Source organism: Onychomys torridus, chromosome 5, assembly GCF_903995425.1.
Source record: "Onychomys torridus chromosome 5, mOncTor1.1, whole genome shotgun sequence".
NCBI classification, from domain to species: domain Eukaryota; kingdom Metazoa; phylum Chordata; class Mammalia; order Rodentia; family Cricetidae; genus Onychomys; species Onychomys torridus.
Window position 1 is genome coordinate 47,317,106 of NC_050447.1, and position 141,589 is coordinate 47,458,694.

Sequence of the window (141,589 nt, forward strand, 5' to 3'; positions counted from 1 at the left end):
CTTGTGTCCAGTGTGTTTGGTATCACAGTTTTCAGATGGAAAAGTGGGTGCCATGTTGGATTACCAGCTGAAGCCTCTGAAAGAACAAGAGTCAGCAGGAGGAACGCTGGGAGATTGGGTTCTTGAGAAGGGTGGCCTGGGGAGACTTCCACAAGGGTGCTTGTCACGGGAGGCTGCCCAGGAGAAAGGTTTATGGTCCTCCTGGGCTTAGGAAAGTTCCACACTAGGTAAGAGTCCTGCCTATTCATAGTGTAAACCAGCTCATCAAAACTTTGAAAGCCCTGGAGCAAAGAAGTCAGGCCTGATCCTCGCCTGCTTCCCATCTCACTGAACTATCTACAGGTAGGTGGGCACAGGGAGATAACTGTTAAGCTCAAGCCCCAGGTGCTATGGGCTCCTTGTGTAAATACAGATCTCAAGTGTCCGGCTGCTTTTCCAAGCTTCGGAGCTTACATAAAACAGGCTTTGCAGCCTGTCCAGCCTCCACCTGAAACTGGACCTGCATTAGCAGTTAGTTACATGACTGAGCTCTGAGTACACTGTAGGCCTCCACTGCAGCCCTCATAGGCAGCCAGACTTCTGCCTTCCTGGTACCACCTGAGTCAGCTAGAGAAACTCCTGCATTGCGACCTCCTATCCTCCAAGGAGCAGCCTCCAGATGTTACAAGCAACCTTAGCCTTTGTTCATCAAAAATCTGTGTCAGTTAGCCCCAGTACCTCACCCAGCCAGCCAGCCAGCATTCAGCAGAACTAGCCCTTTGCTCGTGGGTCATTCACAGAGCAATAGGCTACCAAGAAACAGACCAGAGGCCCCACCAGCCTCCTCATCTGGCCCCTGTGTATACACTCTGCTTTCCTTAAGCTACAGGATTTTTAGCTATCTTAATCAGTTACCAGTTGTGTTTTCCTATCTGGGCAGGTCAGTCTGCAGGACCCTGGGGAACTGAAGGTTGGATGGCCCCTGAGAGACCTTTGAATCCCAGTCTTACCTAGGGTACTGATAGCAATGGCATCCTCCAAGCCAGGGAGTCCCTTGGAAATGAACTTGATAAACATCCTGTTTGCAGGTTACAGGCTGCCCATAAAGATATTTGTGTTCCACTCTTACTTTGTGTTTATGTATTTTTGATTAGACCAAACCAACCAGAAGAATTTGTATAGTATGTTGGTGTATAGCTCCCAAATAACCCGTTTGCACTGATTACCCCTTGTCCATGTAACACCTGTAAAAAGGATTATTGTTTTGTATCCTCCCTCTTTTTAAGGGTTGTATCGTGTGTGTGGATACAATGTGAGTGCAAGTGCCGTAGTGTGTGCAGAGACCTAGGGATATCTGCAAGTCCATTGGCTTCCATGGTGGGTTTGGGTTCCTGGTGTCAAAGTCAGGTTGCTGGGCCTCCCTGGCAGGGGCTTTTGCCCACTAAGACCTGCCCAGCCTGCAAGGGTTTAGTAGAGACAGATGCTGTGCTGTGTCAAGGATCTCCTTTGCACTGTTTGCTTTGATCCATATGATAACATGAGGTTTTTATATGACCCCTCTCCTTTGAAAGAGGAGCCCCAGGGTCTGAGTTATGTGAGGTCACAGCAGTGTGCCATGACAGCTGTCAGGCCGTACAGCACCCTCTCTGCTGTCGGTCCCCTCTGTGAGCCGAGATGTCAGTCTGTCCCAGAGTCAAGAGCCAGAGTAGCTCTTGAAATTTAGATTCAAAGGGCTAGTTTTGCATTTTGCAATTGAACATGGCCTAACACCGGACTCGAGTTCTCTAAGTACTTAAGGTTCAGGCATTGACTGTAGCACCCACCCCCATCTATCTTTTTGGGAGTGTTTTCATTTTCTATAGTTTTATGCATGCATACAATGTATCACACACACACACACACACACATTTTCCCTCATACCCCCATCCTTTACATCTTTGTATAACCCGCAAGTTCCATTAGCTCCAGCTGCACAGGCACGGGCAACCCACCAGCAGCCACATCCCCAAAGAAAAGAGTCCCCTTTTCCCAGCAGCCATCAGTTGCCAGGAGCTCCTGGGCTCATGAGGTGGAGCCACGAGAACTCCACTCCCACCGATGCTGGATCTTACGCAGGTCACCACAGCTGCTGTGAGGCTGTGAGCACAACAGCCATGTCATGTCTGGAAGAGCATCCTACAGCACTGTCCCCCATCACCTGATGCTTTAAACCATCCCTCCCCTTTCCCTGATGTTCGCGGAGCCCAGGCCCATCTTTATAGTTAGAGCATGTGAGGCAGGGCCAGGGCATCTGCATACGTGTTTTTAAATGCTTCCCCCCGCCCTGCCCCAAGACAGGGTTTCTCTGTGTAGCTTTGCCCCTTTCCTGGATCTCGCTCTGTAGACCAGGCTGACCTCGAACTCACAGAGATCCACCTGCCTCTGCCTCCCAAGTGCTGGGATTAAAGGTGTGCACCACCACCACCCAGCAAATGCTTTTATTACATTGTATTATTTTGTGTGCATTTGGGGGGCGTGGACACCATGGCACATATGTGGAGGTCAGAGAACTAGTGGAGTCAGTTGTCTCCTTCCACTGCGTGGGTCCCACGGATGAATCTCAGGTCATCAGGCATGACAAGCAGGTGCCTTTACTTGCTGCTCCATCTGTGTGTGACAGGTTGTGGAGGGCAGAGGATAAGCTCAGCTGTCAGTCTTTACTTTCCCCCTTGTTTGAATCAGGCCCTTCTCAGCTGCACAAGCCAGGCTAGCTGCTGGTGCCACGGGGTCCACCTGGATCCAACACAACTCAAACACCAAGTCAATGCAGAAAACAGAAATAATAATGTAATCAGGCGGTTACTGATGGATCAGGGCCATAGAACAGACTCAGAAGCTGAACTGGAACCCTGAGCCCAAATGTTACAGAGCTTTTAAGTGTGAAAACTACGGACATCCGTGCCAAGTTACAATTCACTTTTCACCCATCAGGATTCAGGGATTGGGGACTTCCCTCAGAACATTTCTCTGAGGGACACGTAGCTTGTTCTCACTGGTTGGTTTCTTCAGGTGTGTGGGGTGGTTTGCCCACGTTCATGTCTCAACCTGCCAACCAGGATGTCAGTTACCCAGGGAGTTCTGTCTGGTGAAGTTTAAGTTCACCAGACCCTGCTTTTAAAATGGAGTTGAGAAACAAGATGGCATTACTTAGGGCAAGGCCTTTTGCTTGTTCCCAACATTCTGAAGATTTGAACTCGGGGCCTCATGTTTGCATGGCAAAAGCCATCATCCCAGCCCAAGTATGCATATTGGGCATCCATAAATTCCCCCCAGTTTATTATTTTTTAATGTTATTTCCTCAGCATAGAGAGGGAGGCCAGTTCTCCCCACACCCACTCATGTTAAGTTACTCTGGCCCAGACCAGTCTGAGGTCATCGAAAAGAAACAGATTCTTAATTACAGGAACAGCAGAGCCCTGGGCTCAACTTCACCAGCCCTCTGAACCCAGAGTTTGCCCCAGCCCAAGGAGCTGAGGGCCAAGAGGCCTCACCTGCCATGATGGGAGTCACACCAGTTCAATCTACCTCTTACTAAACACTCCACTACAAAATTTAAAGCTGGGCAGTGTTAGCACACGCCTTTAATCTCAGCACTTGGGAGGCAGAGGCAGGTGGATCTCTGAGTTGGAGGCCAGCCTGGTCTACTGAGGTGAGTTCCAGGACTACAGAGAAAAACCCTGTGTGTGTGTGTGTGTGTGTGTGTGTGTGTGTGTGTAATATATATATAATATATATAATTTTTTTGACCCTTAAGCCACAAGATATCCAATCACATAAGGCTTCCTGAGTGTCAGTTGACTGAAAGGGTCTTAAAGAGCATGGTAAATATTTTACCAGAAGGGCGACTTATTCAGTGAGATTAGTTGTTCAAAGATGGTCATTTGTTAGTTCATTGTCTTTACTGTCCTAAAAGTTTGTTCTTTTAATCCATGAACATCTTTATCCAGCTCAGTTGCGACAATAGCTCTAACAAATAAGTGTGTCCAAATGAGATTTCACTTGTGAAAATAAGATTTCAATAGTAACAAATCTGTGGCAGTACCTTTTAAAAGGAATTGTGGAGGGTTTAAGCTGTTCACCAGCCTTAGAAGGCAATAATACTACCCGTTTAGAAAGACAGAACAAAACCGAGGCATGTCTCTGCACACTGACCACGGGGGATCAAACCCTGTGGCTCCGTCCCCTCTGGGGAGCCTTCAGTGATTCCACCCCAAATTAAGACATGGGTTCTTGATTTGTAGACGGGCTTTTTCTTTTTTTCTTCAGTGAAAACTTAGAACCCTGTCAGCCATCAGCAGTGACCAAAAGTGCCTTAAACCATAAGAACATATGGTGTGGTGCCCTCAGGAGTCCGGAGGTAGGTGGTTCTGGGTGTTTGCTGGGTTAGTCCTGGCTGACAGCCCATGCTGGCCTTGGCTTCTCCCCGTGGTAACTCAGTGTCTCCAAGCACACCCTGTGGGTTAAATCGGCATTGCTGGTGGCTGGCCGTCATGGGCAGCGGCCATGCCAATGGAGGAGAGTGCCAGAGAAAAGTCACGAGCCATGCTGACAGAGGAGAGTGCTGGACGGAAGAGTCAGAGCACCATAGTTACCTTTCTAGAGCTTTATTGGGGGAGAGGCGGGGGGGGGGGGGAAGGGACGCACAGAGGGCCCACCTGCTTTTTAGGCTGGGACACTGTTGCAGGCTGATGACGTAATTAAGGACATAGTCCTTACATCCCAGATTTTCACTTATTATTTAAAAAAAAAAAAAAAAAAAGCAGGTAGATGGGAATAGGGGCATCGTTCCTCTCAAAAACTGCTTCCAGCTGACTTTTGTACTTTGGCTGGCTCTTGGGGGAATGGAGAAGGGGAGTCTTCCAAGGTAGACAGACATTGTGGGATGCTGTCTGTCATCTGTTTGCTCTGGAGACATGTATCCCTCTTGGCTGTGGCTGGGAACCTTCTATCTGACAAGATGCTGGTGACATGGAAAAAAGCTTAGAGAGAAAACAATCATTATTTTATATTGGTAGATCTAGCCTGTCCAGATGGATTTTGAAACATGTTAAGCTTTATCAGAGACAGATTATTTTAAAGCGTCTCATAGTAATAGATGTTTACATTAAAGTCTTTTTAGTAGCGCCCAGCCACTTTTGGGTCTGGAGGTGTAAATACCTGTTAGCTGTTACAGTTTTTTACTCGATGATCTCTGGACTTCGGTGCTGTGGTGGTCCTGTACCATTAGCTGAACAGTGAGTTAGAACAGGGAACTGGGAAGAGAAAAGCTTATGGTACATGAGAAATTTTTTTTTAATTAGGGACAAAGCAAAGATCAGGGCCCTGTCTTTATGCACGTGATAAACACAGGCAGTAACTCTAAAGGTGCAATTAAATCTGGTAAGGTGGGTAAGGCTGTCCTCTGTACCCAACAATAGAAAGAAGTGACATCCCAAAACTCCCAGGACTGAATCAGTGGCTCTGGTGTCCAGAAGGAAAGAAACGGATCGCTTCCCTGCTGCATTCTAGGTTCCTTGCCATGTCTGTAGCCAAGCCTAGGTCTGTTGGAGGACATAGCTTGGTGTACCCATGCGTCTTGGCGCCTGGGGCCAGTCAGCTGATTGGTTGTCTTTCTAGGCAGCACTTTTTTAAAATATATTTATTTATTAAAATTTTTTTCATTTTACATATCAACCCCAGTTCCACCTCCCTCCCACTCTACCCCCATCCACTCCTCAGAGTGGGTAAGGCCTCCCATGGTAGTCAACAAAGTCTGGCATACCAAGTTGAAGGAGAGCCTAGCCCCTCCCCATTGAATCAAGGCTGAGCAAGGTATCCCACCACAGGGAATGGGCTCCAAAAAGTCAGTTCATGCACCTGGGGGTAAGTCCTGGTCCTGCTGCCAGGGACCCCACTAACAGATCAAGCCACATAGCTGTCACCCACATTCAGCGGGCCTAGTTCAGTCCCATGCAGGTTCCCGATCTGTCAGTTCAGAGTCAGTGAGCTCCAACTAGCACCAGTCAGCTGTCTCTGTGGGTTTCCCCATCATGATCTTGAACTCCTCTTCTTCTTCTTCTTCCTCTTTTTTTTTTTTTTTTTAATGCCAAATGCCTTTTATTGAAGGAGGGAGGAGGTCTTAAATATAGGCTTACAGCACAATGGGGCAGAAGTTTGCTTCTGATGTTTTTGTTTTGTTTTGTTTGTTTGCCAGAGCTGAGGACTGAACCCAGGGCCTTGCGCTTGCTAGGCAAGCACTCTACCACTGAGCTAAATCCCCACCCCTGCTTCTGATGTTTTACAATCTTGCATCTGAGCTGTTAACGCTTATGCTGGATACACAGACAAGGAGCTTCCCTTAAGCATTCAGGAGGGTGGAATCTCACAGGTAATTAGCATAGGGAGGATATCAAGGTCAAGGTCAGCAAGCAATGCAACAGTTACCCAAAACGGGGGGGGGGGGGGGGGACCTACAGGTCCCCCCCCCCCTTTTACTAAAAAATGAGCTTCTGACTTAAGTTGTGTCAGCAGGTCACTTAACCTGTCATGGAGACACCTGTCCAGGCCACACAGGCATTCTGTCTTAGGTTGGTGAGCACCTCCCAGACATTACCCATCTCTGAATACTCATTATCATACAGGCTCAATCTTGTGAGAGCTGCAGAGTTAACTGTTGCCAAAGGTCTCCAAGTGGCGCTGGGCTTGCAATCTGTGTGTTCAACACAGAAAAGACCAACAGAAGTCTTAACCCACCCATAGCCGGTAGGCTAAAGGCAGCTGAGCTATTCCCTTCCTTAACGAGCCTTACTGCAAATTGGAGTCCTTGTAAGATAGTATCCCGAGAGCAAATGGAACTTGGGTTTGTAAATTTTAACTTTCAAAGTCAATTGAAATGTATATAACTATTGATTTAAATTTGTCATGCCCAATAGAATGAAAAATTAATTAACTGTGGTAGCTACTTTTGCTGCCAGGGTCTCTACTGTGCTAGCTGTAGTAACCAGTTATGAAATGGCAATCCCAGAAACAGTAGTAGCGGTGGTCATCACTGTTATAACAGCAACAACGGCAGCAGCGATGTCAAATTCTCTTCTGGAGCATGTGGGTATCCATTGACATGGACACAACTCCAGGAACACAAACCACTGAGGCCCATTATTCTTGAACCCAGCATGACTTAAGCTGTCAGCTCTGCAAAAGAACAATTAAGAACCATAAAGGAAAACAGGCAGCTCACAAGGAGCAGAACTTATGGTCTCATAATGGCTACATTCAGACTCATAAATTTTAAGGTATCTTCGAAGGGCGCTAAATGAATTTCAGGAGGCCAAAAAATGTTGCACAGAGCCACTCCTGAGAAGCAGGTACTGCTCCAGCTTGAATAGGATTGTGAGAATGAAAATGCTTAGCTAGCATGCTACTGTTAATAAATGGAGGTCTGTGATCTTCAGTGTTATCCTTAATCTCTGAGGTGTCTTGGTGACACATTCTCAAACACACTTGAAAAAAGCAGTTACCATACATTACCTTCTGGAGAATCCAACCACATGGCTGCAGTTCCTAGGCTTACGTTAATGCTTGCCAAAGCTGGCCCTATTGGGCTTTCAATCCCTATTGGCATATGAAGAGGAGAGTTTTTCACAAAGGCCCAATAGGTTTCTGTCTAGGCAGAACTTTTAACAAGGCTGTTGGTGGCCTGGCAGGGCATTCGCTAGCCTATGGCCTTTTTCTCACTTAAAACAGGGATCCAGCCAGGCAGTGGTGACGCATGCCTTTAATCCCAGCACTAGGGAGGCAGAGCCAGGCAGATCTCTATGAGTTCAAGGCCAGCCTGGTCTCCAATTCAAGGCCAGCCTGGTCTCCAAATCAAATTCCAGGAAAGGCGCAAAGCTACACAGAGAAACCCTGTCTTGAAAAACAAAAACAACAACAACAAAAAAAAAAAAACCAGGGACCCAACAGCCTTCAGGAGTCAGCAAGTGCCAGCACTTGGCAGTTTTGTTTTCGGGCTTTTATCTCTTCTCTGGCACACAGATGACTCTTTTGCCTGTGGGGTCAGGAGCCTTGCTCTCCAGATGTTTAAATTTTAGTTGGGAGGGTGTGGGGAACAAAAGATGGATTTTACTCCATGTCCTGATTTTTTTTCCTGATGATTGGTGGCTTAAGGACAGCTTTTGGAAGATCTGCCAGGAGGCAGACTATAAACCAATCCTTTTGGAAGACTTGTCTGAGGCTATAAGCTGAATTTTTGGCTTAGGAGCCATCCTGACTATTGTAAACTTATTTGTATGGATCTCAGCCACTTTCAGATCCAACTGCTTCTCAAGGCAGTTCAAGAATGAATGGGTGGAGTTAAGGTGAGTTAGGGCGAGTCTTAGAAACTGCCCACACCCGCCCATTTGAGCCCACCCACTGCCGGCAGAAGTCAGACAGAAAAGGTTGCATATGGCAGATGCAGAAGTGAGGAGGGAGAAGGGTTTAGAGCTTTAGCAGAAAGCTTGGGGATAAAGTAACTCTTATTTGCCCTTTCGATGGCAGAAGTTCTATGCGGCCAGGTTTATACTGTTATGTGGCCAGGTTTTCCGGTGCCCTCCCCTATCTGCCAATGTAGGTGGTAAATGTATCTGCCCTTTTGTCCCATGGCTGTAGCCGAGATAAAAAATTAACAAAACAAACCAGGATCAGACTCCAATCTTGGGCGTCCCCAAAGAGTGGAGAAAGATCTAAGATTCAGCTCAAGTTCGCCATCCTCTTTGTCAAGGGAAGGTGAGGGCTGCAGATTCAATGCAGTTGGTCCACCGTTGGATCCTAGACAGCATTGACCCCCTTGTCAGGAGCGAAAATGTGCCTGCCATTGCCAGCACAGCCCGAGCACAAGCCCCGGGATGTCCGTCGCAAAGAATATAGCTTAGACTACAGCTACAAGAACGGCAGACTCACTCTGGTAAAGAATCATGGGGGTAGCAGAGTAGCTGTATAGGGGTCCAGCAGAGGCAGCAAGGGATGCGTGCATGCTCGCAGTCTCATTGTCTTGCTGGAAGAGGGGCAGCAGTCAGCATGTCCTTGGTGGTCTATTCCAGGTTTCAGCACCAAATGTTGGTTATAGTGGCACTGCTCATGGCTGGCTGTCGCCCACAGCGGCCATGCTGATGAAAGAGAGTGCTGGAGAAAAGTCACAAGCCATGCTGACGGAGGGGAGTGCTGGACAGAAGAGTCAGTGCACCATAGTTACCTTTCTAGAGCTTTATTGGGAGAGAGAGGGAGAGAGGGAGAGAGGGAGAGGGGGGAGAGAGAACAGATGGAGGGAGAGAGAGTGGAAAGGGGAAAAGGGACGCACAGAGGGCCTGCCTGCTTTTTAGGCTGGGACACCATTGCAGGCTGATGACATAATTAAGGACATAGTCCTTGCACACCCCCCTCTCCCAAACCCTGCCTTCCTGTCTACCTTGGGTGTGGGTGAATTGTGTCCTAAGCACTGGAGCCTATAAATGTGACCTTATGTAGAAATCTAGTCCATGCAGACATCCTCACATCCAAGTGAGCTCCTTTTAAGAGGCTTGGAGACAAAGTTTGGGGAAGGTCATATGAAAGCAGAGGCAGACCAAGGCTTGCTGGCCTCAAAACAAGGCACATCAGAAGCTGAGAGAAGCTGGAAGTGAGCTCTCCACTAGATCATCCAAAGAGGAATGGAATTGAACTGGACTGGACTTGACATAATTAATGATCCCTAGACCTCAGACACTACATCCCTATGGTCTGAAACCACCCAGATGTGCTAACTGGTTACCACAGCCCAGGACACAGAAGCAGAAGTTAGAAACTCTTCAAGCGTGCTTTCCCCCACCCCTACAGTTAGATGTGACCACTGAGAGTACCAGCCATGAGGAATGGCTGCTGGTCTGTGGGCAGCTCAGGGACACCCAAGCTTGGTACTGGGGACAGGTGTGTCAGGTACGTTTTCCTTGTGTGGTGTTGCTTGAACACAGCTCCACTAGAGGCAGCCCCTATCTGGAAGGTGTCAAGTGGGAGCCTGCAAGGGGGAAATGGGAAGAAGCAGACCCAAAGCCTGTAGCCTTATCTGCTCAGCTCTCCAGCTGAGTCCAAGTCAGTTCAGCAGCTGCTTCCCTTCAAGAAGGAACATGGAAACAAAGGGATCTGAGTCTTGCCACCAAGGTCATGGCAGTATTGCCACACCCCAGGCTTTCAACCCCACCAACCCACTCACCCACCTCCCACCCACCCCTGCCAGCTTCCACCATCACTGAGTCCTAGCATGGTACCACTCCCTGCTTGTCCCTGAGCAACAGGAAAGAATGGTCTTGTCTGCAGCCCTGAAACTGGAAGTCAGAAGCCAGGGTTTCCCTCTGAGGGCTGTGGGGAGGATCCTGGCAGCCATTCTGGGCTTCCTGCTCAGTTGCATCCTTACCACATGGCCAGCTTTTTCATGTGGTTGTCTCTAAGTGAAGTTCTCTTACATCTGTGTCTACATCAACCTCTTGTAGGAAGCAGGTGTTGGATTCAACCCACCCAAACCCTCCCTGTGACCTCAACACAGCTAATCCTATCTACAAAGACCTTATTTCAGTTCCTATTCATAGATACTGGGAGCTAAAGGAGTAAGATATCTTGGGGAGGGAGAGACTTCAACCACAACACTGTGCCTCTGTTTTCCCAACTCTGATGCCTGGTATTAGGCACAGAGAGAGGATCCCATAGGTCCTTCATTGTTGAGTGTCTACCTGGGTCCAAGAGACTGGTGGAAAGCTTCTGAGGAGGATCGATGGGTTGGCCACCTGTGATGGACATGAGGCGTCTGTCCCTGAAGTCTTAGAGGCCTCAACCAAACCTCTGCATGTCACCTGTATGTGGCCCAGTGCTGTGTCTACCCCCTCCTTTCTGCAAGGCCTGACTTACAGATTATCTTATGTGAGAACAGGCATTCAGAGTCATTTCTTCACCAGCTTTGCCTTGGGACACATGCCTTGACCCAGTCACAAACCCGGCCTCCTGTTTGCTGGTGCAGCTAGCCTGTCTGCATGCAGACCACCTGCTGACTCACTGACTTGGTCCCCCGGGACACTGGCTTGGCATTTGACAGCCTGTATTTAAAGGAGCTGTGTCCTCAGTATATCAAGGGTTGATTTGGTTTGCAGAGATTGAGATTTTTTTTTTCCTAAGCAAGAAAATGGAGAATTAAATTAGGTCTAAAATTCATGCAAGGCTTCTGACAACTTGTTTGCAGAAAGTAATTGCTCTGGAGCTGGCAACTTTAGTAATCAAAGGGAAGCTTAAGAAATATGGGAAATTGCAAGAGAAGGGGGAAATAAAAATGTGAATTAAGAGTTTATTTTAAACACCACCTCCCAACAGTTTTCAAAACACAGCAAAGCTGAAAGATTTTTTTTATTTTATTTTATTTATTTATTTTGGTTTTTTTGAGACAGGGTCTCACTATGTAGCCCTGGCTGGCCTGGAACTTACAGAGATTCCCCTGCCTCTGCTTTCTGAGTATTGGGTCTAATGGCAAGCTACACCATGCTCTGTGTGAACGATTTTGGGGTTTGTTGTTGTGTTGTTTTTGTCTGCAGTGAATACAATATACATTATACACATTCAGTATGCCTACATTCTGAATCCGGCAAACACATGACCGAGTTGGTTTCATCATGTCTCAGTTCCCTGCCCATCTGAGAGTCAGATATCCAGGTTCTCCCAGGAAGCACAGAGCAGACTTAGTTTACGATGCAGGAGGGAAGCCCTTCACCTTCACCCAAGCCCACATTGAGACCCTGAACTTCTTACAGAGCCTTGAGAATGCTGTTCCTGGACCCTGGACTATCCCTAACACTTTGGTTGCTGTGACCTGAACCTTCTAGAATGAACTATCTATCCATTCTCAGCCATAAAAAGCAGTAGCCACCTCCTCTTGGGGTCCATAGGTGTGGTGTAAACTTTTCCTAGGAAGGCAAATATCTCCAGACAAAAGCCCCAGATAGAGACTCAATGACAGACCAAAGAAATTCCAACCATCACATCCATCTCGGTTCAGTGAGTTGTACAGTGGCATCTGGGACAGTAATGCAGAGTAATCGGGAGGTATGTGCTTTCTAAAGAGGGAAAAGGTTGTGTATGGGGAGTGGTATGTGCATGTGGAGGGGGATGCACTGCACATGGATGAGAGTTGGATGTCCTACCTTTTTTTTTTTTTTTTTTTTTTTTTTTTTTTTTTTTTTTTTTTTTATGGCGTCCTGAGAAGCTTGCCTCTCCTGTTACTGAAACCACAGCCCTTCAGTGGAGACACTCTAGGGTGGTTGTCTGACCACAGCTTTCTATGTGTGTAGACACCTGATCATAAAGTGTGTGTGATATGAGCTCTGTGCCCCAGGCCTCCTCTGCCTGAGACCCTTTGCCTTCTCTCACTCTGGACCCCATATTTAACTCCTACAAATCCCTGTGAAGTGGGTCAGGAGCCAAGGAAGAGGGAATTTAGTTCAGGAGAATCACAGTCCTTGTCACCAAAGTTGCTTTCCAAAGAACATGATATGTGGCAGCTGAAAAGGGAGCTGGGGAAGGGTCATGGGTCAAACTCAACAGGAATTGGCCATCGGCTCTGCTAGCCTGAGTGTGGGCTCTGGCTATTGTGGTAATAGGGCCACCAAGCTTCTCAGACAGGCTCCTGCAGATTTCATTCAATCATCCTGATGTTGCATACCAGTGGTCGGTCTGGCGTGGGCACTTGTCCATTTCTGAGCCAGCTGAAGTAGCCAGGAGGGATGGGGTGCTCTGATTGATAGCCCCTAACCAGCCAGTGCTGCTTCCAGACAGACCTCCAGGGGCTCACTGTCTACCAAAAGTTCAATGAGGAGAGTGTGTCTGGTTGCCTGGTCCTTCTGGCTCTCTCCAGTCCTGCTCACGGTGATCCCCCAGCCCTCTGTCCCTCTCAGCCAACTCTTGAACTAGTCATTATTGCCTGATTTTCTGAGCAGCTGTTCTGACCCAAACATGCAACCCAGAGAGGAATCCTACTCATAGCCTCATGCCCTTCTCAGCCTGGGATTTCCATCCAAATGCATGGCTCTGAAAAGTGTAAAAACATTTATTAAATGCCCTCTGAATACTGGGAGCTGCACCAGGATCTACATCAGTCCTGTTATGTTCTGCTTACTTATTAGAACCACCTGGGAAACTTTTCCCCTCACTGATGCTTGAGGGCCCTGTGGCAGAAATCCTGCTTCTACTGTGCTGGACCCAGAGTTAGGATATTTCAGATGTCCTCTCTCAGGGCAAATGAATAGGCCATCTTATAGTAAAGACAAACTAGGCTCAGTCCTGTTTATGATTAAACCTCCGTTCCTCAAGGACTGGGCTAAGCCCCACCTCTAACCTTAACTACAAATGGTTCTGCAGTACCTGTTCCAGAAATGGCAATCATGTCTTTGTTTCAAAAGGTTATTATGACCACTTGTTGTTATGACTACCTTATTATGACCAGCATTATGTTTGCTTCTGTAACCCTGCCTATTTGCCTGCCAAATCCCCCGTTCAGAAACCCTCTCCCCCTAAGCTATAAAAGCCCTTATCTTCCCTGTGTCCAAGGCTAATCTCTTGAACCTGACCTCTAGGGGGAGAAGCCCAAGTACACTAATAATAAAAAAATAAAAAATAAAAAAGTTTGCTTTTATTAATTGTTTGCTTTAATCTGTCCATGATGATTTAGGTCAATGGTCTTTCTCCTCAAATCTTTGGGATTAACACAAGTCCAGGAAGCAAACGAGATACTGGATCCCATTACTAGAGAACATCTTGCGGGTGGCATAAACAAGGAGGAGGAGGGAGGCAACAGGTTCGTATTTGAGAAACAGCTCTAGAGCCACCAATAGGAATTCCCCACAATCCAGAGAGCCATTGGGTGCTGGCTTAGGAGTAAAGGAGCTCTGGTCTGGATGCCTAGTTCCAGAATTGTCCGTACTTGGAGGCTAGAGCAAAACGAAAATTAAGGATCTTTGTTTAAAAACAACTAAAAATTTCAAGATGGCAACAGCAGATATTCAAGCCCACCATCATCCTACAGGAGCCACCCCAACAGGGTTCTGTGCACCCATCACATGCCACCCTCCCCACCCCAGCCCCTGCCATCCCTGTCCTCTAGGTTTTACCACACATTGCCAGGTTGGTCATTTACCACTCCTGCAGATGGCTGATTGTGCAGTATTCAGAGTAATGCTTGCATTCCCAGCTAGATGGGGGAAGAGAGACTGGAAGGTCACTGACTGACCATTGCCTATGAGCAGACACCCCTTCTCCACTCACAATTTGATGGCTGGATGGACCCCAACATTACATGGAATCCCACTTCTGCTTAGGTGTGGCCCCTGGCCTCCAAAGGTGGCCAGCAGGGGGCAGCATTGCATAGCTAAGGCAGAGCCGAAGACCCAGAACTACTTTACAAGAGGTTTGGCAGGGAGTAAAGGAAGCCCCACTGGATACTTTAAAGGCACATGACATGCCTGCAGATAAATAGACAGTAGAAAGTGATCCCTTTCCCAAGGTCTGTAAAATGTCTTTCTCATCCCCTTTTCCAGGGTGGAGAAACTTCAAAGAAGCAAGTAGCTTTCCCAAGCTGAAAAGATAGATAGATAAATAAATAGATAGATAGATAGATAGATAGATAGACAGACAAACAAACAAACAAACAACTAGCAGGCCCTTTCCTGTATTTTATTCGATCTTTGTGATTTCTTAGAGGGGTAAACATTTTTATAAGTCCCTCTGTTTATAAATAGAATAGGAGGCTGGAATGATGGTTCAGCGGTTAAGAGCACTGGCTGCTCTTCCAGAGGACCGGGGTTTAATTCCCAGCACCCACATGGCAGCTCATAACTCTGTTAATTCCAGCTCCAGGGGACTCGACACTCCCATATGTGCATACATGCAGGCAAAACACCAATGTGCATAAAATAAAATAACAAATAATTTTTTAAAATAGCAGAATAAATAACTTCCTGAGAGCTATGGTGGGGGTCAACTGGGCTTCCTTCCACCCAAGGGTCTTTGCCTGCTCTGTTCCTTCCTCCTGACATGCTATCCTGCACCAGCACTCTGCGCTTGACTGATGTCTCTGCTCAGCTCTGACATCATGTCACCAGGAGAGCTGTTCAGATTCCACAGACATGCTCAGGGGCCCAGGCTTGTTGCTTTCCTGTCAGTGGGCTACAAGTGACAGATTTCTCCCTCAGTCTAAAAAAAAAAAAAAAAAAAAAAAAAAAAAAAAAACCGTTTGTTTCTGTATTATTTTTGTGTGTAGATGTGCGTGCCACAGCATGCGTGGGGAGGTCAGGACTTGTAGAAATCAGTTTTCTCCTTCCATCAGTTGGTCCTGGGCATCGAACTTATGATTTTGGGCTTGACAGCAAGTGCTATTACCCACTGAGCCCTCTTGCTGGTCCTTCTCCCCTAGTATTCTCCAAGCACTAAGGAGGTAACTTTTTGTTTCTGCTCCCTGGGGTGTCTTTGCTGGCTGGCTGGATAAGTTTGCCAATGGCAGCAGAGATGCTGATGGTCCCTGGAGCATCCCTGCCAGCTCCTCTGACCCCTCCGTCCCTGCTACTCTGATTTCTGGTGCCAAGTGTGGGTGTCGGCTACAAAGTGGTTAAAAAACCGTGATTTTTTTTTTTCCTTTTGGCAATTAAGTTTGGTGTTGCTGTGAGGTTTCTGAACCCATACAAAAAACACGCCTAGCCTGCAGAGACAAGACCCTGACTCATCATGTCTGCCTTTGACAGCATTAATAAATAAAAATACTCTAATACATAGATGCCATGAGATTCTTTGTGAAAGTCTCCAGTGAGAAGTAGGTTGCCGAAAGGCACAAAGGCCTTCCCCACTGTGACTTGAGCAGGCAAATACAAGCACAGAGAGATTAAGTGTACTGCCGCAAACCACACAGTTCCACTGCTGTGGGCTCTAAGGGAGGGGGAAATTGCAGTGGAATTACTTCTCTGACTTGTCCAATCACACCACTACCTGGCTAGGCCTTTCCTCCTGGCTGGGCGACTCTTCCTGGCCAAGCCCCTCCTCCTGGCCGAGCCCCGCCTCCTGGCCGAGCCCCTCCTCCTGGCTGAGCCCCGCCTCCTGGCTGAGCCCCTCCTCCCTTCCTAACACAGGTTATGTCTCTCAGTCTGTGGTTTCACGATCTGCCTGTCTCTGCCCCTGTCTCTGCCTCTGCCACTGGAGCGCTGGAATTAAAAGCACGCACCACTCTGGCCTCTGATCCTGTTTTTTTACATCGGTTCTACAAATTCAACCCAGGCTTTCATGCATGCATAGCAAGACCGTCACCCTAAACAATCGCCCCAGCCCCCTAGAGCTGGGGCTTGAACCCAAGCCATCTGATTCTAGAATTTACATCCTTCGACAATGCGTGGTACTGCTGCTTCTGGCTGCCAGACTGGGGCAAGAGCTGTTTCTCCTGGGGTTGGGTACAGAAAAGATGGAGGAATGTCCTCAGGCCAGGACCAGGGGACTCTCTACCCTTGTCCCCTCTCATCCTCCCTCCCTCCCCTCCTCTCTGTCCTTCAGCCTCCTCCCCTGTGAGCCACAAACATTCAGGTTGCTTCTCTGTGCTCCCGTCACCCCTCTGCCCTTGACTTCCACTAATTCACTTCTGACTCTTTGGCTCACGTAACAATGACTTCTGCAATGTCAGCCATAAATAGATTATGAGAAGAAAATCATTTGTTTAAACAGAAATCCTAATTTTCCTAGAGGTGGTGAATAAACACTGTTGGAGATCCAGCAGCTGTGTTTGCACAGAGCGGGGGCTTCAGTTCTTTCTAGAAGTCACAAAAGGCCACTCTAGTGTCCTTGCCAGGACCTCTTTGTGTCAGAGACTCAATCTCCCCATATCCGCATGCTTTCATGGGCAGGGGAGCCCAAAATTCCCAGCCAGGTGAGAGAACACCAAACTGAGCCAGTGACCTAAGGCTTACTGCAGGATCCTCCTGCCTCCCGGTCTACAGCAAAGAGATGTGGCTTGAGGTAAGAGATAGGAAGAGGGGCAAGAGTCACTTTGCAGTAGAGAAAGGTGACCCCAAGCAGATGATCAAGGGTCAACATTAGTGGGTGACAAGTCTCCTGCCCAGGTCATGATGTGTGTTAAGAAGGGACACAGCTACCCAGCACCATTGAGGCCCCAGGCTCAACCTCTAACACTGAAAATCAGAAAAGAGAAGAGATGGATGTCATATTTGTCAGGACTCTCTAGCAGAGCAGAACCAATAGAGAGAATGTATGCTGTAAGGGACAGTTTGTTAAACTAGCCTATCCTGTATGGGCTGGGTAGGTTAATGGCCATCTACATCCTGGAGAGGCTGAGGACCTGGTAGTTTGTCAATCGATGAGGCTGGATGCCTCAGCAGTCCCAATAAGGTGGTGAAGGCTTGTAACTTTCCTGGATAATGGCTGGTCTTTGGTCCACATTGGAAGACCAAAAAAACCTGGCATATGATTTCAGCAAAGGGCCACAGCAACAGAGTAGATGCACACACCAGCAAGGAGCAAAGGTGGACAGGCAAATAGCACCACTTTTCCTTTGAACTTTTTAATGTCGGGCCATTGCTGGAAGGTGTCACCCATCCTCAAGGAGGGTCTTCTCTACTCAGTTAATTCCCCGCAAATCTACCTAGGAATGCATCTCTTGGTCAATTCCATATCCTATCAGGATAAACCATCTTAGGCATTTGCCTGTAATTTTTGCCCCAAAATTCACAAGCCAATCTTATGATAAAACCACAAAATAAATCCCAATAGAGGTAGTACTACAGAACACCCACCCAGGTCATCAACAAGAGGAATCTAAGAAGCTGGCCAGCATTCTCAGCAAATCCAGAATGCTATGAAGCCAGGGAGAGGAAGGGGGTTGGCAGGGATGCAATACAGGACACTTGCTGAGAGGGACTGTGGCCAGGACACAGCTGACCACTAAAGTAGAGAGGGGTGACAGTAGTGTGTCCATGTGGTCTCACAGGGGATCGTGGTTTCTACAAGCTGGGAGAAGAACCCCATGACTAGAGCTCAGAAGGAGGAGGAAGCCTGAGAAGCACAGACACCTCTTAGAGGGAGGTGACAGGGTGTGACCACCTTTTGAGGGACTCTGGGCACCACTGAGGTTTGGAACTGAGGAGGAAGACTTTCTCTATCCTGGGTCCTAGAACCAACAATCTTGAATTTTATGGACTCTGATTTCACCCTGCTTCCAGTTTATTGGCCACATCCTTGGGCTGGGGACCATTGGGGACCACCCTTCTGGGTGTCACATGTAGGTGTCAAGAATGAGGGACTGGGCTTGGAGTTCCCCATAGGACCTGTGTGCATACCCCAAGCTAATCCCTGCATGGCACACAAGGCCACTCTAGTAGCTCACACTTCCCCGAGACTACTGTGGTTTGGTGAAGGAACACTTTTCCTTGCTTCCCAAAGTTTCCACAGTGTCTGTCATCCAGAGCCTGTAGGGTCCAGGCTTGGCCAGGCACATGCCTTGGGCTATTGGGAGACATTGAGAGACCTGGATAAATCAGATGCATATTCAAGAGGAAAAATTGATAGGATTTCAAGGTGGACTGGCGAGCTTATGTGGACATTAGTTCTTCATATGGTGAAGTGTGGCATGGCTGTTGACCCACATTCATCTTATTGATAAGCATACCCCAAATCTGTCACAGAAAGCACTATTCTTCTAAAGATGTGGGCCTGAAAAGTGGGGGCCCAACATTGCCTACCAAGAGTGCAATAAGAAATCACAGAGTATTAAGGACCAGGCTGGGAAGATGGCTCAGTGGGTAAAGCGCTTGCCCTGTAAGCCTGAGGACCTGAGTTCAAATCCCCAGCACCCACATAAAAAGCCAGGTGATATCACAGATACCTGTAACCCCCATACTTTGAACACATGAAGGACCACACTAGAAATCAAAGAGAGGCAGAGGATTCACTGAGATTCACTGGCTAATTTATCAGGACTTGTTTTGTTTTTGAGACAGTCTCATTGTGTTGCCCCAAACACACAATCTTCCTGCCTCAGCCTCCTGCACATTGATTGCTATTAAAGGTGTGAGTCATCACACCCAGTTTCCCAGAAATGTTTCCTATCATTACTAATAAATTTAACCAGCATTCCAATCCTAAGAATTCAGAATCAATTCAGCCCAATTTGGAGTCAACTTTAAAGAAAAAGAAAACACTGTATACGATCTGATCTTTAATAACATTATGCCTCTTAAGATTTCGATATGATGAGATTTAAAACATCAACATCTAGGCAGACATAAAAGGGACCTTTTAACAAGCCAGCTCTCATCAAAAGCCCAGTTCTGACTTTATGAGGCTTTCTGTCTGCATTCCCTCTGGAGTGGCTGCTGTCCAGAACAGTTCTGAAATAATAAAGCCGGCCATTCTCAACACAGATGCCACCATCCTGTCCTGTGCAGGATGTAATTGCATCTACTTTGCTCAGAAGAGAAGTTAGCTTTCCAATGTGTGTGACTACCTGAAAAGGAAGCCTATGAGGGACAAACCACAGAGTCCCTGCTTATGCAGGCTCTCTGAGAGTGGCCAGAAAGTGCTGCGTTTCTCATTAAACCTTTCACTTCATTTGAATGCAATTTAACCCTCAATCTACACAAACTTTTGAAGAATACAAAAACATTTTCCAATGCCAATTACTCTGCAAATGAGATGTGTCCTCTAAGGCGGCCTCTCTGAACACATGAAGGGCCACCCTAGAGATCAAAGAGATTCAAGGTCACACTGACTCAACTCTGATAGATTTGGGGTTTCTGTTGGTTTGTGTTTGCTCTTCAGACTGTTTTTTAAAAAATTCAGTAATTGATAATATGAAGTCTTAGAAAGAGGGCTGATAGTTGTAATATGTTAATGAGATGCAAATTAGCTCAGCCTTATTGGTTGGCATCCTACCAGGAGCTATTAACACCTTTAGAAAATATACACCTGGGTTGGGGATTTAGCTCAGTGGTAGAGTGCTTGCCTAGCAAGCACAAGGCCCTGGGTTCGATCCTCAGCTCCACCAAAAAAAAAAAGAAAGAAAGAAAACACACACCCTTTGTCACAACAATTTCATGTCGGGAGATTAAACTACAAGAAGACTTAGCCTCATACCCAGAGATGTAACAAATACTGGTTACAAGTGGAGAAAAACAACAACAACCCAGAGCCCATCAAGATTTAAACAAATATGGCTGGTGCTGGAGAGATGGGTCAGTGGTTAAAAGTGCTTGTTCTTCTTGCAGAGGACCTGGGTTCAGTTCCCAGAACCCATGTTGAGCAGCTCACAACTGCCTATAACTCCAGGTCCAAGGGATCTGATGCCCTCTTCTGGACTCCTTGGGTACCTGCACTCATGTGTACATACACACATACACATAATTACAAAAAAAATAAATCTTTTTTTTAATTAAATAGAGTAGGAAAGATGGTTAAGTGGGTAAACACTTACCACACAAATTTGAGGACCCGAGTTCAAATCCCCAGAACACATATAAAAGCCAGATGTAGAATGTGAGTATTTATAATCCCAGCAGTCCTAAGGGAGACGGGAGATGAAGACAGGAGAATTCCCAAGAGCTTATGGGTCTGCTGCCCTGGCATATTCAGCAGAAAAACAACACAGGACCTGTATCAAACAAGGGGGAATGTGAGGACTGATATCTAAGATTGTCCTACACACCCCCACACACATAGACTTAATTAAACAGTAGGGTATGTTCAGAAACATGAACAAGGCCTCCCAAATGGGTGGTGACTATGAGGACAGGGTTAAGAGAACAGGTAAAGTGTAGTAAGAAAAGGATTTGAGCTCCTGATGGATGACCCTGTAGCTGGTGTTCTGTGTGTGTACAAGTAGGCAAGAGCCCAGAGAGGGACTGGAGCTCTAATAATGCTTGTTCAACAGCTGAACGAAAGGACTCAATTAATGCATATTGTTAATATTTTATCTTTTGGCATCTACCTTTCTAATTTCATGTGTGGAATTTTGAAAATTTAACTTATTTGTTTGTATGTAAGAGGAGGGGCATGTGCAAGCCATGGTGCCTATGGGGGGTCAGAGGACAACTGTGGGAGTCATTCTTTCCTTCCATTATGTGGATCAAACCAAAGTAGTTGGACTTAGTGGCCAGTACCTTCATCTGCTGTGCCATCTTGCTAGCCATGAATGGCATGGCAGTTTGATAGGTACAGCCCCTGTAGACTCATGTGTGTGAATGCTTGGCCCATAGGGAATGGTACAGTTAGGAAATGTAGTGTTGTTGGAGTAGATATGGTCTTGTTAGAGGAAGTGTAGGGGCAGGCTTTGAGGTCTTCTCATATGCTCAGGCTACACTAAGTGTGGTACACAGTCTCTCCCTGCTGCCTGAGGATCAAGATGCAGAACTCTCAGCTCCTTCTCCAGCACCATGTCTGCCTGCCTGCTACCAGGATGATAATGGGCTGAATCTCTGAAACTGTAAGCCAGCCCCAATTAAATGTTTTCCTTTATAAGAGTTGCCATAGTCATGGTGTCTCTCCACAGAATTGAAACCCTAAAGCAAATGGTTTTAAGCAACAACACTTGTTTTCAAAGTCTGTGAGTGATCACCCTACAACAGGGGGATGTCCATCACTACAAAGCAACATCTCTTTTCTGTGTGGCTTGCCAAAAAACACAAACAAAACCAAACCAAACCAGGGTTTCATGTAGCCCAGGCTAGGCTTGAACCTGCTGCCTAGCCAAGGATGACTTTGAACTTCTGATCCTTTTGTCTCCCAAGTATTGAGATTGCAGGTATTTACTATCACCCCTAGTTTATACAGTGCTGGACGTGGGATCCAGGACTCTGTATGTGCTACAAAAGCACTCTACCAACTGAGCTGCACCCCCATATCCTCCGTGAGTGTGTGTGTGTGTGTGTGTGTGTGTGTGTGTGTGTGTGTGTGTGTTTTCTCATATATGCTCAGGTGCACATACACATATGGAAACCAGAGGTCAACATCCGATGTTGTCCCCAGACACCATCCACATTGTTTTGTTGAGTCAGGGTCTCTCACTGGCCTGGAATTCACCAACTACACTAGACTGGCTGCCCAGAAAGCCCCAGAACCCTCCTGTCTTTCCTACCCAAACCTCTCATTCTTCCTGGATAGGTTAATGCCACAGAGTAGGATGCTCCACTTACAACAACCATGAGCTTTTCATAGCTGATTCCATAGATGATACCTAGAATTCACTCACCTAAGGAGTTAGCGCAACTCTGTATCCAGTATTAGTTACTTTTCTTGTTGCTATAAACCAAATTCCTAACAAGGAGCAACTTCAGGGAAGAATTTCTTTCAGCTCACAGTTTGAGAGTCCAACCATCAGAGTGTGGCCAGCATGGTGGTAGAAAGAACTGCTGAGAATCTTCATCTCACATCTTGATGGAACAGGAAACGGGTGGGATGGACAGAGCTGGACTCCAAACCTCCAGGTCTGCCCTCAGTGACTCACTTCCTGTGACTGGGCTCCTCCTCCAAAGGGTTCCACATCCTCCCGAAACAGTGCCACCAGCTGGGGACAAGGTGTTCAAGCACATTGTTAGGTTTTGAATGGCAACAGGGAGGGATTCAAGAGGACAGGGAGGTGAATTACTAGGAGATGAGGAGTTTATTAGAAGAGTGATGAATTTTATAGACAGACTGGCAGAGGGGCAACAGCATGGAGGGCTGGCTCCAAGGAGAGTTCAGGCCCCAGCACATGGTCTCTGAGGAAAATCAGAGCCCAGTGGATGGGAGAAAAACCCCCTTCTTACAGTTCTCAGAGGGTGGGGGAAAGTTTCACAGCAAAAGCCTGCAGCCAGGCTCTCTGATTCCCAAGCCAGAGGCAGGGAAGTGGGTGAGGAGCAGAATGTGCAGCCCCAGTACCCACTTTGGTGAAAAATTCACTTTCTCAGGTGGAAGACACTGATGTTGGTTTGTCTATTATCTAAAGACTCACACCAAAGTGGCTCAGTGGGGTGCCTGTTCCTGTCAGTGTCCCTCAAATGCTGCAGCCTGAGCAGAGGCTGGGTTCTAGCATCACATTCCCCACATTAGCAAGTGGCAGACAGACATTCCACATCCAAAACATAAACAGTTTTTTCCATGGCTAGCAAGAGAAGAGCCACATTTCAGATCTAGGTCCCCAGACTGCTGTAAGAACTAAAATACCCATTACTACATTTGGGGAAATTATGCCCAAACTTGCAATCTTACTTATTGCTAAGGTTGGGAGTTCCTCCCTCCTGGACGGTGGATAATCACAGATTCGGAACCCTCCAGATAATTTGAACTCTGTGAAATTCTTTTCATTTATCATTATCGTGTCTGGCAGAAATCTTCATTTTCCAGTTGTGTTAAGCTCGTCTGATTCCTGAGGCAGAGAGAGAGAGAGAGAGAGAGAATCTTCAAAGCCATTGACTGGTGCTCCCGCCTTCTCTGATTGCAGCTTAACATGGAGCTTAGCAGAGAACACAGGTTAATTAACTCACCTGCCACAGCTGTGGTCCTCTCGTTTGTCTTCCTCCCCCAGACTTTCAGTCTTGTCAATCCAGCCAATAGTTAAGTCTGGAGGATCTCTACAACACAAACTGTTTGTTCATCGGCCACCGTAAAGGGAAGGGTTTTTGGATTTTAATGATTTTCCTGAGGCTAGAAGGGAAGAAAAAAATAGGAAGGAAAAATAAGTGGTCACTTTTCTCATGTTTCATCCCAGGGGCCAAAGAGCACAATCCAGAGTAAAAATGTAGTTTAGTAAGAAAAGTTGGTGGCTTCCATTTTGATGGTTTTTAATCATCTTTTTTTCTTAACTCTAAATGGACAGAGAATGGGTGTGTTTTCACGTGTCTTGCATATATGTCTCTGAGTGTGTGTGTGTGTGTGTGTGTGTGTGTGTGTGCACGTGCATTTGCACATGGACATACACAGGTGCAAGTCTCACAGAATGCATGTGGACACAGAGGACAACTTGTGGAATTGGTTCTCTTCCTCCACCATGTGGTGCCAGGGATTGAACTCAAGTCCTCATGCTTGGTGGCAAGCTTCTTTATCAACCAAGCCATTTTGCCGGTCTATGACTCAAGAGGTCAGCAATCCTGTTAGCTCAACTTGTTAAACCTAAACTCTTGAGACTGAAGATCTCTGAAACTAAAGGATCTGTGAAGCCAGGACAGGTGCCAGCCAGAAAAGGGGCCTGGTCTTGGCACAAGTTCCCAAGTTTCCCAGTAGCTGGGAAATGACTCCCTGCCGGGCTCTGGGAGCATTTTATATCACCTGGGGGAAGGAAGGCAGGAGCAAGTTATTACTATGGAGTAGTGAGTCTTGAGCTCCTTCATTTAGCAAGATCCAGAATTCCCCAAGCTGTCTCTAACCTTGCCTACGGGTGGAGCCTTCACCTATCTGGATTTTTCAGTCCAAGATGACACAGAAGACTTCCTCACATACAGCCAGCAGCAACCTTACATAGTTACATCAACAATAGAGGATGGAAGATATATATTTATATAGATGATAGAAAATAGAAATAGACAGGGAATAGATAAGATACAGTAGATTCATAGATAGATGGCAGAAATAGATTAATGGTAGCTAAAAGATAGATGATTGAAGATAGATAGATAGATAGATAGATAGATAGATAGATAGATAGATAGAATTATACAAGGAGAATTACTAGATTATCATACACAATGGACCCTGGATAATCTTACAGATGCCATCTGTACACTAGATATCCAGTCTGGTAGCTTCTCTGTCCAGTCTGGAAGCCTCAGAACAAGAGGGATGGATGATGCCATCCCACTTCAGCCTGAAAGCTTTGGAAGCTTCCTGCCATGTCACAAGAGAGATTCTGGGTTAAAAGACAAAGAAGCTGGAGTCCTAAATCACAGATGATGACCACAACAGCAGAGGCTTCCCACACTAGCTGGCTTTCCCTTCCTTCCTCCTCCATCTAGGACCCCAGATTATTGGATTGGGACCACTGCACATCTCCGGGGCAGGTCTTCCCCTCTCCTCTATCTAGGACCCCAGATTATTGGATTGGGACCACTGCACATCTCCGGGACAGGTCTTCTCCACTCTGTTCTCTCCACGTGTCGGTTGTCTCTGGAAGTACTAACACAGATGCACCAGGGCGGTGCTTTGTTAATCTCTCAGGTATCTTCCAATCCAGTTAAGGGACAGTTAAAATCTCTGGCAAAGCCAGGTATAACTTCCGGGATGGGTCTCTTCCTGACCTGCAGCGCAGCGTGTAAGATCAAAAGCAATAGAACCACAAGCTGGTGCTTGACAGTCTTGTCTCACACTGGCTTCCAGAAAGTGTGTCTAAGAATAACAAGAAACTTGGACAGCATGAAAGAAAAAGCTGATGCCTTTGACGAGAAAATTAAGCTGCCCTGACTGGAAGTGGGCACCATAAACAAATCAAATGACATGACAGACTGAGCAAGCACTGTGCATCTCCAAGGGGCTGATTGATTTCTTTAATATCAGAAGAGCTCCTATGAATTGACAGAGCTCAGGACATGCCACCCCAAAATAAGATCACAGGAGTCCAGGCCCATTGGAATCAGCCTCTTCCAGGATGGCCTGGACCTAGTGTTAATCCCAGAGGTGGAATATGAAAGACCACTGACCAAAATCATCATGGCCAAATTGACCAAAGCAAGCAATTCATTAAGGCAAACTTTTTTATTTGTGTACATGCGCTGCCTCCCACTAAGGTGGGGTTTGAGAGGTCAGCATTAGCTGTGAGGAAGACGAGGCTTTTATAGCTAAGGGGTAAGGGGTTTCCCAATGGGGTATTTTGCAGGCAAAATAGATAGGGTTACAGGAGCAGAACATAAGCATAGCGAATTGGTCATAACAACCTCCTGAAGCAAAGACATGATTGCAAGGTGGTCGTAACAGCAGGTAGTCATAACAAGGTAGCCATAACAACCCTTTTGAAACAAAGGGAAGGCTTCAAGATGGTTATTAACTTTTTGAAACCAAGGCATGGTTGCTGTTTCCTGGAACAGGCAGTACAGAACCATCTGTAGGTAAGGTTACAGGTAGGGCAGAGCCACTCCTTGAGAAGCAGAGGTTTTTAATCATAAACAGGAATGAACCTAGTTGGTCTTTACTATAAGACAGCTTTTAAGCCTGTGATGGAGGCAGGCTGGTTCCTCACTAGTGATGCTGAGGAACTGCAGACAGACACAGAAACTGCAAAGTTACTCATTTTAGGTAACTAAGAAAAGCTGTATCTCTGCAGGGGAAATCTGCATTTGGACCCTGCACATGCGCAGTCAAGAGGCATTGCAGCTGGCTCTTGTCCCATGGTCTTCCCTTCTCAGGAGGCTTTCCCCACACTCTTCTCTCATTATTTCAGATGACAGTGACATCCAAGGCTGAGACAGGAACTGTGTCTCAGTTCTCTATGTCATCACCCACGGATGTGGGAGGGAGATGGTCACCTGACAGCAGGAAACAGTCGGACCTGTGTCTGGCTGCATGAGTGGAGGATGCTCCTCAGATAGTCCCACACAGGTGTAGCCAGGTTATTGTCTTCCTCTGCAGAGAAGAATTGCAAGGCTGGCCAGGAGGAAGCCAAGTGAGACTTTATTAAGAAAAGTACGCTTTGGGTTGGGGATTTAGCTCAGTGGTAGAGCGCTGGCCTAGCAAGCACAAGGCCCTGGTCCTCAGCTCCAGAAAAAAAAAAAAAAGAAAAGAAAAGTGTACATGGTAAGAGAGTCAAGTGCGTGCATCAGGGCGCGTACTCACTGGTCACTCTTCTTGTTGCTGTGACAGAAGCAGCGTTCGTCTCCAAGGACAGAGTGAGGCTGGCAAGCACCGCAGAGCAGCACCCAGCACAGAGGTCCCCCACAAATAGCTGTTGGCCTCGAACCTCAAACTGTGATGTGTCATGGTGTTCATGAAACTGTTCAAGCCACTGTCTCAATGCTTCATGAAATGGGAAGAGAATCATTTTCTAAGCAGTTTTTCTCATTCAGCGACAAATGACCACAAAGCAAAGCCTTTGGCCTCGTCACCTTCCTCTAACAAGTTGTTCTTCAGTGGTCCACAAAATGTCCCCAGAGATAGCTGCATCTGTCATCACCAGGTCTATTGATCCGTGGCATTTTTCAGAAATGGGTTTTTTTCTTTTTTCTTTTCTTTTTTGAGCTAAGGCTCTAAACCCAGGGTCTTGTGCTTGCTAGGCAAGTGCTCTACCACTGAGCTAAATCCCCAACCCAGTGGGTTTTTTTCATGACTCTAGAGTATTCTTTTGTAAAAACAATATTGTAATATTTAAGGATTGAGTATTAGAGAGCAGTTTTCTTTAATAGTCTCCTCTCTCTCTCTCTCTCTCTCTCTCTCTCTCTCTCTCTCTCACACACACACACACACACACACACACACACACACACACACACACACATGATAAAGACATACACTACAGACATACACTCCTGTAGGATTCCCAGCTTCCGCATCTGATGGTCACTTCCTCCTTTTCTCCCGGGCCCTGTCTGGCCTTCTCCTCAAGGCCCATTGGAGGAGTGATTTCATGAGTTAGCTTTGGTCCTGGCTTCCTGAAGCAACTGACACTTAGCCATGATCCCCCCACCTCCCATTTCCGCCTGCCAACCCCTCTCAGAGATCAGGTCAAGAGTGGAGGTAAATCTCTATGGTGGCTAGCAGCCAAGGGAAGTTGCCTCTCTGCCATGAGGATAGGGAGTCCTGCTGGCCATCTCCCTGTAAAATGCCACCAGGATAACTTCAGAGGGCTTGTTTAAGACCCTGGAGACCCTGTAACTGACTGGGCTTCCCCTGAACCCTAACTGCCCTAGACAGTCCATGACCAGTTACTCAGGCATTTCCAGCATCCCTCTCCACCTGGGAATGAGAAGAGTCAGCAAGGCTTAATCGACGTGCTGGATGACCACCTGCCCTCCAGAACCCTCCTCTTCTGCCCACCCTGGGCCCAATGCTGCTGGAGGACTTTGCCTCTGGCTGCAGTGGATTTGCCAAAGTCAAGAGGAGGGAAGTGGTGACTGGGTTGTTACCTGACATCTGCCAGGCCCTCTCCAGTGTCCCAGCAGCCTAACTTGCTGCTCTCTCTTGCAAGCCTGCAGGCTGAGGACTCCTGGCTCTCCTGGTCCAGACCCACAGTGTTCTTCCTAAGTCTTATATACCCTGCTCTTGGGTCTCAGGCTCCTGCTTGAGCAGCCATAGTTCCTGTGAGGCATCTGCATGGTTTGGGGGACTTGTTTGTGTCACCAAAGCCCGCTCTTCTGTGGCCAGGGCAGCAAACCCCACCCTCAGCCTCCCTTCTATTTCCCTGATGAGACCCTCCCACAAAAGACCCAGAAGGACCTTCTGGAAAGCCCCTCCCAACTGTTCCATGCCTGACTACCTCTCTCTCTACCAAGTTAAGAAGTCAGCAGAGGACCCTCCCCAGAGAGCACTTGGTCTGGACAGCATCTGGAAACAATATACAGTGATGTGCCTCTTCCTCAGATACATCATTCTGACCTGACAGAAAATTGCTATAATATACTTATTTTGGATCCAGAAAACTGTCAGAATAAATCTACATTGTCTGCTAGGAATGACAGCCACCTCTTAGGCAGACCTTTTCTTTTCTTTTCTTTTTTTTTTTTTTTAAGATTTATTTATTTATTATGTATACAGTATTCTGCCTGCATGTGTCCCAGCAGGCCAGAAGAGGGCATTAGATCTCATTTCAGATGGTTGTGAGACACCATGTGGTTGCTGGGAATTGAACTCAGGACCTCTGGAAGAGCAGTCAGTGCTCTTAACCATTGAGCCATCTCACCAGCCCCAGGCAGACCTTTTCAAAGCACACAGCCTGAACGCCTGTGCTTTCTAGATAAATCATGTGTGTGTTCTTTCCTACTCTATCCTCACACCGAAGCCCTGAGCATTTGGGGACACACCTGGAGACGGACTCTGGGGTCAAATGGCTAAAGCCGGTGTCTTGTTAGAGATGAAGTACTCACTCTCTCCTCTTCAGGGGTGATACTTTCCTGATTTAGCTTAGGAGATGAGCTGCCTCAGGAAAGACGTGCTAAAGGGGAATGGAGGAGTTTACCTAGATGTTCACAAATGTGTTCTCTCCTTCACACAGGTGGACCAGTTCATTACCACAGCCCCGGATCCTGAAAGCTTGTTCTTTCCCCTATAATTAAAAGACAGGATCTAATGGAGTCAAAGTCATCCTCAAACTCAATATTTAGCCCAGGATGACACTGAGCTTCTGATCCTCCTGCCTCCACCTCCCTGGCGATAAAATGACAGGCATGCACCACCACATCTGGCTCATGCTTTATGTATGCTAGGTGAACACTACCCACAGATTCACACCCCAGCCCCTTTCCACATTTGATGGATATAGAAACTGAGCTGGCCTCCTGGCTCAGGAGCCCCTTTTAATGAAACCCTGTATTATGAGGTTCTTCCCACCTTCAACAGCTCACATGCAAGAGTCTGGGAGCATGGGAGATCTATGTTACAGTATGTCCTGTACTCTACTTTAAAAAAAAAAAACAAAACAAAAACAAAAACAATCTGCAGTTCCAGGCCCTTTGGTCACTTGGGTCCTCAGGGTCATGAGCTGGGACATCAGTTTTCACTTGGAGGTATTCTTTTACACACTGTAGTACACAGCTAAGGCTGGATTCAAGATGCTCTTGTCAATCTAATCAGCTTCTGCAGTGAGCATTAACAAGAAACAACAACGGCAGTGAGCAAAATGCAGCAAAGGTTAACAGCCTTCTCAGCCCAGAGGATCAGGCTCCATCTCCCTCCAGCTCCTCCTGAGGGTGCCCCAGTTAATGGTTGGCTTTCTTTCTTTCTTTTTTTTTTTTCTTTTTGCTAATCAGAAGAAAAATTGATTACCAAAATTATAATTAAGAGCTGGGAAAATATGCAACAATTTAGCTGCTTCGTTTAACACGTATTTCAGGTTAATTGCGTGATTTCGCTAATGAAGATATTTGCATGAGTATTTTCGGTGGCTATATTCAACTTATTGTGTTGTGAAGACTCAGTGAGGCAGCTGACTTCCCTGGTGTTGGATTTAGAACAGGGGGGAGAGGGGGAAAAGACCAGAAAAGGAAGCAGTGAGGCACCTGAGAGACTGCCTCAAAAAGCCTGGTGTGTAGCTGAGGGTGACCTTGAACTCCTAAAGTTCCATTGCAGGCCAACACTGAGATTACAGGAGTACACCACCACTCCCACATCAGAGTGCTAGGGTTAAACCCAGGGTCTCTGGCACGCTAGTATGTGCTCTGCCAACTGAGCAACAGCCCCTGCCATATTTATTGGTTTTTCTTGAGACACAGTCTCACAATATAGCCCAGGCTCACTTTGAACCATGGGGATGCCTAGTATAATTGATAGGAAGTCACAATATGCCCACACAGTTGGGCTTGCCCGACAGACCGCCTAGTTATTTCCGGTTCAAAATAGCCATTTCCAGGTCAAAACATCTCTCGGGACTAGGACTCCGTGGCTTTACATGGCTGCGTAAAGCGCGACACGGCCATGTAATCTATGCACATGCGTGGAGTAGCCACATGCGGTCCTGTACGCATGCGCAGCCCACTCTTTAAAAAGCCAGCGCCATTTTGCACCGGTCTCTCTTTTCTCTTCTCTTCTCTCCTCTCCTCTTCTCCTCTCCTGTCCTGTTACGTCTCTTCTATCCTATATTAATAAACAGCTCTTCTGTGGATCTGTCGTGTTTGGGACAAGTTTCCTCGCAGGGTAAGACCGCCAAAATAACTAACAATAATCCCTCTGGGATTATAATATAGAATGTAGCAATGTACTTCTAAGAAGCTCATTGGTCAGCCAGGCAACTGTGGTGCACACCTTCAACCCAGCACTCGAGAAACAGAGGCTGGTGGATCTCTGTGAGTTTGAGGCCAGCCTGGTTGGTCTACAGAGTGAGTTCCAGGACAGCCAAAGCTACACAGAGAAACCTTGTCTCAAAAAACAAAACAAAACAAACACCCAGCAGCATCCCATTGGTCCCAATCGTGGAGGAAGGAGTGGAAGGGAGTACCTGCAATAGAAGCCCCTTTTGAAATAGGGGACTGGTTTTCACTTCTCAGGCAAGAATTCCACCATCAATAGTCAAAGACAAGCTCTCATACCTTGCTAGGACCAGAGAATTAAAACACAGGGTAGTGTACTTCTTTTTTGTTTATTTTTATTTTTGTTTTTCGAGACAGGGTTTCTCTGTGTAGCTTTGTGCCTTTCCTGAAACTCACTTGGTAGCCCAGGCTGGCCTCAAACTCACAGAGATCTACTTGCCTCTGCCTCCCAAGTGCTGGGATTAAAGGCATGTGTGACACCACCGCCCGGTGGGTAGTGTACTTCTTACCATTTGCAAATTCCATCCCGTGTATTGATTCAGAAGAAGAGCTAATCGCTAGGGATCTAAGACACAGAGAAGATGCAAGTTATCAATGCCACCCCTAGAGAGCTATGACAATATGTGTCATAGATGCAAGGTCCCTCCCACCAACCTACCAACATTGTTAATGATCAAGGTAGAATGCCAGCACAAGCCTGGGATGGTGGTTTGTTAAATTAGAAGAACTTAGAGAATCCTGTGCTGGTTTGGATAAGAATGGCCCCCACAGACTCATGTGTTTGCATGCATGGCACTATTAGGAGGTGTGGCCTTGGAGCAGGTGTGGATTTGTTGGAGGAAGTGTGTCACCATGGGGGCTGACTTTGAGGCCTCGGGTGCTCAAGCCAGGCCCAGGATCACTTTCATTCCTGCTGACTTTGGATCAAGATATTGAACTCTCAGCTCCTTCTCCAACACCATGTTGGCCTGCATGCCTCCATGTTTCCCTCCATGATGAGAATAGACTAAACCTCTAAGACTGTAAGCCATCCTCCCATCCTCATTTAAATGTCTTCTTTTATAAGAGTTGCCATGGTCATAATGTCTCTTCACAGTAATAGAAACCCTAGCTAAGACAAGACTCAATACCTCCCTCCTTTTTTTTTTTTCTTTTTGAGGGAAGCATGGTGGATGTAATTCTAGGGAATTACTAGGAAGGCAGAGCCAGGTTCTCCACAGCAAGCTGGCTAGCAAGACTAGCCATATTGACGAGTTCTGCTTTGATTGAGAGACCCTGTCTCCATGAGTGTGGCAGAAGAGCAATGGAGGATGACTCGACATTAACCTTGGGACTCCACATGCATATGTAGAAGTGTGCACACACACACACATACATACAAATACACACACACACACACACACACACACACACACACACACACACACACACACACACACACACGGATATCTGGATTGGAGGGGTCACTTTCTTCCTATTCTATTTTATTCCAGCTTTTCTTAAAGCCTCCTTGTTTCCATGGCATCAAGATGCTTGCAGAATGGGAACACCGATAATGGGGAGAAGGGGGCCTCAGTAACAGTGTGATTTGTAAGTGAAATGTACAAGAAGTCAAGAACAACGGCCTCTCTGGCAGGCCTGACCCCTCCCTGCATCTGGACCCAGTACCTTACTTCCATATAACCATCGGATGATGTCACTTTTCCACTTCAAGTCCCACTGAGGCTCTGGAAAGACTGTACCTCCCCCCGACACACACACACTGTTCACACGAACTTTTCTTAAGCTAGGTCTCCTGGAGAAGGGGCATGAAGCACAGTAAAGACCAAGCTGCCCTGTTCTGGGTGGCCTTGTTATCCCAACAGCCATCTGTGAAGGTGGAACACATCCCCACGTCATCCAAGGCATCGGCACAGTGGGTGAGTGCAGAGGTGAACCGGGAAGATGTCAAGGAACTCGTGGGGTGGGGGGGCACTTTGTAGTGAGACAGCGAGAAAGGAGCTTGGGAAGTGGGGAGGGGAAGCTTCTGGAAGGTGTTAGCTGAATCGGGTGGGGAGGCAGGGAGAACGAGCAGGGAAGACAGCATGTGCAAAGGTCCTGGGCCAGCAGGACAGACAGACATTCTGCAGAACTTGCTGGTGATTTATTCTCATATCTGATCTTCATGTTGGACTGAACACTTCCTGAGAGCCAAGGACATATCTTAGTTCATCATTCTAGGCTTTTGGCACCTAGAAACCCAACACACTTGAAAATCCTTAGCAGTACTTGGTCAGGAATGACCAGAAAACACAGCCGAATACTAAGAGCTTCATCCATCACTGCTTCTTATTTATTTGTTTGTTTGTTTGTTTGTTTGTTTAGGGTGTGTGTGTATGTGTATGTGCTCTTGTAACTGTGTGCATGTGGAAGTCAGAAGACAACTGAGAAGTCAGTTCTCTCCCTCAGCCACATGGGTCCCAGGGAATGAACTCAGGTTAGCCAACTTGAAGGTCCACCTACTGCTTCTGCACGCTGAGGAATCCTTCCCTTTCATTGGAACTCTAGGTCCCCTTCTGTAAAACACAAGGGTGAGATCAGTGGGTCAAGAAGCCATTTCTGAACACTGCGTTAGAACTTCAAGGCCCAGCAGTACAGGAAGCACCCGACGTCTATGTGCTCAGGGCTTAGCATGTACACAAGCCCCATCTCTCTCTGCTGCTGGGAATCGAACCCAGGACCTTGAGCACGCTAAACACATGCTCTACCACTCACTGAGCTCCACCTCAGCCCCCACATAGTCCTTAATGGCGCACATCAGCGCACTCAACCTCAGACCCAGCATCCACTTTGAAACTGACCCACAGAGGGAAGAAAAGGGTGATGATGGGTGGCCAGGGCCAGTCTGTTCAGGGTGGGGCTTCACCCTGTGTTTGGCTCTGCATACGTGAAGCAAACAGCTTGTTCGGGTGCAGGAAGAACTCCTGCAAGGTGGGGGTGTGCACCCCACCCTGCGCTGATCCCTGTCACAGACCTCTTGCCACATCCGTCACGGTCATTGCAGAGGCTGTGTCCGCATTTACAACAACAGGGCCCCAGGTTTAGCTGGTCTGGAGTCAAGTGTGTAGCTATTAAGCAACACAAATCACTCTGGTAGGTTTTAAATTTTGAAAATGCAAGGGCCTCCCTGTTAAGAGCAAGGCTACAACCCGGAACATAGAACATAGAGTGTCTAATAGCGTGTTAGTGAGGAGAGGTGCAGAGACACAGGCCCAGCCTCTACCCTGAGATCCTAGGAGAGAGAGAAGTACATTAGGATGCTGCCACGGGGCTGTTTTGTTTATGATTGCCTAGTTTGCAAAATCAGGGAGGAAACAAAAACAAAAACAACTCCTGAGTGGCTTCCAAAGGGACAGTTGTCCTGATTTTTACCACTGACTTGCCCTGCTTGGCTGCTAATGACAGCTAATTATGGGATAATCTTGAAGGGCTGGGAATGGGATGGCTGCTGGACTGTGGGGGATGGTCAGACACTTGTCCTGAGACTGTACCTAGTGGGGATGGGGTGGCTGAGGGGGCCCCACCCTGGGCACTTATCCTGGTGAAGTCATCACACTCTGTAGCTGAGACTAGCAAACTCTGAGACTTGACACCATAAGGCTTCTGCTAAATTCAGAAAGGCTCTGCAATCAAGGGTAACAAGGGCTGTCTTCTGCCCTGGACCTTTCTCTTCTGGAAAGAGCAGTCACCTAGGGCAGGGCTTCTCCCAGCTGAAGGTGCAGCCGAGTGACACTAAGCACATGCTCTACCACTGAGCTCCACCTCAGCCCCCTCATAATCCTTAATGGCGCTGACTGTAACACACATCAGCACACTCAACCTCAGACCCAGCATCCACTTTGAAACTGATCCACAGAGGGAAGAAAAGGGTGACGATTGGTGGCCAGGGCCAGTCTGCTCAGGCCAAATCTGCATAGCAAAAACTTCTGCAGATTTTGAACTCAGCACCTCTGAGGCAGGGCCCACAAAAAACAGGAGAGATCCTTTATTCCTACCCTTGCCCCTGTTTCTGATAGCATACACTAAACAGGCTGACCTTTTGGACTGTGTTTGCGCTGGGTTTCTGCTGTCTGTAGCCAAGGGACGGTCACTCCCAAACCTACTTAGGCCAGGCTTCTGGGCTTCTCTTGCTGTGCTTGGGCCCATGTGTCCAGACACAACAGTCCCCTGCCATGAGGTGTGCAGAGGTGTCAAGTGGGTCTGGTCTAGGTCCGTCTAACCCACTCAGAGCATGGTCTTCCCTGAAATGTGCCCCCAGGCCTTAGCACAACTGACGCCATGATGGAAGTACCACTCAGGTCATGGAACCCAGCATGTCGGCAGCACCACCTGCCAAAATGAAGACATAGACCTACTCCATCAGAGTCCATAGTTCTGGGAAAGTCCCTAAATCTACAAACCTTTGCTTTTTGGCTTCTGTAGTTCTGCTTCCGGCTCCTGAGGTATGTCGATCCAGGATATGGTTTTGGTGCTTAAAAGCTGAACACCCAGTATCATCACTGGCCAATTAATAAAGGCTTTCTATTGGCTTACACTTATGTCCCCATAGTCTTCTCTGGTAGCTCCCTCACAACATCGCAGCTGGCCACCGTTGAGCATGTTGGTAACACCAAAAAAGCTTAAGAGGGGATGGTCACTCTGTCCCTACCTTGACTACAGATCCTTTTCCGTGAGAAATGGGGCTTGAGGCCCAGGACAACGACCATGGAGAGATACCTAGACCACAAGCACCAGGGCACAGTGGATCCCTGGATTCTCCCTAGCTTAGAAATGGCCAGAAAGAACACACACCGCTACAACAAAAGAGACTCTGGTTATACAAGTGTCTGTGCATCACTGAAGACAGCCCAGGCTGGACACGGGGACCTGTGTTTCACTCCCAGCCTTCTTTCCAGCTCCCTTCCTCCCATTGGCTGTGTTGCGTGGGTGGTCCAGGCTGACATGTTCAGGAGAGCAATCTCAGGAGAAAGGGAAAGGGTCTCTTTCAGAATATTCCATCTGAAGCTATAGAGTAGAGGATTCTTCTGACTTGAAACACTCACTCCAGGAGGGGTGCGGTGGAGACCCAAAGTTCACAAAGCTAGCAAAACAAAACCTTGGAACATTCTAGAAGTCCCTTCCCCAGCTTTATAAAAGGAGTAGACAACTTGGGGAAGAAGATGCTGGCCAGGCCAGCTGCGGAAGGAAGACACCTCATGCATTCTGAGCTGCTGCAAGCTTGTGCAGAGAACACCAGGGCTGCAGTTTCTGTGAGCTGTGATTGCCACTTGTGTTGGGGTGGGCTTTCTGGCTATCCAGCTGCTTTTGAGTCACCCGTGATCCTGCACATAACCTCTCACCCATATTCCTGTTAGTAGCCCCCAATAAACTCATTGTTAGACCAAGTTGGTCCTTGGTGCAATCATTTCATTGGTCTGGTGTGGGTTCCCCTGCTGGTCTGAGGAGACCTGAGTGTTGTGTCTCCCTAGAACAAGTCTGTCACACGACAGAACCCTGAGATAGAGACTCCTGGGCCTGGCCCGGGTCCTTAGTCTATCCTGGAGACAGCTGAGGCCAGGAGAGTAGAATAGGCTGATTGGCTGGGCCTGGGTCATGTGTTCATCTCTGGCTCAGAGGATTGCTATTAGTTGTATTGGTTACTTTGCTTTTTCTGTGTTAAAATAGTTTATTTTATGTGGCAGGAGCCGGAAGCTGGCTGATCACATCTTCATCCACATACAGGAAGCAGAAAGAATGGAAGTGGGTGAGGCTATAAACCATCAAAGCTCACTTTTGGTGACACACCTTCTCCAGCTCTACCTCCCCAAACTGTGCCAGCAGCTGGGGCCCGTGTGCTTAATTATATGAGTCTCTGAGGGACATTTCTCGCTCAGACCACAACAGTTGAACAAAGAACTCCATGTGCCAGAGGTGAAGGCATGATCTCACCCATTTCAATGTAGGAGCTGAGCTGTCACACATTAACCACCACCCCCATGTCAACCAGGCGTCCATCACCTGACATTATGTCAGGAGGCATTAGCTAGCAAGCATCTGTTCTGTCATGATCAGCGGGACTTGTTAAAAGCGAGCCCCCATGGCGTGACATCAAAGCTCCCGCGGAGTTTTCAGTAGTATTTCCACACTGGCAATACTCAGGGCAGCGCTTTACAGGGCTCTCCTACATGTCATTGAAAATGTGGAAAAGCCTCTCAGACTTCCTAGCAAAGGACAAAAGACACAGGTGTCGTTGGGGGATGGGCTTCCTGCTGTAGGGAAAACTGGGTGAAGAGTGTGGAGAAAGAGGGGGAATGGAATGTGCATTTTTCTTGCCAGCTTTGCCTTTGGAAAAGACCCAGGAAGTGTCAACCGCCTGGAGAAGCGGGGAATGGGAGAGCTGAGGGGGCGTGGGAGGTTTTCTGCACAGCTCCTTGAGTGTGCTGGGCTTTTTCTTTCTTACAGAAGAAAACATGTCACAGCTAATGGTATTTGCTAGATTTTGTTTCAGTAAAGAAATATGCAAAAGACCAACTTTGTGAGCCATTAAATGAAAGGTATCTGAGGGAATATGTATTCTCAATAGTACATTACCTCTTTAATAAGAATAGGCTCCCAGGAAAGTTGCCCAAGTTAACTAGTAGTAGACTAAAATAGGAAGCTCAGTGTGTGTGTGTGTGTGTGTGTGTGTGTGTGTGTGTGTGTGTGTGTGTGTTGTATGTGTGTGTGTGTGTGTATGAATGTATATGTGTGTGTGTGGTGTGTGTGTATGGGTATGTGTGTGTGTATAGGTGTGTGTGTGTGTGTGTGGTGTGTATGGGTGTGGGTGTGTGTGTGTGTACATATGTGTTAGCATGTCACATGGGTGGATAAAAAGCAGGCTATTTAATAAATGGTATTAGATCACCTAAACAAGACAAGATTCCTGCCTAACCACCTTACAGAAAAGTGACCTCTGATGAATGTGAGCCAACAGAGAGATGCTAATAGAAGAAACAGGGTGATATCTTCGTGCTCCATAGAAATTCTTAAAAAAATATTTTTTCCAAAGCATAAACCGAAAGTCAAGAGGACAAGTACTGAATCAATGTGGCACCTCACAAGGAAAGCATTTTTTAAAATGTAATACCTGGGCCAGTGATGGCTCAGTGGTTAAAAGCACTGGCTGCTCTTGCAGAGGACCCAAGTTCAATTCTTTGTACCCACAAGCAACTAACAATCACTGATAACCTCAGCTCTAAGGTAGATGACACCCTCTTCTGGCCTCAGAAGGTACTGCATACGTATGCATGCACATATATACATACACACACACATAAATAAAAAACTTAATTTTAAACAAACAGCTAGAAGGAGGAAGAAATAGAAGACTGATAAACTGTCTGAAACAGCCATGGCTCCAATGCCTACACTGTCACTTTTTGCCGGAAATGGAATGTGAGCCATCATGCTGTGTGTCTGGTGCATGCATTGTCACATTGTTAATTAAAAATCTCTGCAATGACTTCACATTTCTGGAGGGGATTCATCCTGCATGACTGACACTTTGTACCTGTGACCAATGTCCTCATTCCTCTCCACCACCCAGCCCCTGCCAACCACTATCCTAGTCTCTGTGTCTCTGTGTTTGATTTCTTTAGATCCCCATGTCAGTGAGTTTACGCAGTGTTTGTCTTTTTGTGTCTGGCTTATTTAACCTAGCATAACGTTTTCCCACATTAATGCAAATGTCAGGCTTTTCTTTTTAAGGCTAAGTAATATTCCATTGTGTGGACGTGCAGAGCACAGTGTATTTATCCAATGATCATGGAAAAAAGAATTGCTTCCCTGTCTCAGCTCTTGTGAATAATCTCCCAGTAGACTCAGGAGTAGAAATCACTCTGGTGCATTGATTTTGATCTATCTGGATAGAGAATAGTGCTGAGTTACAAGGTAGTCATGGTTTTCCATGACGGCTGCACGAATGCATTTTTACCAACACTTTTCAAGAGTTCTCTTTTCTCCACTTCCTCACCAACCTGGAAATTTTGTTCTGTTTTTTGTTTTGTTTTGTTTTGTTTTTAAGTTGTGGCAATTCTAACAAATGGGACATGATACATTGTCGTAGCATGAGTGTTCATTGGCATTTGTGTATCTGCACCATATGTGTGCCATACTCATGGAGGCCAGAAGGGGGCATTGCATTCCTTGGAACTGGAGTTCCAGATGGTTGCAAGTCACCAAGTGGGTGCTGAAAACTGAACCCAGGACCTCTGCAAGAGCAGCCAGTGCTCTTAACCACTGAGCCATCTCTATAGCCCGATGACTTTTATTTTTATGTTGAGGGTTGAAGCCAGTGTCTGTCACATGCTAGGCAAGACAAGTGCTCTACCACTGAACTATGGCCCAAGAAACTTTTACTATTATTTTTAAATAAGATCTCTAAGTTGCCCGGGCTGGCTTTGAACTTACTCTATAGCCCAGGAAGCCCTTGAACTTGCAGTCTCTGTGCCGCAGTATCCCAACCAGCCAGGCTCACAAGCCTGCATTCATGTGGTGTAGGCTTACTTATCATTGTTTATTGTCCGTATTTTTGATAAAAGAACCAAAAAATAAAAACTTCCAAGAGCAAAGTCAAGAGAAAGTCAAGGCGTTCTGCCTTTATGCTTCCACCTAACAGTTTTGTGACTTCAGGTCTGACATTTAAGTTTTTCATCCACTTTGAATTCATTTTGTGAGTCAAGGGCCCAATTTCATTCTTCTGTATGGATTTACCAAGTTTTGTCAACATCACTTCTTAAAGAGACTGTGGTGACATTTTATTTGTGTTAATAAATAAAGTTCGCCCGGAGATCAGAGGAAACAGCAAGCCATTAACACAAGTCAGACAGTGGTAGCACACGTCCTTAATCTGATCACTTGGCAGGCAGGGTCTCTGTGTGTTCAAGGTCATTTTAGGGAACAGAGCCAAGTGTGGTGACACACGCCTTTAATCCCAGTACCAACCATAGAGACCCGGAGGTCTGTACAGACAGGCAGTAACAAGGAAGTGAGGTGGCTGGGCTAAGAGCCAATGAGAAGGCAAAACAGCAAGACTATTAAAGCCTGGGTAGACAGGAAGTTGGGGCATTTTGGAAGCTACAGAGCTGGTGAGGTAAAATGGTTGGTGGCTCTCACTATTTCCCTGATCTCTAAGGCTTTTACTTCTATATTTGGCTCCATGTTCTTTATTTAATAAGACCGCTTAGAAATTCATCTATAAGAGACGCCTATAGTCCTGGGCGCTCTCTACTCTGTTCCTTTGGTCTGTGTGTCTATTTCAATGCCATTGCTGTACTGTATACTTACTGTAGCTTTTATTATGGGATGCAGAAAGGCACAAGGGCAATGTGCTTGTGTGGAGGTCAGAGGACAACTGTGTTGAACCAGTTCTCCCCTCCCACCTTCTTGTGAGTTCCAGAAAGTGAACTCAGGTCTCCAGGCCCTTGCAGAAAGTACCTTTAGCCACTGAACCACCAGCCCTAACTCTGAAATTTTTGAAATGATGAAGTACAGTTCTTTCAATTTTGTTTTACTTACACAAAATTACTTTGGCTTTTCATGGTATATTATTTCCATATAAATTTTAGGACTCTTTTATTTCTACAAAGAATGTCTTTGGGGTTTCAGTACAGATTACATTGATCTGTGAATCACTTTGGGGCTTATGGGAATTTTAACAATATTAAGTCCAATCCACATACACATGACATCTCTCAGTTTATCTATGTCCTTGGAAATTGCCTTTATCGGCATTTTCTAATTTTTATTGTGCGAGATTTCCACCTCTTTAGTCAAATTTATTCCTAAGAATTTTATTCTTTTGTTGCAATTGGAAATGGGACTATTTTCTTAATTTCCTTTCTGGAAAGTTCACTATCTGTATAAAGGAAAGATACTTTTTTGTGTATTGACTTATATCCTGTTACTTTATTGTATTTTTTAACTATAGCAATTTTGGTTAAGCCAGAACATGTATGTGTACATGCGTGTGTGTGTGTGTGTGTGTGTGTGTGTGTGTGTGTGTGTGTTATACAAATCATGTTATCTGCAAATGTCCTAGTTTCATATCTGTTGCTGTGACTAATACCCTAACAAAAAGCAGGTTGGGGAGGAAATGGTTTATTTGGCTTACAATTCCAGGTCACAGGGAAGTCAAGGCAAGAACCTAAAGCAAAGCTGAGAGAATAAGTCTGGGCAGTGGTGGCGCATATCTTCAATCCCAGCATTCAGGAGGCAGAGGCAGGTGGATCTCTATGAGTTCAAGGTCAGTCTGGTCTACATAGCAAGTTCCAGGACAGCCAGGACACAGACAGACCTTGCCTTTAAAAAAATTAAGTTTAGCCGGGCAATGGTGGTGCATGCCTTTAATCCCAGCACTCAGGAGGCAGAGCCAGGTGGATCTCTGTGAGTTGGAGGCCAGCCTGGTCTACAGAGTGAGTTCCAGGAAAGGTGCAAAGCTACACAGAGAAACCCTGTCTCAAAAAACCAAAAAAAAAAAAAAATTTTTAAATAATAAGTTTAAAAAGAAGAGAAAATAAATGCATGGATCCTTGCTCGATGGCTCTCAGTTAGCGTTCTCCTCTCTTTTACTATTCCTTTATAGTGCCTACAGAATGGCACTGCCCACAGTGGGCTGGGTCTTCCTACCTCAGTCAGTAGTCAAGATAACCCCACGTAGACATGACTCCTGGTCAGCCCGATCTAGGTAAGCCCTCACCAAGACTCTTCCCAGGTGATTCTACATTGGCCATGTTGATAGTTAAAGCTGAACAGCACAAGCGCTACAGAGATGGATAAGTAGTGCAGAACACCTGCTGCTCTTGTAGAGGACTCAGGTTCAGTTCCCAGCACCCACATGGTGGCTTACTACCATCTGTAACTCCAGGCACCAGGCATGCACATGGTACAAGAACATACATGCAAACAAAACACCCATGCACACACAAAAAAAGTAATTATATTTTTTTTAATTTTGGTGTTTTTGAGACAGAGTCTCTTTATTTTTATAGTCTTGGCTGTCCTGGAACTCAATATATAATTCTCAACTATGTATCTGTGAGGCCTCAAACTCAGAGATCTGCCTGTCTCTGCTTCCCAAGTGCTGTGATTAAAGGTAGACACTACCACACTTAGCTAATTATTAAATTTTTTAAAATTTAAAGCAATTGTTTGCATAGCAAACAAGAACAGCTTTACCTTTTCCTTTCCATTTTGGATAACTTTATTTCCTTTTCTTGTCTAATTGCTTTGGACGGGACTTTAAGTTCTATATTGAACAAAGTGACAAGAGCAGGTCCCCTTGCCTAGTACTACCTAGATCGTAGAGGAAAATTCTTGACTTTTCCCACTGTTTAGTATTTTAGCTATGACGTTTTTATGCACAGCCCTTCCTGTGCTCAGGTACACTCCTTTTAACTGTTTCACAGAGAGCTGCTATCATGGATTCGTGCTGAGTTTTGTGAAGTGCCATCTCCAAATCTGCTGAAACAACCATTTGTCACCTCTCATTCTGTTGATAAGTTATGCTGTGTTGATGTTTTAGGTGTTGACCCATCCTTGCATTCCAGATGTAAATCCTGCCTGGTAATCATGTGCTATCCCTCAATACACACTATTCAATTCAGTGTGCAAGAATTTTATTGAAACTGTTTGCCTCTATGTTCCTGGGAAACACTGGCCTCTACTTTTCTTTCCTGCAGTGTTCTCTGACTTTGCTGTCAGGGTTGTGTTGGTTTATAAAGTGAGTTTGGAAATACTTGTACTTTTAGTTCTGGGAAAAATTCAAGAAGGATTGATGTTAATCTCTGATTGTTGGATAAAATTCACCCAGGAGACCATCTGGTCCATCATAAAACAATGATGTAAAACACATCCGGCCCACTAAAAGGGTTGCTTAGCGACTGGAGATGTCCTGGTGGGTAAGTATTCTTGGTCTAAAAGGATTAGGGCCTGAATTTGAATTCCACAGTATCCACATAAAAATCCAGGTGTGGTTGAACATGACTGTAGTCCTACTACTGCAAGGTGAAGATGGATCCCAAGAACTCACTGGCTAGCTAGCCTCACCCAAATAGCAAGGTTCCAGTCCAATGACAAACCCTGTCTCATAACAGCAGGATGGAAAACAATGTAGACAATACCTCACATCTTGCTGTGGCTTCCACATTTGCACAACACACACACACACACACACACACACACACACACACACACACACACACACAGAGAGAGAGACAGAGAGAAAGAGAGAAAGAGAGAAAGAGAAAGGCTTCTGGACCAAGTTCAGCCGTTACATATGTTATCTCATTTTTATCATTGTGTTGATTAGCTTTAATTTTCAGCTTACTACTGCCAGATCTAAAGGAAACTCTGTTTCCCAAATTCCAAACAGCAATCCAAATATCCAGAAAGGGGCTCAACCTGGATGATGGAGGACTGCCCATTGTTAGATAAAAGTCAGCGTTTCTCAGAACTTGTGAAGCTGCTTCCCCTCTACTAAAAGGAAAAAGGAGCTATTTCTCTTATCACTGACAGAAGGGACAAATGCCCACCACTGGTGCTTATTAGCATACCAAAGCATACACTGTCCTCCAGGCTCCTTCACATGTACCTGTTACACTTACCAAAGTCCATGCCAGCACCCTAACCTGAAAGAACACGGCTCGATTCCTGGCTTCCTCAGGAGAGCCAAGCCTGGCCGTGGACATAAACAAACAAAAAATTAGCAACCAGCAAGAGGGTGTGATGGGCCATGTGCAAAATAATGCCACCAAGGTGCTTGTAGACAAAGATCTTGGTGCCGTAGTCACACACTTGTACTTGCATATTTTTCCAGCTACTCAGGATGTGAGCAAAACCAGGCGGCCTTCTACCCTACCCTAAACTCCCTCCAGCCCATGGGCTTCCCTCCCCCCAACTACTCATTCTCCTAATAACCCTGTTATTTCAGCTATGCCTACTCTGTCTCTCTGTCTCCATTTCTCTCTGTCTCTGTCTCTCTCTCTCTGTTTCTCTCTCCCTTCCTCTCTCTCATCTATAATAAAATTTTAACCATACATAGAGCAGTCATGTCATCAGTTTATATCAGTTTATACAGATACAACCTAGAAGCGCCTGGAAAGAGACCCTCAGAGTTCTCTATATGTGGTTGGCCTTGTGGGCAAGTTAGAGGGTGGTAAGCTTGTTGTTAATTGATGTGAGAAGACCCAGGCAACTGTGGGTGGCACCATTCCCTAGGCATGGGGTTCTGAGTAATTGAACTAAGCTGAGCACAAGCAAGCAAGTGAGCATGCGTACATGTGTTTACTTCTTTCTGCTCTTGTCCATGGATGTGATGCGACCAGCTGCTTCAAGGCCCTGCTGCTGTGACTTCACCACGGTGATGAACTGTAACTAGAATTGTGAACTAAAATAAATTCTCAGTTTCTCTCCTAGTTGCTTTTTGTCAGTGTATTTCATCACAGGAACAGAAATGAAACTGAAACTTTTTTTTTCCATTCTTTTTTTCTGGAGCTGAGGATCGAACCTGGAGCCTTGCGCTTGCCAGGCAAGTGCTCTACCACTGAGCTAAGTCCCCAACCCCCTGAAACAATTCTTAAACTGCATGTTTTAGGTACTAAGACAACGATGGCTACTCGGTTTTCTTTTTTTTTTTTTTTTCAAGACAGGGTTTCTCTGTAGCTTTGGAGGCTGTCCTAGACTAGCTCTGTAGACCAGGCTGGCCTCGAAGTCACAGAGATCCACCTGCCTCTGCCTCCTGGTGCTGGGATTAAAGGTGTGCACCACAACCGCCCGGCCAAGCTACTCGGTTTTCTACTGGGCTTGGGTAGAAAAAAGTCCAGATCTCAGCTCAGCACCCTCTGTCCCGACTAAATCTGACCTAGTGTTGTGGTTTTTGAATCTGAAACACCCTCCAAAAGGTTAGAAGGTTGGAGGCTTGGCTGCCAGATGATGAACTTAGGAGCAAGATTGGGCCTTCAGGGCTCTGACCTCGTCAGTATTTGAACCCCCTGATGTGTTCTACAAGGGGTTTGCCATATTCCTGAGATCCACGGTGGAGTCATTTCTCCAGGCCACAGTCTTCCCCAGGGTGGCATTTTCAACTCCCTGCTCAGGGATGGAGCACTCAGAACATCCTTTTCCAGACAGTGTTTTCTTTTCACGGGACAATACCCCCCTCTACTGGAGCTTGTGGATTTTGCTGCAAATTTGTATTAAGTAAAAAATCTAACGTGGGCTCTTAAGCACTCATATACATAAAAATATGCCAGAATGGTGTTAGGTTTTTGTTTGTTGTTTGTTTGTTTAACAGATGTCTGTGTCCCATGAGATCTGCTAAGTGTTGTTCGGCACTATCCAAACACTGCCGCCATCTTCATGAGACCATCTGTGTCCACTTGCAAAGGATCCTCACAACTGGGTTTATTGACCATTGACACTTCCTCGTAAAAGGAGTGGGCAGGCATGTCATGAGACCCTCACCTGAGTATCCAGACATTCCTCCCAACCAGTTTTATGTGATTCTGCCACAAGTGCACATCCTTCAAGGTCTCAAGGAGGGCCTAGAATATACAACCTGGGAAAGACTGAAGGATGGGGGCCTCTCTACAGAGCCATGGGCAACTCGTCATCCATGGTGAGTGAAGACCTTCCAGTGTGGCTGCTTTAAGGCTACCTACACTCCTGCCTATACCCCCACCCACTGGTGTAAGGAAACCTAATAAACTCATTGGCTACCCCAAGTGAACTTTGGTGGAATCAAACTGTGGTTTGTCAGTGGGACCTGGGGGAAGTATAGCTGATTCCTAGTCTCTCCCAGGGTGAATATTCTCATAACAATAGGACAATTAACACACACTTCCTTAACCTCAGTCACCAAGTGCCACAAAGGATGACCAATAATGCCATCTTCCCTGATCACTCTCTACCTTACATATATGGAGCTCATACATTGCTCTCACTTGAACCCAGAGCTCACTGATACAGCTGCTTAGCTAGCCTACTTGCTCTGGGGGTCTCATCTCTGCATTATAAGTGCTGGAATTGCAAGGGCTGATCATACCCACCCAGCATTTGTGTGAGCCATGGGGGTCAGAACTGTGGTCCTCAGGCCCACACACTAAGAGCCTTATCCACTACACCATCTCCTCAGGAACAGGAACAGTTATGCTCTCAACAGGAACAGTTTCTTCTTCTCTATAGCCTGTGAAAGAGAAGTTCACACCATTCTCTTCTCCTGAAAAAGATGACCAGGGCCAAGCATGGTAGCACACACCCAGCTCTCAGGAGGCAGAGGCAGGTAGATCTCTGGGTTCAGGATATATATATATATCTCCTGACTGGTCTACAGATCTAGTTCCAGGACAGCCAAGGCTACACAGGAAAACCTGGTCTCAAATATATATATAAAGAAGGTGACCAGACCTAGTCAAGGTCACTGAGGCCACTTGCAGCAGGCACTGTGCACACCCAGTCCTTGCTACAGAGTGCTAGCGTGCCTGCTTGTGCCATGCTCTGAACAAGTGGCTGTTCCAACCAAGTTCCTTCATCTTAATTTTCCTGTTTCCTGTTCATCAAGGAAGACCCTGGAAGAGGGTTGTTTAAACTGGAAATGGGTATCCCTGCTCAGCTCCACACCTGTGCCTGTCTGGGCCACTTATATCATGAGGTGTCTTAGGTCTCCTCCAAGGCATCATGAGCCCGTGCAGCAGATCAGATATTTGTTTATTAAAACATTAGCTGTGTTAATTAGCAATTTTGACAGATATTGTAAAATATATATATATATATAACCTCCACGGGGTTGTACCATTTTAGATCCTACCAACAGGGTGGAAGGAGTTTGTTCACAGCCCTACCCCCCATCTCTTAAGTGCAAACAATTGCCCACTTTTTCATTTTGCTTTATTTCCATAGTGTAGGAGTCAAACCCCTCTCCCATGCCGGATGGACACACTACCCACTGAGCTACAGCCCCAGCCTGGCTTCTTAATCATTACAATCAAATACATAAAATGGACAGCCCACCCGAGTTTTCATTTGCATTTTCTTCTTAGGGGTCAAGTTAAGCAGTTTTAGTATTTTTTAAATTTTATCACTTTCTGTGTGTCTGCCTGTGCAGATGTTGAATGCACATGTATGTGTGAACCATGACACACATATGGAGGTCAGAGGACAGCTTGCAGGAGTTTCTCCTTCCACTCAGGACCAGGGGTTCAAGCTCTGGTTGTCAGGCTTGGTGGCAAGTGCCTTTCCCTGCTGAGCCCTCTTGCCAGCCCGGGTTCTCACATTTGTAAGCAGCACTCCTACTTCTTCTGAGGACGATCTGGCCACCTCCTTTCCCCATTTCCTATTGCCTGGAGTCTTTTTCCCTTGGGCCTTATCACTGTCCATGTACTAGGGAAATCAGTTCTAGCTATGTCATGGGTGCTGAAAATTGCGTTTTAACAATAAAGTTTTGTTTAAACATGCTGTAGTATATACCTAGTGAATTTTTGATGGAGACAGGGTTTCTCTGTGTAGCACTGACTGTGCTTGAACTCCCTCTGTGGACCACAGAGATCCGCCTGCTTCTGCCTCCTAAGTGCTGGGATTAAAGGCATGCACCACCACTAACTGGCTTGTTACATTGTTTTGCTTTTGTTTTTTGTTTTTTTGGGGTTTTTTTTATTTTTTATTTTTTTAGATTTATTTATTTATTATGTATACAGTGTTCTGCCTACATGCATGCTTGCAGGCCAGAAGAGGACACCAGATCTCATTATGGATGGTTGTGAGCCACCATGTGGTTGCTGGGAATTGAACTCAGTACCTCTGGAAGAACAGCCAGTGCTCTTAACTGCTGAGCCATCTCTCCAGCCCCTTGTTTTTGGTTTTTGTTTTTGTTTTTTTTTTGTTTGTTTGTTTTTTGTTTTTTGTTTTGTTTTGTTTTTTTTAGCTGAGGATCGAACCCAGGGCCTTGTGCTTGCCAGGCAAGCGCTCTACCACTGAGCTAAATCTCCAACCCTAATTTTTATTGATTCTCTGTGGATCTCACATCATGCATCCCGATCCCACTTACCTCCCTATCCCCTCACTTCTGCCCTCTGCCCATGCAACCTCCCCACCCCAAAAAACAAAACCAAATTAAACAAACAAAAAAGGAGAAGAATCTGGTCCTGGAAGCTGTAGTGCGGCCCATAGAGTCTCACAGTTTACACTTTAGTCCATTCGTCTTTACTTGCACATGTTCATTGCTATGACTTATTGGTCTGGTTTGAGGCCTCTGGTCTCTGCTACACTATAGATAATGGGCTCTCACTGGAACTCCTCTTGGATACCCTGCTGTTGCCCGTGTGTCATAGAGATCCTGCAGTTTCGGATCTGTGGGTTCAGCCCCTTTATATGTTCCCTTTATGTGATGCGGTGGGTGTTAGGGTGGGCTCTCTTCTGGTTCTGGGCCTTTGTAGCTGGGTTGGTCAGCCTGCCAGCTTTCCCTCAATGTCACTACCCAGCCTCATCTAGCTTGCCCAATGCAGCCTGCAGCAAGAGGCAAGGCCAGTTCTCCTGTTTTTAGGTCCTCAGATCTATCTCACACACTCCCATACCACCAGGGCCAAGTCTGCCTGTTTTGCCCAGGCAAGGTGCAGGACCATCTCTCCTAATTGCTGTAGGGGGGAATATGATGTGAAGAGGGGGCAGGGGTGTCAACTTTCCTGCTCTCATGCCCCCAGGGTTGGCTCACCTGAGGACAGAGTTAGCTCTAGTGTGCTGACCAGGGAGGGTGCAGGGTTCACTCTCCTGTGTGCTGCAGCTGATCAGGGGCCAGCTCTCTCACTGCTGCTGGTGACAATGGGTGAGTGGGGGAGGGCATCGTTCTCACGAAAGCCACCACATGGCAGATGAAGGGGGTGGGATTGGTTCTCCTGCTCTCAGGACCTCAGGACTGCCTGGCTCTAGCGTGCTGGCCAGGTGAGTTGCACACCTGTGGTGAGGGGTGGAGCCATCTTTTCCAAGTGTGGTGTGTGTGGTGGTGGCGGAGGCCAAAGGCTGCTGCGGTTGGGGGGGGAAGGGCAGCTCTCCCCTGAGAGACTGGGCCAACTCTCCTGCTGTAGTATCCAGCCAGGGGCAGGGCCATCTATTTCAGGGCCAGTGAAGGGCAAGGCTGGCTGAGAGCAGCCCTCGGATTTCCCCATGTGTGGTTCCTATGACCCCTGTTAACACCAGCCATGGACCTCAGCACGGACCCCAGACCCAGACATGGCCCTCTGCCGCAGCTTGGGCCTGGACGTCACCATGGCCCCTGTGGCAACAGAAGCCACCCAGATCAGTCTGGCCCTGGTGGCAGCATGTATCAGCCACCTCCAGCGTGGCCTGCAGGATTGTGTGTTTCTCACTTGGAGACAATGTTCTGTTTTTATTTCATTTTAAACCACTGAAAGCTTCAAGCATCTGAATTTTAGTGTGTACAATCCGAGTTTGGCACTCAACTGTGTCCTTTCTCCCAGGAGACACAGTTATTTCCCCCCAGTAATGTGCAAGGCTTCTGTAACCATGAACCTGAGCAGAGACCATCTTGCCTCAGGGTTCCTGGTTCAAAGTCTACATATGAGAGGTGGGGGAGGTAGTGGGGGAGGTTGGAAGGGGAGGCTGAGAGGTTGAGGAGTGGCTACTTTTCTGACTCACTGATTGCTGCCTCTGTAAGTCCTTGATGTTCTGTGTTCTATGAATGGAAGAAATCGTTACTGGTGAGAAAAGTCTTATGACATACATCCGCTTAGTTCCTCTTCTGTCAGAAACAGTTGATTCTGCCGTTATTAAGATGCACAAGGCAGGAGTCTGGAGAGATGGCTCAGTGCAGTTGCTAGGGAGCCTGCACAGGACTGACCTAGGTCCTCTGCATACATGTTACAGTTGTGTATATTGGTCTTCATATGGGACTCCTAACAGTGGGAGCAAGGGCTGTCTCTGATCCTGTTGCTTTGGGGACCTATTCCTCCTACTGGGTTGCCTCATCCAGCCTTAACAGAGGTACCTAGTCTCACTGCAGCAACTAGAAATACCATGGCTGGTTGATAACCATAGGAGGCCCACCCTTTTCTGAAGAGAAACAGAGGGGTGAAAATGATTCTTTTATCATTTATTAATAAACAAATCCTGTGCACAAATATTAAAGGAGAGGAAAACCTGAGAGGGTTCCAAGTTACGGCAAGAGCATCCCTCGGCTGGTCCATTCCTGGCTCAAAAGCGGCCCAGCAACCTTCAGGCCCGCCTCGACCCTTGGGGCCACTCTCTCCTCTCCTGGGCCCTCCAAGGCTTGCTTGCTGATCCATTCTGCCCAGCTGAATGGAAACTCCGCCTCTTTTCAATTAACCAATGGACCAGTGACATACATTAAATTTCTGAAACAGAGGCGTGGGCGGGGAGGGACTGGGAGAAGAGGAGGGAGGGGAAACTGCAGTCGGGATGTAAAAACAAACCAAACAAACAAATAAACACAAAAATAAATAACTAAAAAAGAGCACTAGCTGCTTTTGTAGAAAACCCTGAGTACAATCACCTGTAACTCTAGCACTACCTTCTTCTGGCCTCCGGGGTCACTTCAGCAAAGCCAGCTGGCTTGTTTAAGGTTTTTCTCATAACATAGCCATTACACACTAAATACCCCACACTGCTGGGCCTCGTTCTGGGCCTTCAATTATGCCTTACAGCTGTTTGTTCACAGTTTTCATTACTGTACTGTTACCATTTTGCTTTGTCCCTGTACTGGAGATTGAACCCCCAGAGCTTCACACACTCTGGGCAGGTGCTTTACCACCAAGCTACATCCCCCACCTTCTTTTGGTTTATTATCTGGAGGCAGGGTCTTACTAAATTGCCCAGACTGGTCTTGACCTCATTCTGTAGCCCAAGCTGGATTTGAACCGATGATCCTCTTGCCTCAGCCACTCAAATAGCTTGGATCATAGGCTTGCACCACTAGGTCTGGCTAGCTCCATCAGTCTGTCAAATATCCTCTCCCAGCATCTTCCTGAATGCATCATCATTGGTACCCAGCTGGGGAATAAGGAAAATATTTGCCTGTGGCCTCTAGGAAGAAAACTCTAGAAGCCTCACTTCAAAGAGTAGAATAAAGAAAGATCTTTGGAGTCACAGGACAAGGGTCAAATGTAGGCTTTGCCTTTCCCTCACACATTTCCTTGGTGAGTCAGCTGACCCTTCCACTTTATCCGCTGGCTGATGTAACAGAGACGGGAATTGAAGTATGAACTGTCCTGACGGTGGATATGGTGTGTGTTACATCCCAGCTCTTGGTGTTTCCCTCAGCACCACAGCACAAAAACAACCCCAAGCCTCACAATACAAACAAGTGCTTTTTTCAGCACGGAAAGCTCAGAAAGCCCTGGGTGGAAGAAGCACAGGCTGGAGGGAGGCAGGCCTGTGTTCAAGTCCTCCTAACATACCCACCCCAGGCTCAGAGCAGCCTAGGGATTCATGAAAGTCCTTCCCTGTGTCTCTCTGGGCTTCAGTTCCACCTTCATCACATGGGAATAACAGTTGTCACTGGATAACAGTTATTGTGACCTTAAATGTGCAAGAGCTGTAGAAGGCATGCATCTAGCGCATGCTAAAGTGATGGAGTGGTTTGTGATTGTAAGTACAGAAAGTGCTTGACTGCTTTGTACATCTGCCTCTTCAGCTCTGCTCAAGGAGGCATAAGTTACAACTATTGTGTCTAAAGAAAAGAAGGGCCCACCCTCTAGCACCCACAGATCTTTTAGGGGTCCTGTCCCGGTGAGACCCAGAGATCCTTCTGTATTCACCTCCTTGGGTCTAAGACTCATCTTTAGAGCTCACTTGTCCACCCCATCCTCCTATCCGAGATTCATTCCCCTCCCTGTGTAGTGGGTAGCCATTCCAGCCTTGGCCTGGAAGTTCCAACCCCCATTGAGGCTTTGGTAATGGTCACGCCTACAAGGCGGGGCTGAGGGAGGAAGCTGAAGACCCAGGATCGAGAGGAGAGGCTTCTCTTGGTTCTGGGACCCTGGACGCTGGAGGTAGACCGAGCAGAGTTCTCCAGAGAACACCGCTGGACTGCGCCATACCTTTCCCAGCCCCTGCAACCTATCTATCCCTTCATTTGGAAGTTACCCCACAAAATAAACCTCCCTTTTAACTACGTGGAGTGGCCTTAATAATTTCACCAATATCCCTGTTTTAAAGTCTTTTTCAAAACTGACAGTGCGGGGCAGCTACCCACCATTCCCACAGTTCCCCAGAGTTTTCTTGAATGAGAGCAGAAGGAAATGTTAGATAGGATTTAAGAGTATGGAGATAGAAAATACAGGACAACCTCAAGAGGGCTTAGAACCTATTATAATGGACCCTGACTGTCTCTGCCCTAAGGTAGTTATAGAAATGCCAAGGGGTGGAGCAAAAGACCACCCCCCCCCCCGCCCCGCCCCGCCCCGCCCCGCAGCACAGCCAAGTGCAGACCATCTTAGACACCTGCATGCAGGCCCATGGTCCAATCATCTTCTCTATGCGGACCTGCTGGGTAAAGCCACTAGGAACCTGAAAAAGGGCTCCCACATGATAGTCAAATTTTCTATGCTTAGGAGGCGCCATGATGCAAAGAGAGACAGAAGATGGGCAGGTTACAGGGGGAGCATTGAAGCCAGCTCTGTCTGTTAGACTACAGTGCCTGGTTGTTGAGCAAGTGAACAACAGCAAGTGTTAATAAATGGACAAGGGGGAAAAACACTCAGCAGGTGGAGCAGATGGTGGGCTCCAGGGAGCAAGCCTGGGTGCAAAGAAGGGCAGTGGTAAGACAGGACAGGAGCCACAGGAGCAGGGGAGCAGAAAGAACTAGAAATCAGTGGCATTTAGATACTGCAGTGGAGCTCAGGGCAGCAGTCATGTGTCATGTGTTTGAGCTAGAAGAATAGATTGGACAGCTCTCTTTGTTCCTATTCCATAACCAGTGTCTGCCCCTGACTTAAATGTCATCTCCTCTGATAAGCCTTTCCAGGCTGTCCTATCCATGATGACAAAATCTTCCAAAACAGCAGGTCCTAGTGTGCACAGGCCAGCCTGAGGTGCTGCAAGACTGAAGGAAGATGCAGGCAGATGAAGAACTGGAGAGCACAGTTTACTGGCAGACTTATTTAAAAATGTATTAGTCTTGAGAGAGAGCAAAACCAACTGATCCCACCATACGGATCAGAGAGTCATGTATATGGGTTAAGATGAAGTGGCTTCACCCTGGCTGGGATGAATGTGGTTCATCTTAAGTTCTTATCAAAATACCAGGTTGGAGCCTGAATCTGGTTGTAAGGCCCCATGCATCATTCATTCTCAGGATTTGGCCTACCTATAGTGTGAGGTGAAACTATACACTGAAAATGGACTATGGTTTCTCTAGGACAGTCATGATAGTCTGGATTCACGATGACTGTGGTCACATCAAACTGAATCCATACAGAGCCTACCCCAGCGTTCTTATTCTTTTTTGTAGTTATTTTAACATGTCTCTTCCTCAGACTGTAAACTGAATAAGAACAAGGGCAGGACCATTTTAAATGCAAACCTAGTGTGGGACCTAGACCACACCAGGCAGATGAGAACCAGTCTGTTAAATGAATGAACGAATAAAAATGAATGAATGAGGGTTTGGGGATTTAGCTCAGTGGTAGAGTGCTTGCCTAGCAAGTGCAAGGCCCTCAGCTCCACCAAAAAAAAAAAAAAAAAAAAAAAGAATGAATGAGGCCCAGCAAGGAGGCTGGTAGAGAAGATTCCCAGGATCTCCATTTACAGCGTGGCCAGCTCTCCAGGGTGCAGTAGGAGGCATGGGGGTCTCTGGCAGGTCTTTCTGGGGACTCTTGACAAGAGCAGGAGAATGCCTAGGCAGGGTCAAACAAAATGTCTTGCCAAAGAACTAGACTTCGTGCGTGCATGTACATTTTTGTGTACACACGAGTGGGGGTGCACAAATGCACACGTGTTGTGGAAGCCAGAGGACGCCTTGGGTGTTGAGCGCTAGCTGCCTCGTTTTGTTTTGTTTTTTTGTTTGTTTGATTGGTTTGGTTTGGTTTGGCTTTGGAGATAGGGTCTCTAGCAGACCTGGATTTACCATGTAAGCTGGACTGGCAGGTCAGCCAGCCAGCCCCAGGGATCCTCTTGTATTCATCTCCCCAACGCTGGGGTTACAAACGTTTTCCCATCGATTCTAGACATGAACTCAAGTCCTCCAATGCTTTACCAACTGAGCTATCCCCAGCCTTAGGAATCTTCGTTCAGCATGCAAACTCAAATTCCTCCTTGCTCACGCTGGATCCGAACTATAGCCTAGGAACCTGCGTGCACAGCGCGGTCCCTGGAGCAGCTGAAATGGCAAGCACTCAGAGCAAGAGAGCACGCGCGTACGTAGTCGGTAGGGAAAGGGGCAAAGGACTGAGAGGGTGACTCTCAGGACAAGTGTCAGGGTGCAGGCCAAGGAGGCGAGTCAGGTGCCCGGAGAGTACTCCCCCAGGACCTTTAACGGCACTTGGCCTCCAGCCTGAGGGAACTCTTTCGCCCCTCCCTACAGCTCCGCCTCCCGATTGGCCGATGCCCCGTCCGTCGTCCCGCCTTGACCAATAAGACCGGCGAGGCACGGGAAGCCGGAACAGGAAGTGAGGCAGGGTCCTGCGGTGTGTCCCGTTAGCAGCTGTTGTAGGCTATCATGAGAGGCCTTGGGCCAACCCTGAGGGCTCGGCGCTTGCTGCCACCCCGGTACCCGCCGCGGCCGCCGGGGCCTGGGGTACCTCGGCTGTGCAGCGGGATCACGGCCGGCGCCATGGACGAGCTGCTGCGGCGAGCCGTGCCACCCACGCCGGCCTACGAGCTGCGCGAGAAGACGCCGGCGCCCGCCGAGGGGCAGTGCGCCGACTTTGTGAGCTTCTACGGCGGCTTGGCCGAGACGGCCCAGCGCGCCGAGCTGCTCGGCCGCCTAGCGCAGGGCTTCGGCGTGGACCACGGCCAGGTGGCCGAGCACAGCGCCGGAGTGCTGCAGCTGCGCCAGCAGTCGCGCGAGGCGGCAGTGCTGCTGCAGGCCGAGGACCGGCTACGCTATGCGCTGGTGCCGCGCTACCGCGGCCTCTTCCACCACATCAGCAAGCTGGACGGCGGCGTGCGCTTCCTGGTGCAGCTGCGGGCCGATCTGCTGGAGGCGCAGGCCCTCAAGCTGGTGGAGGGGCCGCACGTCCGGGTAAGGCCCCGCCCGGGCCCCCGCGACTCCGGGACCCCCCGCCACCACCCCGGGGCCCTGCCCCTTCCTTTCCCCCGCTTCCCAGGTCCTTATCCAAGCCCCTGAAGCCCTCCAGCTCCACCTTGCCGGCCGCAGGTACACAGTGCTTACTGCGTAGTAGTATGTAGCACTAAACTTGGGGCGACGGTCAGGTGCGGTACCCATTGCTCTTACTCCATAATAGCTCTGGTTTTAGCTGCTCTGTGCCTGAGCAAGAATGGAGCACGGCAAAGTTTGAGTGCCTACCTCGAGCGCAACATGGCCCTAACAGGTTATATGACATGCACAAAGATGGCCAGAAGTGAAGGTCTCCACCGTCTGAGTCTCCGAAGCCTCCAGCCTTCTTTCTGCGGTGCGACTCTGGATAGGAGATTTGACTCCATGCTCTCAGCCCTAGACGCAGTGATTTAGTACTTGAACTAGTCAGCTGCTTACCCAACGAAATCACCTAGCTTACAAATAACGGAGGTTTACATAGCTGTGACCCAAAAGATTGTCTAGGGTTGCTCCCAGCCCTATATACCACTAATCGATAGAGCTCAACACTGGCCTGACCCTTGAGTTCGTGCACAGCGATACCAACATTTCAGAAGTTCTTAGCATTCAAAGCTTCATCTACTTTTTCAAAGTCAAACAGTGGAGTGATTCTGTCCTGACTCACTTGAGAACAACTCTAAGACAAGCAGGACAGTTTTTACTTCCAGTCCCTCGTTTTGGGTGACATGTATCTATCTCCTTTACAGTGAAGGGCATCCATGCCGAGGTGTTGAGTTGCCCCAGACCTCAGAGCAAAGACATACATTTCTGATACATGTCCCCCAGGATAGGCTCCTTTGCACTGCCCAGCACCATGCTCTGTGAGGGTTGACCCTGGAATTTCTTCTCATTTTGGTTGCTTAATCTTGGGTATAGTTCAGGGATTAATATGTGTGATACCAATGCATATGACCAGATTTTTCAAGATAGCTGGTTCATTTCCGAGGCTAAGTGTTACCCAGGGCTGTAAGCTTTCATCCCAGACTGAAAGCCCCAGATGTTCAGTGGGTATTGCAGAATCTGTCTTGGTTTCTGTGATACCCTGTTCCAGGCTCTGTCACAGTCAGAGTGGGTGAACTTTTGTATTCCATGCTCTGTGGCATTCAGAATGTCCCCACAACTATATGGTCAATTCTTTGAAAACTGGAACCTTGTCTTAAACCTTCTGCATAGTGAAATGATGGCTGAGTCCTGGAGATAGGCTCCAGGGAGGCAGATGTTAACCCACTGTTTGTTTTTGAGGTCAAACTGCTTCATGCTTGACCCCAGGGTTCAGAACTAGAAAAGGAAGTCAGGAAGGGCCCGAAAGACACCCAGACACAAGGCAAAAACAACGCAGCCCTCAGATAGCTTCTAATGCCCCATCCAATTCCAAATTCTCTGATTCTGGGAGTTCCTTTACCAGCCAGAGCTCTCGGTAGCTCATCATGGCCACTGACACCTGTAACATTGAGACTGACTTTAGGGAGGAGCTTGTATCTGGCAATCAGAAGCAAGCCACGCTTGGACATCTTACATACAAGTCCCCTTGCTGTTTAGCCGTGGCTGCCCTCCCTGTAAGGGAGAAAGACAGTGCCTCCTGCCGCCCAGGAGTCATGAATGAGGCTTAGAGGTATTTGTCAACAAAGAAGGAATAGCCACAGCCTGACCTTTTCCCTTTCACATGGTGTACACTTTGGAGGCCCTGTGTGTTTCTCCACCTAGATCCTAGGCTATTTTCTCTGTTTAACTGTACATAGTTAAGTTGATCGATTTCTTTATCCTTCACACGGTTCTGTAACATTTTATCAGTTAAGTTGTTTTGAGACTAGAGATTTTGTTCCTCTCCCTAGCATTTGTCAGTCAGGATTTGGTATTGTCACCTATCACCAGAAGAACTTGGGAGTGTGAGTATGTATGTACATGCATGAGCCAGAGGTCAGCCTTGAGTGTCATCCTCAGAAGCTGTCCACCCTAGTTTTTGAGACAGGGTCTCTCACTGAGATTTGGGACTCACCAATTAGATTAGGCGGACTGCTTAGTAAGTCCCAGAAATATTCCTTTCCAACCTTCCCAGTGCCAGCTAACAAAGTGCACCACTGTACTGGTTTTTTATTTTATGTGTACCAGTGTTTTGCTTGTATGTATGTATGTGTGCCATGTACATACAGTGTCTACAGAGGCCAGAAGAAGGCATCAGATCCCCTGGAACTGAAGTTACAGCCAGTTGTGAGATGACATGTAGATGCTAGGAACCAAACTCAGATCCTCTGCAAGGTCAGTTAGTGCTCTTAACCTTTGAGCCATCTCTCCAGCCCCACCCCAGTTTTAAAACACTAGTGTTAGGGATCAAACTCGGGAAAGCTCTTAATTGACTGAGTTATCTCCTCAGCCCTGCACAGTCCCACTTTAAAGACTGTTTAGAGCAGTTTTAGGATCCCAGCAAACCTGAGTGCAAGGTTCAGATTCTCCAAGTCTCCTCTGCACTGTACAGGCACAGCCTCGCCATTATCACCACACCTAGAGGGTTCCACTGCTAGGTGTCTGTGAACTTGGTGTGCAGGTACCTGAATTCACCAGGCCACTGGGGTGAAGACAAAACCACCAGTTTGGCTCACAAGGCTTTATAACTGACTGCAGACCCTTTGGGCCTTTTTGGTTTGTTTGTTTTTTGAGACAGGGTCTCTCTGTGTGACCCTGACTGTCCTGTAATTCAGTCTGTAGATCAGGCTGGCCTTGAACTCAGATCCACCTGCCTCTGCCTCCCAAGTGCTGGGATTAAAGGTGTGTGCCACCACCGCCTGGCCAGAGCTTTCTTAAATGCAGTGTTTTCTTAGGAAGTGTCCTAGTTTGCTTTCTTCTGTGTCAACATTCTGACCAAAGCAACTTGAAAATTTGGCTTACAGGTTACAGTCCATCATGGAGGGATGCCAAGGCAGGAACCTGGAACGGATAACTGAAGCAGAGACCATGGAGGGATGCTGCTTACTGGCTTGCTCAGCCACCTTTGTTGTACTGCCCGGACCCAACCTGCCCAGAGGGTAGCACCCCCCACAGTAGGCCGGGTGCTCCCATGTCAATTATCAATCCAGAAAAATGCCTCCCACGGGCAGTCTCCCGTGAGGCAGTCCCTCAGTGGACTTTCCCTCTTCCAAAGTGTGTCAGGTTGACAACTGAAGCTAACTAGGACAAGAATGTGCTCCCCTGAGTGTCCCCAATCTTAGAGCTACTGATTGACAGGCTTGCTGCTTGCCTGGCGCCTGTGACCTTTGTATTTTCTGGACAGTTGGTTATAGAGAGAAAGTTACTCTGAACTTGCACCCAAGGTCTCCCATCATGTGGGTTCAGGTCTCTGTGTGTTGAACCCTGGCTGGTGCTGTCACGTTAGAATAAGTGGCAGATGGCAGCCCCCAGTGCAGATTCTGTGTGTTTCCTGGGGCAGAGCAGAAGCAGCTCTGAGTGAGGAGATGAGCCTGTTCTTGTTACCTGTCTTGCTATGGGAGGTGTGGTCTAGATGATTGTAGTTAAGTTCCTTAACTCCCATGGAATTCTTAGGCTATCCACTGAGGTGAGTTCTTAGCTGATGCTCATCTCGAGGAGCTTGAGGTCAGCTACATAGTAAGAAGCCAAGCTGGGCTACATAAGCCTCTTCCTTAAAAAAAAACAAACAAACAAACAAAAAAAAACGGAATGTTAGCCCATAGAAAAGAGAACATGAATGGATTATTCAGTGTGGGGATTAATACAAAATCCTGAAAGCAGTGTTACCATGCCAGGAAAAGTTCCCTTTGGTTACAAGTTAAACAGTGTTGTTTAAAAAAAAAAAAAAAAGCTGCTGGGTCCAAAGGCTCTTTGCTGTGCTTGGCTTGATGGTCTTCCTGGAGATGGGCACCGAGGGCTTGGGCTTAAAGAGGCACCATTTCAGATCTGAGCCAGTTGGGCTTGGCCTTCAGTGTTCAGTTTTGTCTCTAAATTGCCCTCAGGTGACCTGGGAGCAGCTTGAGAGGTAATACTAAATGTCAGCCAGGCAGGGCTCCCTAACAGGAGTTGAGTCCTCACCAGAGGACAATGGCTAGTATCTGGTCTAGCCCTGTGTGGTGGCCCCTGCCTCAGACTGTATCTGTGGGTGTATGGGAGGGTGCCAGGGAAGTCCCCACTGGGTGGAGTTGGCAGGCTTTTGGTTTCTCCACACAGTTGCAGCAGCCCATGTGGTTATCAATTACATTTCTTATAGGTAAAAATGCAGTGAAGGGGAACTGTCCCCAGGTTGGGGAAGGATAGTCAGTACTATTTAGCAGTTGGGAAGCACCAGACCAAAATTAGCACCTACAGCCCCTAAAGGATTTTGGACAGGCAGTAAGGAGGAGATAGTGACCCTTGCCAGCGTGAGAAGCAGAAGGAGACCACCTGCCTTCCTCCACACAGCCACCATGCTTGGCGCTGCTGGACAGCCTCTGCCTGCTGGGCTGTGGAGTACCTCCTAAGTGCTCTAGCAAATTCTGGGTTCTACTAAGTTCTGTGTTAATTCTGTGCTTTTCTGTGTTAGACCAAAGCGTAGTTTTTGATACAAACAGAGATCACAGAATATCAAGTGCTCCACCCCACCCCTTTGGCCCTTGAACTGGAATGATACTCTTTCTGGCCCCACCCTTTTTCCCTGACGGTAGCTCTGGGTTCTGCACAAGGCAAAGCAACTTTTCCTCACATACCCCAAAGAGGTCACTCTAGAAAGCCAAGCATCTCTGAAGAGAGACTAGAGAGCTTTCCGCTGAGAAAATCGCAGCCTCCACAGCACTGGGGCTAAGTGCCCCAAGCAGGCATGGGGACGGCTGGCAGCCTGCTGGGGTTCTTGGGGCACTCAGGTGCCTCAGCTTTTGCTGTGGCTCATAACTGCTGTGCTAATGAGCCGAAAGCACAGGAGACTGTTGTGTGTGACCTGGTGACCTGGCCCGCTATGGTCACTTCCCACCAGAACAGTTGTTATAGAACCAGACAGTGAGACTTCTCACCTTTAGCCTATATTCCTTGCTCTTGTGTCCAGCATCACATGTCACAGCTGTCAGCAGCCCAAAATAGATGAGGCTTCCAGAGGAGAGGCGTCATCAATGGAGCCAGGGTTCCTGGCCTTTTCCTGCCGTGTCAAAATGTGCCCATCACATCTGCACGCCAGCCTGTTCTAGCCTCACAGTGAGGGCACAGAAGCAGATCCACAAGCTCTAGAGACTGTTTTCCTAGAGATAGAGTTAATGATACCTAGCTTACTCTTTAAAAATGGAGAGGACCATGAAGAAGAATCATAGTCAGTGCGGAGTATACAGAAGCTTCTTTGTTTGTTTTGGAGACAGGGTCTCACTGTGTAGACCAGGCTGGCCTCCAAATCATAGAGGTCAACTTGCCTCTACCCCCGAGTGCTACTGTGGACCACCACTCTACCTAGCTTTTTTTTTTATTATTTTTAAATCATTCTGTATGTGTTGTGAGCACAAATGCACTTACCATCAGAGGGCAGCCATGGGTATTGGCCTTTGTCCGCTAGCTCGTTTGAGATAGGTCTCTTGTTCACTGCTACGAGTGCTACAGGTCTATGGCTTCCAAGTATCCTCTTGACTGTACCTCCCATCTCTCCTCAGGAGTGTTGTGATTGCAGGCACACAGGCCATGTGTCGAGCTTCATCCTCATACTTTTGAGTATCCATTGATCTGTTGTCAGCCAGAGCATAAGTTTTCATAAAAAGCTGTCCTGTGTTGCCAGCTTGCAGCTCCCCAGTCACCACTGTCAACACTTTCTCTTTCTCCTTGAGTTAGTGTGTAGGTGAATGCTTTGACTGAGGTAGACTTTGCTCTGCTCTGCCGAGCCTTCAGCGAATGCAGATGATGAGATTGGGAGCTTAAGGTAAAGGGCCTGCCTAGCTTCCAGCCAGCCACTTTTCCAGAACAGGTCCATTGAGTTCTCGTGCACCCTGCCAGCAGTCGTTTCCAGGGCTCTCGCTCTCCTGTGAGCCTGAAGCTGTGTGCAGCCCTGCCATTCAAAACACCCTTTTCACACCTTGGTCCTGGGCTCGTTCTCCCCACCCTGTAAAGCCACACACAACAAAACTGCCTCTTCCTCTGTGCCCTGGTACTTAACCACACGAATGGCAAAGTCATATTTATGTAAAGACTTCTTTAGAACCACCACCTACCCCTTACCTGAAGCTTATGCCCAGGTCACCCAAATTGGAGACCTTTCATCTTTTATTGAGAATTAAGATGCATTGTAAAGTTTTTATAGCTGTGATAAAAATTTATCTCCATAGGTACAGATCACACACATAGTGAACCTTACAGGGTATGTGGAAAGTCACCTCAGTGCACCTAGATGCCCTGGGATGTTTACCATTCTATCAGTGTGGAATCCATCTGTGAGTAATAGACCCAGAGTCACAGAGGTCTGTATAGCAGAGAAGTTGATCATTTGGGTCAAAGTCTGGAGTGAAGAAGTCCCAGGCTGAACCTGCTCTTTGGTGTTCTGGATTGGAGGCATACTGTTCTGCTCTGAAAAACCATCATAGTTACCTCCTGGCCAAATGTGGCTGCTCCAAAATTATCCTAGCAACTACCATCTCACCATGGAAAAGACAAAAGAAAAAAGTCAGCAAAAGCCATTTCCTGATGTCATTTAAGGCTCCCAAAACCATTATAAGACTCCTCTGTTTACAGCTCATTGGCCAGAAGTTAGGCACACGGTCCCTGCCATGTGCAGTACAAACTTGATTCTACGGCCATGAGCCCAGCTGAAAGCATGGGTATGGACTCCGAGACAGCAGGCTGTGGAAGTGTGTCTTGGAGTGGGTGGATAGGCCCCTGTGTGGACACCTGCTCCTCTGAGGCTGCCTTCCTCTCTCTTGCCCAGGAAATGAATGGAGTACTAAAAAGCATGCTGTCCGAGTGGTACTCCTCTGGCTTACTGAGCCTGGAGCGGGTCACCTGGCACTCATCCTGTGAGGTGCTTCAGAAGATCAGTGAGTGAGTATGGCAGCCATGGCCTGCATGGGTTTTATTTCACCTGATGCATGGACACATTGTATGTGTGGGTGCTGGGCTATTACCACAGAAAGGGTAGAGATTGGGGTGCACCCCATAAAGACCCTAACCAGTCTGTTACCCAGGCTTATTTAAAGCAAATGGCCCAATCACCAAAACTGTAGGGACTAGCTGAAAAATTGTTGTCCTGAGAGTCAGAATGGTGCTATTTCATCCAGTTGTTAAAATATACTGTCAGCATAATCCCATGCTCAGGGCATAGTGCAGTACATGGCCTGCTGTCCTGCCCACACTCCATGCTGGCCCATATAATCGAGGGCTGGAAAGCATCCCAGGATGTAAATCTTGGTAATGTCTACTATTCCCCATGCTGGAAGCAGGAACATGTGGGATGAGGCTGGAGACAGGTGTAGCTACCAGTGTTTGCAGCATGGACATCTGCTTCCAAACTGTAGGGACCCAAAGCAAAGATAGAAAGTGTTCGGCCACAAGAAATTCCAGTAGGTTTGCATGAAACTGCTGCATAAATGCAGCTGAGCCCCCCACAAAGTACTCTGAAAACAAGTGTTGAACGGGGTAGCACGTCCTGTTATCCCAGTACTTGGAAGGCTGGAGCAGGAGGATCATCAAAAGTTCAAGGTCAGCCTGGGTTATAATATCAGACTAGCTAGGACTATAAAGCAAGACCCTGTCTCAGATCAGACGGACTAGCATGAAGGTGCAGAGCAGAAGTGGCTAGCAGGACTAGAACTCGGCACTTGTCGGTTTGTAGTTCTCACACCTGTCTGATCTTTGTGTTACTTGGTCAGGTGTGAGGCTGTGCACCCTGTGAAAAACTGGATGGACATGAAGCGGCGTGTGGGGCCCTACCGGAGATGCTACTTCTTCTCCCACTGCTCCACCCCTGGGGAACCCCTGATTGTCCTGCATGTGGCTCTGACCAGCGACATTCCCAACAACATCCAGGTACTTAGGGGTGGTCCTTTCAAGACAAAACGGGCCTGTCACTGTATGTGCGCACACACGTGTGCGTGTGTGTGTGTGTGTGTGTGTGTGTGTGTGTTGGAATCTTTTTTTTTTTCTGGTTTTTCAAGACAGGGTTTCTCTGTGTAGTCTTGGATCTCGCTCTATAGACCAGGCTGGCCTCGAACTCACAGAGATCGGCCTGGCTCTGCCTCCCGAGTGCTGGAATTAAAGGCATGCACCACCACCCCGAGGCTTATGGTGGAGCTCTTCTACTTCATAGGTCCCGGTGACTAAATTTAGGTCCTAAAGCTTGGCAGCCAGTGCCCATACCACTGATCCTTCTCATCTGACCCCAGTGTCTTTTTGTGTTGTTTTTCAAATAGGTCCACTATGTAGCCCTGGCTGGCCTGGAACTCTGCTATGCAGACCAGGCTAATTTCAAACTCAGAGATCTGCCTCCTGAATACTATGTGACCATGCCCAGTTTCCAAGTATTTTTTATCTGCCTTAAACTCAGATAGTGTGACTAAGTAGGTAAATTTCCTGATTTATAGTTTTGGGCCAGGCCAAGGACAAGTTCTCACCTGACTGTGGTTTTGAGTTGGGAAGATCTGAAGTTTGTTAACAGGACCCTGTGTGATGGAATAGTAGTACAGGGTAGATATGCTAAGACACTTGAGAGGCAGCTTGACAGACAAGAGATGGACTTTGGTTCTGTGTGCTGCTGCAAACCAGGAGCCACTGGGGAGGTGAAGTTGTGAGGACTTGACTTGCCCCTTCCTGTGAAAGATGGTCCTCTGCAGGCTTCTAGCAGGAAGGTATGGACAAGCATGTGACACTTGGGACAGTAGGTGAATGACCACACAACTGGACCTCCAGACCCTGAAGGAAGGGAGATCCTTGGGAGAGCAGGTTTGCTCAGTTCTAGAAGATGTGGGGCTGACTCAGGTCTGGACAGACATTACAGAGGTGAATGATTGATGACGCATCGTGAGATGGGCTCCCTGGCCTCGGCTTTCCAGCTGGGGACTCAGAGGATGAGCATCAGGCAAATGGACACGTGTTCTTGATGAGCAGAGACAAAGTCCCTCAGAGTTCCCACGCCTTCGAGCTGTCATGGGGACCAGTTGCTGGTGCTTCTCTGGGGGCAGCTCGGCATGTGTGTTAAAGTTGAGAATGTATTCCTTCTTATCTGAAAACTCAGCTCTTGTCCAGCCTGAAAGCCCAGATGCTCATATGTGCAGCTCCTGTGTATAACTGGAAGGCAGCAGTCAAGTGTAAATGTCCTTCAGAGGGTGGCTTCAGGAACCTTTGACCTGTACCCTGTGTCTATTGAAATGTTGCTGAGGGTTCATGTTTTGCATGAAAGGCCAACCTTGACTTCCCGAGGACTGGATTCCAAACTCTAGAAGAGTGTATGTGGTATGGCCTCATTTGTGACTTCATAACACCTCTTGAATGTGTGCTCTGTGCATGTCAGTCCACAGAAAACCTGATTACTGTAGGCCTCTTTTTAGACAGTACTGAGGCTGAAGGGGCCTCAGATCTGGAGTCTAGGAGAAAGGTGCTCCAGGGATCACGTGCTGATGAGGGCTTTGGGCTGAGCTGCCCTGCTCCAGGGATCACGGGCTGGTGAGGGCTTTGGGCTGAGCCGCCCTGCTCCAAGGGATCACGTGCTGGTGGGCACTCGTGCTGCAGACCTGTTTGTTCATCCAAGACAAGCTGTGTCTGCTTCAGCACCAAGAGTATCACCTGCCACAAAGTGACCTTCAGAGTATCAGCTTTAAAAACCCTGTAGTGAGCTGGGCAGTGGTGGCACACACCTTTAATCCCAGCACTTGGGAGGCAGAGGCAGGCCGATCTCTGTGAGTTCAAGGCCGGCCTGGTTTACAGAGTGAGTTCCAGGACATCCAGGGCTACACAGAGAAATCCTATCTCGGAAAAAAAAAAAAAAAGAAAAATTAAAAATGAAGCTGTCAGTAGTGGCACACACCTTTAATCTCAGCATGGGTGGAGGGTAAAGGTAAGCCGATCTCTGAATTTGAAGATAGCCTGGTCTATAGAGTGAGTTCCAGGACAGTGAGAGCTACGCAGAGAAACCATGCACAAGACAAAAGCAAACCAGAAAAACCCACACATTCAGTAAAAAATGAGAGCCAGTGAAGTCAGCTAAGAGACGTCACAGCAGAAGCCATTTCTTAACTTGCTTTGTGGAGGCGTCTATGTGAACGTGTTTTTTTTAAGAAAAATAAGGATGCTGGCATGAGGCTAAAGAAATGCATAGAAAATCCTCTAACGGGTACATTTTGAGAAGGAAGCCTTACACTGGGCTGCCTGGGGCCCTCTGAGGAACGGAAGTGCAAGCTGAGCAGAGGAACAGAGATTGAACAGGACAGAGTGTTGAAAGGATCCCCACAGGTAGCCCATTGCCCTCTCCACAGGCTCAGTGTGTGAAGCTGCTTATTCCAGAGGGGCCTGGAAAGACCAAAGACTGCTCTTCAGTGAGCTGGCAGGGGGTCTCCAAGTGGTGGCAGGACAGTGTGAAATTGTCTCCTCCAGTGTTTTCAAAACACTCCTGAACCTGAGCCTCCAGAAACTGGGAGTGGAGAATGGGGACTGTCCTGTGAATAGTGACAGGGTGACAGGGTGTGCAGTCATGGAGCCCTGCTGAGGCCTGCTGTCGGTGTTTCCCAGAGCATCGTGAAGGAGTGCCCTCCCTCTGAAACTGAGGAAAGAAACAGGATCTTGGCTGCTATCTTCTACTCCATCAGCCTGACCCAGCAGGGCCTGCAGGGGGTGGAGCTCGGGACCTTCCTCATAAAGCGAGTGGTCAAGGAGCTGCAGGTAAGCCTGGTGAAGTAAGGCCCCTGCTCCATAAGTCCCTGTCCTGAGGCAGGTGAACTCTGCCACTTCCCTGGGGACAAGGACCCAGACAGGAAGGGTTGGAGAAGAGGGGAGGAGGCAGAACAGCACCAGGGCCGCTGGGCTAGGCCTGGAGCCCAAAGAGCAGGTATCTGAAGCCTAGCATCTCACTGGCCATACAGCACGTGTCACCTAACATGAGCTGTCTGGAGAGACCTGGCCTGTTAGTTGCTCTGCACTCGTCGGGGCACACATCTGGGCACACATGTTAGCATGGCCACCTACCACTCACTGCTGCTCCGGTCCATAGAATACACTTGACAACCCTCCCCACCATGCCATGCCAGACACTCCCTCCCTGCAGCCCTCACTCAGGGCCTTGTGAGGGAAGTTCCCCAGTTAGGCCAGGCGGCATGAAGAGAAATACATTAGCCGGTGTTGGTCTGATTCGGTTTCCTTGCTGCCTGGGAGGGACACATTACTGTCCTGAGACAAAAATGCTGAGTTTACCCTGGGCTCAGCTTTTCCCGCTGCTCCATGGGGAGCCGGGTGGCCAGATGAGGAGAGTAACTGGGCTGCTGACAGCCCACTGCACCAGCTGCTTCCTGCTCCCTACCTTTATCTGCTCAGGCACAGAACACAGTGGCAAACTCACAGTGGTGACCTCACCCAGCCAAGTGCAGTCAAACTGATTCCATGCTCGTTTTGCACTGGCTGACACTAGGAATTTTGTTTGATCATGTAAGGCAAGCAACCTATCACTGACCTGCAACCACAGTCCCCTGTTCCCCATCCCGCCATTTAACGTTTTATTTTGAGACAAAGTACCTCAAATTTTTTCAGGCTGGTCTTGAACTCACAACCCTCCTGTCTCAGCTCCTTAGTAGCGCCAACATGCCTGGCAGGAATCAGATTGGAGAATTGAGTGCTGGGAATCTGCTTTGTCATCATTCTACCTCCATCCCCCAGAGATAGGGACAGCACGTCTGCTCTCCCTGTTCTCTGTAACCAGTGCCGCAGGGAGAGGAGACAGAGGACAAGAAAGACAGGGAGAGAACAGGATTGGGTGAGCCACCCAAGAGCTTGACCAGGAGCCACCTGTGGCCACTTGTGATACTCATTTGTGAGCCAGAAAGTCCTCCTAAGTGTCCTCTCCGGAATGCTGGCAGAAGCCTGGCACCATTCTACACCAAAGGCTCACCCGGGTTCTGGAGGCAGCACACTCGAGAGCCCCAGTGCTGGTGAGGAGAAAGTAGGAACCCTCTGGCTGATCTTTCAGTACTGGTCTGTTTTTCTAAATGATAACTAGGACAAGTGCACAATGTAAACTCACATACAAGATGTAAAATAGCTTCAGCTGTGCAAGAGCTGCAGAGAAAAACCAAAGGTACCATGGCATGCTGGACTCAAGAGAGCTGTGTTCCCAGAGCAGTGGGATTTTCCCATAGTGGGCTTACTGTGTTTATAGCCCCAGAGTGCTCATGTTTGAAGACCATCCGTAAGATCTATGTGTAATTTGTATGGAGGTGATTAAGCTATGCCCTGTGGTAATACATCTTTGCCTGGCCCTGCTGACCCCTCTGCCACCACTGAGTTAGAGCTGGACAGTCACACAACACGACATCTTTATTTCAAGCAAGAATCAGGAGGACCTGGCTCTAGGACACTTATAGGAGAGGTGTGGTGCAGAGAAGGTAAGGACTACACCCCATCCTAAGGGCCGGCTCTCTGGTTGTAAGCAAGCTGCCCACTCCTGACCTCTGTTTCACTGCTGTGACAATGGTGTGGTTGGAAATATCATGGTTATAGGCTGATCTTGAGAATGCAAGATGCCTCCAGGCCTTGACACTCACCAGGGTCCTCATGGACAAGGCTTGTAAGAAAGTACAGTATAGTGATGCCGTCAGCTGGCTCTGCTGCCTGCAGCAGCACACACGGGCTGTGTGTTGGGAACGTTCCTGTGTGTGTGTACCACCCTGCTGACCATGTGCTCTCTGCCTTCCCTCCTCTCCCTACTTGCTGTGCAGAAGGAGTTTCCTCACCTGGGGACCTTCTCAAGTCTATCGCCTATACCTGGATTCACCAAGTGGCTTCTGGGCCTCCTGAATGTGCAGGGGAAGGAGAATGGGAGGAACGAGCTATTCACAGACTCAGAGTGCAAAGAAATCTCAGAGGTCACAGGCGACCCGGTTCATGAAAGCCTCAAGGGCTTCCTGAGCAGTGGTGAGTGGGTGAAATCGGAGAAGCTGGTGCAGGCGCTGCAGGGGCCGTTGATGAGGCTCTGCGCCTGGTACCTGTATGGTGAGAAGCACCGAGGTTATGCCCTCAACCCTGTGGCCAACTTCCATCTGCAAAATGGGGCTGTGATGTGGCGTATCAACTGGATGGCTGATAGCAGCCTGAAAGGTCTCACCAGCTCCTGTGGCCTCATGGTCAACTACCGCTACTACCTGGAGGAGACAGGCCTCAACAGCATCAACTACCTGGGCTCCAAGAACATCAAAGCCTCTGAGCAGGTTCTCAGCCTGGTGGCCCAGTTCCAGAATAACAGCAAGCTCTAGCAACATCCTCCGAAAGCCTGGGCCCCTGCTCAGAACGGGAGCTGTGTTCTGATGGGCCAGGCTTACTCACCACAGGAGCCTTTTCAGGGAAGCCACAGCTGTGCTGTGTCCCCTTATGGCAGCTGTCACTGTGCTGGCTGACTCACTGCTTGGAGAAGGTGGTAGTATGGGTACACATGCCTGGGGATATCCCTGGGTTCCTCCAGAAGCCCTTGCTGCCCCCCAAGCCTGTGCCTTCAGGAAGCTCTGCTGCATCACCCACAGGCTGCCCAGGGCAGAGCTTGTAGAGCTGACGGTCTTCTCTTCTGTCCTCTGCAGAGAGGGCTAAGGTCTGTGCTGTGGCTGCTACTGCAGCTGAAAGCTCAGACTGGAGACCTTGTGACATGCACAAGGCAGAGCCAGCTCCTCAGAGATGCTGCTGCTTAAGGCCAGGGTTGCCTTAGAAGTTTTAAATGAGATTCCACTTCATAATGAACTGAACAGTAAGGAACAAGTTTGTTCTGTAAACATTAAACATGATTGTTCATTGTACACCTTTGAGTGGACTTCACTGTGTGCTTTTCTTCAAGTTAGAGTCCTGGCAAGGCTTAGGGTCAGCCCTGAAATGTCCACAGCATATGTTCCCCATTGGGAACAGTGTGTGGGTGAGTACAGAGAGGTGCAGGATGAGTATGTGTGTGGTTGTCTGTATCTCAGCACATCTACATGGCTGTGAGAAGGTCTGTGACACACTGTATGTGTCAGTGTGTGTGCTTGTGTGACTCTGTGTGTGTGTATGTATGCTTATTGGGGAGGGGGGGGTCTGTGAGTGTATCTGTATGCATCTACATTCGTACATGTGCATCTGTGGGCATGTCACACATCAGCAGGCACAGTGCTGCAGCTCTCGGTTGGACATACATGTCCCTTGCTGTCCCTGACTGCATCTCTAGACCTTCCCAGATTGGCCTCCCTGGATTGACTGGATTCCATGGCCTCAGGCTCAACATTGGCCCAGGTGGAAATGTCAACAGAATACAGCTGTCACCTCAAAGCCTGAGAACTAAAGACCATTTATGCTCGAGCCAAATGCAAGTGACCATGCCCAAGGAACATGGCTTCAGGTTGCCCCAAAAGACATCCCCATCATGAAAGTATTTCTGTTTTACTTTATTAATTATAGAGCTAAGTTGTAAAGCATTTGCCAAACATGTTGGCATATAGGCATATAGGGACCATATAGGCGGGTTACAATAATGCAGGAAACCTGATAAAGGTTATTAAGGTGCTGGTGCTATTCTTACCTTTTTGACTGATGGGAGCTAGTGATGTGTTATGAAACATTTTAGGACCAGCAAGTCAGCTCATGGGCACTAAGCGTGACAGCCTGAGTCCAGGACACTCAGTAAAAAGAGAATCATCTCCCATAAGTTGTCCCCTGACCTCCACATATGTGCCATGGCACATGCACAAAAGAAATAAATGAAAATGTAATGATACTTCTGAATACATTTTAAAGGTTTTGACAGTCACAAGATTACTAGGTCAAACCTAAGTGTTACACTGAACATGCTTAAGGTTAGACTTTTGAAAGGCAAACATAGTTTGACTCTGATCTGCAACATTCCAGCTTTTTACAACTAGGGAATCCCATTCCTGCATTGTTAAGTCTGTAACACTGTGTTAAAGGCTTTTCTTGGTTTAGCTTCAGCTTACAGAAACAGGGCTGCCTGTAACACACAGAACATCAGGTGAACAGTGGGTCCCACCCACTGCAGAGGGCTCCTGGGAGCAGCTGGAATCAGGGGCTAGTATCTGTCTTCACCCAGCTAGAGGCAGGGAGTGGCTGAGACAGGGAGGCCTCCAAGACATAATCCATCCCCCAAATGCACTCAGTACCCTGCTCTGCCGAGCGCCCTCATACCACCTGGCTCTCTGCATCAGCTTGCTGACTACCCTTCAAAGTGTGGTCCTGGAGCCCCTCCCTCCCCTGGTCTTTACCTGCCACCAGCACTCCAGTGATGGCTTCCCTTTGCTGTGTGTTCTTGGTGCTGAGCCTTCTGACTTGTTGGGATCCCACTGTGACTGGCCCTACAGTCTGCAGGGCCCTCCAGCAGCTCTGGAACCCCTCCCTCACTAAGACCCATCACAGGGAGCTCCTGTCCATACAAAGGGGAAATTAAAAAGGACACTTCTTGGTAATCCCACTTCCCTTCTCAGGAGCTGGGCTGCTTCCCACATCTCCCAGTGGCCTCAGGCACTGCTTCTTCCATCCTGAGTGACATTCCTGGTAACTCCCTCCAGGGCTTTGGGGATCTAAATGAAATGAGGATGGTGGAAATACGAGGCTGGAATTAACACAGTGCCTGGGGTACGGTAGATATCTCTGGTCCTTTCCCAAGCCGACCAGTCATTGTAGGCACTGTCTACCCCATTGCCATCAGATAGCACTGCTGTGCTTCCCCTGCCTTTTCCAAAGGGTGCGGAAGAGCTGGGTTTGGGTTTTAGCTGCTCCCTTGCATGCAAAGGCAGTCTATCCAGAGCTGTAACAGCCCACATAGACCTTGAACCTGAGCTTGGGCTGCACAACCACTCTAGGTTCCCAGAATACTGAGCTAGTGGCAGGCAGAGAGCTGAGGGTGCAGAGCTGAGGGGGACCACAGAACTGTAGGGGAGCAGAAATTGGGAGGGCATGGAGCTGGAGATAAACATAACGGTGAAGGAACAGAGCTAGGGACATGGAGCTGCCACTTCCCGTCCCACCAAAGCTCCCTGGCTCTTCTAGCCCTGGTCTGCTTTGCCAACAAAGGCTGTCTGCCTATGTTGCAGAGAGAACCTCTCTTCTACCTTCCACGAGTCTCATTCAGGCTGACTAAACAGCAGTTTCAGGCCTGAGCCCAGATCACAGATCCAAACCCCAGTGTACTAATGGCCAGGTTTCAGGCATCAGCCCTTGGGTGACCATTGTTAGAATTCTTTCATATCACCACTGTGTCTAAGGATTCAGTATTTCATGTCCTTGAATTCAATATAAGACTGAAAAATAGGTGTTTGAAAACAATCATATTAATAAAGGCTTGTTAGATGGTTGCTTTTTCTCTCAGAAAGGGGTGGGAGCTGGAGAGTTTGTCTGGGGCTAAAATGCCTGCCATGTAGGCATGAGGGCCTGAAATGGGATCCCCAGGACCCACATGAAAATGGGGCACGATGATACATATCTGTAACCCTAGCAGTGAGGAGGCAGGGACCCAGGATTCCCTGGAGCTCACCAGTCAGCTGTCTAGCCTGCCATAAGCTCTGACTTCAGAGCAGCCTCAAAAGATAGAGTGGAGGGACAGCAGTGGAGGACACTTGACATCAGCCTCTGACCTCCACATATCCACACATCACTTCACACACACAAGGGGGGGCGGAAGTGAGCACGTTAAGAGAAGCCTCACTAAGGCCAGTCAAGCCTGCAACGCCCTTCATCCCAGTCTGTGACATGAAGGCTGACTGCAAAGTCATTGGCTGTGCTGCCGCCCGCCCGCAGAGGCGGACCCTGCTTCAGAGCGGAAGGGGTCGGAGTGAAGCCTAAGCAGGCTCAAGAGGAAGTATACCTGTAGCCAGCAGCACCCTTGGCGGGAGCCCAGAGATACAGAACAGAGCAGAGCGTCCTCCCAGTGGGGCCTGTAGATGACGTGCGCCTGCACTCAATCTCATCCAGATCTCACTGTCCTCCCCAGAGTCTCGGACGAAGTCATGTCAACCTGTGGACATAACGTCACAGCCTGGCCCAGGTTCGCAGCTTGGTGGTTTCAAAGGAGGGATACTAGAATGTGTTTTATTAGAACTCTACCATGGATCCTGTTGCATAACTTTCCCCGGGTTTTTTTTTTGTTTGTTGTTTTTGTTTTTGTTTTAAGTTTTTAATCAGGAGCAAGAATTTTGGAGCATTTGATGTGTTTTCTTTTTTTTTAATTACATTTAGTTTTTGGCTGCCCATCTTTGTGTGCACATTTTCTGGTACCCCCTACCTGGATCATGAGCTCACCTACAGGAGAAATGTGTAGGAAGCAACATTAATTAACTACTTACATAGTTACTTTATTGTCAGTTAGTTAGCCAGTGACAGACTTCTATCAGCATGTGGTCACTGGTCTTGGAATGGCTTTTGAAATGTTTCATTTGGCTTTTTGGAACCTACAATACCTTTTGTAATAGAAACAATAGTACAAATAAAGGTTGGGTTCCTATGCTAGCCTGGAAAGCTTCAAATACTTCCTAGGCCTTGTGCAATACTAGGCACAGGCTCTACTGATCTATTTCCCCAGGACTCTATGAAGCATTTTGAACTATAATTTTTTTTAAGCCAGGAAAAAAAATATCAAATTTTTAAATAAAAATGTGTGCTAGCAGCCAAGACTCTCCCAGCTAGAGGTTGTTCCACAAAGTGGACCTAAGGACCCTGTCTTACTTTACAACTGAAGATTTCTTTATCTATCATTTGTATTCATCCTCTCTTTTCTTTTCTTTTATTTATTTACTTTTTTTTTTTTTTTTGTAGAAAATTGCATCAAAGTGTCATCTTCTTGATTAGTGAGTATTTGGTTCTTAGAGGAAAAGCCTGACATTCACCCCCAGTCCTGGTCCTGGTGGCAGAGAGGACCATGAGGGTGACAGCTGATAATGACGAGAACAGGTAACGGCCACCAAGGTCTGTACAGTGACCTAAAGCCCTGCCCAGCTTCCTTCTGTTAAGCAAATACTGAACACCTATGTGGAGTGCTATCCCAGCCAGCAATGCCACCCCAGGGCTGAGCTTCTGCTCAGGGAGCTCAGAAACAGTTCAGCAGATGGTGTGAGCCCTCCAGGAAGAAGGTCTGTGAGGACCAGGGGGATGCCACACAAGCCCCTGACCCACACACCCAGCCCAGGAAGGAATCCACTCAACCCCACTTTTCAGATGAGGAAACTGAGGTTTGTCCAGAGCCTCCAACCAGGAAGTTCAGCTTGAGGACTGTCGGGTCAGGCTGGTGCCTGAGGGCTTATTTCTGCACCGCCCAAGTGCGTGCACAGAAGCTGGGGTGGAAGCCAGGTGGAAGAGCCACCTTCTGTACTTGAGGGGACAGTGGGACAGTCATTTCAATTGCACATGGCCAAGTTGTCCCTCCTGTAGGGAAGAGACCAAGTGATCTCTTTCAAGGGTCACTACTTCCTCCTTCAGACAGAGCCCAGGAAGGGGAGCTGACCAGCAGGGGCCCTTTAAGGCTGGCCAGGGGCAAGTTCATTCACCCAGGGGCCCCTGCTGACTCACGCTTATGAAAGTGATTTTCCTGGCCCCGCCCCTGCCTCCGCCTCCTCCCAGCCCTGCAGTGAAATACCCCTGCTACTAGCCTTGGGCCTCTCACAGCCTCTGGGATCCCCAGGGCTAACGGGCATCCTGTTCCTGCAGCCGGGCACTGTGACCAAGTCCCTCACTGTGACCAAGTTCCTCTGAGTGTCCTGCCAACCCAGGCTCACCAGCTCCCTCCAGCTACTGCCCATCAGGTGAGTGGACTGGACAAGGCTGTGAGTGGGAAATGATAGCCAAACAGGGGAGCTGGGCAGCAAGGAGTCTGGTCCTGAGCAGGACTCTGGGCATCCTCCCTGTACTACCCAGCCATGTCCATAGCCAGGAGCCAGGGTCCCCTAATCCAATAGCCTCATCCAGCCCATGGAATAGTTGTTCTGTCAGGAAGAAGTGTGGGTAGCCTTGTTCCTGGGAGGCATCCAAGGCCACTGTGTATACAGCCCAGTGAGGTGCTGTGTCCTGTGTACCAGGTACAAATGGGCACAGACAAGGGTTCCTGGGCACTTGGCTTATGGAAGGTGCTTGGAGAAAGTGGTGGGCCATGGAGGCGGGGCATTAGGAATCCTTGGGCTCAGGTGGGGCGGGCACTTGGAATAAGTGTTCTTTGTGACTAAGGCCAGGTAATACTTGGCTGACTGCGCACTTCCTCCTGCCCCAGGGCTTTGTGTCACTAGCAGCTGTCACTGTTACTTGTTGCTTTGTTTGGGAGTAGAGGGGAAGGGGACCAAACTAGGCAGTCTGAGACCTGGACAAGATGCTTCCTCCACACTACCTCAGTTTCTTTCTCTGTGTAGTGGGGAGAAGAAACCCCAGCTCTTGGGTGTCTCAGAGGCAACTGGTATATGGCCCCAGCCCTCCCCAGCCAGTGTGATGATTTCATAACCTCAGAAATATCTGCAGTGTGACACCGGGACAGTTGGCGACACTTCTGAGAAACTCTACTTTTCATTTTTATGTGCATGTGCTCATACCTGTGGAGGTCAGCGGTTGATGCCTGGCGGCTTCCTCAATCACTGTCCACTCTTTTCCCCTTTTATTATTTATTTATGTATTTATTTTATTTATCTTGTTTTGTTTGTTTGTTTGTTTGTTTGTTTCAAGACAGGGTTTTCTCTGTTGTAGCCCTGGCTGTCCTGGAACTTGCTCTGTAGACCAAGCGGGCCCTGGTTAGTACTTAGATGGAAGACTGCCTTATTTTTTAATTTTTCTTTTTTTTTCTTTTTTTTTTAAACTAGAGAGAGAAAGCTTGTGTGGAGGTCAGACAACCCCCCTCAGGGGTCAGGAGTCAGTTTTCTCCTTCCGTCTTTATGTGGGTTCTAGGGATCAAATCAGGTTACCACCCTCATGTAAGAAGTTACCTGTTGAGCCATTTCCCTGGCTCTTCTGGACTGAACCTGGAGGCTATCAATTTGACTGACTGGCCAGGGATCTCCAGGGCACCTCTCCCCAGATCTGGGATTATAAACATCTGCTTTTTACAGGAGCAGGGGGAATCTGAACTCAGGTCCTTCTGAGCCATCTCCCTGGTCAATTACCAGCAATTTACAGTGTTAGTTTTTATGTCAGCATTGCCGGACCAGAGGGACTCAGAAAGACACCATCACCTTAAAAAGGGGTTATTCTAAACTTGGGGGTGGGGCAGGGTTCATTTCTGTAATCTGAGCACTTGGGAGGTGCAGGCAGGATGATCAAGAGTTCAAGGCCATCCGAGGTTTATTGTTGTTTAAAGCCAGCCTGGACTACATGATGTCCTGACTCACACGAGAACTAGGCAGCTTATTCCAACTCTACAAACTAAAGCCGGGGAGTGGAGCTCCCAGAAGTACCGAGAACTTGTTTGCTTTATAACTTTGTAGCTAGTGTTTGTGGGTGGTGGTGAGGGTGAGCAGCTTGGAGGATGTGACCTCTGGGGTCCAGGCCTGGTGGTGGTGACCTCACGTGTATGGCATCCAGCTGCTCCAGGTGAAGGATCTGCCAGCTGTTCTGGGAAAGGGGCTGGTCCTGGAATGCAAAGTCCTCCAGTGTGTTAGCTCCTCCTACTTCCTGTGAAGCAACTTGGGCATCCCCTTGGATCTGGCCTGTGTGGACAGGGCCTCCTGCTGGCATCAATGAGGAGCTGTATGCTGGGGTATTACAGAGAAGGAAAGAGTGGGCACCTCAGGTCTCTGAGGATAGTTGGCACACTTTTTTCAGGGGTGTTGGAATGTCTGGAAGGGCCCTGCCCACAGAGATCAAATGTTCAGTTCTGTTATCTGCCTGCTGTGAAACTTAGGGGGCTCGCCTTTTCCCCTGGAGCCTCAGTCTCCTCATCTGAGAAATGGGTTGTCATGAGGATTAAAGGAGAGAGTGCATAGGAAACGCGCTGCCAGGATGTTATACTTTGTTACTGCTGTTCCTGGGGACAGTGAAGACAGGGGAAGGAGGAAACCCAGGCCCTTTGATGTGCATTGGGGAGGGGACCAACCTCCAGGAACTACAGCCTGAATCCCCAAGGCTCTGAGCACAGCTGCTCCTTCTGGTCAGTGAGAAACTGACCATGAAGCAAGGCCTAGAGGACAGCCACACTCTGCAGGAACCTGCAGCCCCCTACACCTGCAGGAGCACAGAGAAGGCTCTGGAATGGGGTGGCCCTGCTCAGTCCAGTCCAGCTGACTGGAGGTGGACCGGGCTCCTTGCAGCAAAGCTCCCCAGTCTCTCTCCCCGTAAACTGGGAATAATCAAAAGAGTACTTTTAACACCCAGATAAATGTTAAAAGCATAAACTGGTGTGTGTAGAGGGTTTGGACCTCGAGTCGCCACAGCTCTATGGCAATGCCTGGTGTCGGCTGCTACAATTATGGCCATTGGTCATGTTACCCCATTATCCTCTTAGGCCCTGTGTGGGGAAGGCCATGTGGTCTCCAATATCAGCAGGAAGCCACCTGCACTCTCCCTGGGAGGAGAAGGAGGAGGAGGAGGAGGAGGAGGAGGAGGAAGAGGAGGAGGAGGAAGACACAGTAGGGCCCATCTTTGCAAGTCAGGGAAGCTGTCCCAAGCCTGAGCACCACTGAGACCAGAAAGATGGTTCTTGGCAAGCCCATCCATGAGCCCAGGGTGAGGTGCAGGGGCATGTCCCACTGAGCTCTTCCTCCTCTGAGGCTCACCCTCACAGCCACTAGCGGAGGAACACTGAAATGCCAACACCAGGGACTGGCTGCTGTGAGGTCAGTTGTCCCGTCTGACTGGTTGGACTTGCCTGGTAGGAGATGCTGGTGTTTGTGTCCCAGCACACAAGTCACTCAGCCCCAGCTGTGTTTTGTTGGCCCGTGAAGGATTTGCAAAAAGCTGCGTCATTGACCGGCTACTTTTCCAAACTAGAGAGTTCATATACAACCCCCAGCTTTCTGCCTCCTCTGTAAGAGTTCTGGGGATGTGACCTCAGACCAATGTGCTGCCACTAGGTGACTCTGCAGCTCTGGGGGGACCCGCACCACGGTCCAGAGTCTTAATCATATGTTAGTTAGCCTTAAAGTCCTGCCAGCAGCTTCCTCCCAGGGTCAGCGTGCGAAGGACAGCTCACTGGAGGAGCTCGCCGTCCCTGCTCCCCCATCGGGGCTCAACATTGTTTGTGGCCCCCTGGTTATGGACACAGAGCTGTGGCTCCTGGGGGAGACTGCCCCGCCCCCGCTGCCAGCCTGGGAATGCCGCTCTGGTGCTTTGAGCAGTTAGGCATTGTGGCCAGCAGGGGGCGCATGAACTCCAGAACCCAGGGCTTGCTGGCATTTTCCCAAATCCAGTTGTCAAGAGTCTCCCCAAGTCCAAGGTCCAGTCCCACCCTGAGCAGGGAGTCAGGCAGGCCCTTCCCGGCAGTAAATCCACCCAAGCAGGTGTTCCAGAATATTCTCCTACTGGCACAGCCTACAGAGGCTCAGGTCTGGGAATGAACCAGTGTCACCAGTAAGGAGGCTACCGTGTAGGCCAGTTGGGTAGTAGCACAGCAGAAACCAAAGAAGTCTTCTTATCTTGCTCCCCGCCCCCCACTGGGCATGGAATCCCCTCCCCAAGGTGAGGTGGGGAGATGGATGGCATAAGGCTCAGGGGAGATAGTGGCTCCTGGTTCCCAGGCAGCTAGGGAAGAGGGCATGTGGCTGGGGACAGGCATGTTGGATTGCAGAGAATGTGGGAGAAGAGGAAGACAAGGTGAGGCATATTGTGGCTGCCCCCTGGGGCCCTGCACTCGGTGCTGAGCGCGAGAATGCCCCTGGGAATTGGCCGTGCAGTCCCCTCAGCCTGACCACAGGGGCTTCTCTCTGCTCTGCTCTCCAGGTTCGTGGCCAGCCTCAAGCTGAACTCCAACCCCAGCTATGAGCTCCTGGAGGCGTGACTCCCTCAGGGGCAGCAGCTCGGAGCCCCTCCCAGTGGTCATCATCGGTAAGTGTCACCCTGGCAGGGTAGGGGGTACCCTGGTGCTCTGGGGCTGCGGCTATCTTTAAATGAAGCTGGGTGTGGTCACTGTGGCTGTGTGCATACAACATTACACCATTACCCAGTGTCCACAACTGTGCACAGAGATAGGGCCCGTGGTTCCTGTCTTCAGTTCTGCAAAACTGAAAAAGAGACTCCAAGAACCAGGTGGAACCACATGAACGGACATTTTAAAAGTGAAAAACTGGCTGGGCAGTGGTGGCGCACGCCTTTAATCCCAGCACTTGGGAGGCAGAGGCAGGTGAATTTCTGTGAGTTTGAGGCCAGCCTGAGCTACCAAGTGAATTCCAGGAAAGGCGCAAACCTACACAGAGAAACCCTGTCTTGAAAAACCAAAAAAAAAAAAAAAAAAAAGAAAGAAAGAAAGAAAGAAAGAAAAAAGAAAAAAAAGAAAAACAAAAACGATGGATGTCAGTGATAAAACGGGCAGAGGAAGCTCTGATCCAGCTAGGCAGAGCTTCGGTCCACACAGACTCAGAAATAGCCATCACCCCCCACGCACAGGGCTTGAAGCAATCCATCCCACTGATGGACTGTCACCCTTGAGTCTCAGCCTCATTGTCACAGCCCTCCTGGCTTAGGCTAACAACCCCACCTCTGAGCTACACCCCCTTCCTCCTTTTACTTTGGGTGTGCCCAGGCTGGCCTTTACTTCAGATCCTCTTGCCTCAGCCTCCCAAGTTTCAGGCTTGCATAGGTGTAGGGTCTGTCTCTCTGTATGAGAAGCCTTGCTTAGCCCTGTCGGCTGTGTGAACATAGCCCACTTGCTTAACCTCTCTCTGCCCATTTCCTCACTGGCATCACCACAGAGGTGCACTTAGAGACCTTTCACACAGGAAGCCTTTGACCACTGTTCGTGACTTTATTGCTTGGTCATTATTACACATGGCGTCTGACACAGAGTAAGGCTTGGTGAATGTTTCACAGAACGCAGGAGTAGCCAGCCAGGTTGAGTCCCCCTGCTACCCCTGTCTCTGCAGGCAATGGCCCCTCGGGTATCTGCCTGTCCTACCTGCTCTCTGGCCACATCCCCTATGTGAAGCCAGGTGCCATCCACCCACATCCTCTGCTGCAGAGAAAGCTGGCTGAGGCTCCGGGGGTCTCCATCCTGGACCAGGTGAGTCTGACACACGAGTGTGGGAGGGGTGTTCTCCTAGGAAAAGCCAGGGCTCCCTGGGAAACCAAGCACAGAGCAGAGGAGCCCACAAAACCAACCATAAAACAGGACAGGAGCGGCTGGGCTGGTTTTCTGAGACTGCTGACACCATGTCAGCTGTCTAACTACACATTAGATCCGTGGTTCTCAATGAGGGACTCCCTCTAAGAACACCCACTGCGGCCCCTGAGCTTCCAGAGGGACCACAGTGACAGTCCCCCAAAATGCCCAGCATAGAGGTCTCTGTGTAACCAGTTTCTCTTAGCCTCTGGGAGTCCCATTGACCTGTGCCCCCTCTTCAGGACCTGGAGTACCTTTCGGAAGGCCTTGAAGGCCGAAGCCAGAGCCCTGTGGCCCTGCTCTTTGATGCCCTCCTGCGCCCCGACACAGACTTTGGAGGCAGCATGGACTCTGTGCTCTCCTGGAAGCGGCAGAAGGAACGTGCTGTTCCCCACCTCGTCCTGGGGCAGAACCTTCCTGGGGGCGCCTGGCATGTGAGTGTCACCTTGGAACCACCCCTGTTCTCCTTACATCTCCTTTTCTTCCTGTGTCTCCTCTCCTGCCATCTGTCCCAACCCTGGGAGGGGTGCTATCAGTCCAGGCTGGGCCTGAGAACGCCTTTCTCTGCAGTCCATTGAAGGTTCCATGGTGACCTTGAGCCAAGGCCAGTGGATGAGCCTGCCAGACCTACAGGTTAAGGACTGGATGCGGAAGAAATGCAGGTGAGCCCCACCCCCCTCCAGAGGCCGGGTGGGCAGAGGAGACTCCCCGACACACAGATCCAACTGGCCTCTCTGGTTCTGCCTCTGGTAGACTATGTCCCTGCAGATGAGGAAGGATGTCAGGGGAGCCTTTACATTGTCATTGTCCTAAAGGGGCCATGCCCTTGGTTCAGCAAATACCCTACCCCAGTGATCCACTGCCAGCTACTTGCCTCTGTCCCATGTGCCACTGTGAGAAACACTCCCACAGGTGGCCTCTTAGGACAGTTCTAACAGATTTCACAAAAGACAGGAGAGGGGAATGATGGGCAGACAGACAAATTCTATAGCTCCTGAGTGGCCTGCGGGCACCCTGGCCTTGAGTCACCCTTAGCCAGATGTCCCTGCACTAGGTGACTGCAGCCATGTGGAGTCATACAACCAGGTACAGGAAGGTCTGAGGTTATGCTAAGCCAACTTCCCCTCCAGCATCACAGACCCTGTAGCCACTATCCCTGGAAAGGGAAGATACATTCAAAATGGCAGCAGAAATGATGATGCAGCGCCCCCATTCCTTACACACACACACACACACACACACACACACACACACACAGAGAGAGAGAGAGAGAGAGAGAGAGAGAGAGAGAGAGAGAGAGAGAGGAGAGAGAGGAGGGGCTTCAGTGGGATATTGTCAAGTTCACACTTCAGAATGTGACTCACGGGGTTGGAAGTTGGGGATTTAGCTCAGTGGTAGAGCAACTTGCCTAGCAAGAGCAGTCAGTCCTCAGCTGGGGATGGGGAGGGTTGGGAGGGGTGACTCACACAGAAAAGGATAGGGAAGCCCTGAGTACCACTGAGGAGTGTCTTGCCATGGCACTCAAGGCCAGTTCAGAGGCCGCTGCCCAGCCCTCCACTGCCCTCCATTCCTCCTCCCTCCCCCTCTCCCAGTACAGCCCTGCTCTGAACTCTAGCTGTAGAGACTCTTGGCCTCATTCCGAACTTCATAGACGTGAGATCTCACTACATTTACATAGAGCTTTTGAGTTTTATTTGGGGTCTTGCCATGCAAGGCTGGCCTTAAACTGGTGATCCTCCTGCCCCAGCCTCTTGAGTGCTGGTAGTCACCAGCTTTTGGACTGTCATTACCTATGGGGGTAATGACATCACTGGCTGGCCAGCCCAAACAAGTCACCCCCATGGTCAAGTTCCAGTCTAGGCCCTTGGTTTGCACCCAACCTTGTAGACTCTCCCAAGGCCTCATGGGATGTTCCTGACACACTCACCAGTAGGGAAAGTGAGGCACAGGGGGTTTCAAGCTCCCTGTGTTAGCTCCACTTTCCACAAGAGACATGGAAGCCTGGCCCCTGCTGGGAGTGCTGTTACCACGGGTATTGCCTACCTCCATACCTGTCTCTGACACCCAGCTCCCACATCTGCTTCCTCCCCAGAGGTCTCCGTAACAGCAGAGCCACAGCCGGCGACATCGCCCACTACTACAGGGACTATGTGACCAAGAAGGGTCTGAGTCACAACTTTGTATCTGGTGCCGTAGTCACTGCTGTGGAGCAAGCAAAGTCTGAGCACGGCAGTCCCAAGGCCCAAGCACCCCACCCCCTCTTCCAAGTGAAAGGCTACTTGACTGCCAAGGACCACAGCCACCAGCCCTTCTCACTATGGGCCCGTAACGTGGTCCTGGCCACAGGCACCTTTGACAGCCCAGCCCGGCTAGGCATTCCCGGAGAGACCCTGCCCTTTGTCCACCATGAGCTGTCAGCCCTGGAGGCAGCCCTGCGGGTAGGCACTGTGAATCCAAACTCAGACCCGGTGCTGATTGTGGGCGCTGGGCTGTCTGCGGCCGACGCTGTCCTCTTTGCTCGCCACTACAACATCCAGGTGATCCATGCCTTCCGCCGGTCTGTCCATGACCCTGGCCTGGTGTTCAACCAGCTGCCCAAGATGCTATACCCTGAATACCACAAGGTACACCAGATGATGCGTGATCAATCCATCTTGTCCCCCAGCCCCTATGAGGGCTATCGCAGCCTCCCTGAGCACCGGCCTCTGCTCTTCAAGGAGGACCACCAGGCAGTGTTCCAGGACCCACAAGGGGGCCAGCAGCTCTTTGGAGTCTCCATAGTGCTGGTCCTCATTGGCTCCCACCCCAACCTCTCCTACCTCCCCAGGGCAGGTGCTGACTTGGTCATAGACCCAGATCAGCCTCTGAGCCCCAAGAGGAATCCCATTGATGTGGATCCCTTCACCCATGAGAGCACTCACCAGGAGGGCCTATATGCCCTGGGGCCACTGGCTGGGGACAACTTCGTGAGGTTCGTCCAAGGTGGGGCCTTGGCTGCTGCCAGCTCTCTGCTGAGGAAGGAGACCAGGAAACCACCCTAACATCAGCCAGATGCCCTGACACCAGGCCCTGAAGAGAGGGGGCTCACTACAGCCCAGCGGGACATGAGCCCATCTAAAGATTTCCCACGTGGGGACCAGTCTCCCCAGCAGGAGATGAAGACAAGAGCCCTGTGGATGGGCTGTCTGGCCCAGAGGCATGGGGAACACAGGCTACCCCATCCTTAGGCTAGTCAAGGCCCACGGTGAGAGCAGCAGCCCTAGGCCAGAGAAGCCTGGGCCTGGGCCCCTTGAAACTGTCAGTGTGTGCTGGAATCACGGGCCAGCTGAGTGCCCAACTAGGAAGACTCAGGCCTAACCTTTCAGAACCAGGTCCATAATAAAACCAGCAGTGCCTCCACTGTGCCTGAGGAGTCTGTGCTTGGGGAGTGGCTGGGCAAACAGACCCCGTACTGGGCCCCTGGGTAAGACCTACCCCAGCAAGAGGACAAGGGATGGAGCTCCATGGTGCAGCAGCAGACCAGAGTTTGGGCAGGGGCTGATGCTTCCAGAAGCCTGCGGCAGCCCGGTGCACCCTATAGTCCCCTGGTCTGCTCTCACCTCCCTGTTACCTGCCTCAGGGCCTTTGCCCAGGCTGCTGTCCAGCCCTGGGCCCCCTATTCACATCTCTTGAGTCTGAGTCACTTGCACAATTCTCCACATCTCGCTCTGCCTTCAGGGCAACTGGCATCCGCGGGTGGAGGAGGGGAGGAAGGGACACGGGGAGGACCGGCCGGCAGAGGGCGCTCAGGGCTCGCTGGACACCGGCACCACGGGGGAGGGGACCGGGGGTCAGCGGGACCCTGGTGGGGAGCGGGACACAATCCTGGGGGCCCCCACCCTCCTCCACACCTGCCCGCAGCCCCGTGTGCACGAGGCCATCCCCCTCTGCGACTGTGCCAGAGTCCGGCCGCCGGACCCGGCACCCCCGTGGGCAGTCCCCTGCCTCCGCTCTTGGCCGGCGGGGTGGGGGCGGCGGGCGCGGAGCACGTGGCTCGGGGTCCGGGGAGCCCCCCCACCCCACCCCCGGCACTGGCGGTCCCCGCGGTGTCCGGGCCGCGGGGCCGGCGGCGGGAGCGGCGCGCGCGGGCGGGCGCGGGCAGGGGGCGCGCGGGGGCGCGGCCGGGCGGGGGTCGGCGGGCGAGATGTGCGAGCGGGCGGCGCGCCTGTGCAGGGCCGGCGCGCACAGGCTGCTCCGGGAGCCGCCGCCGCAGGGCCGCGCGCTGGGCGGGCTGCTGCGCTGGGTGGGCGCCAGGATGGGCGAGCCCCGCGCACCGCTCGTCCCCGACATTCCCATCGCAGACCCCGACCCCGGGCCCGTCGCGCCGCGCGGGGGCACGGCCGTCATCCTGGACGTGAGTATGCGCCGGACCCTCCGCCCAGCGCGGCTGGGTGCCAGTCCGTACCCGGGATATGAGGACCCTCTCCTCCCTCCGCTCCTGCACGTTCCCGCATCTCCGCATTCCCTCATCCCTTAGCTGGGACCCTCCTCGGCGCGAAGACCCCAAGCGCAAGCCCCAACTCTCATTGCCGCTGAGGCGCCTGGCCCCCAATCCAGACCCACGATCCTCTCCTCTCCTCCCTCCACTTTCACTCATTCCCACATCTCCACATCCCATAGTTGGGACCCCTTCTTCCCTCAGGGACCCCGTCCCCAACCCTCAACTCCACCCGGACTGTACGATCCTCATCTTCATCCTTTTCATCCACTTCCTTCCATCCCCACATCTCATAGCAGGAACCCTCCTCCGAGTGGAGACCTCCAGCCCCCAACCCCGCACCCAGATCAGGACCCTCTTCCTCAGTCCCCTCCCTCTGTGTTCCCGTTTCCACTCATCCCATAGCTAGGACCCTACTACTCTTTCATCGCGCCTGGGGTGCCTGTTCCCACTGGAACTCCACGACCCTCTACATCCCCTCCCTTCATATTCCTGCACACACCCCCACCCCCGCATCCCATATCCCGGACCCCTAGAGCTTCCATAAGTCTGGCTACTATTCCCCTCTTGTGGTCCTAACCAAACCCTCTCGCTTGAGTCCCTACGACCGGGACAAGAGCCCCTGGGCACCACTAGCCCCCTCCTCTCTCTCCGGGATTCTTCCCTGTAGTGATACCGCTCCCCAAGAGACCTCACACAGCCCCTGAACCACCCCTTACCTCTTCTCTGCTAAGGAAGCTGAGCCGCCCCACCCCACCCACCTTGTGCCGTGCCACTTTGAGAGTGAAGCCCCCTCCCCACCTGCTCTCTTTCCATAAAATAAGAACCATGGCCTGGACCTAGGGCTCCTCACCCCTCCCCCAGCTCTTCCCGCCACCCTCCCCTTCCTGTTCTTTCCTTTTGACTCTTGGACCCCAGACTCACTCCTCACCCCACCCAGCTCCGCTTGCACCACACGGCTCCTCCCCCCCTGCAGTGTAGGGAAGTCACATGGGCAGGAGAGGGCTGGTGGCCAGTGGAGGGGCTTCTGGGACTGGTCCTAGGGGGTGCCTTTACATGTTAAAAGGTTCTAGGAGAGTCAGGGTGTTTTGAGCGTGTATTGCACGCTTGTCTGTGTGTGTATGTGTGTGTGTGTATGCACGCGCGCTTGCTTGCGTGTGTGAGTGTGCCACACACCACTACAAGTGTCAGGGGACTAGAAACCCGATCCCACATTGCCTCCCTTGCTAGTTCTCAGAGCCTATGGATGTGTCAGGCCAGGAGGGTTTCAGAGATGGGTGTTCTAATGAACGAACACACAAGAGGTGCACACATGCTACACATGCACACACACAGCAGGACCCAGGCAGAGTCCAGAGTGGATGGAGGTGGCAGCTTGGCCCTCTTTCAGGGAAGCCTTGTCCAGCCCTTTCCTCTGCACTTGCTGCTGTGTGCAGGCTGAGCCTCTATTTCCTCATCTGTGAAGTGGGGTAAGAAGTAGGGGGAGGATGTCACTCATGCTGGTTCTAGGAGCCACGTTTCTTGGTGTCACTTGGGGCTACATCAACCTAGTCATTTCCACACCCAAGCCTTTTGGGGTCTGGGAGTACCCAGAGAACACACAGTTCCCTTGTCCTGTTGCTTGTGGGGTGCAGGTGAGCAGAGCCATCTGTCCTTTGACTCAAGGAGATTCAAGGGGGTGGCACTTCCTGCCTGGCCTAGCAGATCCTGGTCAGACCTCCCTGAGTCTGGGAAAACCCAGAGGGGTGGGGGGTGGAGGGACCTGGGCACACTGTGAGCTAAAGTCTCCTTCTGGATAAAGGGAGCCAATTCTTCCTGGACCCTGGGACCATCTCAGACCTTACGGTGCTGGGATATGAACCCACACAGGGAGCTGGTTAAAAGGCAAGCATGGTTCAGTGGGTCCAGTGTTGAACATCAAATCCCTTCTGTGAACTGGGAGGTCCTAGCAGACACCTTGCTCTGTTGGGAGCTGCTGGTCCACCTGCCTGGGTTATGGCCTAGGATGAGAGGCTTTTGGAAGTGCTGTGATTATCAGCAACAGTCTCTTGACCCTGGGCACCCAGACTTGTCATTAAATGACCTCGAGGGGTTCAGATGTCAGCCAAACAGGGAGTGACTTTGTCTCAAAGTGCAGGTCCCAAGTTTGGGCTGTTCCCCATCCCATCCCTGCTAGTTGCAACCAGAACATTCCTGCCTGCCTCTCCCCCATCTCATAATGACACCATACTTCCTGTGGGCTGATCTTGTCACCAGGCTTTAAGATCACCTCCTTCGGAAGGGACCCAGGCAAGCCAGAGCAAGGGGAGGTGGGTCCTAGGAAGAGAATGGTGGGAAGGCACAGCGCTCTCATGGGCTTCTGAGCGTGGCTGGATGCAGCTGTGTGCTCAGCAATGGAGGAGTCTAGAGGAATGAGTGTACATACACCTGCAGAGATACATGTGGGTGTGCGTGAGTGTGCAGCACGAATGTGTGTGTCTGTCAGCAGCCGTGGGCAGGCTGGCAGTGCGGAGGGAGGAAGAGGGAGTGGTAGCTTCTGAAGTAGTGAGGGGAGGGGCCTCTGCCTGCTGCAGTCTCTCTACCCTGGGTCCCAGCCATGGGGTCTCCTGGGGAAGTTTGGGCCTCCAAGCTGCTCCTGGGAGAGAGATCTCAGCTGGGTCAAGAGGCTGCTGAGGGCCCCTGCCCAGACCCTGCTCAGGACTGACACCGAGTCTCCTCTCTGCAGATTTTCCGCCGAGCGGATAAAAATGGTGAGTTTCCTTCCCTGTGTTCCATGCCCTCATTCCCTGTCCTGTTTCTTGGGAAACAGTTAGGGGTGGGGACATGGATACAGATGAACCTGAAGGGGAAGAGCACAGGAAGTCCAGAGGCCAACTCCTGTTACTGTTCTGTGCCTCGGTTTCCCCTTTGGTAAGCTGGAGCAGTAATAGCTGTCATGTGTGCTCCCCTGAGCTTTGGGAAGAGGTAAAGAGATGCAGGTGACCTAAAGGCACTTCAAAAGAGAACCAGAGAGCGGTGTGTTCATCCATGAAGGAAGTACTCATGAGGCCCTTGCCTGTCACCTGCCCCAGAGGCCCTGGTTCCCTTCCCAAGTGGGCTTGAATTCAAGGTGGCTCTGGCTTTGTCCAGCTCCTGTGTCATTTCTGGGAGCCATTGTTGACTGCCCCATGTGATTGGTGGGGTGGGATAGAACTCTTTGGTATATGAAAAGGCAGGGGAACAGGCCTGGACTAGAACCATTGCAGAGGAGTGTTACCCTCTTTGGGCCTGCTCTAGGGATGATAAGCATAGTTCCAGGCCTCTGGGTGAAGGACCACCTGCAGATTCCACATGGAAAAGGGGAGATAGGGGGATCAAATGGTACTGAAGATGTGGTAGCTTTGTGCAGAGCCTTCACCAGCCAGGCAAAGAGTCCTGCCCCCCCCCAATACAGGGGTGTCAGCCTGCAGTAGGCCCCGGACTGCACCCTCCTGACCCCCTACCACTCCCACAGGTTGAGATTTTGGACTTGTCTTCTCTGGTGGGTTCACTGTGCCCAAAGCACAGCGAGTCCTCTGCCAGTGTGTGCAAGATGCCTTCCCTCATGAGAATAAGGCTGTATGTCTCTGGGAGGCTCTCATGATAAGGACTAGCTCTGACTGTGATAGATTGGGAAGCCAATCCCCAAGGGAGGGCTAGAATAAGAGGCCTGACTGGCAGCCCAGGGTATCACCCTACAAGACTGCATTGACAGCTGGCAGAGGGGTGAGGACCAGCCAGCATATCCCTTCAAGGATGAGGCTCACAGGCTCTTGCTATTTGAAAGGTCACTGCAGCAGGCTGAGCTCCTACTCATTAGTAGTGCCACCTGCAAACAGCCCCACTTGGGTTGCTGGCAGAGGTGACAAAGCTCCAGGACAACTTGTCTTCTCTAATTGGACCAGAAGCCAAGTGGAGGATATTTTCCTCTTAATAGCTCATACGTGCTCATTAGGCTTGCGATTACCACCCAAGGTAAATGTCAGAAAGCTTCTAATCAGAGGATCTACACACCCTGTCCTCCAGCTCCCTGTTCTCTCTGGGTACAGAGGATGTTGAGGTATCATCTATGATAAGGGAAGCTGGGCCTGGTGTTAGCACACCCCATGCTGTGCCTAGGGCAGACATGACTAATCAACTACAGCACATATTCATTGAGTCTAGTCTTTTCTATGCAGTTCAGCTACTCAATGAAAGTTGGAGCCACTGACTGCTCTTCACCAAAAGGGTGGGGGACTGTGTTGGCACCTACCATGTGGCACAAAGTCCTGCCCTAGACTATATTGAAGGTCTGAGCTCAGACTACTAATGCCTTGTAGAATGAACCAACCAATAGAGGGAATGTTCCTTTCCCAGAGCTAGGACCTGGGGCCGGGGTTGGGAGTGATCACTGTAGGAAGGTTGGTGGTGTCAGGTTAGGACATTACTTAAACAGTGTCAGAGTCAGATGATTGAGGGGGATACAGAAGGGAAGATTGCCTGGTAGAGAGCATGCAAGGTGTTTGGTCCCTAGAAACTAGCTTCTGTTGTCTCTGTTGGCTTGGGATTACCAGTCAGTAAGCCTCAGTCTGACAACTGGGAGTTTGTCCTGGCAGTGGTTCTGGGAACAGGCTGTGGGCCACCATGTGCTCTTCTCTCGGAGACAACTGCTGCTTCCTTGCCTGTCCACTGCAGATGACGGGAAGCTGTCCCTGGAGGAGTTTCAACTCTTCTTCGCAGATGGTGTCCTCAATGAGAAGGAGCTGGAGGACCTCTTCCACACCATTGACTCAGACAATACCAAGTGAGTCCAGGCTACTGTGGGGCGCCCTGGGGATGTATAGGTTCCTCCCTTCTCCATAAAGACAAGGCTCTGTTTAAGGGCAAGAGGCCTGGAGCTCCCTGACTCACTAATCCAGAAGTCAGACCTGTCTCACTGCCAGGCTGAGGTGGAGGTGTGAGTCCTGTATATGTGACTGCCACAAAGTTTGTCCTTTCCAAGCCATGTTGGCCAAGAGAGAAGAGACCCTGGGCCTGATGTAGTACACACAGGACTGATGGGACATTGGCAGTGACTCTGTGTTCTGATCCCAATGTTAGTCCAGAATCTGCTTTCTAAGATCCTGTCCTCATGAACCCCCATCCCAAACCACCCTTAAGCCTATGAATCCCAACTCTAGCATGAACCTCACTTGTGACCTTGGAGCAAATTGAATCTTTTCTGCAACCCAGTCATGACATGGATCTGCAGCTCAGCCTTGCAGGGCACCTACAGAAGTATGCCCTGCCCACATGCATGGGCCCTTCATCTTCTGTTGCTCTTGAATTCTACCTGGGTGGATGAGAGCCACCTGGTCACCTTCCTGAGGTGATGAGGACTAAAGTGGGGGTGCTAGAGCAGGATAACCTGGGGGTCTAGACTAGTGTGATCTGGGCACACACCAAGCTAGTTTGCAGGCATCAGAGTAAAGTGTTAGCCTGGAGTCAAAACTGACAAGATGTCATTTTCTGGGGATGCCACTGTGCAGGAGCGACTTCAATCCTCATAGCAGAGCAGGGGACACTGTCTTCAGGCCACATGAGGTCTCACAGCTTCTCTGCAGCCTCCTGGGCACCCACTGAGTTATACATTCTCACTGGGAGCCTCAGGTGTCAGGCTAGCTAGGTAGAGGAAGAGAAGGCTCAGCTTTAAGAGGTTGATCTGGTGGAGGGGGTGGGAGGGGCAAGCAGAGTGGACCTACTTTAAGGGAGGTAAAAATTCTGGATTCCTTCCTCCAATATGGCCCAAAGTAGGAACTGCAAACATTGGCCCCTTGAGCTGCCGAGCATGCTGTCTGATGCAGACAGCTCACACATCAGAAGCAGCATTCCAGGATATCAGAGAATTTCCAAGGCAATCTCCAGCCTTGGAATCTACAGAAAACTTTTACCCAGATGTATGCTATTGAACGTGGATTGACCAAAAACAGTCCTGAGTCAGGGTACAGGCTAGGCCCAGAAAGGAGAAGGCATTAGAACCCACACAGCCCCCACCTGGTCCCTCTGCTACAGCATCAGGCACCGATGCCTTTACACACCTCCCCGAACCCTGAGCAAGGACCAGATCCTTCTCTGCTTTGCTGTAAGGAGTGAAACCCAGGGCTAGAATGGAGGCTGACCCAGGGCCCCAAGAGTTCCAGGAGGAGCAGTGGTATTACTTTGACAACCTGTGATAATCACAGCCCACCCTGAGCCTATTCCCCTCCTGGCTCCCAGGCTCAGCCCCTCATTGGTCCCTTCTACTCAGGATTTGTCCCACAGACTGTGAGGGAAATATTGAGCAGCCAGGTGGGGTGGCATAGGTCTGTAACCACAACAGTCAGGAGGCTGAGGCAGGAGGATCATGAGAGTTCAAGGCCAGCCCCGGGTTATATAATGTAACCTTATCTCAAAATAAGAGAAGAAAACAGACCCTGGTAGGCAGGCAGGTGGCACCCGCTTCCAGCCTCTGCTATGAAGTGGAGTTCACAATGCCGGTGGGGAGGGTGCAGAGGGGACCACAGCAAGTGTTTCAAGGACTACACAGAGGGTCAGAAACAGGCCTGCTGACTCTCTCTCCCTCACCCTCATTCCCTCCCTCCTTCCCTCTCTCCCTCTCCAGCCATGTGGACACCAAGGAACTGTGTGGTAAGTACCTGGATCTACAGCCACCCTGGTGTGGGCAAGATTACCCAGAGGTGGGCAAAGCAGTGTGGACCTGGGTGGGGCTGGTGGGAGGGCCCCAGGGAGAGGCTGGAATCCTCTGTGACCCCTGACCTTTGCAACCTCCTTCCCCAGATTACTTTGTGGACCACATGGGAGACTATGAGGATGTCCTGGCCTCCCTGGAGACCTTGAACCACTCAGTCCTGAAAGCCATGGGTTACACCAAGAAGGTCAGTGGATGCGGTCAGTGTCCTCACTCCGGAACCTAGGGCCCGAGTGAGTGCCGGTTGATTCTAGGTTTTTCTGAGCATTGTTGTTCAAGGGTGTCTGGATTTGTGGTGACAAACGTTGGTGAGGGCTCCTTGAGGAGCCAAGATGAGCCATGTAGAGAGAGAAGCACCTTGGTGCCTAGCCCTGTCCAGCAGGATGTGCGTCAGAGTGTGAAGGCCTTTCCCAGGGTCAAGCCCGGTCCTGGTGTGGACACCTGGTGAGGTCGGGAATCCCAGAATGATTGGCTCTTTCAGGTGTAGCCCCGGTCCTAGGGACCTGGAAGTGGGGATTTAGGTTTTATCTATCTGAACTTGACCCAGGAGTGCACTGGTGTCTCCTGAGGGGCTGGTACATGTGCAGTAGAGGAGACCTAGCTGATCTGGTCAGTGACCAGGCTGAAGGACTGGAGTCTCCCTTTCGCTGTTGGTGAAGTGGGAGCGTCCATCTTCCAGACCGTGACTGAACTCAGGGAAGTAGGTCCTCTCAGCTGCTGAACAGAGGGCTGGCTACACAGGTAATGCCAGCTCCCTCAGTTCCTCACGTGCAGCCCGTGCCCCGCCTGCAGGGGACTGCCATGCACCCAAACGTGGCTGAGTCTGCCCCCCACCACTCTCACTCCACCCTACCCCCACTCCACCCCTACCCCTACCTCAACTGCTTATCCACACATCCCCACTGTCATCCTGCCTTTGCACTGTCAGGAGCCTTGCTGTTTGCAAGTATTATCAGAACCTGTGACAACCACTCTCGGGGTGAAGGGGGGCTCATCATTGCAGTTTTACTTAACAGCCTGAGTGTCCCGTGGTGTCTGGAGCATTAGCGGGGTGTCCCAGGTAAGCGCATCAGCCTCTTCTGCTGTCACTGGCTGAAAGAGGGAGGGAGGGGACAATGGATTGTGCAGCAGCCCCTCCTGTCTAGGAGCAGATCCCTGTCTCTGTAAGGCTGTAATGAGGCCTTGGTCCCACAGAGTGCTCTACCTGCTCTTTGATCATGGCATGCAGTAGTAGAACCTCACTATCCCAGGAGGCTCAGCCCAGCCTTAGCCATGGTGCCACAAGGCCCTCGCACATGTGGCCTCAGGTGCTCATGGTGGCTTCAGGTGATGCCGGAGCATCCTTGCAGGGCCTGACAATAGTAACTGACTTTCTTCTTCTTCTTTTCTTCTTTTCTTCTTTTCTTCTTTCCTCCTCCTTCTCCTCCTCCTCCTCCTCCTCCTCCTCCTCCTCCTCCTCTTCTTCTTCTTCTTCTTCTTCTTCTTCTTCATCCCCTAGCTGGCCTGTTTGTAGAAAGGCAGCCTGCTGATGATCTGAATGCTTTCCCTGTGTGCTGGCTAGCTTTTATTTCAGCTTGGCATAAGCTAGAGTCATCCGGGAGGAGGGGATCTCAATTAAGAAACCACCCCCAACAGATTAGCTTGCGTGGTGTGTTTCCGGATTGATGATCGATGTCCGGAAGCCTGGCTCACTTTGCGTGGTGCCACCCCTGGCTGGTGGTCTTGGGTGCTATAAGAAAGCAAGCTGAACAAGCCATGGGGAGCAAGCCAGTAAGCAGCACTCCTCTATGGTCTCTGCATCAGTTCTTACCTTGGGTTTCTGCCCTGACTTCTATCAGTGAACTGTGATGTGTAAGCTGAAATAAACCCTTTCCTCCCCAATTTGCTTTTGGTTATGGTGTTTCATCACAGCAGAGACACCCTGTGATCCCTGACTGTAGCTGACTGCTTTGATTCTGTGGTGCAGTAGCCTCTGTCATGGTTAGCTGGGTTAGTCTCCTGCATGGTGACTAATAAATAGGGGCTCCTCCAGTGACTCTGTTGCATATGGCATATTCCCCAGTTCCTAACACATCACAATGACGCCAGGCCCCAGCTTTTCAAGTACATCTCTCCAGCATTTCTCCGCTAATTGCAATATTAATGCCAACTCTTATTTTAGAACTCTCTTTAGTTCAGCCTGTGCAAAAATACATTTCGCCTTCCCCTTTGTTCAGTCTTGTCTTGGGTGATGGCAAGGAATCTGCTCAAATGCCGGTGGATTTTTTTTTTTTTTTTTTTTTTTTTTTTTTAATGATCTGATGGTTTTTGCTTCGGCTATTGATGGGTGGAGTCTATTTTTAGATTCTCTCATATTGAATAGCCGGTGCTCCATGATCAACTCTCATCAGAATGTCATTCTTTAATCATCTTTCCCTCAGTTCTGTCCCCGACTCACTGCATTTGGAGTAGAGGTGGGATGGTGGCCTGGGGAGCAAATCATGTGACTCAGGCATCTCCCGTATGCTTCACCATCCCTGAGCTGTACAGCGGCGGCTTTTTTCTATTAAAAAACAAAATGTATCCAGAGCTCTTGGGTCAAGGAACTGAAGGGGTAGGGACTCTTGTCATAGGTCTTATCTTATTGTTTTATGTGTGAGGTGATTTACCTACACATACATCTGTGCACCATGTGTGTGCCTGGAGCAGGCCAGAGCCAGAAGAGGACATTGGATCCCCTGGAACTGGAGTCACAGATGGTTGTGAGCCACCATGTGGGTGCTGGGAACCAAACTCCGGTCCTTGGACAGAGCTCCTAACCACGGAGCCATTTTCCCAGCCCCTGGAATAGGTAGTTGATATCGAATCCTGACTTTAGTCATTCCTTTTTGGTGTGTTCGCTTTATTCTTTAACAAACCTGGACGTGTTCACTTTCATGATCAATTATGCACAGTGTGTTCTCATGATTGTTTTTAAAAGTCTAAACCATTGTTGGACCAAGACAGACACTTCATGCAGAAAAGAACAATAAAAAGTCCTCAGGTGGTTGTGAGGTCAAGGCTGTCACTGTCTCAGAGCACTTCGGATACAGCACTCAGATACCCCTCCCTCCCTCCCTCCCTCCCTCCGTCCTTCTTTTCTTTCATTTTGTTTGTTGACACAGGATCTCACTGTGTAGACCAGGCTGGCCCCTAACTTGCCACCTTCCTGCCCCAGCCTCCTCAGTACTGGAGTCAGAAACACGGACCATTTCCAGCTTCTTCCTAAATTTTAAAAATGTTATATTTGACAGTGTTGTCTGTTTTAACCAGCTGTTTCTCATAGGCAGCCCAGGACACTTATTTAATATGCGTGTTATGTTTTCTAATTTATTTGTGCTTCTTATTATTATAATTCTTGTCCTCTGTTGCCTTGGGTTCGTCGTCACCTTGGTCTTCTTTTTTTCCCCTGTATGTGCAAATGAAATGCTTTGGTTAATATGAAATTCTGAAATCACAAAACCTGACCTTTGGTATTTTTGAAGCCACCACAGACGGTACCACGCAGTGTCTTTGTCCCCAACATTTTCTGAACTGTCTCTTGCATTCACTGTGTTTGTTGTGTGTGATAAAGATGGGTGACCAGTAAGTTTCCTCCCCCATCGTGTCCTGTGTGGACTCATCTTTTGGTTGCATGACACTTTATCTCTATGATGGTCTCACAGGTGCCTGGGAGGGACAGCTGGAGAGTGTGGAATATCGGACCTGAAAATAGATGTCCTCCTGTCTTTGCTGGGAAATGCATGCAGCTGGAACACACTCTTTAAAAACACAAAGCCAGTCTGTTCTGCACATTTTAAGTGACACCTCAGTGGTATTACAACTAGTTTTGGAGAAGTCAAAGAACGTGTGTGTGTGTGTGTGTGTGTGTGTGTGTGTGTGTGTGTGTGTGTGTGTCTATCTTTCCACAACCATAGGTCCTAGGGATTGAACTCAGGTTGTCAGAATTGGCCACAAGCGCCTTTGCCCGCTGAGCTGCCTTGCTGGCCCTTTTCCCTGTTTATGATTTTCTAATTCATCTTTCTTGTGGGACATGAGAGCTAACTTCTCATACTAAGTAGTATCTTGTCATTTAATTCTTGTTTTACTATTGTTTTTCTTGTATATATTTTCATCCATTCCATTTGATGCATTTAGACTTTTATTGTATTTTTTATTGTATCAAATACTAGTATTCAGTTCAGAAAACAAACTGTGACGTGCCAGATTCAGATCACCCCAACCTCGATGATGGGGAAGAGTTTTGGTGCATGATTCTTGCAACTTTTTAATGTGTACTTCTTTAATTTCTTTAAAATTTTTATTTTAAGTGCCCTCAGAGGTGAGAAGGAGGTGTCAGATAACCTGAAACCAGAATTGCAGAGGGTTGTGAGCCACCATGTGGGTTCTGGGATCAAACCTGGGTCCTCTGGAAGAGCAGCCAGTGATCTTAACCCCTGAACCATCTCCCTAGCTGCAATATTTTTAATATGATATCAGGAAAATTTTTATTTGTTGCCTTTTAACTAGTATTTTAACACTTTCCCTGTGAACTCACAGAGCTCCATCTGCCTCTGCTCCCAAGTACTGGAATTAGAGGTGTGTCTTAGGGTTTCTATTGCTGTGGTGAAGCTTCATGACCAAAGCAAGTTGGGAGGAAAAGGTGTGTCTGACTTATACTTCCACACTGTAGTCCATTTTTTGTTTTTGTTTTGTTTTTCCCAAGACAGGGTCTCACTGTCTAGTCCTGGCTGTCCTGAAACTCTCTCTGTAGACCAGGCTGGCCTTGAACTCACAGAGATCCGCCTGCCTCTGCCTCCCAAGTGCTGGGATTAAAGGTGTGTGCCACTGCCTCCTGGTAGTCTGTCACTGAAGGAAGTTAGGGCAGGAACCTGGAGACAGAAGCTGATGCCGAGGCCATGGAGGAGCGCTGCTTACTGGCTTGTTCAGCCTGCTTTCTTATGGAACCCAGGACCATCTACCCAGGGGTGACACCACCCACAATGAACTGGACCCTCCTCCATCAATCACTAATTAAGAAAATGTCCTACAGGTTTGCCTGCAGGCGGAGCATATGGAGGTGTTTTCTCAATCGAGGCTCGTCCTCTCTAATGACTCTAACCTGTGTCAAGTTGGCATAAAACTAGCCCGCACAAGGTGTGTCCTACCTGGCTGAGAGTGTCTCTTAAATATTCTTACTTGAATTTACTAATTTTTCATTTATGATTGGGCATATTAGTTGATTTCTAAGATTTTACTGTTGTAAATATATTCATATTATATGTAATATACATATCATACTATGACTCTCACCCAGTGCATACAGATCTGTTCACTCTTTATTCTTAAGAAGTGATGATCAGAACTAGATGCTTACTGGTCTAAAGAATATGAACAAGAGGCTGGAGAGATGGCTCGGAGGTTACCAATGCTTGTTGCTCTTCCAGAAGACCCGAGTTCAGTCCCTGCTCACAACCTCTTCTAACTCCAGCTTCCTCTTCTGGCCTCCACAGGCACCTGAGCATCCATAAAAATCAAAAGAAATCTTAAAAAGAATATGAACAAGTTGTATGTAGTGATATAAATCTGTCACTCTAGCTACTGTCCAGACTGAGGCAGGAGGATTGTTATGAGTTCCAAGCCAGCCAGAGACCCTGTCTCAAAAAAGCATATGAAGAGTCAAAGCCTCTTGATACTCCACCGACTTGCTTTTTATGACAGCTGTGTCCCTGCCACCAAGCTCAGCAAGGCTCATAGCAGCCTCGGCACCAGCCCCGAGGATGAAATAACAGCCTGGTGCACACTGCGTCCTCAGCCTCCTTATCTCTTGTCATGTTTTCTCATTTAAGCTCTAGCGTCCTGGCGGTGAGGCAGCTGGCCCTGTCTGCCTGATCAAGTGTGATTGCAGAACCTCTCTGCACCGGCTTCTGTCTGCAAAGCTTTTGCTACTCTGATGGGGTGCGGGCCGGCTGCATCTTGTTTAATCAGCTCTGGAACGGTGTCTGCACCCGGGAGACCGTGGCTGCCTTTTTTCATTATGAATGTTTCATCCAGGCTGGCGGCTCTTGCGGTCCTTTGTTCTTCCTCTGTTTCATTCTTCCTTCACCTCTTTTACACTCTTCCTTTTGATGGTCTGCTCTGCTTCATTGATTATGACTTAGAAGATAAAAAATCTTCATTTTCATCTTATTAGTGGCTTCTGGAGCCAGGCATAGTGGCGAACGCTTTTTATCCCAGCACCCAGGACAAAGAGGCAGATGGATCTATGTGAGTTCAAGCCCAACCTGGTCTATAAAGGAGTTCCAAGAAAGCCAGGACTACACAATGAGACCCTGTCTCAACACACACACACACACACACACACACACACACACACACACACACAAGATCTCTGTAAACATCCTCAATCCTATTTTTTTTCTTAGGTCATTAAAAGCATCTCCTTTTCACTTTGGGGATGAGGGAATTCTGAGATGGATGTAGCTTCAATAGTTTGACTTAATCTGACCATTGAGATGATTCAGCTTGTCAAGGAACTTACTACCAAACCTAATGACCTGACTTCAATCCTGAGGACCCACATGGTGGAGGGCAAGAACAGACTTCCACAGGTTCTCCTCTGACCTCCATATATGCATCATGGCACAAACACACATGCACACACACACACACACACACACACACACACACAAATACATAAATAAATAAGTGAACAATTAGTGGCTAACATTTTTCTTTCTTTACCACTGCTCACACAGCTCCCCTCTTCGGGGTTCTCTCTCTGTGGCTTGAGCCTGGATGTTAGGGGAGATTCTCAATCGATTGCTGTCCAGAGTCACACGGCAAATCGAATGCTCTGCAGGACTCTGGGCAGCTCATGTGCAAATGGCTTGTCACAGGTGCATGTACAACAGCCCCTCTGGCCCTTTACTGAGGAGCTGCTCTTGGCTAAGGAGAAAAGGGTAATGTCTCCAATGTCCCCTCCCCAGCAGAAGGGGGCCTGTTGTTGGAATTCACACTTACTTCATTCACTGAGTGCCCTGTCGGTCCCTGGTGTGATTGTGAACCCCAAGTTCTGTCTTGCTCAGAGCCTTTCCAGCAGCCTTTTTCTGGGAGTTATTTATTTTTTAAAGTCATGTTTGGAGGTATTCAGTCTTCAGAGTCCATTTCTCTCTAGCCCATGGGTGGCATCGGGTTGTTAGAAGGACAGGCAGAAGCTGCCTGCACCTCAGGCTAGCATGTCTTCTCCACCAGGGTCTGCCTGCCCACAGTGGCTCCAAGCCAGGCCTCGGGACAGAATGTCCACCTTCGTGTACCCTCCCCTGCACCGCCCCCCACGCCTTCTTCCTCAGCCTCTCCGTCTTCCAGCCATGCTTCCCAATGTGTAATTATTGCTAATTAATTCCCAGTCCTAGTGATGGATAGTTTAATTTGCTTTCCTTGAGAGCCTTGTTTTCCTCTGCTTTGCCAGGGACTGGGCAGAGTTCCAGTGTACAGGGGGAGGGGTCACTCCAAAGGGTGAAGTCTCAGCGGCTGAGTCCCAGCACCTCTCCCCCACCCACCGTCCCCTGTTGACCCTAAGAAGCCAAGCTTCTCCCCTGTTCTCTGCAACCTTCTGCAGAGGCAGGAATCGAAATGAGGCACCTCAGGACTGAAGTTTTGCTGCAGAAGGAGAGGCTCTGCTGCACACCGTACAGCGTCCTCTTCTCTCCAGAGCATGCTGCTCCTCATCCTGTGCACCTATCCGCCTCTCCGCTGCCCCTGCTATGGTGCACTCACTTCTGAGCACAAGCCTCCTCAGAGGAGTTCTTTGGGGGCCATTTCACCCTCCTGCCTGCACCGACTCTCTTCAGTTAGTTGTCTGAACAGCAATATGAGGACTTGGGGGCATAAAGAATCCTTGTAGAAGAGAGAAGGAAGCAGAGTCCATGAGGCCCTCTCTCCTGGTGTTTTCTCTCTGTTGCAGCAGCAGAAGCGTCACTCAGTGATTGCCGGTGTTATTACCATCATCACCACCATTATCATCACCATCACCACCACCAGCATCACCATTATGAACACCATCACCAATATCACCATCAATCTCTTAGGACACACCTAACACCTAGTACCTGAGTCGTGAGACTTACGTGGGACAGAACATGTTTAGGAGAATGGCTGGTGTGGGACATGCACTATGTGGGACCCATAGTTCTCCTTGTCCACCATCACCATCATAATTGTCATCGCCAACACCTCCATTGCTGTCTTCACCATCAACATTGCGATCATCAGTTCACCAGCACTGTTGCCAATGTTAATTACCAGTCAACACTGCTGCCACCTTTACCACAGCAGCTACAGCTTACTGCCTGTCATGTGATGGGTACTGTGCCACGCATCTTATAAACTCATCTGGTCCCTGATGGGTAAGACGGGAGATGGTGCTACCACTGGCTGGGCTTGGAGAGGTAATCCAAACGAAGTCTGAGGTCCCGCCTTGGCCTCTGAATCTGGGGTCCCTGCTTTGTATGCTCTGCAGTCTCTAAGATGCAGGGCCCCACACCACAAAGCAGAGATGTTAGCCCAAGGTGTCCCCGGCCCCTGTGCCAGCCCACATCCAGGTTCTCTCCCAATGCCCTCAGGTATATGAAGGTGGGAGCAACGTGGACCAGTTTGTGACCCGATTCCTTCTGAAGGAGACAGCCAATCAGATACAGTCGCTGCTCAGCTCCGTGGAAAGTGCTGTGGAAGCCATTGAGGAACAGACCAGCCAGATCCGGTACATCAGTGGGATGTATGGGGGTACTCAGAGCAGCCTGACCCTTTGTATACCTCAAATCTTGGTGACCTTGGTCAAGTTGCTGCACTTCTCTTGTATTCCCTCCCAATATCTCCAACTGCAATCTGAGGACACACCTAAGACCTAGTACCTGAGTTGTGAGACTTACGTGGGACAGAACATGTTTAGGAGAATGGCTGGTGTGGGACATGCACTATGTGGGACCCATAGTTCTCCTTGTACCCACAACACTGGCCTGCTGCCTGGCCCACTTTGAAACACCAGAAACCAGTTTGGAAAGTGGTATCTGGCTGCAGGATGGGGACACAAATGCCACATGCCAGAAGTGGAGTATCCAGAGGGAAGTGTGTTCTTGCCAGAAACCCTATGGATCCCTGAGGGCTCCCTTCTTTGTTACCTGGAGAGCTACTGAAGGCAGGTTAGGGCCAAGCTGATGCTGAAGGAGATTCTGGAGAGGGATGAAGTTCAAGGTGTTGCTCATTTGGTCTCTGGGTACACAGGCAAACACCTGGGGGTTTCTCATGGGTACCGTGAATGCTGTGTGCCTGGTACCTAGACTGGGACACTTTAGTCTTTTCAGCTAAGAAGGGCCTGTTAAGCTTGAAGCCCACCCACATGCTGCCTATAGCTGGCTAAGCAAACACCTGTCTGTTCAGAGCAGTAAATGGGGCCCCCACACAGGTGGCAGCTGCCAGGGAGCCCATGCCCATGGGCTATCGGGTCTTGGCTTTATCTGTGTACAACTTCAGGGTACCTGGCAGAGGGGCACAGTGTGCCCAGGATGTTCTTTTGCTGGGGGGTGAGGTTTGAGTGGGTGTCCCGTGGTCGGTGAGGACCTCAATCAGATAGGACTGTGAGGGGTTCTTAAATGACACCGTTGCCAAATGTGTTTGCCATCATCAGCTCTTGAAAGGACAGTTCATGACTCTGCACATGTAGGCAGCCTGGCCATCCCGAGTCCCCAGTGTCAACAGCCGCCATTCTGGGGACAGACAGCTTTCCCTTTATTGATTTATTATTATCATCTTAATCAAACTGTGCCCTTTTTCTCCTGCTGTAGGCAGAGAGCAGCCTTGGGCAACTTTCCTGGCTGCCTTCCTACGCGCCATGGTTCCATCCACGGGGCCACCCGCCTGCCCCCACCTGGGAGGGGATAACTCCGGGATGTCAGTGGAAGGCGTGGGTGGTGTGTCTTGATGCAAAATCTGTTCCATGCCCACAGACACCTCAAACTGCCCCACATCTAAACACTTTTGGCTCCAAGCCCTGAGTTCCCTTGTGCCCCTGCCCTGGAGCAGCTCTCAGGGGTGCTGTGTTCCAGGAGAAGCTGCTATCCAGACCCTGAGGCTTGAGGGGCCTCCCACTCAGCTCTTCATGGTTGGAGGGACACACTGAATTTGTTACTGGTGTGTAGAGATGTGTGATTGACAGCTCAAAGCCTCCACTAACCTTGTCTCGGTAGGGAAGCTGTGCCTGCTTCCTCACCACAGGAGAAAGACTTGCTAAGCTTTCAGGGCTCACAGGAGACAAATTCAAAATGTACTAAAGGGTTCAGGGATGGGGGGTGGTGTCAGCTACACACCCTGTTGATTGATATGTCTGTAGTCAGTCTTGCAAGCCCATCTTTGTGCATAAGGCATTAGCTGTTCACCCTGCATTTTTGGAGACCCTGCTTGGGTGCCTGTCACTGTGCTGGGGGTGAAGGGTGCCAGGTGAGTTGTGTCCATGGGGGAAGGAGATATGGAGTCAAGAGGTGGAGTCTGGCTCAGACCAGGCTCAGAGTATTTTCTTGCTGTCTTGTTGGAGTTGAGGTGTCTCACTGGCAAAAATCCAGGTCTTCCACCCCAGAAATCACTCCACAGCACAGTGGCCTCTACTGAGGCAGGGAGGGAGGAAGATACATTGTGTTTCCCCAGCCTGGGCTCAGCCATACTGGCTGGAAACCATAAGCTATGAGGTCAGATAGGTTCCTGGCCCAGCCTTACGCCAGCCATGGAAATGAACCTATGGAGCATAAGGCCTAGGCCTCTGGAGTTCTGACACAGAGCTATGCCCCCACTGACCATATGCATGACCTTGGCCAAGTCACCTGCCTCATGGGTCTTGTTTCTTCCTCTGTGAAAATGAAGGCCACTCTGACCATCCCGCAGATGTGGGCCCGCAGGGCAGGTCTGTGCATATTTCAGGACACAGTCAGGGCTTCATAAGTGCATGGTGAAGGTAGTAGACATGGCCGTGGTCCCACAGTTGCCCTCATCAACACCTTGTTTCTCCTATGCACACTGCAGACAGGACCATTGCAGACCCAGCCACGGCATCACTGGCATCACCGAGAGCCACTACGGAGGCCCGAGTCCTCCCTACATCCCCAACCACAAGCTCATGGCCCCGGAGCCCGGGAAGAGCCTGCCTGTGGGTGAGAGAGCAGCGGTGGGCACTGCCCTCTAAGGGGACCCTAGGAATCTGCACTAGGTCCTAGCCTGGGGTTTGGGCTCTGCCCCCTCAGGGTGGTCCTGCCCACCACCAGCGTCTCTTTCTTTCTCAGCCACAGGGGAGCCAAAGGAGGAGGGGCTGGAGGGCCAGATTAGCCGGTTGGCAGAGCTGATTGGGAGACTGGAGAGCAAGGTAGGCCCTTCCCCACCCATTTCACCTTTCTCCCAGCCCTGTTGAAATTAGAGCTTGTGGGGAAGTGGAGGTCGGGACAAAGGCGCCCTGGTGGGTTGGAGGTTTAGAGAGCTGGACTGAGGTCAAGGTCCTGCCTATGGGAGGGCAGGCAGCCTTCCAGGTGCAGAGAGTAATCAGTAGAGATGTGTGATTGACGGCTCAAATGCCCTCAAAGCTGTGGACATTTCCAAGAAGAAAGCCAGCTCCAAGACTGGAGGCAAAAAGCAGGTGCGAGTGGGAGCCAATGATGGTTCAGGGCAGGTTCCAAACAGAATGCTGACAAGGCAATACAGTCCGGAAGTGTGGAGCAGTCCAGCCTTTACAGGGACCTTTCTAGAGACAGTGTGTAACTCAAGTACTCCTAAGGGGGCTTACAGATGGGTGGGCTCTGTTGGAGCTGGGTTTCTGCTGTTTGACTTCGAGTCAGTGGCTTACCCTCTCTGAGCCTGAAATTCCCGCTCGGATGACCACGGAGATGTTCAGGAGACCAGTGTTCTTCACCAAGGCGCAGGTGGCTCAGGTCAGAGTCTGCTGTCCCAGTTAGCATCTAACCTTAGCCATGTTAGCACTGCAACTCATCCTTTACCAAACTCCCCACACATGTGCGCGGGACTCCCACGCACATGCCTACACCGAGTGACAGGTGTCTCAGAGCCCTGGGATTGAGGTAACATTTCTTCTGTTTTTCTGTATTTCTTTTGCAGGGATCTCTGGCACTTAGCTGGGTTGGGGGCTTTGTTCTGAGGGACTCGTGGGCGTGAAGCAAGGGCCTTCTCCCTGGGAAGCAGTCTGACGGGAGGAAAGGCTGTTGGTGGCTCAGTTGCAGGGTGTCCCCCTCCCACACCCCTTTTAAGCCTGCTGCCCTGCCCGGGGTGAGAGCAGCGCAGTGGGGACCTTGTGCCCGGTTGTCATAACAACTCAGTGGGGGCCCCAGGAGGGAGGCTCTTTGAAGCTTATTTTTAGTACCCCGGTCGCCCTAACAACCAGGCTTGCTGGTAACCAGGAGCACCTAGGCATCCTGGAGATGGTGGGGCGGGGTCCCCCAAGGTCTCTGATTGGCCTAAGCCACTAGTATGGGCAGATTCAAGCCAGCTTCAGGCTGGGGGGAGCCCCCAGCTGGCCAAGCAATGCCTCCAACTATGCCTGAAGGGCAGGGAGGATGGAGGTGCTGGGTGGTAGGTCTGGGTACTGCTGGGCTCGCCATCTGACTGTGGAGAGGCCGAAAGGCTCCTGGTGGGGCCCTGGCACTTCAGGAGCTGCCCGTGTGCCTGTTAAGTAACAGAAACAAGCTTGGACCTGGGGACACATCTTGCCCACTGGGCACTTTCTTGAGATGTGTGGGCAAGAGGCCAGTGGAGGCTGGAGGTGTGATTCAGAGGCAGGCCCTCGGTTCAAACGGTGGAGAACCACTGGCCCACCTGCCGCTGTTTTCTTCAACATTGAATGTGCCTCTCACGTGGTTATGTGTGCGTGCTGGTTGGCACCTCCTGACTTCAGGCAGGGCAGACAGGCATGGAGGCTGGGATTGTGGGGTACCCACTTCGAAGGAAGAATGGATTTCTGTAGGATGAGGATGAGACATGGGTTTAAACCCAGGCTCTAATGCTTAACCTATTGTGGGAAGCTTTAGAGCCCGGGGTTCTGTGCTGTATGAGACATAGTGATGATCAAACACATATGTGCATTTGGCACCAGGCACTGGTGACCCACAGAGCTGCCGTGGCTTCTGCATTCCTGAATCACACAGCAGGCCACAGCTGGCCCTGGGAGGCTGGGAAATGAGATGTGTACAGAAAGCTTTCGGTTCAGGGCTTTGCGGGAGCATCGTGCAGGCTACCCCACGCAGACCATGGTTCATGGGAAATCCAGGGTCACTGCTAGGGGTGAGGTAAGCAAGTTATGGGTCTTAGGGCCATTATGAAATCTTGGTAAAAATGGTATCCCGATTTTGGGCTGGCCCCCTGAGTGCCTGTTACTGTCTGTGATTTCTTTGTCCCAGCCACATGCCCCAAGTTTCTTGGGAGCCCATCTTGGTCTCTGAGCCTCCCAGTGCTTCAGAGGCCTGGGCCACAAGGAGCTCTGCCGTCTCACCGACTCTCTAGCTTCAGGGTCCCCCTTGACGCTGCTCTGTGGGAGCTAAGCAGCCTTGTCCACGAGCCCTGGCCCTGGGAGCCACGCTTCCAGCCTGGGAGATCTCAAACCCCATGGCACATTGGGACAGAGGCTGTAACTCTGGAGGTCCCAGGTACCCCGTGCCCTGGGTGGGGCTTTGGGAGCCTCCCTGGAGGTGGCCTGCGTCACAGACGCCACTACTTTTTGTTCTAGACCCTCTGGTTTGACCTGCAGCAACGTCTCTCAGATGAAGAAGGCACGGACATGGTGAGGCCCTCTCCGCCCCTGTTTCTCCAGCCCTCTGAGGAATGTCATATAGCTCCATGTCTCTGGCCACCCTTCTCTGGCCTCCCCTCCCCAAGGGGCATGGTGAGCAGAGGCTCTGGGACTCTGATGAAAAAGCAGCTGGCCTGGAGCAGAGCAAGCATCTGGCCTGCTGTCAGAAAAGCAGCCTGCTGGTCACCAGTTGTGTCTCTGGATGGGGCTCCCTGCAGCATCCCTCCTGCCCTGTTTGTTGGGACCCCTCAGGAGTTTACCCATTTGACCTTGTCCTCCTTTAGCTGATCTGCACACCTAAGAATGACAAGCATGGTGGTTTTATTTTGACCCGAATGTCTTGACCCCTCAGAAACAAGACACAGGGTGCTGGGATTTGGACTGTGTCTCCATGGCTGGGGAAGGGCCTGTCACACATGTTCACTCCTGCTTTGGCCCACAGCACCTGCAGTTGGTCCGGCAAGAAATGGCCGTGTGCCCTGAGCAGCTGAGCAAATTCTTGGACTCCTTGCGACAGTATCTCCGGAGCACGGCTGGAGAAAGGAACTGTTTCCAGTAAGTGACAAAGCTTCCTGCAGAGCTTGTGGGGGTGGTGACCAGGGCTTCTGGCTGGCAGTGGGATGGGGACCCGGCAGAGCCAGCCCTCCCCTAGGGGAGGCACATAACAGGGAAACTAAGAAAATGAGGCTCAGCCTCATCCCAGCTGTAGGAGGTGGTGGGTGAATTCACCCCCAAGCCCAGGCTTACTCATCTGTCAAGCAGATAGTGTGTTGGGAGGATAAATAGAATAATGTACCAGGCCGAGGCCGTTCTGGTTCATGCCCCACTCACCCAGAGTGACCACTGTTAGTCACGTAACACAGAGCCTAACTCAAGAACTGCTTGATTAAGGGGAGAAGCTGAGTCTCCAGGAGGAGGGGGGGTTCCAGAATGCAGGTCGCCGGCCCCCCACCCACTCCTGTTCTGCCAACCCTGGGTAGCTCAGCAAGGTGAAGCAGATGAGTGTGGCCACCAGTGAGGGTCTGCACATAGCCAGTATGGAGAGAGGGTGATGGTGGTTTGGCTGGACAGAGTGATGGGGGAATAGCCTAAGGAGGGGATGTCAGGAGCTGTGTGTCGGGGTGGCATCACCAGGAACCAGGCTGGTCCTGTCTTCTGTGTGAAGATAGGCTGAGGGCTTCAGGGAGAAACCACACACTCAGACAAGGGGGAGAGCCCTGCTTTGGCTGATGATGGAAGGGGAGATGGGAAGAGGGTAGGCAGGGGATGGCTGGGCCTTTGGCCTTCACAGTCTTGATAAAGGATCATGAGAGAGGCCAGAGCACATAATCACATTGACTGTGGAAGTCATGTCGGCTTCTTGGTGCCTGCGGGTGTGCCGTGATATCTGTCTGGAGGTCCCCAATGAGGACAGGGCTCAGTGAGGTGCTGTACAGGTGGTTTTTCTTTGCTGGGCTGGGGCTGAACCAAAGCTCTTGTGGGTGCTGGGCACATGCCATCTCACCAGCCATATCCCAGCCCTTGCTATGGTTCTTAAAGGAAGAGAGGGGAGGGGACCGTCACCCTGGGGCCCGGGCATCCCCCTTGTCCTCACCTGGCCCTTCCTGGTTCTGTTTCCCCTCCCACCCCAGTCCCTGAAGGACGGGGCCCTGTCACAGGATCTGTACATCTGTGCACAAGGTTTCATCCTATGTGTCCTTCATACCCAAGTCTGCCCTTGCTGTGCCTTCCTGCTGGAAGTTCCCTCCTGAGGAGCCAGCAGCCAGGCAAAGACAGTCACCTGGCTGACTGTCATCATCCTGTGGTAGCCACACTCCTATGGTCCCAATTGTCCATGACAACCTTTGCTGTGCCTAGAGAGAGACCAGAGCAGGCACCTGCCCTGGCTGGCACAGGGCCATGGGCTAAGGCTGGCAGGCACCCCCATCCACTCATCAAGAGCCCTGAGGCTGGCGCACAATGAACTAACGATGAGGCACCTTCGCCTTCTTTTACTTCTCTCATGAATGACTTAGAATTTGCATAGCCTTCACCCTAATGAGGGTCACCTCTTTGAGGGACTCAGGTACACTTCCGCCACATGTGGGGTCCAGGAGGAGCTGGTGGGGATAGAGACAGCACTGAATGGGCCCTTGATGCCACCAGAGCCCACAAGTTCATATCCCTGCCCCAGTCACCAGGATCTGGCCCATCTGAAATGGAGTGACGTCCCAGGTCATTCATTGAAGGGATTTGCCCGGGCTGCAGCTCATTCATTCTGAGATAGCCCTTCCTGAGTTTCAGTGGCTTCTTGTCAGCCCAGGTCTGGGCTTCCTGCAGTTGTCTTAAGGCCCAAAAGAGACAGAGTGAGCAGGGCACGGGCTGTGTGCTTTGGTTTGAAAAGGAGGTGGTTTGTGTGTAAATGTACCTGTGTGTGTGTGTGTGTGTGTGTGTGTGTGTTGTCTGTAGGTCAGAGGTCAGTCTTAGTTATTGTTCCTGAGTTGAGTGAGTGCCTAGCTTCTGTGAGTGCATGTGTGCATGTGTGTGTGTGTATACACTAGGGGTTGGGAATGGGGGTGTTTGTGGAAGTCTGTCTTAGGGTTTTATTGCTGTGATGAACACCATGACCAAAAGCAACTTGGGGAAGAAAGGGTTTATTTCATTTGCATCTTATATCACACACAGTTCATCATAAAAGGAAGTCAGGCCGGGCGGTGGTGGCACACGCCTTTAATCCCAGCACTTGGGAGGCAGAGGCAGGCGGATCTCTGTGAGTTCAAGGCCAGCCTGGTCTACAAAGCAAGTTCCAGGAAAGGCACAAAGCTACACAGAGAAACCCTGTCTTGAAAAACCAAAAAAGAAAAAGAAAAAAAAAAAAAAGGAAGTCAGGACAGGATATCAATCAGGGCAGGAACCTGGAGGTAGGGGCTGATGCAGAGGCTGTGGAGGGGTGCTGCTTACTGGCTTGCTCTCTAGGGCTTTCCCAACCTGCTTTCTCATAGAAGCCACTGCCCTGGGATGACACCACCCAGTAGGCTCGGGCCTCTCACATCAATTACTAAGTAAAAAAACACCCTACAGACTTGTCTATAGTCAGGCCTTATGGAGGCATTTTCTCAACTGGGGTTCTCTCCTTTCAGATGATTCTAGCTTGTGTCAAGCTGGCATACAAACTAGCCAGCACAAAGTGAGAGGTCAGCATGCAGATGGATCTCTCTTCCACTGTGCCGGGCCTGGGAATCAAACTCAGCTCATCAGGCTGTGTTCCAAGCACCTTTACCTGCTGAGCCATCTTACGGGTCTTAACATTGTTTTCCTTTGACAGGATCTTGAGTTTTTTCACATGGATTTGGGGGGGTTGAACTTAGGTTTTCACAGTCATGTGCCGACTGAGCCATCTCCCCAAACCCCAAAAACAGATGTTTTAAATCATCTAAAGCCCTACTCTCATTGTGGGCCAGGGTGCTGTGCCGGGTAGCCTTGTGGCTGTCCCTGGAGGCTTGCAGTGCCTGTAAGTGGGTTAAGCTCTGCTCTCTCCCGGGATATCCCTGATGTCTCCAGCTCCCATTGTCCCGTGGAGGACCAATGGGGAAGATGGAGGTTGAGACTGTGGTGTGCACCTGTGGGCACAGACAGCCACTGCCAGCCACAGATGTGCATGTCACTTCCCTGCAGCGTCGCCGCAGTGAGGATGGCAGACGGCCTCACCTTTGTCATCTATGAGTTCTGGGAGACAGAGGAAGAGTGGAAGAGGTTGGTACAGCCTTGTCCCTACCCCATGCCAGCGGGTGGGGCCGTGATAAGATGGAGCTGGCAGGCTCTGTGTTCCTGCTCCTTCGCCCTGAGGAACTTTAGAGGGGAGGGTGGGGAAGGGGATGAAGAGCCTGGCTTCTGCTTGCAGGGGCGTCTCCATCTGGGCAAGCTTCCTTTCCTGGCTAGCTTGTGCCTTTCACCCAGAGGCAGCAGGGTTCTTAGTGAGACAGACCCCTGACCCAGGCTCTCCATATGGCACCATGCATGTAAATCTCTGCCCTAAGGACTCAGTTTCCCAAAGTGCCCCCCCCCCCCACCCCGCACCACCGCCACTCAGCACCTGCCTGCATCATCAGGTGCTGGGTCTGGGTCTCTGCTGTCAGAGCTGCCCAGTGACTTGCGGCTGGCCATAGGGTACTGCGCTGGTTCAGAGCACAGCCCAGGCACTTCCCTGACCTCCCCAGATGGAGACACAGTACTGCAGAGGTTTCTAGTTCCTGTACAACACCAACATGGGAAAGACGAGGGGGTCACTTTTGCCCCGGTCTCTCCCCGCAGTGAATACTCAGGGCTGTGAGATTGAGGACCTGGGTGCACAGAGGCTGGCTCGCAGACACAGGCTCCAGCCCCCGGGGGCTGCGCCATCATCTGAACAGGATTCAGCCCTTTGTCCGTCGCTGCAGCTAATCAGGAGGGGAAAGGTCGGGGCTAGAGGTCTGATCTTGTTCCCATGGGTAGTCTAGAGCCAAAGGCCTTCCTGGATGGATGCTCACAAGGTCACAGCCCCTCCCCCAGATAGAGCCGGACTAGATGTGGGCCCATACCTCCAGTTCCCCACACCCCTCCTCCAAGACATACCCCTGGACTAATCCATGCTCCTGGCTTGCAGGCACCTGCAGAGTCCTGTGTGCAAGGCCTTCCGACATGTCAAGGTGGACACTCTGAGCCAGCCTGAGGCACTCTCCCAGATCTCCGTGCCAGGTAGAGGTCCAGGGACAAAATGGTCACTGGGGTGGAGCGCCCCAGGTCTCTAAGCAGCACCAGCCACCTTGAAGGGTCCCAGACCTACAGGGACTTTTTGCTCACTCGCCACCAGGAATCCTGGTCCAGGTGTATGGACAGAGACAGGGTGAGGCCAAGGCACCAGGGGGTACGTGTGGAGGCTCACACAAGAAGTTTAGGAAGTATGTCTGCCCAGAGAAAACTTAAGACTTCCCACCCCCACCCAGGGCCTGAGTGAGCAGCATAGGTTCGCAAAGCCTGGCCTGGAACTCTGCCCAAGGTCTCCCATACCCACGCTACCCACTCCTGCCCACAGCCACCCCAGCCTCCATGGAAGGGGCCTTGATCCCTGGAAGCCCAACCACTGACCACTACTTCTCTCTCTCCTGCTTCTAGCTGCCTGGTGCACTTCGGGCCGAGACTGACTCCTCCTGAGGCCATGTTAAGGAGCCTAGTGTCCCCCCTCTTGTAAAGGACAACACCCCTTTTCTAGAGACTTTGGTACACAGCTGTCTTTTCAATATACTAATAGAAGGACGTGTACTTCCCCCTGCTATGACACAGAGGAGGCCCCTCCCCTAGCATCCCACACCTGACTTGACCTGGCAGTGTACTGCTGGGGTGCTGGTGAGGCCAAGGTTAGCAGGGATGGCTTCCCAGGCCAGCCTTCAACCAACAGCTTCCCGCCCCAGCCTGCCTCTGGCTTCCCTGGCTCCTAACGGCTGAGGCCAAGCAGGACCCACCTCGGATGGATAGGCCTCTTTCTCTACTCCCCTCCTCCTTGAAGGCCCTCTACCTGGTAGGAGCTGTGACCCTGTAGTACCCAAAGTAGGCTTGGGTAGAGCCCAGGTCCCCAGCACCATGCTAGGCCCACAGCCACCAAATAAAGTCTGATTAGGAACAGTGTGTGTCGTGTCTCTGTCCCTGTCCCAGCTGCCATCAGCTGGAGGAGGGAGACAGTTGGGGATGCCATTGTGGGCAGTACAGAGCCAGGGTGGCTCCTAGCCAGCTCTCCCTGGGCCTCCGTGTTCCTAATTGTCATTCTAGCGAAGCCTCGGGGTAGGTATCTTAACAAGTGAGTTTGGTGGCTCCTCAAGGGTAGCAGCTCACAGGAAGTGCAGAGGGGCCTGGCTGCATCATTCATAGTTTGATGGCACAGGGTACTAACAGAAGTCTACTAAGGAGGGCCAGGCACAAAGCCTCCATCCAGGCCATGGGGGACACAACTGTTTGTGACAACTTATATCAGGTGTGACCAAAAGGAGGCGGCTATGAAGGGTGGCCGACCTTCAATGCCACCCTCCATAGATGGGTCCTCAACCTAAATCCGAGGCTCCCGGTAACCAGAAGTGTCACTGGCACACTGGGACATAGGGCTGGCCTCCCGGGAGCCCAGGGCCAAAGCCACCATGCACCTTCCCTGCCCTGCTCCCCTCCGTTAGGGACTCTAGGAAAGAGTCTGCCCTTACAGTGCTGTTTGGAAGGCCACTTCTGGACATTCCCCTCTGCTTCTCCCCCGGTCAGCAGAAAAAGATTGTCACAGAAGCCTCAACCATCAAGGAAATCAGCAGGTCTCCCTCTGACCAGGGGAGAATGGGAAGAGGACAGTGCCCCTCCACCTCTCTAGTGAGAGAGGCAGGGCCACAGCTGTGCCTCCTTCCACCCCCACCCCACCCCCACTCTATCTGTCAGGAGAGTGTGTGTAGTGCCACCACCCACAGAAGCCCCTCCCTCCCTTTTCTGCCCCCTTGTGCCCCTGGAGCCTTGTGTCCCCTGCTCGCTCCCTGGCAGGCTCCACCCTCCCCCAGGGGCAGCCCCACCTCACACTCAGATAGATGCCAGCCACTCACAAACGGCTCCTAGGGAGAGGGAAGCAGATTCTGGCTCTAACCAGAACATCCCACAGCAGCCTCAGAGAATCAGGGGTTCTCATCCAGAATGTGGGCAGCAAGGCCACCCTGTGATGGCTCAGGAATCACTTGGCTCGGCACGGGGAAGGCTCTGGCAGGCACCATCAGCCTGAGTAACTATCACTCTGCTGGCCCAAGGCTGCTCCTTCCCGTTCAGTTTAGCTGCTTCATAAGCAGGAGGCTGGTGCCTTGGGGTGTAGCTGAGGAATCCCACTTGGCAGAGCACGGCATATTTCTTCCATTCACCACACTCTGCCCAAGCTCTCCTCTCCACAGCTGAGCGGCAGGCTTCGAGATCATCCCTGTTGGAAGGGGTGGGGACAGGCTCTGGGGACATGTCCCTCTGACCAGTTCTTCAGCTTCCACTGCCTTTACACCCTAGCCAGGCACAGGATCAAACACCTGCCAGGCACCACCATCCTGTACGCTCACCCATACAGACATCCTGGTATGTCCAGGGGACACATAGACTCCGAGAGGGGAGGTTACTCACCCAGGTCACACAGCACGGTAGTACTGTAAGAAGATCCAGGTACGGAGCCTACTACCCATAAACCTGTGCCTGGCCCCACACCACACAGCAGTAGCATCAGGAGAGGACAGCCCCAGGGTCCTGCTATTATCCGTACCTGCTTCCTCAAACAGTTCATGGCAGAGTAAGGATGTGACCCTGTGTATTCTACTAGATATACACAGAGATGGGCTGGGAGGATGCTCATTGGCTATGCAGGACCTGAGTTCAAGTCCCCAGCACCCACGTAAAAAGCACAGCCACGAATGCCTGTAACCCCAGAGTGGTGGAAGGAAGGGGTAGGTGTGGTGCAGAGACTGGCAGATGCTAAGAACTCACTGGCCAGCCAGGCAGCCTAGCTGACACAGTGAGAGAGCCTGTCTCAGGCAGTAAGGTCAAGAGCCAGAGAGGAGGACACTGGAAGCCCTGCTCTGGCTTGACCCCCGACACCACAGACACAGCGGGCACACAGAGACAGGCTACTGAGACAAATGCCTCAGCGTTCATGGGGAGAACTCTAGGATCGGTCAGCCGCGACCAGATAAAACCCCATGTAGCAATCCTACAGCAGATGAATGCAGCGGCCCTGGGCCCCGACCCATGGTGCTCCAGTTTTCTTTTCCATTGCAGCGATGATAAAACACTCTGACCAAAGGCAACTGGGAGAGGAAAGTATTTCTTTGGCTTACACTTCCAAGTCACTAAGAGAAATCAAAGTAGGAACTCAGGCAGAAAGCACAGAGGAACGCTACTTACCAGATTGCTCAAGTAGCTTTCTTATAAAGCCCAGGACCACCTGCCTAGGGAATGGTACCGCCCACAGCCAGCTGGGCCCTCTTACATCAATTAGCAATCAAGACAGTTACTCACAAACGTGTCCACAGACCAGTCTTATCTAGGCAGTCCCTCCGTGGAGGGATTCTTCTTCCCAAGTGACTAACTTGGATCAAGTTGACAAAACCAACCAGCACACCCTGTCCCCATCAGAGCTGGCGTTGGTCCCTTGTATTCACAGTTTCCCATCCAGGATTCAGCAAACCACAGGCCAAATAAAAATCCTCAGTGGTGCTGACATGCTCTAGGGAGTCGGACGGCAGGGCTTGCCACATGTGTTTGAGACATACTCCCTGCACTGTGTAACCATTCAGGCGGTTCTCTGTGCAGGGTAAAAGGGCCAACCAAAGAAGCTCAAGCTCACCCTGGCTCTGAAACCAGAGCTAGAGAAAGAAACACAGTTTGGCCCTGAAACCAGAGCCAACTCTGCCCCTGACCGACTAAACAACCAATCCCTGAGCAGGAAAACTAACCAATGCATGAGCAGAAAAATCTTCTCTCTAGAGAAGCTCCATCCTATATAAGGCCCTCTGCCTGTTCAGTTGTGGACTGTTTTTCCGCCCTGGCAGAGGCAGCCACTCTCCTGGACTCCTCCTTCCCAAATAAATCTCTTTCTTGAAAGAGTTTTGGGGGTTGGGGATTTAGCTCAGTGGTAGAGTGCTCACCTAGCAAGCGCAAGGCCCTGGGTTCAATCCCCAGCTCAAAAAAAAAAAAAAGATACAGCCCAACTTCCTGACAAGCCAAGACACCTTTCTCCTCACAGCTGTAGGAACACTCATGCTTTGCTGGCGATAATCTAAAAAGGCAGTACGTAACTGGTGGATGTGCATGGGTCATATTCTGTACAGCACCTTTTTATGTGAGAGACTCCCTGTCTGTGGACGGATCCATGGGGCCTGGAACCAGAGTCCCATGGATACAGAAGGAAGAACAGCTACATTCCATCACAATGAAGGGTGCAGACACCTGCTACATCACAGATGAGCCTGGAAAACACTGCAAAAGTCAAGGACACCAGACACATGTGCCCACATATTGTACAATCCACAGGCAGGTTGACAGGTTGTGGCTGATGAAGAGAACGCTCACAGGGTAGGGGAACCCCAGGAGGAAATGGTGCTCCAGCACAGAACACATGCCGGATGCCCCAGAGTGGAGGCCTTGGAGTGACGGGTTCTGTCACAAGGTTCCTCAGGACCCTTCAGCTCCCTGAGCTTACTGCTTGGCTCACTTGCCAGCTGCCTCGCTGCTGGGCTGATGCACACCCAGGCCCTGTGCAGGAGGTGTGCAGGGCAATCCTGTTTGGATCCTGTGAGCCTGTGTCTTGGCCACTCCTGATGTGCAGGCAGCAGCCAAGGCTGCCCTGGCCTACAAAAAGGTTCCCCTGGCACTCAGTGCCTCCAGAGTTTGTGATTCCCAGGCAGGGGCATCACATCCTCTGCACATAATAGCAGTGGTGACATGAGGAGAGGGGTCTCCACACTCAACCACAGCCGTCACCTCGGACAGGGAGCTAGCGACCCCTGCTCTGTGCTGAAGACCCTGTAAGACCTCAGTGGGTCTTTCAGCTGCCCTTAGCTCTGTCCCATTGGGGACAGTAGGGACGAAGAATGGGGGTAGAGAAGTGGAAAGGATGGGGGGCCAGGAATGCCACTGATGGGAGCTTTTCTCTGCTTGTGATCTAAGGATGAGCAAGGTTCAGAGAGGGTGCACACTTCACCAAGGCCACACAGCCTACAAGCCAAGCAGCGGGTGAGCAGGCTCACAAGCCAGAGCCTGGGCCCAAGGGTGCCTGCTGCACCCCTCCCGTAGCCAGCTGCTCTCCTAACCTGAAGGTCACTTGGAATTGAAGCAGGACACGCCCACTCCTCTCCCTCCCTTTAGGAGTTTGACATCAGAGTGTAGCATCCAGCGTGTGTTTCTGTAATTGCTGTGTCTTCTCATTATGCTATTTGTGATTTTCGTCTGCTCCTGTTACAGGGCTGTGATGGACACCTTTGTCCCAGGAGCAATATCCAGTCACCCTCCAGGAGTCCTCATCCTCACTTCCTTCCTCATGCTCCCTCCTCTTGGGCAAACCCTTACATCCGAGGTATTTCCCTTTTGCCCTTGACAGCTGGGAAACTCATTGCTTCCTTACCATCTCAACCTCAGCTGGGTCCCCATGCCTTCACTCCAGCTGCTGGGGATAGCCTTTATCACCTTTAACATCCACACAGAACACCTGTCGTACAAAAACAGCTGTTCGATCTTTCTGAGAAGCCAGATGTGAGAGCAGGTACCCCCTCCCCAGTGGCAGAGCCAATGGCTCAGCTCCAAGGCTGCTTGCTCCTAGCTTCCTTCACTCAGATGGTCTCACAGTGCCCAGCCTCCCTGGCTGGGGTTCCAAACCTTCACAGTGATAGGCTGTCTGTCTGACCACTGCCTGCCCCAAAGAGCTGAGAAGTCCTTACTCTGCAGGACTTATCCTGGAAACCAACCCTTCTACGATGATCCCATGCCCGTGGCACGAGGCTACAGCAGGCCACATGGGCTGGTTAGAGAGTAGGTACAGCAGGTCTTCCCCGCTGGGCACCCCACAGTGCAGGATAGCAGAGAGGAGGGGAAAGGGAATTCAGCCCCAAAGCTGTCTGATCTCATAAAAGATCTTACAGGACAGGTAGGTGGTTCTAACTTCCCCTGTGTTAAATTTATGGGTGGGATGTGTGATTCCACACCAGGGCACGTGCGTACGTGTACACACACACACACACACACACACACACACACACACACACCCCACACACACCATCTGCTGCAGTGTTTGCTTATGAGATAGCTAAGGCAAGACACAGAGGCCAAGAGAGGTTCTTGGGAGCTTGGGCAGCAACCCAGGCATGAGGTGGGTGAGGGCTCAAGGCTGTGGGAGTCTTTTGGAGGTGAATCTTTTTTGTTTGTTTTGGTTTTCAAGACAAGTTTTCTCTGTGTAGCCCTGGCTGTCCTGGAACTCACTCTGTAGAACAGGAGGCCTGGAACTCTCCCAAGTGCTAGGATTAAAAGCCTGTGCCACCACCACCCAGCCAAGGGGTGAATCTTAAAGTGTAGGAACTGTCTCTCAACTCTAAAACTTCACGCCTGTGAATAGGTGAGAAAACACAAAACCACAGACCCAGTTACACCAACCTCATGAGGTCCCAGACACAGTGCATGGCACAAACAGGAAGAGCCTGGCATAGAGATTCCACCAAAACAGAGAAGAGGGTCCTACTCAGTGTACCAGGAAGCACCTGGACCCAAGGAACAGCCAGGTCTCCACCCTTCCCTTCCCTGAGAGGGGTGGCTTCCCCCCACAAAGGAGGTAAGATCAAGGGGAGCCACAGGGCAATCTGCCCGGCTCTTGGACTCTCTGAGTGCAGGGAGGTAACGGGAACAGGTGCTGCCCTGGGGTCCCTGGCTTCCCTGGGGTCCCGGCTGCATGGAAGCACAGAGCCGGGCTACCACCACCTGTCTTGAGTGGAAGCTCCCAGGATATATTCTGGCTAGGGGACCAGTTAAGAGACCCCTGTGTTCTAACAGGACACCCTCCACTGTCCTCATTGGGCTGCCTTTCATTCTAGTACCCCAAAACCTCAGCCTCAGCCCCTCCTCCCTATTCTGAGTTGAGCTGCATCTATACCAGAAATCTAAGCTGAAGTATAATAAGCCCCCAGACCTTAGTGGGCCCTAGACCCTAGCACAACTGACGCCATGATGGAAGTACCACTCAGGCCATGGAACCCAGCACGTCGGCAGCACCACCTGCCAAAATGAAAACATAGACCTACTCCATCAAAGTCCATAGTTCTGGGAAAGTTGCTAAATCTACGAACCTTGCTTTTTTGGCTTCTGTAGTTCTGCTTCTGGCTAACTGTTCTTCTAAATTGAAGTATGTCAACCCATGATGTGGGTTTTGTGCTTAAAACTCACCCTGAAAAAAGCTTTGGACTGCACTTGAGCCCTGAACACCCGATGTAGTCATTGGCTGGCTAGGAAAGACTTTCTATTGGCTTGAACCCATGTCTGAGTGGTCTTTTCTGGTGGATACCTCACAACAGAAGTCCTAGGTCCTGGGATCTCACCTGGATGTGACTCTTGGCTCACTGTGCTGGTTTGAATAAGAATGGCTTCCATAGGCTCATGTTTGAATTATTGGTCCCAGTCAGTTGAGTTGTTTGGATTATGAGATGTGGCCTTGTCAGAAGAGGTGTGTCACAGAGGCCGAGCTCCAAGGTTTCAAAAGCCACGCCAGTCCCCGTCAGCTCTCTCTGCCTGTGCTTGTGGAGAAGAGTGTAAGCGCTCAGCCACGGATCCTGAACCATGCCTGCCTACCTGCTGCCATGTTCCCCGCCACAGTGGTCATGGACTCATTTTCTGTACTGACTGGTTTTGTGTGTCAACTTGACACAAGCTAGAGTCATCAGAGGAAGGAGCCTCCTTTGAGGAGATGCCTCTATGAGATCCAGCTGTGAGGTATTTTCTCACTTAATGATCAATGGGGGAGGGTCCAGCCCTTGGTGGGTGGTGCCATCCCTGGGCTGCTGGTCCTGGGTTCTATAAGAAGGTGGGCTGAGCAAACCATGGGAAGCAAGCCAGTAGCAGCACCCCCCATGGCCACTGCATCAGCTCCTGCCTTCAGGCCCTTGCCCTGTTTGTGTTCCTGTCCTGACTTCCTTCAGAGATGAACAGCAATGCTGAAGTGTAAGCCAAACAAACCCTTTTCTCCCAACTTGCTTTTTGGTCATGGTCATTCATCACAACAATAGAAGCCCTAAGACACCCTCTGAAACTGTAAGCAGGAAATAAACTTCCTTCTACAAGTTGCCTTGGTCATGGTGTCGCTTAGGTCACTCTGACTCGCTGCAGCATAATATACAAATACCCTAGTCTCTGGTGTTTAACATTTGGTGCCCACAGCTGTCACCCTAATTTTAACCTTTTATTTATCTACTTATCAAAACCACATATTAATAAAGACATTATAATGAAATATCTTATAAATGTCCCATAGCTTTATAGACTTAAATATTTTTAAAAGCTGTTTCTTTAAAATACCCGTTTTTTTAAATTTAAATTTTCTGCAAAACTCCAAAATTTCCTCTTAAAGAAGTTTAAAATCCCTCAACTGTGTGCTCCTGCAATATCAAAATAAAGTACTTTTATTATTTCAAGAGTGAAGACACAGAGAACAACCACAATCTGCACAAGGCAAAACCAAGCTTCAACAGTGCAAAGAATTCAATATCTCTAAAACCAGTACCAATTGGGTGATTCTTACGTTACAAAGTTTGACCGCCAGCAAGGCGTATGTTCTTGTATATGAATGCATGGAGGTGCAGCTTTGATACCTCATTAAATAAGCATTGTTTTAAAGTCCTATCTTTCATAAACCATGTTTTCAAGACAGGACAGAAATTATCACACAAAACCCACCCAAACTCAAAAGTATCTTTGGAGAACTATTGTCTCCTTGGTAGGCTACATCATGTGATTGCCCTTAATCAAGATGGAGGTGAAGCCATAGAACATCTTTCCTCTGCAACCATAGCAAAGATGGCTGCCAGCCATGTAGCTGCCTAAGGATGGTGGCAGGCCATGTGTTGCTTATATCTCAAAATGGAATCATGCCACATAGTTCCTTTAATATTACCTATGCACAGACTTTTAACTTCAACTCCATGTTACAAGTTCTAAGTTAACTTGGTTACAAATATTTCAGATTTTAAACCATACCCAATACATTTATAAGCCAATAATCCTGTTAACTGTTTTGCTTTGCTTTCTTTTCTCTCTGCCATAGCTCTTGACCCCGGACATAGACTTTAAAAGAATGTCTGGGTCTGGGAAAGGGAGAGCCATAACCTAATTTTAGAGCCAGTTTTTCAATAAGTTAATATTATCCATACTCAAGTGACATTTGAATCCTTATTACATTAGATCCAGCGGCCAGAAGGCTCAGAGATAAATTCTGAGTTCTGGGCCATCACTGGCTGCAATAGTAACAGCTGAGCTGTAACAAAGAAACACAAAACACAGTAAGCTCACACATTCGAGGGAGACCAGTCAGAAACAAACATGCAGTGGCCATATTCATACATCTGAAACAGACAGACAAACTTTCTTTACCTCCTCCAGTGAGGTAGTGGTGGGGGGCACCTTTGTAGCTGCTGCTGCTGCTGAATCCAATTCCCCGCTGGCACAGTGAATTCTGTAGTGGGGCTGACTTCTGTATAGGGACCCCAGGTTTTTGGAAGTTGCCCACCAGCCCCAAGTCAGAACATATAATGGCAGGTGCATCCACAAGACAAGACACAGAGTCAGAGTGACAAGGTAAAACATAGAGCCAAATGACAACAGAAAACACAGACAAGGACATTTAACAATTGGAGTTCTCTGCTTCAGAGGTCCACCAGTTTGACCAAGAGAAATTTAACAGATAGGAGGCTGTTTCCATTGTCTCCTTGCACAGCCGCTGGTCTGTGAGACATCCCTACACTGGACCTCTCCAAACTCTAGGTTTGGCCCCCAGTGTCCTGGAGCATCCTGGCTTTGTTGTATAGTTCAGGTAATAGAACCCTGCTGATGAACACCCATGTGCTGGGCCTCTCTAAGACGCTTGAGTATATTGGCCCCTGGTGTCACTACAGGGTGCTTTCATGGCAGGTCAGAAAACAAAGAAACAAACTGGCAACTCTGGCTGAACCTCCCCAGAAATAACCAGTGGGTTGTGGGACATCTCCCTTTGCCCAGAACTGGGGTGCAAAGACCTCATAACCAGAATCCAGAACCAGGGAGAAAAGTGTCCTAGGAAGCTAAAAAAGCTTCTATGACTTACCAAAAATGCTTGATATCTCCTTTTCTGAGCCTGGCCATTCACTGCAGGGGGTGGGGGAATGGCAGGGGTGTGGGAAGGGTGGGGCAGAGTTTTGGATTAATATTCCAAAGTGTGCACCACTGGGGTGACCCACCAGCCCCAGAGTAAAGAGCAAGAGCATGTGAGGTGGAATGGTCTTTTTTTTTTTTTAATCTCACTGGGGCCTCCAAATGTTAATCCTGAGATTTGCAACTGTTAGCAGTCAGACCCACCCCTGGCCTGCCCAGCATCCTGACAATGTCATCCTAAGTAAAGTCCCCTTTAAGAAAAAACCTTCCCTCTTCTCTCTCTCTCTTGCCATGAAATAGTGTGCACCTCCTCTCTTCCCTTCTTCCCTTTTCTCTTTCTCTTCTTCTTCTCTCAGTCCTCACCCACTTTCCCTCTCTCCCCTTCTCCCTTCCCCCAACAAAACTTTCCACATGGGTGCTGCATCTGCATAATGTGAGTGACTTTCCTCCATGACCCCTTGGCTGCCACCCACTGTGTCTGCATGGTGTGTCTACCTCACCCACTCAAATCTGTGAAAACTCGGCAGGTTCTCCTAGCAGTTCCTCAATCTGAGGCATGCTGGGACCATGGACTGGACTCAGTTTACTTGCAGCAGGCTCCCCTTACAGCTCGCCAATCGTTCACCACCCCATCCATCCCTCAGCAACAATCATGTAAGTTTCAGCTGGGTGCTGCCCACAGCCCCAAAGCTCCTTTAGACCCTTGTGGCTTTTGCAACACCTTTCCTGACCCTTTCCCATGGATGAGACCCCTCTTAGAACTGTTTTTCATCCTCACCTCCTGGCCTCTACAGAAAACCCTGGTACTCTTTTGGCTTAGCCAGTCTAAGCCTGATCCCTATTGAGTGTGGTGATGAGACTCCAAACGGCTTGGTCCTCGTTCAGTCCTCCCTTTAGTAGGGGACGCCCACAACTACAGGCTCTAGTGACTCCTTTCTCCCTCTGCTATATTTTTGGGACATTTGTGACTACTGTGAGCAATCAGAGCCTGCCCCTCCCAAGTCCCCACTCTGACTTGGTCTTTCACTCCTTTGCTCTCCTCCTCCCTCAAACCTCTTGCACTAATTCTATTGCTTGTGGCATGTTTGTTTAGTGGCACACCCTGACAGGGCCCTTCAAAGGCATCCACTTCACGCCAGGACCTCACTTGCCTGCTCCACCTGCGGCAGATCTGCTTCCTCCTGCCTTCCATTCAATACTGGCACTCGGGTCTCTGGGAGGGGTACCCACTTCCAACCATCCCTCTGGTCCCTCTGGTCCCTCTGGATGTGAGAATGGCCACAGCATTTCTTTGGACCAGACAGTAGGGGAACCAAGAAAGAATTCCTCACTTTCTTTCTTCTCCCTTTCTTACTCAACTCCTGTTTAACATATTTTTATGTGTATATGCATGTGACTTGGATTTGGATTTACCTATTTAAAAAAAACAAAAAAACAAAAAACAACACATGTTTTGAGTGCAACCACTTGGCTCTCCTCCATCTCAGCTGGTGACCTCATCATGATGCAGATGGCCATGTGGCTGGCAATCATCTTTTACTAAGGTTTACTAAGGTTAAAAAATACATTTAGGCCGGGCAGCGGTGGCGCATGCCTTTAATCCCAGTACTCGGGAGGCAAAGGCAGGACAGATCTTTGTGAGTTTGAGGCCAGCCTGGGCTACCAAGTGAGTTCCAGGAAAGGCACAAAGCTACACAGAGAAACCTTGTCTCGAAAAACAAAACAAAACAAAAAATACATTTAGGGTTGGGGATTTAGCTCAGTGGTAGAGCACTTGCCTAGCAAGTATAAGGCCCTGGGTTTGGTCCTCAGCTCTGGCAAATATATATATATATATATATATATATATATATATATATATATATATATAGAGAGAGAGAGAGAGAGAGAGAGAGAGAGATAGTTCTGATGACCTCTCTGTTCATTTTATCTCCTTCTAGAGTAAGGAAGCAGCAAGCCTCAAATAGTTTGGATTGGTATGGACTTTTTGTATGATAGTAGAGATGTAAGGCTATATTTGATTAAACACTGGATTATAGTATACTCTATATGATAATAGAAATTTAAATTTATAAAGATCTATTCAGGTGAACAAAAGCTAACTTAGAGATTCACATCTATGTCTTTGCCAAATGTTCAACACCAAGCTTCTAGAGAGTTTAAATAAATGATGTCACATGTTTGATAAATAGGGTATCTGATAAACAAGATATATACCCTATGCTGGAGTTTCTGGTCCCCTAGAGGGTCCTTTCTCAGAGCTGGGACACATTCCAACTCATAAGTCCCTTTTCTCCTGTTCCTATTTGGCCCTGGGATCTTTCCCCTGTCACTCTGCTTTCTCAGGAGACAGTGAGTCCTAGTCTTCTGAAAGCTGCTAACATATTGGAGACTGTTAGGGAGCACAAGGTGATAGTCATTCATACCTAATAGACAGTCCTCAAATGCTCAGAGATCTTCAGAATATGGCATTTAAAATGTTTAATTGAAAAGCTTTTTGTGATAGAGAGACATGGTAGCTCCTGGCAGCACCTTTATTTCCTCCAAAGAAGATGGCTGGGCACAGAAGAACGTCCACCCGGAACTTGCTCCAGAGTGGCAGCACCAGCCACCGAGCAAAAACTGCCTTTCTCCTCAGCTACTGCCTTTCTCCTCGACTGCTATCAGGTCCCTCTTCAGACCGTGGACAACAGGACTCTGGGGAATCCAATGCCTCACTTCTGCCTAGACAAGGTAGGCTGGTCCTGCACACAAGTTCCTACCCCACAACTGTTGGATCTTCTGTGGCCTGGCAGCCAAAGACTGATGTTGTTGCCCGGAGACCTCGGCCCTCAATGACCATGGAGGACCCAGGGGTAGCTGTCTAGGTAGCCAGCAGGTAAGTCTCTGTCACTCTCAATCACTAACTCAGGTAAAATGTATCCTTCTCAGCTCTCTGATGTCACTTGACAGTTCAACAGCAGCAACCAAGGCTTCAGCTGCCTTCTTGGTCCTTTATGTAAAATTCATGGGCCTCACTCTCTTAGAGCTAGCACTAAGTCTAGACATAGTTCATCTTGCTACTAGATTAAAAAAATGGATAAACTCACTTTGCAATGACCGCTCTCGGTATCTCCTGGTGAGTTAGATAAAAAGAAACAGCTTTAAGGTTGTTTATGTGAAGATAGGAAAGCTGCCTCACTTCTGTTCATTTGCTTATCCTTCTCTGATCTGATGGTGTTTGATGACCAGGGCACTAACAGATTTTTGCCAATTAAGAGCTCTGTCCCCCAACCCCAAGGTTACAAGCCCCTTGGTAGCTCGTTAGTAAGTTTCCTATTAAAAGGACAGACAGGTATGCTTTATTCATAGACTTCATGGTACAGGATAAACTGGTTCCAGAAGTAACTTCAGAGGTTCAGAGTTTTAGCATTGAAATATGCAGTTTTGATAAACTGAAAGAGCCCTTTAATTTCTGTGGACTTTACTGGTCCCAGCTTTTAGAGACAGGTTAGCATTAGAGAGGGTATGAAAGCCTCCTTCCTCCTTCCTCCTTCCTCCTTCCTCCTTCACTCACTCAACCACTTCCATTCAGTAAATTTCCTCTGGTTATAGACTTAAAGATATGTTTCATTGGGCTGATACCAGGCCCTAGAAAATGTTCATACCTTTTAAACCAAAGCCATAGCTTTTCTATGACACCAAGGTGTAAATCTGTTCCAGTTGTTTTATAGACACTTGTAGGTTCCTGCACAGATCCACCCCTTCTTCCAGACTCATGCCAAGGCCAGACCCTCAGGGGCCCTCCAGATACACACCAGCCAATGCACCAACCAAGGACACCAACCGGGCAAATACTGGCAGGTTAACTTCACCCACATGCCCATTCATAAAAACTCTGTTATCTCCTAATTCATTGATAGTTTTACAGGATGGTTAGAGGCATTTCCCATCTCCAGAGAAACAGCAGATGTAACTGACAGCTCCCGTACTCCTGAAACACATCATCCCTCGATTTGGCATGCCATTTCCCCAAGCTCCTGGAACTTCACAGCTGGTACCACCTCTTCAGGCTCAAGTGGGCACCACTCAGCAACTGGAACCTGGTCTTCCAAGATGTCCCAATGAAGGACATATCTGCTCTCATGTCTTGCTCATTCACCTTTGCCTGTTCTGTACAACCAGGGCACATCTCCGTCCCATTTTTCCTGGAAGTTATCACTCTTCCCATGGCTAGCTCAGCTCATGAGGCCAGTGATAACAATCTATTTTTTTTCCTAGCAACCTGCCTTCTCAGCTCCCTCAAGGGGTGTCCAGGATGAGAGCTAACTGAATGCTTCTTCACTCATACCTCCTGCTGTACATGACCGGACTCCCAACTTCCCCCTCCCTACTTTGTCCCCAAATCAGCAAGAAGCAGTCTCGAGAATTTGATACCCTCATCCCTGCTACATTTGCTATCCATAACTCACCTTTTTATACTAATCAAAAGGGAGGAAAGTTAGCATTCAGACCAACCCCTGGCCTGCCCAACATCCTGACAACATCATCCTACATAAAGTCCCCTTTAAGAAAAAAAACCTTCCCTCTTCTCTCTCTCCTTCCCTCTCTTGCCATGAGATAGTGCACACCTCCTCTCTTCCTTTCTTCCCTTCTCTCTTCTTCTTCTCTCTCTCTTTCTCCCTCTTTCCCTCTCTCCCCTTCTCCCTTCTCCCAATAAAACTTTCCATGTGGGTGCTGTGTCTGCATGGTATGAGTGACTTTCCACCATGCCTCCTTGGCTGCTGCCCACTGCGTCTGCATGGCATGTCTCCCTCACCCACCATGGGGCACTTTGGCTCAAACCTACCAGGGCCTCTCTCCCACTGTTTTACAAAACCAAGAGAAAAACTAGTCCCACAATTTTGAGCCAATTTGGAGTAAGCTTTAATTAAATACTGACCAGGATGGACTCTTACTATGTTCTAGGAACTACAACTTCCAGCATTCCAGGAAGTTATCTGGTGTAAGGATTATGTCCTTAATTATGTCACCAGCTTGCAACAGCAACCCAGCCTAAAAAGCGGGCGTGCTCTCTCTGTGTTCTCTTTTTCTGTATCGCCTCTCCTTCTGTATTCTCCCTCCTCCAAATGGCATCTCTCTCTCTCTCTCTCTCTCTCTCTCTCTCTCTCTCTCTCTCTCTCTCTCTCTCAATAAAGCTCTGGAAAGGTAACCACGGCTCGTGATTCTTATTCACCACCGCTTAACCAACACCTGGTCCTTAGACAGGTGGGGTGTACAGGTTGACTTTGGCTCTTACAATGGTACTTGGCAGACAGTAGTGTTAAGAGCAATATGAACCAATGGAGACCCAGCTCAAGAGGTTTCAGAAGGGAACAATATCAGCAACTTGGCTAGAGACCATTCTTATGATATTCAGACAATGAATGTGGCTGATGTTTGCCCTTGTCCAAAGAACATGCTGGAGGCTAAATTTAAGAGTTTTGGACTAATTTTATTGGCAAAGAAGAGTTCACATCAGCCCCAATACTGAGTCTATTCCATGGTTGTTAGTGCAGGTCTACAATGAAAAGGGGCAAAAAGGACAAAGAGAAATACAAAATGCACAGTTTGAGGAGAAAAGGAGCAGCAGGGAATTCAATGTTGGGGCTGTGATTTGTGCCGAAAAGAAAAGGAGGCATGGGACAAAGGGAGTGGTGCCCTCAGGGTGAGGCCCCACCCAAATGATCCTGCAATTTGAGAAAGGAAAATGCCTGAAGGGTTTTTTGATCCTAAAAGCATCAACAAATCAAAGATTAGGCAAATGTAATTCACAGAGGGTGGGGGTTGGATTCCATTCCAAGCAGCCAGCAGAACCTGGCAGCGTCAGCTGAGTGGTTCTAGCTTTAGAGTCATGAAGGATACAGGAGTCAGTGAATGGGTTGTGGAATCTTCTTAAGATGCTAAGGCCAGGAGTATGGCAGGGGAGTTTCTGCATGAAAGCCCCAAGAGGCCATTGCATGAAGCTGTGAAAGTGAAGCCTGCACTGTGTTGCAGACCCCAAGATGTTGGTGGTGCCAGAGCCATGAATGTCCGCCAGGGAGAGCTGCATGCAGGGAGTGGAACCAGCCCCAGAGAGAGAAGTGTGCTGCAGTCAGCGAAGCTGGAAGAGCAGAGCCATCTAAGCCCTTTGACATCAGGATTTGGAGTTTGCCCTGATGGGTTTCGATCTTGCTTGGGCCCACTTTTCCTCACTGTGCCCCTATCCCTCTCTTTTGGAAACGGTAATGTATATTCTGTGCCGTTGCATGTTGGAAGTATGCAGGGGGTTGTCTTGAGTCTCAGAAGAAACTTTGGACTTTTAAACTGTTGAGACTGAAAAACAATGTGGTGGGAGAGGTTGCCTGGAAGAACCAAAGTGGGGAAACACGGGGACTCAAGGCAGCCAAGCACTTGAGGGCAATCTGCAGGACAGGGCTCACTTTTATGATTACACCTCCTTTGATAGAGTGAGTTTACAGTCACAGAGAGACCTGCCTTACATCCTCGCATGTTCAAGGTTATATAAATCACAATGCTGTTATTTGTCTTCAGAAAACTGTCTGAGGTATAGGAACATCATTTACCATTCTCTAGAAATTGAGGAAGGTCACAGGCATTCCTGTGTTCCTTGTCACATCTGTTGCCGTTCCAAATTTACTTCTTGAGAAATATCGACATTGGATGTTCCCATGCCTGTGTCCCAATTTCATTATATTCTCAGATAACCTTATGTCAAACCCTAATAATTGGTACTTTTGGCATTAGACTGAACGCATTTTGCATTATAATATGGCTCCAAGCCTACAGGCTCAGGGAGAGGAATGTTTGAATGAAAATGGCCCACAGGCTCATACGTTTGAATGCTTGGTCTTAAGTTGGTAGAACTCTGTGGGAAGGATTAGGACCTTGTTGGAAGAGGTATGTCTCTGGGGGTGGGCTTTGAGGTTTCAAAAGCCCACACCATTCCTAGTGTGCTCTGTCTGTCCTGTGCTTGTGGATAAGGATGTAAACTCACAGGTACTGCTCCAGCACCATGCCTGCCTGTTTGCCTGCCACCATGCTCCTCACCATGATGGTCATAGACTCTAACCTCTGAAAATGTAAGCCCCCAATGAACTCTTCTGTAACTTACCTTGATCATGTGTCTCTTCACAGCAATGGACAGTAACTAAGACACACATCTTTGGTAACTAAGAGGAGACACAGCCAATGTAGACAAGTGCTTACTAACATGAGATGGGCCCAGACTGGGTAGCTGGCATCCTGTTTGGGAAAGGGGAGCTTGAACAGAGACACACAGAGCAGATACTGACCATGGAAACATGAATACAGAGAACTTGAATGACATACCTACAAGCCAGGACCACTAAGGATCTCTTGCAGCTACCAGAGGAGGACAGCAGGAGGAACAGTCCAGAGCCTTCTGAGGCAACGTGGCCCACCACACTCAAGCCAAGACTCCAGCTTTTAGTAACCTGAGTATCTATTGTCCTGAGTCACCAGCTGGTGGTAACTTGTCCCAGCAGTCCTTCCTCACCAGGAGCCGTAGGAGGAGCAGAGCTGGGTAGGCAGCCAGCAGGCAGGACAGTCCCTTTTCCCAGCACCTTTATGATGAGAAGGACCCGCAGGGGTCCTCAGGCCAGAGCCCAGAGGCCTCTCAGAGCAGCTCCACCACAGCCTCAGCTGTGCTCTGCCCAAAGATGAAAGTGCCCACCAGCACGGTGAGGGTACCCCAGGCCTCCAGGCAGCACCTGCAATGCAACACATCTGGCTGTGTGGCTCGCAGGATGCAGCACCAGATGATGCTGGCGGGCCAGTGCCATCGAATCAAGACAAAGCTCCCCTGTGCTGGCTAGTTTCATGTCAACTTGACACAAGCTAAAATCATGAGAGGAAGGCATCTCAATGGAGAAAATGTACCCATAATACCTGCAGTAGGCAAGCCTGGAGGCCATTTTCTTAACTGGTGATCAATGAACCAGCAAGTGGCAGGGTTTCCAGAGAGACCACTGCAGCATTAACAGGGGCCAGAAAGAATTGTTGCCAGAGGGGGACATCTCTGGCTGAACAACATCAGCCCCCACCCCCACAAGTCCACAGGATACACCGCCACCTGCCAACAGGTGGGAAAGACAGAGGGCAGTTTCAGAAAAGCATCTTGGAAGCCTATGAATGAACCATGCTGAACTTGTCTATGACAAGAGTCCACAGCTGCTCCAGGGACCAGGGGGGACCAGTCAGCTAGCTTACAGAAGTCCAGAACAACTCCCATCAGGACAGAAGGGGTCTGAGCCTCACCTGCTTTCCTGGAAAAATAGACCTTGGGCTCACCGGGGCTGAAGGATTGGGGACTGGGCACAGACCTGCAGCAGGCACCCACATCCATGGCTGTGTAAGCCATGAGCATCTGAAATGGGCTGAGAGGTACCACACATTGCATGCTTACATGGGACTAGGGCCTTACCCAGAACAGGGTCTGCAGGTGTGATTAAGTGCAAGGTGCTGGGGCCTGAGTCCATGGACAAGGGTCCTCCTAAGGAAGAGGTGGTAGAGGTTTGAGGCCCACACCACAGCCCTGCTGGCTGATCAGTCGATCTTAGGACTGCTTCCAGAACCCGCAGGGTGCATTCGTGCCACTAAATGCCACCCTCCAGGCTCTGGTCATTCCTGCAGAAAGCAAACCCTTCAATCTGCCTTCGTTTGTTCCCACAGCTGTGCAGTGGCCATCAAGGGGGTGGATAAACAAGGGAATCGAGTCCCAGGGTCTGAGCTGAGGCTCTGTCCTCACCGGCCTTCTGAGGCTCCCCTTCATCTGTACGGTGGAGATAGGTATTTGAGGGGGTCTAGATTAGAGGAGACCCCCAGCCCTGGCAAGATCTGCTACCATGATGACACCACAGGGGGGCCTGAGTCCTGTCAGCCACCTGACCTTTTGACTCAGGACCAGCCTGTGCCCTACTTCTGAGCCAAGCTTCAAGGAAGGTGTAGCCTGGGCCACTGGGTTATATTCCAAACAGGCAGGAAGTTCCAAACGTGGAGCCTGGAATGTATGAAGGCTGGCTAGGGATCTGTGCTGTTCTCATACACGCATGCTCACAGGAGGGTGAGGCCACACCACCACCTCTGTTTTCCCAGGCCCAGGAGAACATCATTCCAGCTCACAGCCCCTTGCTATACCCTAGGTGCCATCCTCATCTTGGGGACGCTCACTTGACTCTTGGTCCCATGGGCTCCACATCCACAGCACAGATGAGGCACAAACCTGCAAAGGAGACACAGGTCAACTTGGCTCTCCCTTACTGAACTGGAGGTGCAGAGAGCTGCCAGTGCCCCGCAGCGGGCCATGGAAAAGTGGGACACCTGGAAAAGTGGTATGGCACAGGGGTTAGGGGGCAGTTTGGAGTTGGCAAGGCCAATGAGAGCCTCAGCTAAGCACCCCTAAAATGATTTGGTTGAACAGCATGGCCTCTCAGGCCGCTGCCTTCCAGGGACAGGCACTTGGTTAGTACCCAGTTCTGGGATGCACCCATGGAGCTACAGCCATCCCTGCCCCTTCTCGTTCCTTTCTTTCAGACAGGGTCTTGCAACACAGCCCAGACAGACCTAGAATTCTTCACTCTCCTGCCTCAGCCTCTTTATTGCTGGGATAACAGGCAAGTGCTACCATGCTCAGCTTCCTCATCATTTTTTAATATTTTTAGAGGCTGGGGAGATAGCTCTGTTGGTAAAGTACTTGCCTTGGAAGCATGAAGAGACTCAAGTTTGATTTACCTAGAAACCATATTAAAAAAACAAAAACAAACAAACCAAAAAACCAAAAGAGACAGCATGGGGCTGGGGAGCTGGCTCAGTGGGCCCTTGCCATGCAAGCATGAGGACTGGAGCTCAGCTCCCCAGAATTCAGAAGCTGGTGGTGTGGTAGCCCACCCACAATCTCCACATATGACTGGCACAGTGGGCTAGCTGAAATAGCAAGCCCAGGTTTAGCAAATGCATAGGATGGAAAGAAATTAATGAAGATATCCAAATGTCAATCTCAGGTTTCTACTTGCATGCACACACATAGGCAAGTGCATCCACATATGTTACATGAAAAAAAAAAAAAAAAAAAAAGGAAAGAGAAAAAGGCAGGTGAATGGCATAGGCAGATCCTGGCAGTGCCCTATCTCCACACCAACCATGCCTCTTTTTGGCTGGGGCTGTACTTTAGCTCCAGAGCTCTGGCCTGGCATGCATGAGTCCTGAGTTGCACCTCTAGCGTTGCATCAGTCCTGTTCAGTTTCAAAGCCTGCCACTTCTGCCTGGAGCTCCCCAGGAACTGCTCCCACACTGACCCTCCTCCCCTACCCCCGGCAGTTCCCTTGGGCACAGGCAAGAGCTGGAGCTTTGAAAAGGCTCCCCTGGAGCCTGAGCCAGACTTGAAAGAGATGACATCATACCAGGGAGCTGAAAAAGGCAGGCACCATGAAATTCATCAGACTCTACCCCCAAACCAGAGTGAATTGTAACACTCTCTGGCCTGGCTTCTAACCATGTATAGAGTTACCATGTCCAATGGTGTTATCACTGTCTCAAAGACAACCTGGGTTGGACATCCAGAACATCTGGCCATGGTTCAACATGGGGCCATCATGCCCCCAAGTTCATTATCTACCTAACGCAGCTCTTCTCATAGCAGAATTGTATAGTCTAGACATGGAAGTACTACTGTGTGCTGTGCACCTACTGTGTGCCTAGGCCCCTATTATAAGCTGAAGCCTGGAAACAACCCTGAGGGTTTTCTCTGGTCTCTCGCCTGCTGAGTTTCCCATCTGGAGAGTATTCCTACTGTCTCCCCTTGAACTTACCCCCTCAGCTCCTGTACTCTGGGAAGGCTCCCTCAGAAACCATCATTGCAGAACAAGTATCTGCCTCCAGGAAGAGCTGAGAAGACTTGTGTGGACTGCTCTTTTGTACTATGAACCTTGTGAGTTTCGCACAGACAGTATTTTAAAACAACCAACCATCTCTACAGTGGGAAACACTGACAGTGGACCAGGTAGCCTTTCTGTTCTGTCACAGGCCATGTGTGCCCTGGGTCTTCCCGTTTGTGGGATGAGATGACACGGTACATCTATCTAGGGCTGTTGAGCCACTTAGCCAGGAAAGGTCTGGAAAGCCTGGTCCACACCTGACTCAGTAACCTAGGCCCTCATCCTTTAAGGGTCCTGCCTACAGATCTTGCAGACCAGAGGTTCTCAACCTTCCCAAGGCTGTGACCCTTCAGTACAGTTCCTCATGCCGTGGTGACCCCCCAACCGTAAAACTATTTTCATTGCTACTTCACAACTATAATTTTGCTACTGTCATAAATTGTAATGTAAATATTTTTGGAGATAGAGGTTTGTCAAAGGGGTCACGACCCACAGGTTGAGAACTACTGCTGTAGACGGAGGATGAGTGCTGGGGGCTGGAGGCAGCCGCTCACCAGGGAAGATGAAGATGAAGAAGGAGCTGATGCCGCCAATAATGCTGATGATCTCGCTGAGGTCCGGCAGGAGCAAGACCATGGCGAGTGTCACTGACACCCACAGGAAGGTCAGTGGCAGCCGAACCCATGGCCCGGAGGGGTCAGCCAGCACTGGAGGACCCCGTGTGGCCCAGTAGCTCCTTTTCCAAAAGTCCTGCATCACAGACCTGTAGATACATGGACACTAGTGCTCAGCCAGTGCCTATGGCTGCTGATCTCCTGGCTTCCGTGAGTCCTGCACAGTGCAGGGTCTGCCTCACACCCAGCTGCGTGTTCCCCAGGGACACCTCTCAGCCCCAGGGTCTGTAGGGTGGGGCGGGGGGATGTCAGGGTTCAGGTCCCAGTTCTGAGACTTACTTGCTGGTCAACATCTAAAGGCACTGTGCCTGTGCACCCCTCTCTGTCCATCAGAGGTGACCTCAGTCCTCAGTCCTACCATATATACCTGTACCCTGCCCCTCACATCGAACAGAACCTGTGGTGCACTGGGCTGAACAGACTCACCTCCCCAGGAACAGCACAATGGGGTAGACAGTCACAATGGAGACGGCAAAGAGAATGCGTGCTACAATGATGGCCACGTCATTGCCTGGGTAGGACATCAAGATATCAGCAGAAACTTCAGTCCCAAAGGTCAGGAAGCCGTACACCCCTGTAGGAGGGAGAGAAGGAGGCAGGCACCTGCGATGAGCACAATCCCACACACTTTCCCCCACAATACCCTAAGGGTTCCCTTTGGTATGGTTGGAAGGTCCTGGAAGGGTTCCTTGTTCAGTGTCCCAAACACTCCTGCAGACTAGCTAGTTGCTCACAGCTGGTGCCAGAACTCAGATATGACCACTGACTGGAAGTCCCAGAGCCTTGGGAAATAGACACACACTTCCCACCTCCCATGGCCTCCAACTCAGCACAACAGAGCCAAGGAGGCAGCAGGTAGCACATTCATCTTCCAGATGAGAAAAACCAAGGCCCTGACTAGCCTTGATCCCCCACAGTCACACAGCTGGCAGGAGCAGAAAGCTAGCTCCTTCCACTGCACAACACTGCTTCTTGTCACCCAGGCCCTTTGCCCTGTCCCAAGACGTTACCTCTGGCCTCAACACATAGGAGTTTCTTGGAGGCCTATCTAGGAAATCCTGTGATCCTATTGACCCTGACACTAGGGACATCTGGAGGAGGTAATACAGTCTCAGCCTTCAGAGCCTGGGGCTGCAGAATGATAGGATCTGCTGGCTGGGGAAATGGTCCCTGGCAAGTCCCTCAGGTGACCCTATGAGTCCAAGGCTACACAGCAGATTCACTGAAGCCCAGAGCTTCCCAAGTCAGAGGCTCCAATAGATGAAAGACAAAGTCAAGCCAGCTTGCACTGAGACCTGAGTCTGAATAGGCACACGCTGTGACCTTGGGCTTCTATGGCTACCCTCTGGGCCACGCTTTTACCACGTCTGACGACCTCTGCCTGCCTCACAAAACTTGGGAGCACTTGAAGTCGCTACCTCTGGTGCAAGCGTTTTGTAAACCTCTTTCCAGATATAACCACATCTTAGAACAGCAGGGGAGATGAGAGCAGGGGCATTGGGACATTCGGAACATGGTGTGGGTCTCAGCTTCGCATCTCTAACTGCGGGACCTTGGAAAAGTCATAGAGGACCCCTGAGCCTCAGTTTCCCCATGTGCAGTCTTTTTCGTACGGGACGTTACGTATTAAATGAACAACGGTGGTGACAGCCCAGCACAGATAGGCCCTCTAAGGAGCCCTGTCTTTGCTCCCTTTCCACGGCCACTCCCTCCCCGCTGGGGCACCTCCCCTCCCCCAGGCCCTACCTGTCAGTGAGTAGACAAGGCAGCAGGCCAGCAAGGACAACACAGAGACCAGAGCCCAGTGGGAGAGGCTCTGGGTCCTCATGCTGCAGTAGATGGAGACTGCGGCCTCGTGACACTGGAAGACAGAACTTGCAACTTAGACCCTCCAGGGACAACCGGGAGGTGCTATCCTCCAAAGCTGGGAAGTACCCAAGTGCCCACCAGCAGCATAGGCAAATCTCAGGACACTCACGAGTGGAATACTATACAGCTCTCAAAAGGACTGACTAGGACTCCCTGCCTCAATGCAGAAGAAACTCAAAAACAACCTAAGGTTAAAGGAGAGATGCCAAGCAAGGGAGAGGTCTCAAGTTCAGATCACAAGACAGACACATTTATAGCAGGGTCCAGGGCATCCAGTGTCCAGGGTCTGTGCTGTAGGCACTTGGTGGTGGGGGATAATTCCCATAATAAGGGCTGTCCTGTATGTTGGAAGACATCAAGCAGCATTCCCTGCATAGACTGCTGGATGCTCATGCATGTTAAAAATTCAATAGACCCAGATGCCATCATATGCCTCTGGGATACCATCAAGCTGCTGGGACTCCACATCTGTAGTGACAGAAGACAGAACAGGGTGGAGTGGGTGCTACTGACAGAGAAGGTGGTGAGGGCACTCTCAGGAGGTCATGTGGAAACACCTACACTTGTGATTATACTTTAAAAAGGAGCAAGTCCTAGACCAAATAGATGACTCAGCAGGTAAAGGAGCCTGCTACCAAGTCCAGTGCCCTGAGTTTGATTCCCATAACCCACATGGGGGAAGGAGGGAGCTGATTCCCACAAGTTGTCCTTTGAACTCCACGTGTTCATCATTTCATATGCGTGTGTGTGTGTGCGTCACACACACACGCACACACACACACAAAGTAAGTAAAAACATGTTTAAGGTAACATGCTATATTATGATGACAATTCTCTGTGTAAAACGTGTAGCCGAGCCAATATAATTTGGTGGCAGCCTAAGCCCTGGTACAACACAGCAGGTGAGGGACCCTATGGAGCTCACAGGGTAGAGATGTTCGTCAGGATGCATCCCTACTACCTACCATACTCACACCCTTGCCCTCATCCCAGAGCTCTTTCCTCCCACATGGCCCCAGCCCCCACCATGTGTGACTCTGTCATCTGTGGGTCACCATCTCCAGCTCAGAACCATGCCCAGGTAACACAGGAACATCTCTTGACTCCATTGGTGGCCAAAGGCCACCAAACAACAGTTACCAGCTCTAGCCCTCCATTAGGCCATGTTTTGTTCCTACTTAGTGTGAGATGGGGACCACAGTGCTCCCAGGAGCTCTGGAGCACAGGGCAGTGGGGCTGCACATAGGCCTTGCTCCTCCAGGCTCAACCCAGGGGCAGGAACCCATGAACCTCGGGCAGTGGAGTACACTCACTGTCTTCCCTGGGCTTCTCTTGATGGCCAGGAGCCCCGAGCCGGGGGCTGGCTCAGCCAGGCAGTGGTGACTATTCCAGATCCTTGGCTGACAGTGGTGGAGCTCAGGGTAAACCCTCCTTCCTGTGTCCAGAAGCACTTTTGTGTGTGCCCTGTGTACCTGTCAGGACAGCCAATGATCCAGCAGTACCACTTACACTCTGTCCCACCCCTGTGGCTCCTGAAAGGACACCGGCATCTTGGCCCAGTTACAGGTGCTTTAGGGAACCATAGATAATGCCCCATGTCGGGGACCCAGAGCCTCAGCTCTGCAGGCAGAAATTGCAGCCAAGCCCCGACACAAGGTGAAGATGTGCAGGGATACAGACACATCTGGAAGCTTGCCTTCCCTATGCACCTATCTGACGACAGCAAGTGGGGACAGCAGGTGCTGCCAGACTCCCCAGTCCGAGTCAATGCACAGGGGAGGGGACACATGAGCCAAAGAGCGTGACAGCCTCAGATGCACAGCCAAGTCACAGGTCTACAGACTGTAGCTGTCCACATGATTGAATGTCATTTGACTTTAAAAAAGGAATGAGGCAAGCTAGGCATGGTGGCGCACACCTTTAATCCCAGCACTCAGGAGGCAGAGGCAGGTGGATCCTCTGTGAGTTTGAGGCCAGCCTGTTCCAAGTTCCAGAACAGCCTGGGCTTCACAGAGAAACCCTGTCTCAAAAACAAACAAAAAAAGGAATGAGGTGCATCTGACACCCAAGATGACCAGAGGCACAGAGTCACAGACCACTCGTGCCAAAGAGATCCACAGACAGAGCAGAGCCATGGTCACCGGAGGCTGGCAAGAGGTGGAGGAGCAAGTTGCTGGTGGCCACACTGCACACTCTGACCATGGCTGCACTTTAGAAGGGCGGTTGGATGAGGTGCCCTGAGCCTCAGTAAAGCTGTTTAAAACAAAGCCAGGGGTGCCAGGGTGGCTAGAGACAGAGTCTGCAGCCTTCTGCCCCCACCAGGCCTTTCACCGATCCAGTTCAGGCTGGGATCAGGGGTGTCCTATTTCTAAATGTGTTTGGGGGAGAGGTGGTGTGTTTGAATCCCGTCAGAAGTCCTGATGGCATAAGCCTTGCTGCCTTTCCTTCCTTACAGCCCAAGCTGCCAAGCTCTGCCATCTTCATCCTCACATATCTTCTCAGATTCCTGACTCTCTAGATCCTTCATCTACCCCTGGCCTGTGCCCCACCCCCACCCCCACATCCTGTCCTTCCCAGCTCCCCAGTCACTGTAACCCTGGAAACCCTGGAAACCACAGCCTGGTTGCTAAGAGAACCAGGGAGGGGGCTGAGGTCAAGGTGAGGGCTCTGAGCATTTGGAAGGGGCTTTGCACAGGCTGCCTGCTGCTGTGCGTTGACCACAGCAACAGCCCAGAGCAAAACCAGCCCCAGACAGCTTTCAAAATATCAGGTGTGCGAGCATCTCATGAGCCTCTCACTGAGCCCCAGAAGTGAGGCTGAGTCAGTTACCAAGGCCGAGAAATGGCAATGTGGCAGGGGGTTATCAAAAACAGCTCTGAAAGAAAATCCAGCTGGAAGAAAAGAAATGGAAGGTAAGGGGAAGAGGCACAAGGACACGAGGCCTGGGTGCTGTCACAGATGCCCGTGAACTCCGCTTTGTGGTGAAGTTGCTGGGGTGATGGATTTTTAAGAGAGGCAGATCTTAGCCAAGTGTGGTCCCCTGTCCTTGTCATTTGGCCTCCTGTATTCTTCCAATTCCCTCTAGGCAGGAAGACCTTGAGAGGTGTGGTCTTTCTTCTCCAAGGCCCAGGGCAGAATCTACCCATTCTGCAAGTATATGTGGGTGGCTCTGTCCCCAGGCCTGGTGGCAGTTCTGTGATCACCCTTCAGAGAGGTGTGTCCCAGTTCCCCCGCTCCATTCTCTGGATTCCAGACCCAACCAACATGGTACTGCTGATACTGGGGGCATGGGAGACAAGTTCAATGACAGCTCACATCCCCGCTAGGTGGCCCAGATGTCACCACGGCCTCTGGAAGACAGCTCATGGGCACAGCTGGGCACTGAGAACAGAACAAGTGCTCAGACTTCTCCCTAGGGGGAAAGCTGCACTCTCCAGAGAGCTTGGGAGCCTGAAAATGTCACATTCTAAACGTACCTGGAATCCGAAGCAGATGGTAGGGAAGATGCTAAACGCAGAGGTCCAGGGGGACGGGCTGTGAAGAGACAGGGGCAGGTGCTCATTAAGGAGCTGGAAACAACCTTCAACTCACGAGTGTTTGCTTTAAATGAAATGAGGAAAATGTGATGGAGTGTGGCTGCAAGATGTGTTTGGAAGGGCTGAGTCTGTGAGCATGCTCCAGGGCTGAGGGGAAGCTTGTTCAATGCTTCGCTTTCTAAATACATCTTTGTGGACATTTGGTGACTTGACACTGCCTGTGTGGGTGGGGTTTGGGCAAGGCAGTGGCAAGACAGAACCCCCCCAATGCCTATCCCAAATGTTGTGGGATGCTAGGAGACATGCAGCCACTGCTCAGCACATCTCCTCAAATGCAAGGCTGGTGTGCCCTATGTCCAAGTCACCTCAAGGAGCAAGTGTCCCCTCCCCTGGCTCCTGTCAGGGAGACCCTGTTTGCTTTGCTAAGTAACTGTTCATGTTAGTCTCTGATACCCACAGAGACACACAGCCCAGTGGGGACATAAACAGCACAGCATTTTTGGCTGTGGAAGAGTTAACATCCCCCCAAAACATCCCTGTCCTGATATCACCCAGGACTCTGCCAACATTTTCCATCAGAGCTAAAAGGAACTTTGTAGATAGGGCTAAAGTTTAGGATGAGCAGTGGCTTGGATCATAGTGGTGAGCCCAGTGTGCCACAGGAGACCACACACTTGCAACCAGAGCCCAGTTGTAACAGGGGAGTCATGACCAGGGGGCAGGGCAGAGCTACCACATGGCTGGCTTCAGAGGAGGAAGGGCCTCCATCCAAGGACTGTGGGCAGCTTCTAAAAGCAGGAAAAGCAAAAGTCTTTTTCCAGAGACTCCAGAAGGAGTTGCCATGGTCTCACTGAACATGTGAACTGGACCTCTAACCCCAGCTAGCACTGTGAGGGAAGACACATGTAAGGCTCCAGGGCCAAGGGAAATGTTTCTGACTGTTTGAGCTCCTTCGTTTGCAGGGACTTGTCACAGCAGCCCCAGGAACCCCACCTACCTTATAAACCCTACCCTGGGGCTGAAGAGATGGCTCAGAGGTTAACAGTACTGACAGCTCTTTTATTTATTTTTTTTATTTTTTTTTGAGCTGAGGATCGAACCAAGGGCCTTGTGCTTGCTAGGCAAGTGCTCTACCACTGAGCTAAATCCCCAACCCCTGACAGCTCTTATAGAGAACTGGGGTTCAATTCCCAGCACCCTCATGGCGGCTCACAACTGTAAGTCCAGTTCTAGGGGACCTGACACCCTCACACAGACATACATGCAGGCAAAACACCAATGCACATAAAATTTACCAAGAACAAAAACAACCCCCTCCCCACCCAGGTTCTTCCAGCTCCTAGTTCAGTACCACAGCTCCACAGACCAGCAGTGCAGACCTCAGCACCACAGCCTCCAATGATGTCCCCAGATATCACCACCACTCTGCGCCCCCTAGCCTGCCTCCCTCAAACTGCAGGCACACACAACTGGTCAGCCACTGAGCATCTAGCAGATGGTTCCAAGTCACCTTCTGGCTCAGCCTCTGTCGCGCTGGCCCTCAGGCTCCACCATCTGGGGCATGCATCCTCCTGACTCCTTGCAACTTGTAGTTCCCGGCCAGGACAACCACATCATCTGCGGGACCCAATACAGGGTGGACATGCCGAGGCCCTGGTTCAATTGTGGTAGAAAATTCCAAGAGCAGTGACTGTAGTTACATGCCCCTGAGCTGTGTCCTTCCCTGAGAAACAGACGTCCACACACCTCGCATCTGACCACATCCTATCACCTGCCTGGGATGCTCTGCAGCCTGAAGCATTGGGCCTAGGCTGGGACTTCCTGCCTAGCCCATATTCTTACACCTGATTCCCATGGCCGACCTGGTAACCCTTTTCAGGAACAAGCCATGCCCCATCCTTGCTCTGCTCAGAACACTGAAGGTGCCCCAGTTCACACATGGCAAAAAAGTCTTCAAAGTAGCTCTGAGTCCCTACATGACATCCTACCTCACTAAGCCCTACTCTGGGCTGCTCAACAGTCCCACTGTTCTGTAAGCCTGGGCATCTGTCAGGTCCCACAGCCTCCACATAGAGGGTGTATCTGGTTTTTGGCCCAGGAGTGGCCTTCAGTGCCTTGGTTTTTGTTTTTTGTTTTGTTTTGTTTTGGTTTTGCCAGAGCTGAGGACCGAACCCAGGGCCTTGAGCTTGCTAGGCAAGCGCTCTACCACTGAGCTAAATCCCCAACTCCAATGCCTTGGTATTTTTTTCTGAAGGAGAACTTCCTTGGCTTTATCACACATCAGAGACAAGAGGGATCTCATGGGAAAGAGCCAGGGTTCTGAGGCAAACCCCATAGGCTCTCCTTCCAAGAATCCCATTCCCAACCACAAAGCAGGCAAAACTGTTTACCCAGGCTCACCTCAGCAAGGGTCGGGACTGGCGCACGAGGCCCTGGGGCCATAGGTAGTACTGTACTGTGATGATCAGGGCAAGGTAGCAAGCAGCCAGGGTACCTAGGATGCTGGCACACAGGACAGAATCAGAGACTCTGCACCAGAGACACACAGCCAATGCCCACAGGGGCATCCCAGCTCTGCCCTGGCTAGAGTGGAGCCAGGAAGCTCTCTTTCTGGATCTTGATCCCCCTTCCATACGGGGAGCCCCAAGGAGTGGCTGGGCAGTGCTGCTCTGGTCCAGAGTTCAGAGGTGTGGCTTCTGGATGGCCCAGTATCCTTGGGAAGAGCAAGTGGGACATCTCTCCCCTCACCAGCGAGTGCCAGTCAGCTACTGGGTTTGATATCCAAGTCAGAACATCTTCAGGCTTGGCCACAGAAGAGGGAAAGAGCCTGCTGTGGCCTGAAGGGCACAGGAGTCTTGTGGGCTGCAGCTGTGGAGGGACTGGGCTCTGAGGCCTCTGCTTCTAGGGTTACAAACTACATTGCTATTCACATACAAGGGAAAGGCCGAACTTGGGCGGAGTCTGTCTGTTATTAGGCTTTGATTTTTCAATACCATCTCTGGAAGCCTCAAGATCAAAAAAGAATGAAAAAAAATCATGTCCATCGATTGTGTAGCCTGCGAGGTTGTGTGGACCAGGAAGCCTGCTACAGGTAGACGACAAGATGTGCTGTTACAATGCTGTGAAGAAACGTTCAAGAAATGGATGGATCTGGAAAACACACTAAGGGAAGTGACCTAGTCCCAGCCAGCCAGACACTACTGTTCTCTCTCACACGAGTACCAAAAGCCTTGACAGAGAAGGTGATAGTGGAACACATGTGATAATAAAATGTAGGGGATGATACTGAGGTTAGTGGTTCAAGCGTGGATAGGCATGGTAGTGGAGGAAATGTAAGGGGAAGGGGGAGGTAATAACCAAAACTAAGAACATAGGAAAAATCCGTAGGGAAAACAACTGCCTTGTAAGCTAATTAGAAAAAAAAAAATTTTTTTTGTTTTGTTTTTGTGTTTTGAGGCAGGGTTTCTCGTTGTAGTTTTGGTGCCTGTCCTGGATCTTGCTCTGTAGACCGGGCTGGCCTCGAACTCACAGAGATCTGTCTGGCTCTGCCTCCCAAGTGCTGGGGTTAAAATCATGCACCACCATGCCCGGCTATTGCCACAATTTTGGTTGCCCACCAGAACTAGATGGCAAGCCCCTTTAGCTGAGGAGGCTGAACCAACGGGGAGCTTCCTCCCTTGTGGCTAGCTTTCATAGAGTGGCAGCGCTAGATAGGCCTCTGTGGGAAAACAGACGTCAGTGGGCCTACCCAGCACTAGAGACTGAACGCTACACCACCAACCTGCTGGACAGTCCTGGAATGACGGTCCAGGTAACTGACAGCTCTCTGACTGGGCACAGGAGGGAGATGCAGCAAGACCAGGCTATGTCTACAGCCACTGGTCAGTGCTCCTCCCAACCTTGGCTGGAGAAACTCTTTTCTCAGGGGAGGGGTCAACGCAGAGCTGAGGACTGAGGACAAGTGACTGCTGAGTGCTTGAATGAGACATCAGCAGCCACCCTTTCCCTGCAGGGTTCGGATAACATCATGGAAGAGGGGGGAGAAAGAACGTAAGGGCTGAAGGATGGGGAGGGCTGAGAGATGACACAGTGTGGCCATCACACTCAGAACTCACTCACAGCAGCTGTGGTGAGATCAAGGCTGCCAACATTCCCTCATGGACAGGGAGGGGGCGTGGATGGGGAGGGGACCACAAAGCCCCGCCCCGACCTGAGTGGCTGCTGGAGTTAATTTCCTTTGGGGGAGGTGGCCTATGGACATTGTTCGTGCTCCAATGGGTGGCCCCACACCACATCTGCACACATGTGGGTAATTGATTTTAAAGGAGCGGGAGAGAAGGAGGAAAAAAAGAGAAAGGTGGGAAAGTGAGGTTTGGAGGGGGTCCAGGGGCTGAGGAAGGTGGAAATGGGTAGTGGGTCTGATCAAGATACACCGTACACATGTAGGAAGTTATTGAAGAGTAAGTTACAATTATTTTTTAAAAACCTGCTGTTAGTATTTCTTGGCTTATCTCTATTTTCTACTGGGAGTGCACTGAACCTGCAAAACTTCCAATTTTCTTTTTAAATGGAAGCAAACCTGGTCTTCTTTTATCTCTCTGACACAGTACTGCCCAAGCGGGGCCCTGTCACACAGCTCCCCTGCCCAGAAGCCTCGGAGGCCCCATACCTGGTGTACTTCTGGAAGGCGATTTCCCGAAGGGCTGACAGGGGAAAGATGAGCAGCATGGAGACTAGGGGCAGAGTGAAGTACTGGGCTGCATACCAGGGCTGTGGGGCGTCGGGCAGGAGGGAGTCACACACTGTTAGAGACAGGGACAGGAGACAGAAGTCACCACACAGCACAGACATAGGGGCTCGTAGCTAAGTCCACCGGGGTATGGAGGATCAGAAGTGAAATGGGGCCATCCCATGCCCCCCTTGAAGGAAGGAACCCCATAGTTCATGAAGTCATTCAACAAACACACACCGAGCTTCCTTCTCTGTCTTTGTGGCACCAAGAGCTGAGCAAGGCCC

General features: G+C 49.9%; 4 protein-coding genes across 5 annotated transcripts in view; 3 read left to right on the forward strand and 1 right to left on the reverse strand.

Moving 5' to 3' along the window:
• The first annotated feature begins 54,631 nt into the window (after positions 1-54,631).
• On the forward strand, positions 54,632-69,203 carry Mlycd (malonyl-CoA decarboxylase). 2 transcript variants are annotated; one of them, XM_036188283.1, is made up of 5 exons: positions 54,632-55,206; positions 62,153-62,265; positions 63,093-63,249; positions 65,944-66,093; positions 68,139-69,203. In XM_036188283.1, exons 1-5 carry the CDS (start codon positions 54,682-54,684, stop codon positions 68,670-68,672), a joined length of 1,479 nt encoding a protein of 492 aa, XP_036044176.1. In that variant the 5' UTR covers positions 54,632-54,681; the 3' UTR covers positions 68,673-69,203. The 2 variants fall into 2 exon arrangements, with proteins under 2 accessions (XP_036044176.1, XP_036044177.1); XM_036188284.1 differs by lacking the exon at positions 65,944-66,093.
• Positions 69,204-74,066: 4,863 nt separating this feature from the next.
• Osgin1 (oxidative stress induced growth inhibitor 1) lies at positions 74,067-83,062 on the forward strand. The gene is made up of 6 exons (XM_036188556.1): positions 74,067-74,180; positions 78,289-78,393; positions 79,428-79,564; positions 79,906-80,097; positions 80,234-80,325; positions 81,756-83,062. Exons 2-6 carry the CDS (start codon positions 78,327-78,329, stop codon positions 82,702-82,704), a joined length of 1,437 nt encoding a protein of 478 aa, XP_036044449.1. The 5' UTR covers positions 74,067-74,180; positions 78,289-78,326; the 3' UTR covers positions 82,705-83,062.
• A 406-nt stretch (positions 83,063-83,468) lies between these two features.
• On the forward strand, positions 83,469-110,335 carry Necab2 (N-terminal EF-hand calcium binding protein 2). Its single transcript, XM_036188627.1, has 13 exons — positions 83,469-84,056; positions 86,866-86,890; positions 88,833-88,941; positions 90,778-90,803; positions 90,954-91,051; positions 99,486-99,622; positions 101,932-102,059; positions 102,189-102,268; positions 104,633-104,686; positions 105,138-105,250; positions 108,350-108,427; positions 109,317-109,408; positions 109,826-110,335. The coding sequence occupies exons 1-13, from the start codon at positions 83,847-83,849 to the stop codon at positions 109,852-109,854; spliced, it is 1,179 nt and encodes a 392-aa protein (XP_036044520.1). The 5' UTR covers positions 83,469-83,846; the 3' UTR covers positions 109,855-110,335.
• A 16,770-nt stretch (positions 110,336-127,105) lies between these two features.
• The window catches only part of Slc38a8 (solute carrier family 38 member 8), a 19,161-nt gene continuing 4,677 nt past the window's right edge, over positions 127,106-141,589 (reverse strand). Inside the window, exons 3-10 of the mRNA XM_036186816.1 lie at positions 141,243-141,375; positions 138,974-139,075; positions 136,514-136,571; positions 132,915-133,029; positions 131,595-131,742; positions 131,049-131,257; positions 128,792-128,843; positions 127,106-127,332 (exon numbers count right to left, since the gene is read on the reverse strand). Coding sequence (XP_036042709.1) covers positions 127,239-127,332; positions 128,792-128,843; positions 131,049-131,257; positions 131,595-131,742; positions 132,915-133,029; positions 136,514-136,571; positions 138,974-139,075; positions 141,243-141,375 — 911 coding nt within the window. The 3' untranslated portion in view covers positions 127,106-127,238. The remainder of the gene's footprint in view (positions 127,333-128,791; positions 128,844-131,048; positions 131,258-131,594; positions 131,743-132,914; positions 133,030-136,513; positions 136,572-138,973; positions 139,076-141,242; positions 141,376-141,589) is intronic.

Coding starts and splice junctions, on each gene's coding strand:
- Mlycd (XM_036188283.1), top strand. CDS start 54,682: ATGAGAGGCCTTGGGCCAACCCTGAGGGCTCGGCGCTTGCTGCCACCC. Junction 55,207..62,152: donor TGGAGGGGCCGCACGTCCGG/GTAAGGCCCCGC, acceptor TCTCTTGCCCAG/GAAATGAATGGAGTACTAAA. Junction 63,250..65,943: donor ACATTCCCAACAACATCCAG/GTACTTAGGGGT, acceptor GGTGTTTCCCAG/AGCATCGTGAAGGAGTGCCC.
- Osgin1 (XM_036188556.1), top strand. CDS start 78,327: ATGAGCTCCTGGAGGCGTGACTCCCTCAGGGGCAGCAGCTCGGAGCCC. Junction 78,394..79,427: donor CCTCCCAGTGGTCATCATCG/GTAAGTGTCACC, acceptor CTGTCTCTGCAG/GCAATGGCCCCTCGGGTATC. Junction 80,326..81,755: donor TGGATGCGGAAGAAATGCAG/GTGAGCCCCACC, acceptor CTTCCTCCCCAG/AGGTCTCCGTAACAGCAGAG.
- Necab2 (XM_036188627.1), top strand. CDS start 83,847: ATGTGCGAGCGGGCGGCGCGCCTGTGCAGGGCCGGCGCGCACAGGCTG. Junction 84,057..86,865: donor GCACGGCCGTCATCCTGGAC/GTGAGTATGCGC, acceptor TCCTCTCTGCAG/ATTTTCCGCCGAGCGGATAA. Junction 88,942..90,777: donor ATTGACTCAGACAATACCAA/GTGAGTCCAGGC, acceptor CTCCCTCTCCAG/CCATGTGGACACCAAGGAAC.